We start from the raw sequence: 144,179 nt of genomic DNA, 5'->3' as shown, positions 1-144,179 counted from the left end.
CCTCCCAATGACTTCATAAATATCTGCTTCAATTACCTTTGATAAATGAAATAACCAAACAATCATTCATTTTCTGATATAGCTGTAAAACTAATCTGAAAAGTTTTCAAAATAAATCACTGTTTAAAAATGTACAGTGTGTACCTTCTAAAAATGAAACCTACATCTATCTCTGAGTTGTGAAGAATATGTATTAAGGTTATAACAACCCACAAGAATGCACTTTTATGTAGAAAACCATGATTAAATCGAGTCTTGCTGACTAATGATTTAAATCAATTTGATTTAAATCAAATCCACCCTGCTCAGGATGTATTAATCCTGTGGTTGCAGATCATAATCTGATCAGCAGGGCCTACAACAACAGCGACTATTGCCCTGGTTAGAAAAAAAGTCATTTGGGGATCAGAGCTGTCTAATATAAGGGTGCGCTTCTGGCTATCAATTGCCAAACTTCCAGATCGCAGGGTTATGAAGTTGGTAAGGGCGTTTGTTCTACAATGAGAAGAACAGGAGTACTTGTGGCACCTTAGAGACTAACAAATTAGAGACCTTAGAGACTCTAAGGTGCCACAAGTACTCCTGTTCTTCTTTTTGCGGATACAGACTAACACGGCTGTTACTCTGAAACTTGTTCTACAATGCTTAACCTTCAACATGGTCGGCGGAATGGATATTTTTGGCTCCAGTTTACAAGTTGTTTATTTCGTTTTCTTTTAAGGAGTCTTATCAATTCTAGGATCCAGAGAATGGGTCGCCTATGCGGCCCTCCGTGGAGGGCGGTTGTTGCAGCACCAGGTCAAGGACAATGCAGCTGCTGGTACCCCTCAACGATCACACATGGGACAATGGGTCCTTTATCCCCATTAGGGCTGCTAGGCAAAAGGCCATTTGGAGATGTCTGGGAACCAGGGTGTGGGGAGGAGGCAGCCAAGCTAATGCTTGTGGCTGATGTTCAGTGCAGGTACTCCATAAATTAAGGCACAAAAGAACCAAAAAATGGCTTGGAAAAGGAATTAAGGAGAGGTACTTGGTAACTGAGAAAGCCAGGGGCAGTTGGGGACTCCTATGACCGGTACAGCCGGGTGCCAACCCCCCCACTTCATTACAGTACACCTTAACCCCTCCTACAAGGGATGTGTGGTTGGTAAGGTCCTGGCAAGGAAATTGCTGGAGGGACCTGATCCCCACAAGAAAATTGCTGGAGGGACCTGGATGAAAAGGGGGAGGGGAGTTGGTGAAAGCCACCCCTCCTCCGCCTCCCCCCCCCCCCCCGCAGAATTGGCTAGAAGTGGTAAGGTCCCAGCAAGGGAATTGCTGGAGGGACCTGGATAAATAGGGGTGGAGCTGTGGAAGCCCCAACACCACCAAAATTGGCTGGAATTGGTAAGGTCCCGGCAGGGAATCTGCTGGAGGGACATAAATTTTGCACCAGCACTGCACACATTTTATCCTCCGGGTTAGTCCCAGACATCTGTCTAATAATAAAGTTGCGGCCTGATTAAACCCATATCTAATGTCTACTGTCATTCTTTCAGCATAGCCAGACAAAAGGTTATAAGAGGAATTTGCTCACTTTGATAAGTTCCTCTTATTATTTCCTGATCTTTTCCTCTTTTCACTTCCCCTCACCACCTCTTGCGCACTATCTCCAGGTCACTTTATGCAATAGTATTTGCCCAACCTGAGATCATTGCTTTTTGAGTGATAGCACTGCTCAGTTTAAAGAGTTTACAGTCAGTGTGTTCACAAAAATCCTGCCTTTCCCATGCACAGGAACGGACACGTTTTTCCTCTCATCCAAATGGGAGAATCCCATAGGACTATCACTCAACACAATCGTGCTAGTTGCAAAGTTAACAAAGCCCTGTGTAAGGGCAACGTGGCGCCACACTGCTCTAAGAGCACAGGAGAGAGTTTGCCTCAGGAGGGTCTTGGACAGAGATTGTCTCAGAAAGAATCTCAACTGGGGCTTCTCAGCGTACATAGGAGGTGTGCACTCTATAACACCCATTCGGAGGAGACAGATTGCTCTCCCCTCTGTGCCAGTCCCATTCCACAGACCTCTTCCTCCTCCCTGCCCTCTTTCAGGCAATTGGTTCACTGAGTGAAGAGGGAACAAGCAGGCCCTGTTCACAAGGACTGCTATTGTGATTAGCAGTTTCATGTTTCAAAAGTAAAAAGGCTTCTTGTGCATACATGTGTCCCCACCAGGGCTGAAATCAATCTAATCCAAAACAGAGTGGTCACAGGTGAACAGAGAAAGTGGGAAGCTGACATTCTTTATACCAATATTAAATATAGACATTACAAAAGGTTAGTACATTCAAAAACAAGGGTTACAATGATCAACTGTGGGAAGCACTCTGTGATGCAGTGAAATTAATCATATATTATATATAGATGCCTCATGCTGCCAATCAATCATTTTAAAAAACAGACTACAAAAACTAGGCTTACACAATAGGCCATAACCAACTTCAACCACACACAAAAAAAACCCCTACACACATACATCGCTATATTAATTCCATGGCCAACAGAGTCTATACAAAACAAGGACAGGGTAAACAAGTAAACTATAAAGTCATGGCTTCATGTGACTACAGAGATAACCATTTCCAAATAATTGATCTTATCAAATGTTTGATCTACAAATCAGGAGGATAGAATAATTACAGATTTAGTTAAAACGGCATTTATTGAAAAAGGTGCTGCAAAGAGCCAAAATCAATAATTAATAACCAAACATTACTGCAGATGTTACATTTTAAAAATGAAAAAAAGAGTTGTTACATCTCCTTTCCCTAAAGCAATATTAGGAGGGACGAGCTTGAAAGTAGTTATAAAACACTCTTACAAAACCGTAATAACTTTGCCAGTCACACTCATAAAAGTAGTCACTCATATCGTCAGGGCCTTTGTGTCAACCAGGGATAGGAGTCTCAGGGTCTGATCCAATGCTCAGTTAAGCCTCTGGGGGAAAAAAACATTTACTTTAACTGGTATTGGATCAAGCTCTCAGAGTTGAGGTCTCAAGTGGCAGCCATTGCCTATCATTTGATATTTAATTCTGAACATTTAACTTTATATGCCTTTGATCTCTACACCAAATACTTTTCTAACACCTTTTATTATTATTTTATTATTTTAAAGAAGCCACTCTGAGCTCAATATTATCTATATATAGTGCATTGAAACAGAGATGGGATCAAGACACAAAGTTCAGATCTACAGATTTTTCCTAACATTCAGGGATATTTGGATATGTAGTTTTCACTCAGCCCATTACAGAAATGGCCTCAAGTGACCTGATGAATATGCAAGTCCAGGGGGTTTGTTTAGTATGGATGGGCCCATGTGTACATTGAATTGGATACAGTAGCTACGGCCTTCATTATATAAAGTACTGTAATAACTTAACTAACTGCCAAACACTGTTGTAATGAAATATGAAGATAATGAATAAACTCTTTTTAAAAATTGTGGGCATGCTAAGGTGTTTCATAACTTTTCAAATAAGATATATGTGAGTTCCCATATTAGCTGTTATTGTACATTTCCCTGTATGTGATCTATACTTAATAGAAGACACCACTGTACTTGTCATTAAATACATGTGCTCCTGAATTGCTTCTTTTGGGGATATCCCTTCTCTTACATGTCTGTGGGATTCACTCCTGGAGGAAGTTATTGGGTCAAATACTGTGGCTGGATTTAAGAGATAGGATAATCGTATGCCCAACAATAATGCTGTAGCTAGATAAACTAGGATCATGCTAATGGTAGTCAAATCTCATGCTGGAGAGAATAAGCTTATCGTCTGAAGGTGTCAGGAAGGATTTTCCTCCTTCTTGTGTATTAACTGCTGGCGAGGGCATGTGTCTGGATTACTGTAAATTGACCGATAGTTGGATCCTGACTGGCAAGTCCTTCTGGATATACTTCCATGTTTCTGTGTACATTCCTTTCCTTCTCTCAACACACTAACGGCAATATTTTCAAAAGTTCTCTCTGGTTATGAGTACCCAACCTGAGACACCTTGAATTTCCTGATTCCGAATATACTGAGCATTCACAACTCCATGTGAAGCTAACGCTTTGTAAAACCAGGCCCAAGGTGTCTCATGTTGGGCACCTAAAATCTGAGGCAACCAAAATCAGTGGCCACTTTTGAAATTGTGGCTGCAAATATCTGAAAATATTGCACTATACCGTATGTTTGTCAATGGTTTCTTGGTTGTCTTTGTTTAATGGAGAAGGGAAATTTCAACCAAATTTGATTTTATTCCCGATTCCTCTTATCGATGGCAGGGCAGAGTAAAGGTGGAAAATGAAAGGGAAAAAAAGGGAACCTAGGAAGGCACAATTCTTCTTGCCCATGCAGCAGGGGAGGAAAGCTGTGCCTGCTGCACCCTCTCCCCCTCCTGGCTCTCCAAAGAATTCCTTCAGCTGAAGCATTGCAGGAGGTGAGACAGAGACAGAGACCAAACAGCACAGTGTCATCTCCTACTCAGCCTGTGGTTATATAAGCAGGTATCCATGTGGAAGATGATGACACGGTAAGGTCTGCAGCTATTCCTGAAGCAGGCACAGTGCCTCTTGGAGCTCCTTTCAGCACAAGGCAATAGGATGCTGCACCATCCCTGAAAAAGGCACAGAGACCATTTTTCTCTGGGACCAGTAGAATGTGAAGGAGGGATGGCCATTTACCCCTCTCATCTTTGCGCTCTATAGTCGTACCTGTGGTTGGACATTAGCTTTGTACCTGGGAGGTAATTGGCCCACTCTGCTGTGTCCTTTTCTGGGCACCACTCTTAGAAAGAAGTGAAAAAAATTGGAGAGAGTCATGGGAAGAGCAACAAAATGATAAGCAGTTGAGAAATCATGTCCTATAAAGAAAGGTTGAAAGAACTGGGCATGTTTAGAGAAGAGAAGACTGAGGGGGGACATAATAACAGTCTTCAAATATGTAAAAGGTTGTTACAGAGAGGACAGCAATCGATTGCTTTCCATTTCCACTGAAGTAGGATAAGAAGTAGTTGACTTAGTTTGCAGCAAAGGAGATTTAGGTTAGGTATTAAGGAAAACTTTCTAACTACAAGGATAGTTAAGCACTGGAATAAGCTTCCAAGGGAGGCTTTGGCATCACCATCACTGGAGGTTTTTTAAGAATAGGTTAGACATCCCCTGTCAGGGATGGTCTAGGTATACTTAATTCTGCCTCAATGCACAGGGATAGCCTAGATGATCTCTGGAGGTTCCTTGTTGGCCTACATTTCTATAATTCTAAAATCTGCTCCAGCTCCCACTGAAGTAAATAGAAACCATCCATTCAGGTCACTGTCCCTTATACTAAAAGAAGAGTGCAAAGACCACACTGTGCCCATTCTTTCATGGGTGTAACAGCTGGGAAGGCGCCTTGATTTTATACACCCTTCCTTTGCCCTCCACCCATGTTTGTGCACCCACACAGTACGAAGCAAAATCTTATCCTGAATGTGTGTTAACTTCTCTGTTAATCACGGCAGAGATTTCTTACATGAATCTTCATGAATGCTGTTGCTAGCGCATTAAAAAAATGCAGTGTGGCCATGGTGTCACAGGGAGCGGCTTGGGCTATCGGCCTGAGTACGTACTAGGATGGCTAGCCTCAGACGATGCCCTTGCCACCAAGGCCACACTGCTATTTTTAGCACACTAGCTCGATCACAGCTAGTGTGTCTCTCCACCCACACTGTGAAGCATCCTCCCAGCTGCTCTGTAGACATAGCCCGTGGGACTACTTACACAGCAGCTAAGATACTGGGGTGGGGGATTATTATTTCCCTGCCACTGTACATGGCTTTGATAAATACACAGAGTACATTTTTCTGCCTGTGCTTACGTCTCATTAGCAATAACAGGGTTTAGGTTTGTAGCTCCCTATTAAATGCACTGGAAAGATTACTTTTCTTTGATTACTGAAGCTAGTGTAGGATTCTATTTATGAGAGAAGTTAGACCAGAGTGAACATGTTGTGGGTTTAAGGAAAACCTAACAATTTTATCTTATTTCATCTTTGTTCATGCTAGCCACATCACAGTTAGCCTCTACAGGCATTAGAGACAGATGTAGGGAATAGAAGGATGAAATCTTCAGCCTAGGACACAGCTACTCTTATTATATTTGTTACTTTTTCACTGGGCATATCTCAGCCTCATTCTGAAGTTTTGCAGCGTGGGATACAATTTCCCCTCCCAATAATGCAAAAGACTCAGAAAGGAAAATCCACCAAATCAGCTTATGGCTGACACTACTGGCAAGCAGCCACAAATTCTGTCTAGTCAGTGAGAAACAGCCTTCTGGAAGGCAACCAGAACAGCATCCTATAGCACTGGTTTGAGATAAAATGAAAAAGGTCACATATATGTAGCAGATGGCTTTCAGTGACATGCTACTTTAGGTTGTATTTTTGCAGGTGAATATTTCTGGTTAAATATGTATATATTAGAAGATAAATATAGCCTACAATCCCAAAAATACACCTGACCTGCTAGACAGAGAACATTTTTATCACAAGCTACTATCTGCTATTAATACAAGGTTTTTTCCTTGTTCGGCTTTTGGCTTCGCACCAAAAAAGGAAAAGATATTTGACAAGCCAAACAATGTTGAAATTACTTGCCCTGAACCCAGTTGGTTATTAGTAAAGGTTAAATGAAACTGAAAGCTTTGAAAGTCTACAAGGATCTAAGAAAAATCTTCTAGTTAAAGAGTCTGAGAGGAAAAAATAACCTTGAAAACGTGGATAACAATTGACTGGTATGTAGCTAGTATAATTACATGGACTAAGGGCTTCCAAGAATTGAGGAATTGAATTGATGACCCAGAAAACAAACTCCCATTATTAGGTTTTTAGAAGGTATTTTTAGAGTGCAGAAAGAGAAGTGAAATCAAGATAATTTTCAGTTATTGATTAATATATTGTTACAGGTGTATAGGTTAGAACTCTTCTAAGACTGTGTAACAGAATGTTATTTGGTTAGGAAAGTAACTTGGCTGGCAGCATTTTTTAAGATATTTGTAAAACAGACAAATCTCGGAATAGAACAAATAAAACAATGCTAGCATGTACATTTTACTCTGCTGTTTTGGAGTTAAAAATTATGTATACAGATTAAAGCCTTGTTCGTCTTCAATTTAAGGATTTCATAACAGAATAATGAGAGAGAGCCATGGCTGAAATCTATGCTTGTTAAACACAACAAGGTGCAGGTGCTCTGTGGAAGCCAGATAGATCTTTTATTGACAGCTGCTATATTGTGTCTTTATAAGAGGGTAATAAACTATAGTCAAACTGTGGGGAAAATAGCTTTTGGGGACAAACACTAACCATCATCACCATCATCACCCTCCATCTACTGCAGTTGAAGTTCTTGACTTGGTGCCCCATCCTGAGCAGAGTACACCCTGTGTCTTGCAAAGGCAATCTCTCCATTTTCATTTCTGGAGGCAGCATCACCAGTGGTCCCTATCATATGTTATTTTCCATTCCACTCTATTCCATTCAGCATTTCTTCATGTGACATAACAAGGAACACCAAATGGCCATACAATGAATGTCTTCAAAATGTATTTCACTTTAATGTGTTTTCCCACCCACTAGTTTGTTCTGTTTCTTTCTTAGCACTCCTCTTTCTATCTCCGGTTGTCAAGTTTTAGTTACTGGTCTTTCTTGAGGGTAAGACCTATGTTTCTTTTTTTTTTTAGTAATATGGGAGCTCTCTCTTTATGAAAGCTTACTCTCCCATTCAGCCTTGATTTCTCTTTCCATCACACTCCTGCTTTAGAATAACAAATATCTAGCGGGTCCAGAAACTCTTCAGCAGCCTCTAATTTTGACCCATCTACTCTAATCTCTTCTTCAATGTTTGTTACACATGATAGGGGTTCAAGTCCCTTTGAAAGTGTCTCTTGAAAATGTAACCCAACCACATAATTGTGGCCTTCTGTACATCCCTTGTACTCCAGATTAAGTTCTCTGATATTTCTAGCTGCATCAAAGTCTTTAGGGATTTAAAGTGAAGATGCCATCCACAATTCAGATGAGACTGAAGTGTACAGACTTACATCCAACAAAGCCAACGTTTTCCTTCTGTTTCCTACACTCAGTCGAATGCAAAAGTACTGGTTAATCTCAATCTAGCTGGGACAAATTTAAAAATGTAATAGTTTGTTATTTCTCTGTAATGCTTTAAATTTTGCTGTTTGTACTGCGGTATTCTCGGCTTCATTTTTTCCCCACTACATACAGTAGTGTGAAATGATACTTGAAAGTCTTCATATCATCTTTCTTTGTACCATTGCCACCTCTCTCTCCTCCACCCAAACATAGTCCTTCTATTCTGAAGTATTTCAGGAGAGCTACCTCATAACACTATAACCAGAAACATATGTACATGGCTTTTTTACCAGACCTGAACTCTGGCAAGTGATGTTTTACCACCATTCACAGTCAGGATGCTAACAACAGATTCAGGAAGGTAACCATAAATGTGATGCAGGGTTATAAAAACAAACATGTTTATGTAGGGAACAAACACATGGATATGTTTAAATTATTCACTAAAATATCAAACACAAAATCACTGAGAGAGCAAACATGGTTCTTAAGCTTTGCAAGCTTAAAGGGAGAGTGGGGGAGTTAGTTTCTTAGGAACTAGCTGTAAACATTAAAATTAACCTTTCAGATTCAGTTAACTATTCAAGTCGCCTTTGGACAGTTTGTCACAGCCATAGCTTTCTTAGTAACAACACAAATATAAAGCCAGGTTTCAGCTCCAGGAATCCTGGAAAGGTATTATGTAGATATGCTGTATATTACTTTAGCACACTGTTCAAGCAAAGGGACATTCTAAACACTGTGCTAACTAACTGGAGTAGGAAGAATCATGGAAATGTAGGACTGCAAGGGACCTTGATAAGTCATCTAGTCCAGTCCCCTGCACTGAGTCAGGACTAAGTACACCTCTACCCCTATATAACGCTGTCCTCGGGAGCCAAAAAATCTTATCACATTATAGGTGAAACCACGTTATATCAAACTTGCTTTGATCCGCCAGCTGTTAGAGAACTAACAGGAAATCAACAAAATGTATCCACCAGGTAAAATTGGCAAGGGTTAAGAAACCATACTAAGCTTGAAGATGCTACTTCCTTGGTTCTAGCCCAAATTTACATAGCTGTTTTGCCAAAGCTGGGAACATTGAGATTAAAAGGATTTGAAACAGTTAAAAAGAGGCTCACAAGAGAGAAGGGGAGGCAGCTGTCAGGGGCTGTTCCTGGGGAACAGGCTGAAACAGAGGTGGGTTCAGTGGAGGGGTCTGAAGTAGTTGGGTCTTCCTAAGTTTTCAGGGGATAGTAAGCCCTAGGTGTGAGAGACATATATACAGACTGTTTTACTGCTGTAAAAATCATTTTTCTTATGCTTTGCTATGTTTCTGCTTTTAAGATTAAACAATACTTTGGTGTGAGGAAGCTGTCTGGTCCCTGTATTAACCACTGGCCATAGCTCCCACAGGGAAGACTTCTGGGGGCCAAACCTAGTCAGGCCTGCTGAGCAATCATGGCTAGTCAGAACCTAGTCTGAGTGGGAGAAATGTGGTATCCCACTCCAGGACAGGTGAAGGCAAGATGCCTAACACCTGAGAGGGGGCACTCAGAGAAACCAGAAGAGAAGACAGAGATCTAGCCCTGTGTAAAAATGATCAGACAAGAATGGCAAGGGCTGTGAGGGGTGTCTCATTGTCCAAACAAATTAATTTTCAGGCTACAACCAGCAAAGCACAAAATCTACCTAAGAGAATCTACCCCACCACAAAGTCCTCCCCAATAAAGCTCTGTCTCTATCTTATTGATTTAAAATGCTCCCATCACTGTGCTATCTAGGCATTGGTTTATACCATTATGAAATATTGTCTGAACTATCATTGTATAGAACATGCATATTAATTGGTGTACAACTGTTTTAATTAATGTAACATCTTTATTGTTTCACCAGATTTTGTACCTCACTATTTGGTACATAGGGTTTAGTTTTTTTAAGAGGATTATTCATTGATACATGCAGGGCTGGCCCACAACATTTTGGCATCTGAGGCGGGGAGCTCAAATGTCACCCGCATGCCCTCTCACTTGGGCCAAAACTTTGAAAGGTCTCAATTCTGCCTTCTTCCTGTTTTACTGCTCTGCTACCTATCCCAATAAAGGAGAACTAACAACTTAAAATGCCTTGTTCAAAAATTTTAAGTAACACTTAACTTTCAAATGCCTGAGATTTGTGTGTTCAGCAATTTTTCTCAAGAGCCAAAAATCTTGGATTTTGTGGTCAACAATAAGAGCATTTTCCTTGCTTTAATATTACTGCCAAATCAGATTTCCACAATATAGACTGGAGACAACATGGTGTCCTTTTCAGTTTTTAGTGTGTCTTCAGAAGCAAACATCTGAATTACAAGAATTGTAGTTGATTTTAAGAGCCTGTCTTATAATATTTCTACACATTTTTTATTAGTTTCTTACACTGCATAGCAGCAACATAGTATGTGAGTATCTAGGATCCATGAAGACTTCTGGGCTGTATAGCTTATGCTGCTAGTGAGCTTATTGCGAGGTAGCTGTAGAAGATAGACAACGGATGTTTACTCAGAACTAGGTCATGTTCTGCCTTTGTTTGACTGGATCACTGATGTTATTAGTGATGCCATATAGGATGTTGTCAAAGCCATATCACAAAACATGGTGGCCTCTCTTTCACATCACTGGATTGAACAATTAACAGCAAATTCTTCCTCAAAGTTCTTTCACCTGCCTATGGTGTCATATGGATGCCCGTCACCATACTATCTGAGCACCAGCCAAACATTTTAAAAAGACATAATACATCTCTCTCTCCCTTCCTAGACAGTAGGAGAAAATGGTTCATTAGAATCAGTTTTTTTTTTCCTGTGGGAGGAGGCAGGAGGGAGCTGGGTTAGTGTGTATGTGTGGTGTGTGTGCATGTGCGCATGAATGAGAGGGGGAGTAGAGGGAATACTGATGGAAAGCTAGGCTGAAGACATAAGTCAGTTCTAAATGTGAGGGAGGTCCATTTTCATTCTTATCTTTGATGGTAATGAGTCCTGTAGTGTTGGGCCATCTCTCATGAAAGTTTTGTCTCCTGCACTCCTGAACCTCTTTTTCGGTTGACAATCTGTTTTTTTCCCAAGAATTCAAAGTTATTGATGAAGAGATGATCTTTCAGGTAGCCGAAATCAATCCTATAGAGGGCTTTAAAGATCAAGACAGAGAACATCAGACTCAGTTCTGTATTCAGTGGCAAACCAGTGCAGAAAGCATTATGACCAAGCAATTATGTTTTGTATTAGCTGGAGCTTTTTCAGGGCTTGTAGCTTCACTGATAGATATGAGTTGCAGTAATCAAGTCTGGAAGTCACGAATACATGGATCATTGTAGTCAGATTTGAGCTTGATTGAATAGAACATTAGGTTAATTAAGCTAGATTTAATCACTGCTTTTCCTCACTGGAGAGGCGCAATGTAGTGAAGACCAGATTTTTAAAAGGTATTTAGGTATTTACATATGCAAATAGGTGCTTACTGGGATTTTCAAAAGCACCTAAGTGCCTAGCTGTGTTTTCAGATGCCTAAATACCTTTAGAAATCTGACCTCCAAGAACATAAAGGTGAATCTGGCCCATGATTTGGGATATTATTTCCATTCAGTTATCAGAAGTCTGGAGGACTTGATTATTTTTAGATGTGGTTAATAATATAAAAATGTTAACATTGTTGAGTTCTGATTTTTCATTCATGAACAGTCTCATAAGAAGTTATTAAGAGACGAATCCCAGGCATCCCTTTTTGTTCTTTAATACACATAAATGATATTATAACTGATGCTATCTATATAGCAATCTTGTTGAATATAAAACTCTGGAATATTACTGCAGAGCTGGTGGTGACTGCTAAGTGAGCAGACAGGAATTCATCCTGTTTCTTAATATTGGCTGTCTCAGTAGTGGAGCAATATATTGTAGAAAAGGGAAGAATATGTTGCATTATTTTCTTTCACTAGATTGTAACACCGTTGCACAAAAAGCAAACATCATGCTGGGATCTATTAACAGGGGTGTTGTAAGCAAGACACAAGATGTAATTCTTCCTCTCTACTCATCATTAATAAGGCCTCAGCTTTATCCATCCAATCCTGGGTGCCACACTTTGGAAAAGATGTAGAAAGTTGGAGAAAGTCCAGAGGAGAGCTACAAAATGATTGCAGATCTAGGAAATATGACTTGTGCTGAAAGATTGAAAAGAATGGGCTTGTTTAGTCTGGAGAAGAAGACTTGAGGGGGGACATCACAGTCGTCCAGTACATAAAATGTTGTTATAAAGAGGATGGTGATAAATTTGTTTTCCCTCTCCACTGAGGACAGGACAAGATGTAAGGGGCTTAAATTGAAGCAATGGAGATTTAGGTTACACATTAGGAAAAACTTCCTGTCAGAGTAGTTAAGCACTGGAACAAATTACCTAAGGGGGTTGTGGAATCTCCATCACAGGAGGTTTTAAGAACAGATTAGACAAACATCTATCAGGGATGGTCTGGATAATACACCTCTACCCCCATTATAACGCGACCCGATATAACACAAATTTGGATATAATGAGGTAAAGCAGTGCTCCGGGGGGGGGGAATAGCAATTAATTCTGGGATGAAAAGAAATAGGAAAGGACAAATGAAAGGGCAAAATCAGTAGGAAAAGAAATTGTATTTTTAAACCTGCTCAGAAGGATTTGCAAACAAAGGAAATGTTTAAAATAAAAAAAAGTGAATTAATAAACAAAACATCAGTACGTACATTCTCCGCTCTACAGTCCCCCTTTAACTGCACTGCACTAAAATGAATGCTTCATCCCACATAGTGCCCTCACACACAACTTCTCTGAGGAAAGCATACAAATGAACCCAAAGCATCATATAAAGTAATATACTGTGGATCCAGGGCAGCATATGGTCCTTTATACTGAACTATTTTTGTTGATCCATATTGCAAAACATCACACAGAACAACCAGTGCATGTTTTGTTATTTTTTAAGACTAATTCAACTAATTCATGCCACTTTTTCTTGATATCCTTTCCAGTAAGTTTCTGTAGCTCCTAAAGGTGATTCAGGACAATGCTACGTCAGGGTTTTAGCAAAATACTAGATTACCGTGGCATATCTTTATTGGATCACCTGCGTTGGAAGGGACCTCTAATGGGTCTCTTACTTCATATCCTTGCACCACCACAGGACTGATTTCAGTATATTCAGTCACCACTAATAGATGGTGTCTAGTCAAGCCTTAAATACATCCAGCAATGACAATTTCACAACCAGCTTTGACAGCTCCCCTTGTGCAGTTTTAACTAATATTTAACTTGGATCTCCCTGGCTGCAGCTTAAACCTTTTACTTCTTAACCTGCCCATTAAAAAATGAAAACAACTGGCTTCTTTTCTCCTCTTCCTTTTAGTCCTAAACAGTTGTCGAGTTTCCTCAGTCTCTTTTTTGCTGCATTGAACATGCCCAGCTCTCTTATCCTTTCCTCACACATCTTCGTTTCCAAACATTTTCTCTTGAGTATTTCTCACCTATATCTCTCTCACATTGTAACAAATCAATTTCCTGCTAAGCAACATATCAGCTGTCAACATTCCTATTTAGACTTGCAAATCATCATTCAGACTTGCTTCTTCTTACGTCATTAGTACAAATCTTTTAATTCTTCCTGGTCCTTCTATATGAGAGATACTGTAGGGGAATGCTATCAATTACATTTCCTTTAACCCAGTTCCAGTGCGTAATGAGTTAACTTGGCTGGAAGACTCATTCACTTAAGGAGGAAAAACAAATTAACACAGTAACTGCTGTATTTCAGAAACAATCCCTGGGATCCAACTTGGAAATTTTACGGAAGGAGGTTCCACAAAGAGAAGGCACCAGAAGGAAAATTTGGAAACAGCAAGTATCAGGGGTTGGGAGGAAAGGCAGCCATGCAAAGAGCATGGGTGGGAAGCAAATGTGATTAGGGACTAAGCCCTGTGAAGCAGGGACCATCTTTTTGTTCTGTGTTTCTACAGCACCTAGCACAGTGTCTATGACTAGAGCCGCAAGGTGCTACAGTAATACATATAATACAGATCAATAATAAAGATTCAATTGGGCAAGGTGCTCAGCACGCTGCCCCCTATTCAGCAAAGCACTTAAGCATGTGCTTAACTTCAAGACTTAGTTCCATTGCCTTCAAAAAAAGAAAACAGCAAAAGCAGGAAGATTGTTGGAGGCAGAGTGGGCACTAGTATGAGGAGACAACTCTAGTAGCTGATCTATGACTGCTGCTACCCCTTTATGGGAAAGGAAGAAGAAAAATTCGAAAGAAAGAGAAAGAAGAGATAGAAATGATGGGGAGAGGAGGAGAAGGAAGGAGGCATATACAGAGGAAGAATACACTGTCTTTGATAGCATTAGCAGAAGGAGGTCATTACCACTTACAAAAGCGTAACCTATCCAGGGTTATGTAATCTGAAATAGCATCATTATTGGGCCTTTAGCCAACTGGTTCCTGAGTCTCTGAAATCAGTCAGTGCTACTGTGCGTGTTATAGTAGTTAAATGGGCTCTCTTCAAACCTGGAGTCCACTGGCTCTCCTCTTCCCACTGCTGCCTGCCCTGCTGAATGACTGTACTGCATTCTTTCCAAAGCCAGGTGGAAGGTCTCTGGAACCAGAGGGAAGGAGGGAGTTTGCAGCAGCACAACACACCCACAACCCTCGTTCCATTCAGGGGTCTACAGTTGGCACAGCCCAGAATACTGGTGAGGCCAGACTAGGAGGGGCACAGCCACAGTGCCTAGAAATGCCTGATTCAGTGCATCCCCCTTGGGAGGGGTCCTGTGGAGTTGACTATAAGTCAAAGCTGTCTTCCTGTGATACAAACCCCAGGGAGGTCAGTGGTAGAAACACAGCCTACCCACTCCCTGGAGTGAATGCGCTCCCTGGTGAATCAAACACAATGTTGTACAGGACACTAAAATTCCAGAGCGCCACATAAGTGCTAAGTATTATTATAATCTATTTTATTATAATCAGCTAAAATAAAGAACACTCTTGAGTGGAATTTTTACTACCCAGACATTCTGAAGTTATCAGCTCTATTAGCTATATTTAAAATCAATCTCATTACAGTGTGCTTTTGTGTTAGCTTCAACTTTTAAAATTATAAAATGCACTTGTGATACTATAGAAAAAAATCAGTGAATATAATACCACTCAAAACAATTCCTTCTTCCCAACCTGGCAGAGAAAGGCTATTACAAATGACAAATTAGAGGAAGGAGGAGGAATGGGAAGGAGAAAAAAACTGCAATAGTAGTATGACATATTGACTCTTTGATATCATTTTACAGGCAAGAGCATGTCGGCATATAAGGGTACATCTACACTATGAAATTAGATCGATTTAATAGAAGTCGATTTTTTAGAAATCGATTTGATACAGTCGATTGTGTGTCCCCCCACTAAGCGCATTAAGTCGGTGGTGTGCGTCCATAGTACTGAGGCTAGCGTCGACTTTCGGAGCATTGCACTGTGGTAGCTATCCCACAGTTCCCGCAGTCTCCGCCGCCCATTGGAATTCTGGGTTGAGCTCCCAATGCCTGATGGGGCAAAAACATTGTCACAGGTGGTTCTGGGTACATGTCATCAGGCCCCCCTCCCTTCCTCCCTCCCTCCGTAGAAGCAACGGCAAAAAATCGTTTCTTGCCTTTTTTCCTGGGTTACCCGTGCAGACGACATACCATGGCAAGCATGGAGCCCGCTCAGCTCACTGTCACCGTATGTCTCCTGGGTGCTGCTGGCAGATGCGGTACTGCAGTGCTACACAGCAGCATCCCCTTGCCTTGTCTTGCGGACGGCAGACAGTGCAATACGACTGCTAACCATCGTTGTCGTCCCGTGGGTGCTCCTGGCCGACCTCAGTTAGGTTGGTCGGGGGCGCCTGGGCAGACATGTGTGCTCCTGGCCAACTTCGGTGAGGTTGGTCGGGGGCACCTGGACAAAAATGGGAATGACTCCAGGTCATTCTAAGTTTTGTCTCATGGAGATTCAGTCCTGCCTGGTGTATCATGCCAGCTGGAGGCTTCTGCCTCAGGCTGCTCTCCCAGTCAGCAGCACCACGCAGTCGCACCTACCCCAGCCTACCCCTTGCTCCCGTGGCTCACGAAGCTTGGACAGTAGTAAGGAGCAGTTCAACTATAGACTGAGCAAGTGCATAATGGTGGTAGAATGTGCCTTTGGACGTTGAAAAGCTCACTGGCGCAGTTTACTGACTCAATTAGACCTCAGCAAAACCAATATTCCCATCGTTATTACTGCTTGCTGTGTGCTCCACAATATCTGTGAGAGTAAGGGGGAGACGTTTATGGCGGGGTGGGAGGTTGAGGCAAATTGCCTGGCCGCTGATTACGCGCAGCCAGACACCAGGGCGGTTAGAAGAGCACAGCAGGGTGCACTGTGCATCAGAGAAGCTTTGAAAACCAGTTTCATGATTGGCCAGGCTATGCTGTGAAAGTTCTGTTTGTTTCTCCTTGATGAAAACCCACCCCCTTGGTTCACTCTACTTCCCTATAAGCCAACCACCCTCCCCTTCCCCCTTTGATCTCCGCTTCCAGAGGCAATAAAGTCATTGTTGTTTCAAATTCATGCGTTCTTTATTAATTCATCACACAAATGGGGGGATAACTGCCAAGGTAGCCCGGGAGGGGTGGGGGAGGAGGGAAGCACAGGGGTGGGGTAGTTGTAGGGGCACCCCCTAGAATGGCATGCAGCTCATCATAGAAGCGGCTTGTCTGGGGCTCTGACCCAGAGCGGCCATTTGCCTCTCTGGTTCTTTGGTAGGCTTGCCTGAGCTCCTTAAGTTTCACGCGGCACTGCTGCGGGTCCCTGTTATAACCTCTTTCCTTCATGCTCTTGGAGATTTTTTCAAATATTCCGGCATTTCGTCTTTTGGAACAGAGTTCGGATAGCACGGGTTCGGATAGCACAGTGATCAGATGCAGTACCTCCCGTTCGGTCCATGCTGGAGCTCTTTTGCGATTCTGGGATTCCATGATCACCTGTGCTGCTGAGCTCGCCACGCTGGCCAAACAGGAAATTAAATTCAAAAGTTTGCGGGGCTTTTCCTGTCTACCTCACCAGTGCATCTGAGTTGAGAATGCTGTCCAGAGCGGTCACAATGGAGCACTTTGGGATAGCTCCCAGAAGCCAATACCGTCGAATTGCGTCCACACTACCCTAAATGCGACCCAGCAAGGTGATTTCAGCGCTAATCCCCTCATCGGGGAGGAGTACAGAAATCGATTTTAAGAGCCCTTTAAGTCGACAAAAATGGCTTTGTCGTGTGGACGAGTGCAGGGTTAAATCGATCTAGCGCTGCTAAATTCGACCTAAACTCGTAGTGTAGACCAGGGCCAAGAGTGACAAGGTCAAGAAGAACTGACCCACTGTCATTTGTGTAATAGGACTGCATGGGAGTTACCTGACAACTGTCACAAGCATGACCACATAGCTTTAACTGTACAAGCATATCACTAGAGGAAAGAACAAAATTACACCCATGCCAGTCTTAAGAGTACAAAGACGTAAGGCACTAGAATCTCCACCTCCCAGCTTTATCTTTGGAGGGTTATATTTTGATTTTTACAGCAATTACAAGGGCTCTAAAAAATCTTGAATCTCTCAATAGCTATAATTCCTTTGTATAGGAATACATGCATTCTTGCATTCCTGGGGAAACTCGCACTTATTCTGGGCCTAACAGTTCGGCCCGTACTTGATTAACATTTGCTCCCATGAGTAATCACAATGACATCAACGGAACTAATGTCATGAGTATTATTCATCTTGGTACAGCATCCAGGAAAACAGGGTCCCAATCCTAATAACAGAATCATAGAAACATAGGGCTCGAAGGGATCTCCAGAACTCATCTAGTCCAGCCCCCCAGCACTTAGGCACAACCAAATAAACCTAGACCATCCCTGTCCAACCTGTACTTAAAAATGGCCAATGATGGGGATTCCACAACTTCCCTTGGAAGCCTATTCCAGAATTTAACAACTCTTATAGTTAGAAAGTTTTTTCTAATGTGTAGCCTAAATCTCCCTTGCTGCAGATTAAGCCCATTACTTCTTATCCTAACTTCAGTGGGCATGGAGAACAACAGATCACGTCCTCTTTGTAACAGTAAATTAACATATTTGAAGACTGTTGTCAGGTCCCTTCTCAGTCTTCTTAAGACTAAATCTGACAAGTTTTATAACCTTTCATCATAAGTCATGTTTTCTAAACCTATCATCATTTTTGCTGCTCTCCTGTGGACTCTCTCAAATTTGTCCACATCTCTCTTAAAATGTGGCTTCCAGAACTGGACACAGTACTCCAGCTGAGGCCTAACCAGTGCTGAGTAGAGTGAGACAATTACCTTCTGTGTCTTAAATATGACACCCAGAATGATATTCACCTTTTTCACAATTGCATCACATTGTTAGCACATATTCAGTTTGTGATCACTATCACCCCCAGAGCTTTTTCAGCAGTACTACTGCCTAGCCCCTTATTCCCTATTTTGTAGTTATACATTTGATTTTTCCTTCCTAAGTGTAGTACTTTGCACCTGGACAGATTCACCTTACTGCTTTCAGACCAGTTCTCCAATTTGTGAAGGTCCTTTTGCATTCTAATCCTTTCCTCCAAAGTGCTGGCAACCCCTCCCAACTTGGTATCATCCACAAATTTTATAAGCATACTCTCCACTCCATTATCCAAGTCATTAATAAAGATGTTGAATAGACTGAACCAAAGATGGATTCCCATTAGATATGTCCTCCCAGTTTGATAGAAAACCACCGATAACTAGTTTGTAATATAAATAGTAACATACATAAGTAAATATTAATAATATAAATTACAGTTGGAGTTACAGAATCTTGCTCTTTGTTAGTACAAGGTGAATCACACAAGATCTCTGCACAAGGGTATGCACAATAAGGAATGATGGCAGTAATTTGTGGGATTTAGCAACTGGCCTACATAAGGTTCAATGAAGAACCATGTCTCCTTCTCAAGCAGCTTGGTACATATGGTGGCTGCACATGATTCTTCATTCTTTAAGATGCTGTAGCCTGCTACCCTTCTTCGAGTGCTGGTCCAGAGGGGTATGAAGCCGTACCCTCACTTCTCTCCTTCCCTCAGAGCTGGGCTGAGGAACAGTACCTATGTTGTCCTGAGTGCAGGGACTGGAATCGTGCTCCTTTGCAGGCTACGGAAAGTGGAACAGATTCCTTACATGCTCCCCGCCCCAATGCAGTTTTTCCAGACCTTTTCCCAATCTGGCCAGGTGAGGTGCTAGCATTGACTGAACAGACTGAAAGTTTTACATTCTGCATCTGCTATAATTACTCTACCAAGCTGAAATAACTGATGATTTAAAACAAAGAAAGCTTATTTTGTCTTCTTTGAAGTTTCCTGGGGATGATCATTAGTACTTCGATCCACATACAATATCTACTTTAGTTATTTCAAAACTTAGATGTAAGGATCCCTACTAGTAAATATTTTTTCCCAAAACATCTATGGGCAGGTTGTCAAGTGAACCTGAGCAAACTCATTACACAGTGGCAAAGAACACAGATGGATTTCCATCACCTTTCTGTCCCGTCACCCATTCCCAGTCATTCCCAGCCCTTCCAAAGGCCCAGCATCATCAGCTTGCAGCACAGTTCAGCCATGCCAAGGAAAAGCACCATCCTACCCCAACATCAGGGCAGGAACAGAAGACATATAGCCAGTGCAGTGGGCAGAGTGATGGCTCTACACTAGTCCAGGATTCCCCTACTCAAGGCTGTTACTATTAGGTACTGAGCACCCTCAACTCCACTTTCAGTGGGAAACAAGTGCTCAGCACCTGGCAGGAGCAGGGCCTGGGATTCAGTGCAATTACGCCAGGCACACAGCTCTGCAATCCTCTACATTCCTGTCTGTCCTCACATGGCGGTATTTAAATTAAGACGACAGAGATAGGGTAGCTGTACTTTGTAAGGGTTAAAGGGAGTCTGCACAGGAGATTGTCCGCTCATCCATAATGCAGGGCCACAACCTATAAAAGGCTTATGCTCAAACTACTATCAATCTCACCAAAAGTAAAATATTTATTTAACTACTGCAGCAGAAGCCAAATCCTAACAATATCAGGCTTTTCATTTGAAAAGCAAGGAAGCTAGAAAATGATTTTTAAAAGCTATTCTGATGACTAAAAATTCATAAGCAACTCCATGTCTGGTTTCAGTCTACTACATTTTAATGTCAATTCGTTATGTTTTTGTTTGATGCCTTTCATGAATCTAAAGAGCAAAATTATTATAGCAATTTTTGTAACAAGTGTAGCAGATTTTTAAGACGTAAAAAATAAAAAATATAATCTAAAAATCATGCAGAGCCACAAATGAACAGGTATCTGAAGACTAAATGCTTCACAAATGGCTATGAGGCACCAATTTTTTAGGAGAATAAGATGCAACAACTTGACCATTAAGACACAAGATCTCCACAAGGCTTACACACAGCTAGTAATTAAGTATCACTTGCAGCAGCATCCTTGCTCATAACTTCTGCGGAACAAGAAGGAAATATAGCAGACATGATAAGAACGTAAGAACGGCCATACTGGGTCAAACCAAGGGTCATTCTAGCCCAGTATCCTGACTTCCAACAGTGGCTGGTGCCAGATGCTTCAGAGGGAATGAACAGAACAGGACAGTTATAAAGTGATCCATTCCATGTCATCCAGCCCCATCTTCTGACAGTCAGAGGCTTAGGGACACCAAGGGCACAGGCTTGCTTTCCTGATGATTCTTGGCTAATAGCCATTGATGGACCTATCCTCCATGAACTTATCTAATTCTTTTCTGAATCAGGTATAATTCTGGCCTTCACAACATCCTGTGGCAACAATTTCCACAGGTTGACTGTGTGTTGTGTGAAGGAGTACTTCCTTATGTTTGTTTGAAACCTGCTACTTATTCATTTCACTGGGTGACCCTTGGTTCTTGTGTTACGTGACAGGGCAAATAACATCACTTTCTTCATGCCATTCCTGATTTTATAGAGCTCTATCATATTCCCCCTTAGTCATCACTTTTCTAAGATGAACAGTCCCAGTCTTTTTAATTTCTCCTCATATGGGAGCTGTTCTATATCCCTCATCATTTTATTGCCCTTTGTGGTACTTTTTCCAATTCTAATATATCTTTTTTGAGATGGTGTGACCAGAACTGCACACAGTATTCAAGATGTGGGCATATCACAGACTTGTATAGTGGCATTACGATATTTCCTGTCATATTATCTATCGCTTTCCTAACAGTTCCTAATATTCTGTTAGTTTTTTTGACTGCCACTGCACATTGAGCAGATGTTTTCAGAGAACAATCCATGATGACTCCAAGATCTCTTTCCTGAGTGATGACAGCTAATTTAGACTCCATCATTTTGTATGTATATTTGAGATTTTTCCAATGAACATTACTTTGCACTTATCAACACTGAATTTAATCCGTTTTGTTGCCCAGTAACCCAATTTACTGACATCCCTTTGTAACTCTTCACAGTCAGCTTTGGACTTAACTATCTTGAGTAATTTTGTATCATCTGCAAACTTTCCCACTTCACAGTTTACCCCTTTTCCCATATCATTTATGAATATGTTGAACAGGTCCCAGAACAGATGCCTGAGGGACTTTGCTATGTCCCTCTCTCCAGTGTGAAAACTGACCATTTATTCCTACCCTTTGTTTATTTTAAACAGTTACTGATCCATGAGAGGACGTTCCTTCTTATCCCATTACTGCTTACGTTGCTTAAGAGCTTTGGTGTGGAAACTTGTCAAAGGCTTTCCTGAATGTCCAAGTACACTATATCCACTCAATCACCATTGTCCGCATGTTTGTTGACATCCTCAAAGACTTCTAATAGATTAGTGAGACATGATTTCCCTTTACAAAACCTGTGTTGATTCTTCCCCAAACATATTTATGTGTCTGAGATTTCTCTTGTTTACTATAGTTTCAACCAATTTGCCTGGTACTGAAGTTAGGCTTACAGGCCTGTAGTAGCCAGGGTCACCTCTGGAGCCTTTTTTAAAAAAATTGGTGTTACATTAGCTATCCTCCAGTCATCTGGTACAGAGGCTGATTTATGCAATCGGTTACATACCTCAGTTAGTAGTTCTGCAATTTCATATTTAAGTTCCTCCAGAACTCATGGGTGAATTCCATCTGGTCCAAGTGACTTATTATTGTTTAATTTATCAATCTGTTCCCAAACTTACTGTATTGACACCTTAATCTGAGACAGTTCCTAATATTTGTCACCTAAAAAAGAATGGCTCAGGGATGGGAATCTCCCTCACATCCTCTGCAGTGAAGACAAATGCAAAGAATTCAATTGCCTTGTCTTCCTTGACTGCTCCTTAGCACCTCAACTGTCCAGTGGCCCCACTGATTGTTTGGCAGGTTTCCTGCTTTTGATGTACTTAAAAGAAATTTTGCTATTAGTCTGTGTGTCTTTTGCTAGTTGCTCTTCAAATTCTTTTTTTAGTGGGCTTAATTATACTGTCCATGCAGTTTGCAGACATTTCACTCTTGTGACTGTTCCTGTAGTTCCCCTTCCTGAAGTTAAATGTTACTGTGGTGTGTTTCTTTGGTATTTTCTCCCGTACAATAATGTTAAATTTAATTATATTATGGTTGCTATTACTGAGCGGTTCAGTTGCATTCACCTCTTGGACCAGATGCTGTGCGCCACTTAGGACTAAATCAAGGACTGCCTCTCACCTTGTTGGTTCCAGGACTAGCTGCTCCAAGAAGCAGTCATTTAAGGTGTCAAGAAACTTTATCTCTGCATCCCGTCCTGAGGTGACATATACCTACTCAATATGGGGACTGTTGACATCCCCCATTATTACTGAGTTTTCTGTTTTTGTGGCCTCTCTAATCTTCCTGATCATTTCACAATCACCATCAGCATTCTGGTCAGGTGGTTGGTAGAATATTCCTACTGCTATATTCTTATTTTTCAAGCATGGAATTTCTATTCATACAGATTCTATGATACTGTTTGATTCAGTTCAGATTTTTACTCTATTTGACTTTGTGCTTTTTTTAACATACAGTGCCACACCCACACCAGCTTGACCTACCAGGTCATTCCTATATATTTTATATCCTGGTATTATTGTGTCTCACTGATTATCATAGTTTCACCCAATTTCTGTGATGTCTATTATATCAGCATCCTCATTTATACCAGGCACTCAAGTTCACTCATCTTAGTATTTAGACTTTTAGCGTTTGTACACAAGCACTTATAAAATTTGTCACTATTTAGCTGTCTGTCTTCATGTGACGTAATTTTTTTTTTAAAGAATATCAGCATTGGAAGGGACCTCAGGAGATCATCTAGTCCAACCCCCTGCTCAAAGCAGCACCAATCCCCAAACAGATTTTTTTTACCCCAGGTCCCTAAATGGCCCCCCTCAAGGATTGAACTCACAACCCTGGGTTTAGAAGGCCAATGCTCAAACCACTGAGCTATGCCTCTCCCGGGACTCTGTTCTGTTGGACTGCTTCTCTTCAGTTCCTACCTATACTTTATATATTTTTATCTTCTCCTCTTTACTAGGATATAGAGAATCCCCTTTAATAAATCCTCCCATAAGAGATATCTCCGTCCAAACTGTGTGCTCCTCTGCACCTGTCAGCTTTCCCCCAGCCCTTAGTTTAAAAACTGCTCTATGACTTTTTTAATTTTACATGCCAGCAATCTGGTTCCATTTTGGTTTAGGTGGAGCCCATCCTTTCTGCATAGGCTCCCCCTTTCCCAAAAGGTTCCCCAGTTCCTAATAAACCTAAATCTTTCCTCCCAACACCATTGTCTCACTCATACATTAAGACTGCACTTCTGACTGTCTAATTGGCCCTGAATGTGGAACAAGAAGCATTTCAGAGATTGCTACCATGGAGATCCTGGACTTTAGTCTCTTACCTAGAAGCCTAAATTTGGCCTCCGGGATGTCTCTCTTACCTTTCCCTGTGTCATTGGTCCTTACCTATATCATGACCATCAGCTCCTCCCCAGCACTACACATAAGCCTTTCTAGATGTCTCGAGCGAGCCACAATCTTCATACCCAGCAAGCAATTCACTATACAGTTCTCCCAATCATCACAAACCCACCTCTCTATATTTCTAATGATCAAGTCCCCCAATAATATTACCTGTTTCTTCCTAATACCTGGGGCTGCCTCCCAGGGCCGGTGCAAGGAAATTTCGCGCCGTAGGCAAAACTTCCATCTTGCACCCCTCCCCCACCCAGCTAACCCCGCCCCCCCCTGCGGCAGCTAACCCAGCCCCCCACCGGGGGAACCCACCACCTCCCCCGTCTGGGGAGCCCCCCCCCCGCAGCAGCTACCCCCTCTCCATGGCAGCTAACCCGCCCAGGGAGCATGCCTCCACGGCAGCTGACCCCACCCAGGGAGACTCTCCCCACGCCACACGTGGCAGCTAACCCCGCCTGTGGAGACTCCCCAAAGGGGATATCATGACATCATCTGGAATAATGCACCACATTGCAGAAGTCCTGCACTATATTGCACTAACTACTACGCAGCTCCACGATCCCTCCACTTGTTAAATCTTCAAACAACACCTTTATTGCTTTTTCCATGCCCTTTACTCTTGGGAAAAGCTGCCTGTAAACACCCACAACACTGCCTGATTGTCCAATTTTTTGACCAGGGGACTAAGGTTAGACGTGCCACCATGACAGAAATGGGAGGAAAAGGACAGGAGAACAAAGGAAGCTTCAAGATGTAGAAAGTCTAGACAATTCTGTGCACTGAACTCTTGAAGTCCATGGAAGTTTTGTGTGTTGAGGAACTGCAAAATTAGGGTTTGATCCTGAAACATTAAAGTTAATGGGAGTTTTTCCACTGAGTTGAATGGGAGCAGGATTGAGCCATTAGTCCCTAAATGTCACCCTACTGCTGGTAACAAAAGTGCTGCTAAGAAAGTGTTTACAGATGGCTAGTGAATACTTTAAAATGCAGGCATTTAAAAAAAATTATATTAGATGATACTTTTTTACTTCTAAGTTTATAAACTTTAAAAAGTTTTAATGAACATTATCATTTCAGTTAGCCATGCTTGTTTGTGATAAAGAGAACTTAAAGCAACTTATTAAGTTCTATCTGATGACAACTGACTGCAACAATAACCATAAGTCCCATGATTCGTAAGGATATCAACTCAGACAACAACAACACTTAGCTCTATACTGTAAGTTCTTCAGGGCAGAGACTATCTATTACTGTGTGTCTGTAACAATACCCAGCACAATGAGGCCCTAATCTTGTTTGGGGCCTCTAGACCTTATTGTAATAGCAATCATTTTTAAATTATTATATTGATTGAGGACTTTTCATCTGTAATGCTCAAAGCAGAGAAGGAAAGTAAGTGTCTTTATCACCATTTTACACATGGGGAAACTGAGGTACAGAGAGGTGAACTGACTTTGCCCAAGGTCACTGAGCAGGTCAGGGGCAAAGCCAGGAATAGAACCCTGATGTCCATACTGCCAATCTACTGCCCTATCCAGTGAACCATGCTGCATAATGCCATATGCTTTTAAACATAATTAATAATGTAATACTAGAGGAAACATAACCAGAAATCTGCAAACACATCATAAGCAAACATTTTTCTATAGATTAGTTTAGAACAGTAGGTTTTTGAAATGTATAAATCATTTTAAAATGCTTTTCTGGCTTTAAAGAGTATTATATTTGTTATCTACATGAACAGATGACAGATACAGCCATTCAGAATCAGTCACTTACCTTGAAGCCTTTGCATAACATCAGCAATATCCCTGGAAGATCTCCCCACTAGCCTGGAGGAGGCCATGGTCTCTTTGCAGCAAGAACGCTTTCAGTGACAGAATCTCCACACCAAGCCGCAGACCTCAACAGGATGAAGAGTTTGGACTACTTCCTTTTAGAAAGCATCACTTAGCTTGAGCACAGAATGCCTACGATGAGTCATAGCAGCCTTTCCCCCAATGAAAGCACAGTACTTGCTTGCAATGATTGTGCTACAGCACTGTCCTTCCTTCATGAGACCTCAGAAGTCTGAAAAAAGAAAGACGTGGGCTTTAGAGAAACCTGCACCAGTTCCTGTAAAACTAAGAACCATCATCTTATTAGCTATTCTAACGCATAAAGAGTGGCACGTGTGGCATATATTGTATCGCTCAAGCCAGAGACACAATTAATGCTGAAACTTGGTTGGCAATCACTACTTCAACTGAAAGTACACAAACAAATGATTAAAGTCAATTGAAAACATGCCAGACATTGATACTTTTTATGACAGGATTGAGTACGCTGCTTCAGAAGGTTATGGTACATCAAATATTAAAATAATATTGCATCTAAAGGAAGAAATATAAAGTCCCTGGTAAAACTGAAACAGTTTAAAACTATCATTATATTTCATTGCATTAAAAAATAACAGGTAATAACTTTTTGATCAGGATAAAATGATAATCCCTAGTTCTACTAAGTTACTGCCCATTATCTGAAATGTCTTACTTTGCCTGTTATAATATTTTAATCACAGTAGTAATGTACAGTAAAGTTGCTTTTTGGGTCACTTGGCATAAAATGTAAAGTGTAATTAACATTACAGGTCCTTAACTCAGCACTGTTACTCAAGTTTTATGCTAGAGTAACTCTACTGAAATCAATGGAGTTACATCAGTGTAAAACTGCCCTGTTACAGCAACACCTTGGGCCTCCAAAATGCTCCTGTAAAAAATATCTGAACAGCAAGAAAAAATTGGACTTCCAGGGGGGTTAGTTCCTCAGTGGAAGAGAAATGAGTAGATACAGACCTAGAACATTCTTTCCTACCTTGTTTTATTCATAGTGCATACACGGAGCCAGGGCCGGCTCCAGGGTTTTGGCCGCCCCAAGCAGCCAAACAAACAAACAAACAAAAAGCCGCGATCGCGATCACGATTTGCGGTGGCAATTTGGCGGAAGGTCCTTCGCTCTGAGCAGGAGTGAGGGACCATCCGCCGAATTGCTGCAGAACAGCTGGATGTGCCGCCCCTCTCCGAAGTGGCCGCCCCAAGCACCTGCTTGGTAAGCTGGTGCCTGGAGACGGCCCTGCACAGGGCCAGCGTCCTGCCCCCCCAAACACAGTTGAACTGCACTTGACACAGAGCCTGGGAGTGGGTGGGAAAAGTAGCTGGAGCCAAAATGCCCATTGCCCTAACAGAGAGCAGCCGTTGGACTGTTCTACATTAGGCAGTCTAGAATGGTCCGGCAGGGTCTGCACCACCATCTGAGAACTGTAAAAGCAAATCATACTCCAGCTCCATCCTGATCCTCATCATATCCCCTTCTGCCCTTGAAATACTCCCTACACCCTTATGTCCAGGGAATCCCTGTCTGCCATTTTAGGCAGTTCTTGGTCCTCTTTACAGTGCCAGAGCAGTACAAAGTCCACAGAACAGGGAGTCAGGATCCAGCCCATTGTTCCTATTCACAGTGCTGTGCTCAAAATCTCAGACCAAAGAGTGTATGATTCTGCAGGCCTAATTCTCCTCTTAATCCTAACAGTTTTACATCAGTGTGGCTCCACTAACTTCAGTGGCATTGTTTCTGATTGCACCAGTTTCAGTGAGAGGATAATCAGGCTCTGCAGCACTATCTGTATGTTATCTCTGTGCCAACACTAAGGAAGTGTGAAACATGGGTTCAGCTGGAACAGATTTGCTAACATTTTGAACAGTAATGAACCTGTAGACAAGGTGCAGGCATTTTTAACTGCATGCGGCTGGAGGAGCTCCTGTGCAGGGCTAGCTGACACAGTATTAAAAACACCTCCCTACTGTCTACTCTCCAGCTAAAAACTTAAGAAGTACCCTGACAGCTGCACCTGTACCACATGTATTATTCTCTCTTATAGCAAATAGTGAAATGCTGGTGTTGATAAGTGGATGGTTCTGGCCAGAGAGAAGCATGGCCAGAGCAATTCTGGGATGCATCAATTCAGGTCACACACTGTGGCAGAGCCCCCTCTGGTGCTCCTGACAAAAATTAAAGCTACCCTTCCCTAACAAAACCTACAAGGTAGTTTGGCAAAGGAAACAGTGCTTGCCCTCCCCCAAAAAGTTAAATCCCCTTTGAAGAACAGTGGATTGTGCTGGTGAAAATAGTTGCAATTTGTAGCTCTCTCCTCCAATTGCAGTGAACCTAGTCCACCAAGCTGAGTCGAGGATGCCCAGAACTATTCAGCCCTCTTAATGATTAACTTTGAGTATCTATATGCACAGTTTATCAGCTTATTCAGTGAGTGGTCCAAAGATAGATACACTGTATTTTTAATTTTCAGAGAACTAGTCTTGTTAGTTTTGTTGTCAAAAACAGAGTTCTTTTTTCCTATTGATGGAATAAAAATATTATTTTCTTAATATGCTTGTATGAACTGGGTCTGGATGATCATTATTAACCCACTCAAAACATGTGGACCTAGATCCTCAGCTGGTATAAATCAGTGAAGCGCCACTGAAGTTAATGTTGTTTTAGACCAGTTGAGGAAGATACTCACTCCTTAGTAAATTCCAATTCCAATGTAAAATAATCTAGAAAATGGTGCCGTGCATGTATATTTAGATTTCCCTTACACGTACTGTTTTCTCTGCATAAAATTTACAGGTTGAACCGGTTCACCTTTATAAATGGGATTGTAGCAATTAATAAATTATCTTGCTGAGATTAAAGAATGAGTGCTGTGTAGTGAGAATTCGTGGCCCTAAATCATAATTCATAATCCTTTGTAAGCAGTGGGAAGTGATTCTAATGTAAAGAGGGGGAACTAAGCTGCAACAGATGGGGAGAGAAAACGGTATTAGCAGACACGGAAACAACAGCATCACTACAGTCACCTCATCAACCAGAAAGAACCATAGGAACATATAGTAGGCATAACCAACACAGATTAAAGGAATATTCTTTCTAGTCTAGTATCCTGTCTCCAGTAGTGGCCATCACCGGATGCTTCAAAGGAAGATAAAAAATAAAATCCAATGTGCACATAGTCAGTTTTGCAGTGTAATAGGGAGTATATTTTTTCCTCACTCCTATAGGCAATCAGTTTATATCTCAAGCCATAAGATTTGTTTGTTGTTCTAACAATGTTTTACTCTTCAGAGTTGCAAATACTATTAAAAATCCTATTATACTAAACATAGTTACAGCACTTCAGAAAAACATTTCATTATAAAAAGCTAGCAGGTTTTCCCATTGTGTATCAGCCATATGTATTAAAAACCTGAAGGAATAATTTTCAAAACATTGCATAGGTTTGTAACTATTTGGAGTCCTTGTCTTTAATGGCAATTACATGGCTTAAAACAGCAATGCTTTAGTAAATTAGCTCTAAATACAAGCATTTCTATAAAACTTAAATTGAAGTACCCAGTACTCTGCAAGCTGTTCTAGGTTTTAGCATTCTACAGGTGACTAAAGCCTTGTTTTTGTTACATTATTATTGTTATGCCATATTATTAATTACTTTTTGACATAGATATATGGTAGAATCTTACAGTTACAAACACCTCAGGAATGGAGGTTGTTCGTAACTCTGAACAAAACGTTATGGTTGTTTTTTCAGAAGTTTACAACTGAACATTGACTTAAAAACAGCATTTTTCTTCTGCATAGTAAAGTTTCAAAGCTGTATTATTAGCTATCCTAATTTAAATGAAACAAGCTCAGAAACAGTTTCTTTACCTTGTCAAATCTTTTATTTTAATCTTTCCCTTTATTGTTTTAGTAGTTTATGTTTAACACAGAACTGTACTGTATTTGCTCTGGGGTATTTTTTGGCTCTGCTGCTGCCTGATTGTGTACTTCCAGTTCCAAATGAGGTGTGTGGTTGACTGATCAGTTTGTAACTCTGGTATTCATAACTCTGAGGTTCTACTGTACAGAGACTAAGGATATGACATAAAAATGAACAAGTATCCTTAATATTGTAATAAATGTTCATCTCATTTAAAAACATCATTGCCATCTGCCTGGGCACAATGGGACAAAATAATACCTGGTATAACTCAGTTTCCTTCACTGGGTCCATGTGTGGCCCAGTGTGATTTTAAAATAAAAATAAAAGATGGAAAGTCAATTTCTGCCCTCAGATAAAAGCACAAACCCCAGTAAAGTCAATGGCAGTTGTGCATGTCAACCCAAGAGCAGAAATTGGCTCTTGCATGGCATTGGTTTTAAACTCTGTAGAACATGTTATTTTTTCTGCAAATTCAAGAAAAGGGAAATCTTATCTCATGTAGAGAATACTAGTACCAAATCTCTTGTGTTATCTTTTTGATTAGAAGGCCTAAATTATTTCACAACACTTAGAAATTCGTTAGCTGTACTTAAAATCAGGCCACTAAATGAAAATAAACAAGTTTCCAGTTATTGTTAAACCTGGAACAACCACTAGGAGATCTGGTGGTATCTCATTCTTCTAGTCTCCGGAGTTTATAAAACATGTGATAGCCAATGAACATGCAATAGTCTTAAAAAAGACTATACTTAATTTCTGTATCCAATCTAACACTCTCGTTGATGACAGAAAAGGTGTTTCCTGGTTGAAAAATGGGAAACCGCAAAATACGTGTCTGTGTTTTGGTCAAAAAAACTATTTTTTTGTAGTGTTTGCTCTTTTACATGAGCACCATTTCACACTAATTCACACACTATTTAAGGGGAGCATTCAAGAAATCTCCGCCCCTTTCAAATTAGCAATCTTTGGCCCGCCTATAAATTGATCCTGCTGCCTTTTTAGGCCTCAATTAATTTTTTTAAAATGTAAGTAAATGGCTTAATTTGTTCATCTTTATCGTATTTATAGTATGTAGTTCACTGTGAATTACAATTATTGTTAGTAATAATAAATCAATTTGGTAGAGGAAATACAAAGTGACAGGGATGGAAGTTGGGAACAGCCCAATTTACTAACCCAACAGAATACAAATTCATATTTATGTTAGTATGAGGAAGTAGAAAGAGGAAGGTAAAAGCAGAAATATGCAAATGACAGGATGAACACTTAATAAAAAACTATAGTATATTTTTTTAGTTATTATTTTGATATTACTAATCATGTGCTGTGTATCACAATGTTCGTAGTGCTCAGCGAATGCTGAGGATCTGGCCACTGGTCATCAGAATTTTTAAACAACAGTCAATAGCTGACTTAAGCTAACATGATATATGCCTGATGCAAACAGATTTAAAATGTCCACACAGGGCTTTATTAAAATGATTTAAAAACTGGTTTTGGTTAAACTGGTGCTAGTTTTGTGTGTTGACAAGGACACAGTTGGGATTACAACTCAGGAGTTCCTGGCCTCCAGCCCCGTGCCAATATCTTAAATTATGTTCCCTCTGGAAGAAAGTTTAATAAAGCAGCCAGATATGCTCTTATATAGCCCAAAGTGCTCACCTACAGCTGTAGCAACTACATTGCACTAAGTCTGTTTCAAGGAGAAAATTTAAACATGAAAAGCATTAGGATAACAGTGTTTCAAGCAGAGATACTATTTGGTTTTTAGCCTTGTGAATAAAAGAAAGAAACTGCTATTGGACCACATTTAAATTGCAAATCTGTACTTGTTTGCTAATACATTGTGCAATACAACAAGTCTATGTGTGCTGGTGCTCTCCCAAAATCTGCTGGGTCTTAAACATACACTACATAAGATCATGGAAAAAACGTCAGTTTGGCTCTGGAAAGTGTTTAGATACTGCTGTTCCCAACTTCCATCCCTGTCACTTTGTACTTCCTTTTTTCTACATCATGGATTGCTTTCGGAAAAAGAAGGTAAAGGAAGATGTAGATGTTGACCTTTCAAAAAGAACACAAAATAGAGACATTCAAACAGGACACCAGGTTCTAAGCTACTGTAAATGCCTCTACTCCGAAACTGAAAGAATTAATATTGGAAAATTGTCAGTTTTTTTTTCCTGAAAAAAAGCAAGTGAAGTACCCTCCCTGGAGCTTCAGATGCTTCTTGTTCTGACAGTTATGATTCTGCATGCTTTTGAACTTTAAAACATAAAGTTGAGGGCTTATAAATTGACTATATGGGGGGATTGGGTGAGGGGTCATATTTAACGAAAGCTGGACATTTGACATTTTAGAATATGGCATAATCATCGTGCAAATTCCCTGTACCTTACTCTGCAGACTGTAAAATGGTCAATGAGGCTCCAGTCCTGCAAGCATATAGGGATATGCTTAACTTTAAGTGTGACTTTAACAGTCCCACTGATTTCAGTGCAACTATTCACTTGTTACAAGTTAAGCACCTGTATAAACATTTGTAGGAAGAGAGCTAAACATGTATTTGCTTTTTATATTTTCTGTGAAGCCAGGCAAAATATAACAACACTAAGATGCCTACCTTCTCGGATGGGTATGTACTCAGGCAGCTAGCCCCTCCCGCAGCTTGCGTCACGGCTACTCTTTTATTTTTAGCACACTAGCTCAATCAGAGGTAGCATGGGTATGTCTACTCAAGCTGGAAATTTTACCTCCAGCTGGAAGTATAGACTTACCTTTCCGCAACTTTAACTCTTAACTGTTCCATTCAGACAGAAAAACACTAAAATTCTTGATCAGTCCTGAGACTTCCAAGCAAAAAGGGGCACGTGGCCTATGGTGATAAACACTCCCTTTCCTGTCCAAAAGGAAGAAAATTCATAGTAGAGGTTTTCTTTGACACTAGGCGCCAATGCTAATGTAACTCAGCATAACTCCACTGAAGTCGATGGGCTGTACCAATTTATGCTAGCAGGGGAGCTGGTCCTAGTGAAGTATCCTTTAATGAGTCACGTATTCTTTAATCCAAGGATGAAGTATCCTTTAATGAGTCAAGCTCAAATTTTAATAAACTAAAACAAATGCCCCATCCTGATGTATATTCATGATTATGAAAACTCTTGAGTACAGTCTATTTAAATTGTAACAGTTTGAAGCACAACTACCATTTATTAAAACAATAAATTTATTAACTGGAAAATGTGCAGAGCTGGTGATGAAAAGGAAAGTATGGATTGCCTGCATTCAAGTGGCCAAATGGAAGGGAGCAAAGAGAAGAGGTACTGGGGAAGGCTATTAACCATTATACTATGCAATGTTGAATAAGAGAAATGGAGCTTTAGACAAAGTGATGCGGGAATGTGCACTGGTTGTGGATAGGATAAGTCACAGGATAATTTTCATTAAGTTAGCTCTTGAAAATGTCCCCCTAAATGTTGTATGTGCATAACCCCAAGTAGGATGGGAGGAACAAGAAAAAGAGAATTTCTGGGGGGAAATGGACACTGTTGTACAAAAAATGATAAAGAATGAAAGAGTGACTCCAAGGATAAATCTTAATGTCCACATGGGGAGCGACAGTAAATGCTTCAAAAAGGTAGCATGGCAGCCATGGGTCTGGACATAGAAACAAGGAAGGAAAAACTATCTTACAGTACACCCAGACATATGATTTGGTAGCCAATACATTCTTCACTAAAAAGGAAAAACATTGGATCAGAATAGTAGTAGAAGGTAGCAGACGGTTTATCAGAAGAACATCAAAAACTGTAAGGTCATCCCAGGGGAAAGCAGTGCAACTCAATATAGAATGCTAGTTCTTGACAATGGGTACATAGTGAATATGCGAAGAAAATGGTCCAAAGCAATACAGAAAACCAAGCGCTGGAAGCTTAATGAAGTTAACAAGGAGTTTAAAATGAACATGTTGGAGATCTATTTAGAAGAGTTAAGAGAAAATACAAATCAATGATGGACGCATACTGCAAGCAAAATTCCAGAATGTGCAAAGAGTCTGCTTGGTGAAACAAAAGCAAGACCCTTTTTCCCCCCAATCACATCTGATGGTGGAATGAGTAAGTTTGAGAGGTTGCGGAGAAAAAAGAACAAGCATTTTTAACTTTGGCAAGCAACGTCCAACAGCAGGATTTTCAGCAGTATAAAAAAGCCAAAAGAGGTGGCAGCCGCTAATGCTAAAACCATGATGGAAGGCTTATATGACTATCTTGAAACAAAGGAGGGTGAGAAGGAAATATATAGACTGGCAAAGACCTATTAAAGACATTGGTGAGATCAAAATAATTAAATTGAAAGTGCAAATATATTGATCAATGAGAACCAGATTAAGGAACAGGGGAGAAATTACTTTGAAATGTTTATGAATGAGGAGACTCCAAGAGAACCATGCTGCATGATAAAACTAAACCAGGGTCTGCTGGCACCAGTCCTAAAAGAAGCTGCAGAACCAACAAGCAACATGAAAAATAAGAAAGCTCTCAGCCCCAATGGCATAGCAGTAGGAGTATGGAAATGCCTGGGTCAAATCGGTGTGAATATATTGGCACAACTGTTTAATTCCATCATGAGGACTGAGAAGACAGCAATGCCTGAGAAAAATAGTGGTACTAATGTGCTCTAAGAGAAAAAGAGACATACAAGACTGTGTAACTACCTTGGCATTAAACGTATGAGCCACACGACGAAGATTTTGGAGAATGTTATTGATAAGAGACTATGAAGAAAAGCAAAAGGTCAGTGACAATCAGTTTGGATGTGTTCCAGGCAAGTCAACAATGGATGTTATTGCTGCATTAAGATTTCCCAATATTTTTCCACAAGCAAAAGAGGAAAACCTTGCTCATAGTATTCATTGATCTTCAAATAGCTAATGACCACGTTATGAGAGAAATAATCTGGCTGTGTACAAGAATGAAACAGATACTTGAAGAATATAGTAGAGTCATCCACAACACGTACATAGGCGCTGTTACCACAGTTAGAAGGCCATGTGGAGAAGCCCAGCAGTTTCTTGTAAGAGTTGGAGTACATCAAGGCTCAGCACCACGCCCTTTTTTGTTTCCGTTGGTGCTTGATTTACAGAAAACATGCAGAGAGAGTGGCATGCTTTCTGCAGAAGATGCAGTGCTCATGGGGGAGAGCGAAGAGGGAGTGGTAGAAGATTTAGAGAGATGGAAGTATCTATTTGAAAGAAATGGCATGGAAATCAGTGACACAAAACAGAGTATATGGTCTATAGATTTGATGATGCATTTCAGAAAGACAATGAGACTAAGTCTGGGAAAGCCAATCACTACCCAGAGGTACAGAAATTCAAGTACCTAGGTTTGATAGGATAATGGTGTACTCAACAATGAACTTACATGCAGAACAGGAAAGGCATGGACTAAATGGAGACAAATGAGTGGAGTGATCTGTGATAGGAGAATGCCTATCAAATTGAAAAGCAAGACCTATAAGAGAGCAATTAGGCCTGCACTTTTGTATGGCTCTGAATGTTGAGCACCAAGGAAGAGCCAGGAGTAGATCCTAAATACAATGGAAATGGAAATGTTAAGATGGATGCTTAAAGTTACCAGAATGGACCATATTCAGAACAAACAATCTAAGGGAAGTGTGAAAGTGGTACCAATTATGAAAAAGCTGAAGGAATCCAGGCTTAGGTGGTTTGGACATGTGAAAAGAAGATCAGAAGAATATAAGAAATAGAGTGAAGGATTGGAAGACCGAAAACTGGATGGATGAATGTTATACAAAAGGATCTCATTAGCTGCGGAGTTTCCAAGGAACTGCTTCAAGACAGCCTAGAATGGAGAAGAAGGACTCAAAGAGATGACCCCATATCGGTGGAAACAAATACTAGAAGAAGAGGAGATTTAATTTAAACACAAATCACACGACTTTGAGCACTTCAGTGATTAATGTCCATCCAGTTGTATTTCATAACGAATGATATAAAATGGAATTGCCACTGATTTAGTCAATGTCTGAAGACAACATATTAAAAATTAACATCACAAATTAAAAGAAATCCAGGAAAGCAGAGACAATCTTTCAAACTTCACATTTGGGCATGATCTGTTTGATTTGGGACAGTAGTTCCTCTTTTCTTTAAGACATTTTATTAAAGAATGTTTCAAATATCCACAAAATAATGAACAGGTGGTTGCTGTCAGAAATAGTGAACATCTCCAAAAATTACAATATTGTTCTCATAAAACATTGTGACATATAATTTACCACTTAAGGTTAGCACCACAAACAATAAAGTATTTCTATTATTCATAATTAAGCCAACCTAGCACCCAGACAGATGAAAGTAACATTTTTAATATAGTTTAGCAACATTTTGTTATAAAGACCTGAAGTGTTAATACGCATCTTAGCCTTTGTGAAAATGATTCTCAGAGATTACTCAAAATTGATTATCATCAATACTACAACAGAAAAATACGTCCTTTTTGGGTTTCTTTCAGAAAACAGCCTCAGCACTTGCAAGGTTTTGGTAGGCACCCAGAAACAACATATAATCTCCCCACAAATCACACAGGAACAGATTATGAGCCCCTTACTGACATTGCTGTTCAGTTACTCACAGGAGTAGTCTCACTGACATCAATTGGCTATCTCATGAGTATCTGCTCACACAATCCGGCCCATAACAGGAGACTCTGAGAATAGTTCAAACAAGCAGCTCTCCCACTATTAATACTGTAATCACTAGTATCACTAGAGGAGAAATCATCACGCCTCAATGTCAAAATCCTAGAAACAGCCTTGACTGCTAATATTTCAGATCTGGTATCCTTCAAAGTTTTTACACACTCTCTCTCACTCACACAGACACACAGACACACACACCCCAGTGCATTTTTATTTGAATTTTTGTTGCAATAGTCTTGTCCTTAATGCATCACCATTCTGTACAGCCCAAGCTGGGCAAATACATACAGTTATAACCTGACAAGTCATATGTTTCTAGGTGAAATATATATTGCTCTGTAGTGTATGTAGTGAATGTCAGGAATGGATGCTATTGTAACATTTGCGTGTGCAGTTCCCTAGCCTTTGGTGCATATTTCCCCCCTCTCCCTTGGGTAAGGACCTGATCTATAAAATCCATTGAAGTCCATGGAAAGTCACTGATTTCACTGGGGTTTGGTTCAGGCCCAAGAATAGTTTCTGTGGTGGGGTGCTCTGCCTCATAGGGTTTGATTACAACCCTATATTTTCCTATTCAAAATCAAATACATTATTATTAACAACATCAATCCCCAAAAGACCACTGTCCCTGGTTCCCCGCACCAGCTAGCCCTGAGGCAGAGAGAGAGCTGCTCCTAACGGAAATGACACTGTAGACACTGAGCCATCTTCACCCAGGACGCAGAGACCCAAACTGCGCCCATCCTCGGGAGGGCAAGTCAGCCGGGCGGCGCGGCACAGCGCGGGCTGCCGGCTTGCTCGGATCGCCGCTTGCTCCCCCGGCCAGCACCGTACCTCTCTCCCGCAGCGCTCCGCTCCTCTTCGGCCGCCCTCCCGGTGCCCCGGCCCCTGGGCTCTCCGCGGGATCCTGCCTCGTCTCCGAGTCCTGGGGCTGTGTTTGCAGGGCTGACAGGAAGCCCCTGGCTGCCTGGTTACCGAGTGCAACAATCCCACACACGCTCTGTCCGTACACACACGCGGCTGCACCTAGCAGCGGCCACCACCTCCTCCCTCCCTCCGCCCCTGCCCTTCTGCAGTCAAACCATGCGGACGGAGACTCCCTCCTTCCCCCTGCACCGCGGGCTTCTCGCCGCCGTTGCAATGGGGAAGCAGGTGTGTGTGAAGGGGGAGGGCTCTGTGGCCCTTTGGTAATCCCCTGGCACGTACAGGCGCCCTTCCTCTCAAGGCTCTGGTCCCTCCCCGCCGTTACACGCAGTGCATCGCTCGGGGGATGCACTGCGTGTAGCAGTGGGAGATGCTGCGCGTATGTAGGCGATGCAGGATTTCCCTGCTCAGAGACCCCCCCACACACACACACCACCAGCAGCAGTACACACGCGCGCGCGCTAGCCCGCCCTCTTGCAGTGTTTCCCAGGCAGCGGCTGTGCTGTCATTTGTCCCCGGCCTTCTCTCTGTCCCCTCCCTCCCCGGGGAGATTTCCTTTAGTGGGAGGAGGATGGGCTGGCCATCACAGCACGCGTTCCTCCAGTCTCCTTCTCTCGGCTCCCTGTGATTTGCTTTGCAGAGTCCAAGCACAGCGCTGGTCCGATGCACATTATTTCTAAGGGGGGAAATGTGTATACGAAGCCCCACATTTTTCAAGCACAGACTCTCATATCGTGAACGCAGTTGGAGGCACGTAATTGGGGACAAAATTGCAAGTGCAATCAACCTGGGCCCCAACGCCATCCTTCGACATGCCTGATTTACCAGTTCAATACTAGGATCTAAATTGCACTGCAATTTTGTACTAACCTATAATTGCACCTGTGATATTAGAGGCAAGCTTCAGACCCAGCTAAAAATGAGGCCAAAATATTCTGTAGTGATGATCCAAAACATCACAGCATATTCTTAAAATACCTTGTATTTGTTTGGAGCCTTCAGTGTGGACCTCACAGCACTTCACAAGTATTAATGAGCACCTTTAAGACTAACAGAAGTATTGGGAGCATAAGCTTTCTTAGGTAAGAACCTTAGTTAAGTCTTGCATCTGAAGAAGTGAGGTTCTTACCCACGAAAGCTTATGCTTCCAATACTTCTGTTAGTCTTAAAGGTCCCACAGGACCCTCTGTTGCTTTTTACAGATTCAGACTAACAGGGCTATCCCTCTGAAGTATTAATGAGGTAAGCATTCCTGTTTGAGGAAATTGAAGCACAGAGAGATGTGAGTGACTTACATAATATGACCTTACTGGAAATATTTGAGGGATCTAGGAATACAGTCTAGGTCTCTTGACTCCCATTCCTGAGTTTGAAACACAAGATTAACCTTTGTCCAATGGTATTACTGCAGGGTTTTGAACCATTACTGTAGAATAATGCTGTATTTGTTAATAAGGGATTGCAGATGTCCCTTCTATTTTAGGGTCTTTATTTATTTCCCCTTTCCATTTTTATTACATTTTGGTTAAAGCTTTTTCATGCAAAAGATAAGAGGATTTTTTCCTCATTAGGCATCTCTGCTCACCTCTCTTCTGTGGCGCTGAGGGTAACAAAGGAGTGGTATCTGGCTGCAAAGTGAGAAGGGGAGAGGAGCAGAGCCAGTGTAGCACATTCTTTACCTTTCCCAAGGCTCTGAGAGCCTCTCTGTGGCAACTAGAACTTGGCAACATTAGAGCACTCTGGGTTGTGGGTGCTTTGGCTAGCTGGAGGGAGTCACAGTTACGGAGTAGAAGTGCTACATTACATCCTCCCAACAGAATACCCATGATTTAAGTAAGGATGTTAATACTGCCCTTCCAACACGAACTTCTAATCTGTAGCATCTATCTTGCTCAGAGGGGTAAGTATGCAGCCCATGGGATGGTCCTATCACTTAAGTTGATGTAACTTACGTCACTCAAGGGCGTGGAAAAGACACACACACACCCCGAGCGATATAAGTTACAGCAACCTAAGCACTGTCCACACCGGTGCAATGTCGGCAGGAGACGCTCTCCTCCCAACTCTCCCATCGGCACAGCACATCTTCACCAGACGTGCTACAGCTGTAGTGTAGACTTGCCTATAGTATGACAGACAGTAAGACCAGAAAGCTGGAGCCAGGACATCCCGGGGTGGATCTGAGGTCTGCAGAATTACATGGCAAGGATTCTCTATGGCACTTTGGAGTGTATGCCTGCCCTGGGTCACTTCTAGTAGGTCCCAGAACCTCTTTACCCCTGGGCAAGCATAGCCACAGGTATTTTTCCTTACATTTTCCTCTTCTTCAGGTTTCTGTGTAGGAGGGGGGTCATGGAGCCCTTAACATTTGTTTTGTCTTTAAAAAAATAATTTCCATTGGCCTTGCTATTGTGTCTGTTACATCATGTCAGTTGCAGCACAGAAGGTAGTAAAAGGAAGTGGGTGGTGACATACTTGCTGAATTTCCCCTTAAGGCACACCACATCTTGTTCTTAGATAAATTCCTCTTCTTGCTTGCTGTCGCTTTCCAAAAATTTGGTTTTCTTTCATCTTCCTGAGCAAAGAATATGAGAATAAGAGTATCTTTTTCACTATAAGAGTGTTAGACATTACACTATAATCAAATCCCATTATTGAAATAAATGAGCACATAAAAGTATACAAAATGGTAAGAGGGTATACTATCTTCATTGTTGTATTATGCAACTTAACTGTACAGTTAAAACTATTGAGATATATTTTGCCTCTCAGTTACATTGGATAAGCCCAGAGAAACATCACTGACTTCAGTGCAGTTACTTGGGATTTACTGTGATGTCACAGAAAGCAAGAATTGGCTCTTTATTTAAATCTCCCCCTTTTTGTGTGTTACACAAAACTATAATGTGGGCATCATGCTTCCTCCTGACACAAAACATCATACCCACAGTTGAACAAACTGGAGACCACCCTGAAAAAGAAATGTGTTCAGTGATAACTGGGTTACATTTCAGAACTTCACTGTTTAAATGCATAGATCTAGATTTTTGCCACAGTCAAAGGAGTGACAATAACTTCATTCAGACTCATGGCTTATATCTTTCTTGAAAGCAGAGTATTCCTTTAAGCCAATTTTTAAGATTGTTTTCTCACAACCAAATAACGTTTATCAAATTGTTATGAACAAGACCTTCTGCAGTAATTGCTTCTTGTACCTTAATTTCTTTTAATATTATGAGATCTAGAGGAAATAACCAAACTTATTTGCAGCTTTTTTGTTAGAGAAGTATCTAGTGTGACATCTCAGTGAAGCTATACTACAATTCTCCTCCAATAGGTTGTATTGTTTTTGAAAGGTTAAACTCAGAAACTGAAATCCTGTTTGTCAGTAGAATGTTTGCAGATAATGCCTCTGACGGGAAGCGAGATTACTTCTGCAAAAATGCAGCAAGACTGAAAGGGGGATCCACCTGTCCTGCAATACACACTAAGCCAGTGTTGCTGGGGCTTGTGGGGAAGGGAAGCCCATGAACATAAAAGATCTTCAGATATTTTTATCTTCTTATGAGACTATAAAAGAAAATAGTGAACAGAGTTGATGCTCTCCAGATCAATGGCACCTGACATCCTGTCACTTCTACATCTTGGTTATTATTAATTGTTATTTATTATTTGTATTACCCTATCACTAGGAGCCCCAGCTAGGTTCTGTACAAACACCAAACAAAAAGATGCTTCCCACTCCAGAGAACTTACAATTTAAATATGTTTTGATAGTCTTATGTCTCTTTAAAATGACAGTTTTTCAGGATTAAGAAAAATGTGCTTATTGTGGCACAAGAGACAAACAGTATAGATTTCTGCTGAGACCCCTATACCATTTGTCACAGGGTGACTGGCACCTTTAAGGGGAGATGGGGCCAGTCACACCTGTGCCATAATTAATTAGCTGCTTCCCACCCTGAGGGGGTGGGGATAAGGGCATCAGGTAATACCTTAATAGACACCTTGGCCTTCTAAAATGACTAAGATAGCAGTTGGGGGAATGGGCAGGCTGCTAGGGAAGGCCCTGAGCCAGGGTCTGCAGGAGGCTGGGCACTCAAGGGGAACCAGTCAGGGGTGCAGTGCTCTGTACCAGGGCAGGGAAGGATGCAAGGGCCAGCAGGGGCTGAAAACAGTACTCCAAGGAACCAGCCTGGAGGCTGAATGTTGTATCCCAGAGCCAGAAAGACTCTCAAAGATGGCGCAGAGGATGGGCTGAAGAGAAGCCCCAAAGGACAGAACCATAACTAGGGGGTGGCCATCACACATGACACCATTTTGCAGCTTATCCTTCTGGATGACCTTTTGGCCCCAACTCAGGAAAGTGCTTAAGTCCATCCTTATCCATACTTAATCACATGCTAACTTTAGGTACATACTCAAACCCCATGGACTCCACTGAGACTTAAGCATCTGCCTAAAATTAAGCACATGCAGGAGCTGTCGGAGGCCTGTATCCCAAGAAAGGGAAAACGGTTAGTAGGCAGGAGATTTAGACCGAGCTGGATGAGCGAGCGTCTCAAAGGGGTGATTAAGAAAAAACAGAAAGCGTACAAAGAGTGCAAGAGGGGAGGGATCAGCAAGGAAACCTACCTTATTGAGGTCAGAGCATGTAGAGATGGAGTGAGAAAGGCCAAAAGCCGTGTAGAGTTGGACCTTGCAAGGGGAATTAAAACCAATAGTAAGAGGTTTTATAGCCATATAAATAGGAAGAAAACAAAGAAAGAAGAAGTGGGACCGCTGAAGACTGTAGATGGAGTGGAGATTAAGGATAATCTAGGGATGGCACAATATCTAAACGAATATTTTGCATCGGTCTTTAATGAGGCTAATGAAGGGCTTAGGAATAGAGGCAGCGTGACAGAGGGGAATAAAGGAGGGGGGATTGATATTACCGTATCCGAGGAAGAAGCCAAACTTGAACAGCTTAACGGGACTAAATCGGGAGGACCGGATGATCTTCATCCGAGAATATTGAAGAAACTGGCATGAGAAATTGCAAGCCCATTAGCGATAATTTTTAATGAATCTGTAAACTCGGGGGGTGGTACCGTTGGACTGGAGAATAGCTAATGTGGTTCCTATTTTCAAGAAAGGGAAAAATGTGACCTGGGTAACTACAGGCCTGTTAGTTTAACATCTGTAGTATTCGAGGTCTTGGAAAAACTTTTGAAGGAGAAAGTAGTTAAGGACCTTGAGGTCAATGGCAATTGGGACAAATTACAACACGGTTTTACAAAAGGCAGATCGTGCCAAACCAACCTGATCTCCTTCTTTGAGAAAGTAACAGACTTTTTAGATAAAGGAAATGCGGTGGATCTAATATACCTCGATTTCAGTAAAGCGTTTGATACGGTACCACACGAGGAATTATTGGTTAAATTGGAAAAGATGGGGATCGATATGAAAATCCAGAGGTGGATAAGGAACTGGTTAAAGGGAAGACTGCAGCGGGTCATACTGAAAGGTGAACTGTCAGGTTGGAGGGAGGTCACCAGTGGAGTTCCTCAAGGTTTGGTTTTGGGTCCGATTTTATTTAATCTATTTATTACTGACCTCGGAACCAAATGTAGGAGTGGGCTGATAAAGTTTGCGGATGACACAAAGTTGGGAGGTATTGCCAATTCGGAGAAGGATCGGGATGTCCTGCAGGGAGACTTGGATGACCTTGTAAATTGGAGTAATAGTAATAGGATGAAATTTAATAGTGAAAAGTGTAAGGTGATGCATTTAGGAATGACTAACAAGAATTTTAAGTTATAAGCTGGGGACACATCGGTTGGAAGTAACAGAGGAGGAGAAGGACCTCGGAGTCCTGGTTGACCGTAAGATGACTATGAGTCGGCAATGTGACATGGCCGTGAAAAAAGCTAATGCGGTCTTGGGATGCATTAGGCGAGGTATATCTAGTAGGGATAAGAAGGTGCTGCTTCCGTTATACAAGGCACTGGTGAGACCTCATTTGGAGTACTGTGTGCAGTTCTGGTCTCCCATGTTTAAAAAGGATGAACTCAAACTGGAACGGGTACAGAGAAGGGCCACTAGGATGATCCGAGGAATGGAAAACCTGTTGTATGAAAGGAGACTTGAGGAGCTCGGTTTGTTTACCCTAACCAAAAGAAGGCTGAGGGGGGATATGATTGCTCTCTTTAAATATATCAGAGGGATAAATACCAGGGAGGGAGAGGAATTATTTCAGCTCAGTACTAATGTGGACACGAGAACGAATGGATATAAACTGGCCGTGGGGAAGTTTAGGCTTAAATTATACGAAGGTTTCTAACCATCAGAGGGGTGAAATTTTGGAACAGCCTGCCGAGGGAAACAGTGGGAGCGAAAGACTTCTCTGGCTTTAAGATTAAGCTAGATAAGTTTATGGAGGTAATGGTTTGATGGGATAACGTGATTTTAGTCAATTAGTCAATAACGTGCCATCGCTGGTAAATAGTATCAATGGTCAATGAGGGTCTGGCTGGAGAATCTTGCCTGCATGCTCGGGGTTCTACTGATCGCCACATTTGGGGTCGGGAAGGAATTTTCCTCCAGGGTAGATTGGCAGAGGCTCTGGAGGTTTTTCGCCTTCCTCCGCAGCATTGGGCAGGGGTCGCTAGCTGGAGGATTCTCTGCGACTTGAAGTCTTTAAATCACGATCTGGGGACTTCAACAGATGAGTTAAGGGAAAGTGGGTGGGTCAGCTTTTGTGGCCTGCATCATGCGGGAGGTCAGACTAGATGATCATAATGGTCCCTTCTGACCTTAAAGTCTATGAGTCTATGAGTCTAAGTGGGGTCCTTCCTGAGTAGGGATGCTTTCCTAAATCAGGGGATTTGTTATGATCAGAAGAAAATATTATTCCTAGCCAAAAAATGAGAAGGGGGAAAAGGTCTAAATTAACTTGGATGGCATTGTCCAGTGATTACAGCAAAGGGAATCAGTATTAAAATAAAAAATGAGACACTCACCACCCAGACAACCTTGTGCCTCAGTTACCAGCTATAAATAGAACAGTGTAAGACACTTAAAATAGCTTTGCAGTCAATTAAAACATGATAATAATGTTAAGTTTACAAAGTGAAACACACAAAATTTAATAAATTCCTATTCATTTGCAAACTTAACACTATTAATTTGGGCTTGAACAGGGACTGGGAGTGGCTGGCACAACAAAAGCAATTTTCCCTCTCTTGGTATTAACACCTCCTCATGAATTATTGGGAGTGGATCACATCCACCCTGATTGAATTAGTCTTGTCATCACTGGTTCTCCACTTGTAAGGTAACTCCTTTCTCTTCATGTGCTAGTATATTTATGCTTGTATCTGTAATTTTCACTCCATGCATCTGAAGAAGTGGGGGTTTTTTTACCCACAAAAGCTTATGCCCAAATAAATCTGTTAGTCTTTAAGGTGCCACCGGACTCCTCACAGTTAATGGTGACTCAGCACCTTAATGCTTCCCGTATTATTATACAGCCTTAGATACTTAATCACTTATTATTTCAACAAGAATCCTGCCTCATTCAGTGCACAGGTTAGGAATCGGCTCTGTTCAATATCTTCATTAACGACTTAGATATTGGCATAGAAAGTATGCTTATTAAGTTTGCGGATGATACCAAAGTGGGAGGGATTGCAACTGCTTTGGAGGACAGGGTCATAATTCAAAATGATCTGGACAAATTGGAGAAATGGTCTGAGTTAAACAGGATGAAGTTTAACAAAGACAAATGCAAAGTGCTCCACTTAGAAAGAAAAATCAGTTTCACACATACAGAACGGGAAGAGACTGTCTAGGAAGGAGTACGGCAGAAAGGGATCTAGGGGTTATAGTGGACCACAAGCTAAATATGGGTCAACAGTGTGATGCTGTTGCAAAAAAAGCAAACATGATTCTGGGATGTATTAACAGATGTGTTGTGAGCAAGACACGAGAAGTCATTCTTCTGCTCTACTCTGCTCTGGTTAGGCCTCAGCTGGAGTATTGTGTCCAGTTCTGGGCACCGCATTTCAAGAAAGATGTGGAGAAATTGGAGAGGGTCCAGAGAAAAGCAACAAGAATGATTAAAGGTCTTGAGAACATGACCTATGAAGGAAGGCTGAAAGAATTGGGTTTGTTTAGTTTGGAAAAGATAAGATTGAGAGGGGACATGATAGCAGTTTTCAGGTATCTAAAAGGGTTTCATAAGGAGGAGGGAGAAAACTTGTTCACCTTAGCCTCTAAGGATAGAACAAGAAGCAATGGGCTTAAACTGCAGCAAGGGAGGTCTAGATTGGACATTAGGAAAAAGTTCCTAACTGTCAGGGTGGTTAAACACTGGAATAAATTGCCTAGGGAGGTTGTGGAATCTCCATCTCTGGAGATATTTAAGAGTAGGTTAGATAAATGTCTATCAGGGATGGTCTAGACAGTATTTGGTCCTGCCATGCGGGCAGAGGACTGGACTCGATGACCTCTTGAGGTCCCTTCCAGTCCGAGAATCTATGAATCTATGAATCTATAAACATGACAAATTCCAAGGAAAACTAGCCAGTACAATCAGTGATGCTGAGGACATGGTAGGTAGTATTTCACCTGCAAAGTTAACTGTGCCTCTGTATGGTGGAGGCCACAGCACTATTACGGTGCCAACTTTCAGCTGAGTTGTACCTGGAGATCCTTACCTCTGGAGATCCCATAGCACTTTTCAAAAGAGTCGGGGGTGTTAGGCCTAATGTCCTTGCCAAATTCAAAAATTTGGGTAATTAAATTCTTCCCATTACATTCCTTCTCCAGTTTCAATTTTATATGATATTCACCATTCCTCCCTGTCCTAAACTGTTGTGTGTTGTTCGTGTGCACTGCTAAATAATTGCAACATCCCACCTAAGAGGTGTCTGCATTCTTGTTGTAGGGGAAGTGGCTCCTGTACAGTATAGGTTGTTTGTAAAATGCTTTGGGGATATCCTGGATAAAGAATCTATTTTTATTAACATTATTTTCTTTTAAAAGTGGCATAGCTTGGGCCAACAAATCTCAGCAGTAAGTTGGGTAAAAGTAGGACACCAATAGAACACAAAGAATATGCCACATCTAAACTTAACTATCCTGAGTTATGTGAACTGAAACAAAAACAAACATTAGCTCTCCTTACCTTATATTTGGATGAACAACTGAAAGCAATAGGATGAAACTTTACAAAGAGAAACTGCAGCTATCTCAATTTAAAAAAATCTCAATTAGACCATGGAATTTTCTTGCAGATGAAGTTACTGAAGCTCTGTCACCAGAGATATTCCTAATTACGAGTGACAAAAAACACGTACAGATTGAGCACAATATGGCACTTGGCAGGGGATGACCTAAAAAGAGTTGCATTATATTTCTAATGCCATTTACTTTAATGTTTTCTAGAGGCTAAGTATGGATATTTTGAAAAGTTTATTGTTGTGACAACTTTTCTGTACTGTGTGCTTTAAAAGTTCTGTTAAATTCTAAATTCATTTCTGAAAATTCCATATCATAAACGGAGCTCATAGAAAAATAGGGAAATAGTGACAACTTTTTGTAAACAATTTCCCCCCATTTTTGTCAAACATTTTTTAGGAGTGGGGGGTGGGGAAAAGGAATGGGACATCAACCACCTCTAGTGAGCTTGATATTTTAAAACAGGATTACTAAGGTTAATAGGCAGCTAAAAGAACCAGCTCACCAGTTAAAAATAGCGTATGTTGTATAACAGTTGAGTTTTTAAAAAATAAATGCAAATGAAACATGTCAAAAGTAATTACTTGTTTAACTTAGTCTTCAAACTAGCAGTACAAAACAAATATAATCAAATAATGCCATCTGCTGGTCTGCAACAAAATAAGCTGGGCTAGAGCCATGTAAAATTTTCATTAAGAACCCTGAAGCTAGCAAAACGGAAGTAACTTTGCATTTCAAACTGCCCTGAAACTCACGTTATGCTACTCAAAAGGTTCACAAATCTTTTGGCAAAACTGGGCTGTTTTGATCTGAGGGAAATGGAGCCAATTCCAAGCAAAGATGGTCATATCATTTCAATGAACATCATCAGGAATGTTCAGCAGTCACAGCGTTTTTCCTTCTTCTTTTATATGAAACTAACTAAGAGGACAGACCCTGCTGACTTTATTCACTTTAGCAGTGAGTTTGTTGACATTTAATGAATTAGTCACATGAGCAGTAGAATAATTTTTCCCAAAATGATGAGAGGACAAGACAGAAACACTTCCCTGTAGCACCATAACGTCACCCTCTTTCACCGTAAACCAAACAGGTACCAACAAAAGCTATTGTTTCCCCGCCCCCTCTCCCCCCTTAGAAATAAACAAGACCTGCGGCATTTATTTTGTCTCCTCCTTCCTGTCTTATAATGGTGAAGTCTTTGACTGGCTCCTGTTGGGTGCTGCAGAAATCTTCAGACAACTTGCTGACCTTCCAACATCCTCCTAAATTCCCTAGTCTCTCCTCTTCCACTTCCAGATGTCTCTCCATATGAAATCTTCCCAGATGCTCCTATATCCACTAGGTCCTCCAATGTCTCTTCACTTTCCCTTGACCCAAATCTCTCTTCTCTTTCTCCCAAGACTTTCCTCTCACTAAATCTCAGTCTCTTCTCTCAAAACCCCAATATTGCCAACTCTTATGATTTTATTACAAGTCTCACAATATTTGGTGTTGTTCTTAAACCCTCAAGTGTTGGAATCCAGCAAAGCCAAGAGAATCATAGCTTCCATGTTAAAAAAAAATTAAGTGTTTGGCCCTCATTATTGCAGAGAAAAGCTTGAAAACATGGAGGGAGTGCATCCTAAAGACTCAATAACCAGAGGGTAAATAAAAGGAAACCAATATATTGTTAAAAACAAAAAGCGTATTATATGTTGTGCCTGACTCATGATTTTGGAACACAGAGTTGGTAACATTGTGTCTCCTCCCTCAGCCACAATCTACATTGTCTCTGTCAATATAGCCCCTAACACCCCTCATTCTCTCTTCTGAAAATTGCCTCTTGTCCCAGTCATTTTCCTCTCTCCAAAGTCCTTCCATCTCCTTTCCCCTTTCCCCAAACTCAGCCCATAGCTGCTCCCTTGTACCTGTGTTGTTCCCCATTTCTGAAAGTGGTGTCCCTATTATGCCCATCCTCCATAGCTGTTGCCCCATTGGTGCTGCACCCTCATGCCCTGTTTGGGCCTGAGGGCTTCAGGCTGGAGCCAGAGCCCAGGCGCCTGCCTCCCAAGGTAGACAGACATAGCAGCCCTTGCTGGCAGGGCACTGCAAGTGCAACTCCTGCTTGTTTATTGAGCCTAACCAGCTAACCAGCTGATTGACAGCAGCAAGGAGGGGAGAGGAGATACTCTGCTCAGAACTGCTGAACAAAGCAGCACCTTTTTGCTCCCTCCTTTCACAGTCAGTCAAAAAATGGAGAGGAAAGACATTGCTGACCTCTCACAAGCTATGTGCTGAGTGAGGGAGAGGGGTCTTTGCAGCCTTTTTATAATTAGCCCAGATCTCAGAGTAAGTCAAACAGAATGTGACTGGAATGTTGGTAGATTTGGCTGAGGCTTGCTTTGGGGTTTATTCGAGCTCCAATTCCAAAGTGCAATTCAGAGGGTGAAAAATGCCTCTAGCCCAGTGGTGCCCAAACTTTTTCCTGTCACACCCCCCTTACCAGTAACGGAATCTGTCCACGCCCCATCTTCAATTACTACACAGTTGGCTCAGCAGAGGAGTTTGGGCTGATAGTAGAGCTGGGAACAGAATGGGGGATGGGGGAGGAGCTGGGGCTAGAGGCAGAGGTGGGCTGGGGGCAGAGTAGGAGGCAGAGTGGAGCTATGGCTGGGGCCAGAGCTGGGAAGGGGGCAGAGCGGAGCTGAGTTGGGCCGTGCAACCCCACCCCACCCCCCCCAAAAAAAGTTCCTCCACAGCCTTCTGAGAGGGCACCCCTCACAGTTTGGGGACCACTGCTATAACCTCAACTTCCTCCTTTGCTGTCTCCTTCTTCCCTCTATTTCTAGAGATACATATAAAAAGTTACAGCGGGAATCTAAAATCTGAATTTTCTGATTTTTGTGCAATTAAATTCTCAAGCTTAAAGTTGTTTAAAACAATCAGGGCTGATGGCATATATCATTAGCAGGGGAGAACTCTCATTCACACCAGGACATTGGAAGAGGTGCTGAGCAATCAGGCTGGGAGGTTTTGGGAGGCTGCATAATGTCTAAAATGGCATTACACAGCTCCTATCTAGAAGGAAATACCTGCTCAGATTAAGGTTACCATCCCAGAGAAACCTGCAGAGTTTCTGCTAAAGGCGCCAGGGAGGGAGTTCATTGTGAATTGAATACAATGGGCCAGATCCTCAGCTACAGCACTGCTTGGTGCAACTAGGAAGAAGGGGGTGGGGTGGGACAGAAAGTTGTGCTTTGTGGCAGTCTGGTTCCCAGTGCAGGTTCATTCATTGATTACACAATCGAAGTGGCCTTTGCGATCATCTAGTCTGACCTACTCTGTAACACAGGCCATAGGACTTCCCTGAATTAAATCTTCTTTGAACAAGAGCATATCTTTTAGAAAACATCCAATCTTGTTTTAAAAGTTGCCAGTGATGGAGAGTCTACCACAACCCTTGGTACATTGTTCAAATCGTTATTTATCTTTACTGTTAAAAAGGTGGCCATTATTTTTAGTCAAAATTGTCTAGCTTCAACTTCCAGTCAGAGGATCTTTTTATCCCATTGTCTGCTACATTGAAGAGCCCTTCATTATCAAAGTTCTGCCCCCTCCCCAACTAAGTAAAGTGAGCTCTTTGGACCACATTCAAAGAAACTTAGGTGCTTAGAAAGTCATTGGGATTCACAAACCCTGAGTTAGGTGCCTTGGCTCCCTATACAAAAGGGAGCGATAGGCCCATGAGACTGGGATCCACAAAAGCCAGCCAGATAGATGGGGAGCTGCCTACGCTAAGCAATGAGAGAGCCCAGGGAGAGAGGTGTGACCTAAACCCTACATCTTCTGAGGGAGCTCAGCACCACTCTATGGCTGAGATTCTCAGCTGCAAGCCCTCTCTAAGGCTAGGTCTACACTACCCGCCTGAATCGGTGGGTAGAAATCAATCTCTCAGGGATCGAATTATCACGTCTTGTCACGACGCGACAATCGATCCCCGAATCAACGCTCTTACTCCACCAGCGGAGGTGGGAGTAAATGCCGTCGACGGGGAGCCACGGAGGTCGATTTTGCCGCCGTCCTCACAGCGGGGTAAGTCGGCTCCGATAGGTCGAATTCAGCTACGCTATTCGCGTAGCTGAATTTGCGTATCTTAAATCGACCCCCCCCCCCCGTAGTGAAGACCTGCCCTTAGTGTTAGGTTCTTATGCTGTTTTTGCAAGAAGCAGAGACAGAGGAGGACTCCCCTCTTTACCCTAAACTATGGGCTAAAAGGTCTCACCTGGAATGTAGGAGACCCCTGTCTGAAGTCCCCACCTCCATCCAAGAAAAAGGAATGTGACCAGGGATCTGCCATCGCTCAATAACCACTGAGTTATATAGGATAGTCGGATATGGTGCTCCCTGAATCTCTTCTGTTAAAGCTGTTCTATATGATGCTGTAGACTGGTGGCTAGAGCACTCCCCAGGGAGGTAGAAGACCCAGGATCTAGTTCCCCTGCACCACTGGTTTTTAAAATATTTATCAGCAGTAGAACAGCTTCAACAGGAGAGACTGAGGGAGTGCCATATCAGAATATCTTATAGCCCTCTTGTATCAGGGGGTAGCCGTGTTAGTCTGTATCTACAAAAACAACAAGGAGTCTGGTGGCACCTTAAAGACTAACAGATTTATTTGGGCATAAGCTTTCGTGGGTAAAAACCTCACTTCCTCGGATGCATAGAGTGAAAGTTACAGATGCAGGCATTATATACTGACACATGGAGAGCAGGGAGTTACTTCGCAAATGGAGAACCAGTGTTGAAAGGGCCAATTCAATCAGGATGGATGTAGTCCACTCCCAATAATGGATGAGGAGGTGTCAATTCCAGGGCTCATTCACCTGCACATCCACTAATGTTATATATGCCATCATGTGCCAGCAATGCCCCTGTGCCATGCACATTGGCCAGACCAGACAGTCCCTCCGCAAAAGAATAAATGGACACAAATCGGACATCAGGAATGGTAACATACATAAGCCAGTAAGTGAACACTTCAATCTCCCTGGTCATTCTATTACAGATTTAAAAGTCACTATCATTGAACAAAAAAACTTCAGAAACAGACTTCAAAGAGAAACAGCAGAACTAAAATTCATTTGCAAATTTAACACCATTACTCTGGGCTTGAATAGGGACTGGGAGTGGCTGGCTCATTACAGAAGCAGCTTTTCCTCTCCTGGAATTGACACCTCCTCATCCATTATTGGGAGTGGACTACATCCACCCTGATTGAATTGGCCCTGTCAACACTGATTCTCCACTTGCGAAGTAACTCCCTGCTCTCCATTTTGTGGTGGAGTTAAACTGAGTTTAGCAGGAAAATATCCTACGATATAATTTTTGGCAGAAGTTAGGCTGTGAATGATCGGGTTTTCTAATGGAAATGCTGAAAGGCCATGAATCAATAGGACACCAAAGTAATGCTAGCCTACACGAATTCTTCCTAGACTTCTATAATTTTATAGTACTACTTTACTGAACTGTTGTGCAGTGTTGTTGCCCACTATTGCACAGTTCCTGTGCTCCATCTGGGAAGTGGCTGAATTTCAGTGAAGTGTGTGGATAGAGCTTGATCCTGCAATTTCCGTCTCACTCATTTCCTTTTACTTTGGAGCACCTCAAGGCTCTCTCAGTGGCCCTATCCCCACGTTCAGTTGTGGTGCGGGATAGACAGTCTTCCACCTTTCTGACCTGAAGTGTTTATTTAATACAAAATATCGTGCTACAAGTCATACAACATGCTAATCATTTAAAATTCATCAAAAGTTGAAGTTGTGAAACACTCATCACTGGAGGTTTTTAAGAATGGGTTGGACAAACCCCTGTCAGGGATGGTCTAGGTTTACTTGATCCTGCCACAGTGCAGAAGGCTGGACTTGATGACTGTTTGAGATCCCTTCCAGCCCTGATAGGGCAAAAAGTCTCTAGGGAATGACTCTCTAGACGAGGGGTTGGCAACGTTCTGCATGCAGCTCGCCAGGGTAAGCAGCCTGGCGGGCCGGGCCAGTTTTATTTACCTGCTGACGCGGCAGGTTCAGCCGATCGCAGCCCCCACTGACCGCGGTTCGCCGTCCTGGGCCAATGGGGGTGGCGAGAAGCTGCGGCCAGCACATCGCTCGCCCGCGCCGCTTCTCGCCGCCCCCATTGGCCTGGGACGGCGAACCGCGGCCAGTGGGGACCGCGATCAGCCGAACCTGCCGCGTCAGCAGGTAAATAAAACTGGCCCGGCCCGCCAGGCTGCTTACCCTGGCGAGCTGCGTGCCGAACGTTGCCGACCCCTGCTCTAGACAACGCCTCCCAATGTGAAATGTCTGACAATTGTCTCTATCTAGATCAAACACAGGAATGACAGTATTGTTTAGCCATACTAAGTAAAATGCCCATAAATATCACCAAGCAGGGGCAGGATATGGAGCTGCACAGAATTTGGCAGCTGTGAAGATGTGGGCATGTGTCTAAAGATGCTAGGGTGAGAGGGGTTGGGGTACTGATCGGTTATGCTAGGAGGGACTTGGGTGCTTAGGTCAGTGGGTGCTGGAGGAGGTCGGAGGTAGCAGGGAGGACAGGGGCATGGCAGGGCATTCCTGGGGATAGCTGATGCTATTGGCAGTGGCCCTGGAGGGGTATGTAGGTAGGTCCTAGGGTGAGGTGCTAAGGTTTGGTGGGTGCTGGGATGTCTGGGTTTACTGGGGTAGATAGGACAGGGCTGTCTGGGAGGAGAGCTGGGGTGTTTCTTGGGGGCTGGCAGCTGGGGAATTGGTGGCTGTGGTCTCTCAGGAGGGCAAAGGCCTGGGATATGCTTGTGGTCTCTTTCAGCAGCAGGAGTCTGACTGCCTACCTCCCAACATTTAAAGTGGTAAAAGGGGGATGGGTCCTGTCCCTGGGGTGGGAAGCCCAGGGGAGTTGCAGCACTGCTTGGTTTGGCCTGACTCCTTGATGGTGGGGCAGCCAGCCAAATCTGAGTGAGTGACATTGAAACCTTGTACTGCAGGGACCAGGTCACAGTGCCCAGAGCAGGGAGTTGAGCCCAGCCAGCCCTATGGGACAGGAGCCACTTCAACTGGGACAGAGGGCTTCGGGGGTGGGGGATGGGACAAAGCAGGACAGTCTCATGAAACCCAGGAGTAGTGGGAGGTCTGTCACTCAGGGGGTGGAGGAGAGTGGTAGTCTGGGTCTGGCTGAGAGAGGGAGTTGAGGACTAGCATGGAGCTCCTTCATCTTCTGTCACCACCCGCTGAGCAAACACCTGCTGCTGTTCTTTCCCTGCTTAGATCCAGCAGTGGGAGCAGCCAGAGGGAAGAGAGACATGGGGCTACTCCTGGGAGAATTCTGCGCCACTGTGCAATGCAGAATTTTGCAGAAATTAATGTTGTGCGTGCAGAATTTCTCCCGCTCCCCCGCCACCACAGAAATGGACTCCAGTGCTGCTAGCCACCACTAGGGCTACTGGACTCAGCAAAGCCCAGCTTGCACATAGAAGACACTGCTGGGAGAGTGAGCTAGAGGGTTCCTGGCAGCTGCAGTTCCCAGCATGCCCTAAGGGAAGGAGAGGGCAACACGCAGGAAACTCTATGCAAACCTGGGACTGAGCATCAGGCTGTTTCTCCCTCTGGATCCCTGGGCTTCGGGGGTGGGGAGGGAGATGGGTGTCTGGGCAAGAGGTGGCCATGGTTGGGCTCTGGAGGGGCGGGGTTATGGGGGTCTGGCCCCCTGGCTGCACTCTGGGGAGGGGGCAGAGAAACAGGAACTGGGTTGTCATAGAGGTTTCTTTAACTCTCTAATCCTAGGGGGACTTTTGTGTTTGTATGTATTGTTGCAAACATAATTGCTGACAGGTATTTTGAAATAAATTACCAAAATAATTGAAACTGGTGTGATTATGTAGTGTTATTTTGACAAATAAAATTTGCAGAATTTGGGAGAATTTTAAAATATTGTGCACATAATTTTTAATTTTTTGGTGCAGAATGTCCCCAGGAGTAATGGGGCCTGGCTTCAGGCAGCTGGGCCCCGCAGCAGCCTCTAGAAGGCCTATAGGTGGAACTGCAGCTGAATGCATGACATACAGGCTAAGCTGTGGGCAGGAACGACAGGGCTGGCAACTGAGACTGTCACATAAGATGTGTAACACTGGAAAGCCCTGCCTTGTAAACCTAGAATGCTCCTTCAGGAGGATGGGGAGGTGTGAGGGGGAGTGTTTGATAAGGGACTTTAAAAAAATAAAATAAAATAAATCCATAATATGATTTCCCCATTATCACCAAGAAGGAAGTTACTTAGGTGGCACAGAAGAAAAACAAAAATTCCTAAACTGCTTTTGTTAGTTGTTTGTACGTTGCCTGGTACCGTGGGGCCATAAGTCTTAGGGCAACTGCAATAGAAATAATAGAAAATAAGCTATACCTGGGCATTATAATCCTGATGCAGCAAGGTACTAAGACACATGTCAAACTAAGCACATTGAAAGCAGGGGGGTTAACCGTGTGCCTAATTTTAAATATATGATTAAGTACCTTGCTGACTCAAACCTTCAGTGCATGGGGTCCAGACCTATATTCCTCACACCCTGTGCAAAACTTTGCAAGGATGCAAGTTCAGGCCCTTAAAATATACTTGGTTATCATATCATACCCTTCTGTATTATATCATTTTCCATCAGATCACTGATAATATAGAACAGTGATACATACAGCAACAGAAATAAATAGTTTATCATTTATATCCCAGAATGGCTTGATTTAAGATAAAAATAGATATTCTGCAATTAGTGAGTGGTCAAAAAAAAAAAAAAATACCCAAACCCTACGTAAATCAGTAAATGTGAGGCCCAAGAAAATTAAGCATTCAATGATCGCTGAAAGGCATTTCCTTCAATTGTTGTTCTTACCTCCACTCTTACCCTTTCCTCCGTGATTTCCTTTTGTTCTAAATTTCAGAAAGGCTTTATTTTTCCAGTAAACAATGTCTTCATAGTGTTAGTAAACCAATTTATCTCCTCTGATGTAAAAAGCCATCATGATCAAAAGTTTACCATTGTTTCCCTTAGCATTGTGTGCTTATAAATGGTCTGGCTCAGAAAACAAACTTTTACTATTGTAAGTCATTCAGGTAGTAAGATGAAAGAGGGATTTTCAGCCTAGATCGGCACTTAAAGAAAAGCAGTCCTGAAAAATTAAACAACTTTAACGCCTACATGAGACCCATTAATAAAAACCAAACCAGGGTATACTGCAGGTGTTGTGGCAGATCATCTCATGTGGGACAGTTTTGTGTCTCCACAAGCCAAATCCACCAGCTGGGGGGTTAATTGGACCCAGTATCTGACATTAGACTGGGAGCAAACCCATGTTAAATCAGCTCTGAAAAAAGTGTTTGGAGGTAACTTATTAGTATTGGAAACAGTAATACTAGAAGCAGCAACAGCATGGTTTTGCTCATGGAATCCTCCCATTAGATCTCTGGGACAGATTTCAGATACACAGCAGCAATAAATATTAACATCACTACAGAAGTATTTATCTTTCCATTAGTATATGGAATTTTATCCAAAGCCCATTGATGTCTACGGAAGTCTTTTTATTAACTTTAGTGCCTCTTGAATTGGGCCCTTACATAATATGTGTACTGCATCCACAGCTGGGAAGCATTTCTGAAAAATGCAATGTCAAATTTGGTCCCAAAGAGAGGTTTTTTTATGCATCGCCCCATACATTCAGATTCTCTCAGCACAGGTTAAAAAAAAAAAATGAAGACTATATATTCCAGGCCATGGTAGAATATGGGCAATAGATAGTAGGATCCACCTGTTCAACAACAAACCAGTTATGGAGCTATGTGTGATGATGATGATGTCCTTTGCGACCGAAGATGACACTGACAACAATTTTAAGTCTTGTGAGTATGGTTGTGGCTAAAACGGCTGATGTGAGTGGCAGTCCTTTCCACATGAAGAAGTGCATAGGTAGCTTGGTGCTGGGGAAGGGATTACAATCTGCATCTCCTGAGTCCGCCACTGTTTGACATATCCTCTGTGCCTCAAGATCCATAGGGCAGTTAATCTGGGTCACCGCATCGTGGACTACTGCTTGCCAGAGTGATCTGTCTGTTGCTGATGACTCCCAGATGTCAGCCTCGATGTTGCACTGTTTCAAGTTGTGCTTTAGTGTCTCTTTGAAGTGTTTCTTCTGGCCTTATATGTGGTTGCCCACTTTAAGTTCACTGTACAGCAACTGCTTTGGCATTCTGGTGTCGTCCATCCTCAACACATGACCAGCCCAGCCTAACTATGATGCATTAAGTATGGCTTCAATCTCTGAGGAGTGACTATGTTCCAGAACCTCATTCCTGGTAACTTTATCCTGTCATACGATGTGACTATAGCACACTGATGTCATATATGGAACTTATCTAGCAGCTTTGTGATGCCTGTAGCAAGTCCAGGTCTCACACCCATACAAGTTGAGTAGCACAACCACTTTATAGACTTAACTTGGTTTGATGCTTAATACCATGTTGCTGCCAGACTCTGCCTGATAGTATCAACAAAGTTCATATTGGCAGACTATAGACCAGGAGCTGATAAGTCGTAACAATACACTACCAAGAGAGCAGAAACCTGTAACAGCATTCAGCTGTGTGTTACTAAAGTTGACGTTTGGTTTTGTGTAGGTGTAGTGAGGCGGTGTGGCTCCTCGCCACCCCGGAGAGGGACGAGCCCTTCCGGACACCAGAGTGGGTGGAACTAGGGAGCTCTGAGCCCGCCCCTCAGAGGGTCAGGCAGCATCCTGGAAGTACAAAGGCTCAACCTCAGAACTCACTGGAGAGACAGCCGCTGGGGAGGCCAGATGCCTCCGGCCTGGCCCACGGCTGGGAAGCCCCTGTGGCCCTAGGTGCACTCAAGGGCTGGCCTGACCTGCCCCTCACCCGCTACCTGGAGGAGTTGCCGGGCCTGCCCCGAGCCAGCTACCCAGAGGAGTTGCCAGATCTGCCTCTCACTAACTACCCTGAGGAACCCATGGTGCTGGACCCTACAGAGACACCACCATGACCCAGGTACCACCAGAGGGGGAGTCTGGAAGTAGCACAGGGGCAGCCGACCCTAGTCTGTCTGCGACACTGCCAGAGCCTATGTCAGTGTGTTATTATTAGCCAAGATGGTCAGGGATGCAACCCCATCCTCAAAGTGTCCCTAAACCTTCAACCACCAGAAGCTGGGACTGGAGGACATGTGATAGATCATTTGAAATTGCCCTGTTCTGTTCATTTCTTCTGAAGAATGTGGCTCTGGCCACTATCAGCAAAAGGATACAGGGCTAGATGAACCATTGGTCTGACTCAATATGGTCATTCTTATGTTCACACATCAACTATTAGGCAAGTCCATGTGTAAACAACATTGCTCAGCAATATGTTTGTGGTTATGTAAGATGTCATATCCTTTAAAAACTGTTTGGCGACTTAGGACACATGTAATTCTGCTCTGATATATGTCATGTAGTTTAACAGGTAAAGTAGACTCCTTGTCTTTCAAAAAAATTCATCTCTCTAGGTTAAGCAGCAGAAGCATCATACAACATGAATAAATTTAGGCAGATCTATGAAAGTTATTTTTCACTGTCCTTTGAAATTTCAGTCCTCCTTGCGGGTGAGCAAAATTGGTATGATTTTCTTTCATTGTTTTTAAAAAGAACAGAGGGTGTGTAAGAACCCAATAGCTCAAAAATGGCTTTGCCAAGATATAGTAGCTGGATGCACAATTTATGTCCCTCCTATATGTTGGTTTTAAAATGCTCATAGACTTTAAGGCCAGAAGGGACCATCATGATCAACTAATCTGACCTCCACACATTGCAGGCCAAGAACATTGCCCAACCACTCCTGTAATAGACCCATAACCTCTGGCTGAGTTACTGAAGTCCGCAAATCATGATGGCTACAGGAATGTTATTTTCTATTGAATGATTTTTCCACAAGGGAACATAATTTTTCCTTCTGTGTCGTAGGCTATGGTGGTGGGGAGTTATGCAGTATGGTAATACAAACAAATAGTTAATAAAAGGTTCAGCGAATTCATATGTACACACAGCAACATCAGATGGAGAGAGCTAATGGCCTCTCCCCACCAGGTTTCTACATGTGGTTGTTAAAGCAGGCAACTGTAAGAGAAAGACATCAATCATACGGGCATGTAAGACGGCCAGATACAGATCAATGCAATATAAATGAAATACCAGAGAGAAGCTCAAGCTGAGTAATTAGTATCATACTGGAGTTGGCAGGTAGACCAGTGAACCTTCTTTCCCCCCTCTCTGTGTCTCATTCTTCAGCCCCACACTGAAGTCAGTGGGCCGCAGAGATTTGTTTTTCTAGAGAACAAGAACATCACTCTGCAGTTCTGGGCTGGCAGGAAGAGAGGGGACTCATCTTCTCTGCCTCCTCTCCTCATCCTCAGCTAAATTCCACATGGTTATCACATTCAGTGATATTCAAGATTCCAAGGTCTTGTGCTGAATGTTGGACCTAAAAAACCTTGAAAAAGTGCCTCTTTAAATTAGGCATATTCACATCCAGCAATGCTGCATTGTCCCATCACTAGTGTAGTGCTACAGAAATAGTCAAGAAGTTGCTTTCCTTCTAAGCTACACACACACAGAGAGAATTTTTCTGGTAAGTATGATGAAAAGCAGTTAAGTCTTTGCCTTTACTGGAAACCAAGAACCCTCTTCCCCTCTTGACATGCTGATGCCGTCTCTAAAAGCCATATTCTTTTAGCACTCCACTGAGCGGGAGGCAGGCTCAAAGAAGCAACATGCTAGAGACATCATTTTGAAGATAGGTTAAGTAGGCAATTTAATATTCTCAGTGAAGCTTACGCTCCACAGCAACTAAACTGCAAAATCCTGCATTGAGTCTATGGCTTTGTTCATGCACAAATGAATCATTATTGAGTGTAACTTTCAGCGATAATTTCTTTGTCATTTACCATATTATGACTATCCCTTTAAATAGATAGCCCACTATGAATTGGGAGCATTTTTCCATCGCTAGTTAAGGAAAAACAATTATTCCTCAGTTGTTCTTCATGCCTCTGGACAGCTGTAAATGAACCAAGGACAAATCTGAGATGGCTGAAAAGTGAAACAATTAAAGGAAATCCCAGTCTAAATCAGAGCCTTCAGATGGAAAGAGTAGAATAAATTACTGCACATACTCAAACTGTAGTGTGTCTCACTCTTTCCTTTCAGTGAGCTTTATAGGCTCTTGAATGGCAAACAAAGGATTTCAACTTCTCTCAAAAGAGTTCAACATAAATACATACAGTGCATTAAACCCTGAAAGGTGCTAATAAAATGGGGCCTAGTTTTCAAAAAACAATTAATATCTCAGGGCAGATGTACATTGCTAACTTATAAATGGAGATAATGTCAATTTCTGCTTCTAATTACTCTGGTGTGAATCAGAGTAACTCCTCTGACTTTGCTGACAATGTGTAAGCACAAAATTTAGTTCCCTTTTATTGAGGGGTGGATGATTTAATTCATTTCAGTGGAGTTATGTCCACATCTACCAGCAATGAATTTGACAACTTGTTGTCCACTTATCCACCATCTCGTGTCTGCCTGAAGTCAGTGGGCCAGATTTAACCCATCCTTACTCAAGGTTAGTAGTATTTTAGTAGTCTTGTTTACAATAATACCATTTGCAGAGTAAGGTAGTTCTCAATATGAGAGAGTATGGCAGAATTTGCCCATTGAAGGAATGCAGCAACATTTCTAAAAACCTATAATCAGGACATTTAAAACTTTCACCACTGTCATATTTTTAGTAGTGTTTAACATATAGAGATAAAATAGGAATTGCCATACTGGTCAAATTACTGGTCTAAATAGTCTGGTATTCTATATGACTGTGGCCAATACATGATGCTTCAGAGGAAGGTGAAAGAACTCCAGTGATGGAATAACCTGCCCATAGAGAAACTTTCTTCCTAGCCATCATCTGTTAGTGCTTAATTTACATCATGAAGCATGAAGGTTTATATTCTACAGTGGATGTTTGCATTATCCATATAGATGTCTAGTTCTTTCTGAATTTTGCTAAGCTCTATTTCTGAATGATACTTAGTAATAATAATTCCCATAGACTAATTACCCATTGTGTAAAAAAGGTTTACTTCTATGATTTTAAAATGTGCTACATTACAATCTCATTGAATATCCTTTTGCTCTTATATTATGAAAGGGTAAGGCAGAACAGTGACCATATGACTCTCTATACCATTCACTAGTATATCTTTATCATGTGCCCTCTTATTTGTCTCCTCTCTAAAATAAACAGTCCTAATCTTTTCAAAGAAATGGATTTCATACTTCTAATCTGTTTCATCACCCATCTCTGTTACCTTTCTATTTATTAATAATTGGAAACTGGATAATGACTATAGTAGATTCATTCATTTTGGCAACATGGTGTGAAAGGCATCACTATAATGTTATTTCAACTAGATCTGCAGAACATTTCCAAAACCAGCAAATTTTCTTATGTTCTTTATATTGACCTTGATTGCCCTTCTGTTTACTCATCTCTGTATGTTTAACATCTCTGAAAAACAGGCCTCTTTTGATTAGGAGCCTAGAAATGGATGTAGGCACCAGGTTTGAAAGTTCTGGCCACTGTATTTTATGATCTCTTTTCAACATACTCCAAAAGGGATGATTTAGATCTTAGACTTGTTTAGGAGAGAGAAGACTTCTTCCCTATTAATGATTTTCAAAATAATTCATACTTCTGAAAGTCATGCCTGTTTCACTTAGGTGTCTAATACTTGGCCCCAGGTTTGAAAATTTTAGTCATTGTGTTTTCACTAGCAAGTCATGTTTCTTTCTTTAATACATTTTAGCTTGGTGTAACATCAGAGTTTAGAATCAGTAATATTGGTCCAGAACCAAATCCTCAGATCTAAATATGCCTGAACTTTAGGGGTTTGGAATTCAAAGCCAGACATGGATGATGTAACTGATCCCATTGTCTATGAAAGTCTGAACTACACCCCACAAAAACTCTGGAAGAGAAAAGAGGTTTGAAATCTGCACCAGAATTTTATAGATCAGGCTTATCACTAATTTGCAGGTGCATTTAAGAAGTAAGAGCTTTTGCGCTAGGATCTGCAATGTTTTCACAAGAATACATGGTCATCTGTATTCTACTGCTCCTTCTACATTTTCACTGAAATATAGCATATAACAATGTACATACCATTAAGTCTTTTGGTTATATTTTTGGGGCATAAAGGGTATATTATTATTACTATTTATTAGGGCTGTCAAGTGACTGAAAAATTAATCACGATTAATCGTACTGTTAAACAATAATAGAATACCATTTATTTAAATATTTTTGGACGTTTTCTACATTTTCAAATATATTTATTTCAATTAAAACACAGAATACAAAGTGTACAGTGCTCACTTCATATTTATTTTTGATTACAAGTACTTCTACTGTAAAAAACCCCAAAAGAAATAGTATTTTTTACATTCACCAAATACAAGTATTATAGTTCAATCTCTTTATAATGAAAGTTGGACTTACAAATGTAGAATTATGTACAAAAAACTTTCATTCAAAAATAAAACTAAGTAAAATTTTAGAGCCTGCAAATCCACTCAGTCCTACTTCTTGTTCACCCAATTGCTCAGACAAACAAGTTTGTTTACATTTGCAGGAGATAATGCTGTCCGCTTCTTGTTTACAATGTCACCTGAAAGTAGGGTGATCAGATAGCAAGTGCAAAAAATCGGGACAGGGGGTCGGGAGGTAATAGGTGCCTATATAAGAAAAAGCCTCCAAAATCAGGACTGTCCCTATAAAATTGGGACATCTGGTCACCCTACCTGAAAGTGAGTACAGGTGTTCGGATGGCACTGTTGTAGCCAGCGTCGCAAGATATTTACGTGCCAGATGCGCTAAAAATTCATATGTCCCTTCATGTTCAATCAGATTTCCAGGGGACATGCGTCCATGCTGATGACGGGTTCTGCTCGATAACAATCCAAAGCAGCGTGGACCAATGCATGTTCATTTTCATTACCTGAGTCAGATGCCACCATCAGAAGGTTGATTTTCTTTTTTGGTGGTTCGGGTTCTGTAGTTTCTGCATCGGAATGTTGCTCTTTTAAGACTTTGAAAGCATGCTCTGCATCTCATCCCTCTCAGATTTTGGAAGGCACTTCACATTCTTAAACCTGGCATCGACTGGTGTAGCTATCTTTAGAAATCTCACATCGGTACCGTCTTTGCGTTTTGTGAAATCTGCAGTGAAACTGTTCTTAAAATGAACATGTGCTGGGTCATCATCCAAGGCTGCTATAACATGGCAGAATGTGGGTAAAACAGAGTAGGAGACATACTATTCTCCCCTCAGGAGTTCAGTCACAACTTTAATTAATGAATGCATTTTTTTTAACGAGTGTCATCAGCATGGAAGCATGTCCTCTGGAATGGTGGCTGAAGGCTGAAGGGGCATATGAATGTTTAGCATATCTGACACATAGCATATCTGGCCAGCTACAAAAGTGCCATACAAATGCCTGTTCTCACTTTCTGTTGATATTGTAAATAAGAAGAGGGCAGCAGTATCTCCTATAAATGTAAACAAACTTCTTTGTCTTAGCAATTGGCTGAACAAGAAGTAGGACTGAGTGGACTTGTAGGTGCTGAAGTTTTATTTTTGAATGAAGGTTTTTTGTACATAATTCTATATTTGTAAGTTAAACTTTCATTATAGAGATTGTACTTGAATTAGATGAATTGAAAAATACTATTTCTTTTGTTTATCATTTTTACAGTGCAAATATTTGTAATAAAAAATAATATACAGTTTGATTTCAATTACAACACAAAATATATATGAAAATGTAGAAAAACATCCAAAATATTTAATACATTTCAGTTGGTATTCTATTGTGTAACAGTGCAATTAAAGCTGATTAATTGCGATTAATTTTTTCAATCACGATCATTTTTTGATTGTGTGAGTTAACTGTGATTAATCACCAGCCCTACTATTTATTACTTCTTTTGCAGTGGTAGGTACAAACTCCAAGCAGGGATTAGGGCCTCACAGAACTAGGCAGCATTCAAAACACAAAAATAGATTGTTTTCTGGAACATGGGCTCTTTCCTCCCCGCATACATCCTTAGATTAACAGAGGAACTGTGAAATATAGTAATTAAAAAAAATATGAGTGGTCAGACTATCAGGCCTAAGCTTTTGTGCTAGTTGAGGAATAATGGAGGGTAACAAATAAAAACATACTCTCATGAGACTCTTAAAGAAAGGATATTTAATAAGACACCAATCCTGCCTTCCTGGTAGATCCAAAATTCCCCACTGAAGCCAATAGGTGTTTTGGAATGCTTAAAGCAGGCAGGATGAGGGGAATTGCTGTGGGGCAGAGGAAGGAACCCTCATCTCTCTCAGATGACTTTGGATGCAGTGGCAAGCTTCAGAAAAGGAGGAGATTTGGTATTGTTTTAAGTCAATTCACTCCTTAGCTGAGGAAATGACGAGAAGGAAATTGTCCCGTCTCAGGAACCATGTGGCACTCCAAGATAAGCCAAACAGTTGCTAATTTGAGTCTAAAAGCAGGAAATGTGATACTTTTTATTTCCTTCTATGCAAGCAAAACAATGTGACTGGCTGCGTGAACACATTTCTTCTCCTGCTGAATCGCAGACATATCAAAATCTAGTGCTTCATCGTGGACATACCAGTTTCGCATTTATTATTTTGGTTGTTATGGATAAAAACAGTACTTATTCGGATAGTTCATGGCCGCCAAACTTTTGGGGTAAGATTTTTTTTTTAACTAGAGTATTATTAGTAGGAATTAGAACACCAATTACTTTGTAAAATGTCATGTTATCTCTGGGGCAGATTTCTAGAATTATTACCACTGAAACAATTAATGGATTACTTATTTTTGTGGTGCAAATATTTTCCAAATGCTCCTTAATGAAGTGTCAGGATAGTTTCTTAATGAATACAAACAGTTGAGATCTAGCAAGTGGGTTTTTGGGCCAGCTCTCACCCATGGTTTGATCCAAAGTCCATTATCGAAGTCAATGAGAGTTTGTCAATTGATTTCAATGGTTTGTTAAGCACCTAATCTCAGTAATTTAATGAAACTGCTCACATAAGGAAAGCAAGCAGGATTTGGCCCATTTTCAGATGAAAGGGATGTAGCAAAGACTTCAGGAAGTGCGATCTTTGGAATAATCGGTTTGTCTTTCCAACCTGTGAAAGGTTTCAAATAAGCTGAGAGCCTCACAAAATCAACTCATCTTCACTGTCTCTCAGAATCTGACCTGTTCTTTGTCCATTAACTCTAATGTGCTATCGTTAAAAACTGGGAAGGGTTCCTTAACCAAAATATATTGGGTATGAGACAGGGGTATTAGTAATATCAAAATTGAGTAGGTAGATTCACAAAAAAAAAAAAAAAAAAAACCCCACACCAGCAGCAACCATGGAGATCTCTTCACTCCAAAAAGTCCTAAAACTTGCCCTGCTTTGCATTACATAAGTCACATATTGTATATTTGCCTATTTTATTCTTACCATCCCTTGTGATCTTTTCAAGAGATCTTGCAATATGTAAATCTACAAAATAATATACATTAAAAACAACAGAGGCCTCCTTTATTATGAGGATGCATTGGGAGTAAAGTGGGAGATAAGCTTATGGGACACTTTTGAGGGAGTTCCTTTGTGTCACGTTGTGTGAGTAACAGGCCTTTGAGTGCCAGTCTCTAATTCCAGTATTGATACGTGCATTTCATAGGATGTGCTCTCCTTGTTTTGGGTACTGTCCTCTGGTATCTGAAGCAAAGATGACTGCCAATTTTTAAGAGTGAAACTACATATTTTTGTAAAGTAGCTATTTCAGAACAGGAGTGAAAGAGTGCTTTCATATAGCCGATACTTTGAGAATCCTTGAGTAGGAGGCACTACCTACTGCAAACCCCAGATTTTATTCCATTCTGAGCCAAGTATCCAGAGGGCTATATTTTCTCTCTAATGGAAAAATCCATCAGAAGGACAAAGTTGCATGAGACATTGTGATTCCCAATCCAGAGTTTCTAACTCAACAGGTTCTGTGGTTTTCCAGCCAGAGGAGTCTGTGGACAAGGTCCTTCATCTGCACTGAGGGCTGGGCATCTGCTCTACCCCTTGGGACTAGGGCTGGCACTATGGCCCCCTTAGTAGCTGTATTGCCATTACTTTTCTGCTCACTTTTGGTGCCTCCCAGGGCTTGCCAAACCCCTAATTCTTCCATGTTCATGGCTGACGGTACAGAATAGCACCTGCACAAGTTGCTATAATGCTGAGAGAGTCAGCGTTAACTTCCATAAAAATTTTCTTGTGTTGGTGCCAAGGAATTGATATTGCACAGCACCACAAATCCCTCCACTTGGTGGCACCCACACAGTAGATCAACTTCTCAGTGAACCATCCAGTGTTCCCGTGGAAGGGCTTCCATGATTACAGAGAGAAGATAGAGATGCCTCTGGCTCAATGCTTCTCTCCCAAATAGTTTTGGGACATAGCAGTGGGATTGGCACTTCTTTCGTTCCCACCATATCATGTGGGAACGGGTGGAATAGGAAAGGAGATCAAATGGCACTGATTTTCAGGAGATGTCATCAGTTAAAATGAGGATATAGCATAGCTGCTTTCAACAAAGTCTGACTTTAAGAATACATTTTACACTCTTTTTTTAAAGAAGCATATAGTATTGTGAGCACAACAAATTACTTAGACCAAATCCTGCAGTTGTTTACACACAGTCTTAAATTTACTCTTGAGAGTCACCCAGTTGGTTTCAATGGGATAATAAATGTATAGACTTAAGTGTGTGTGTAATTGTTTGCTGATCAGGGACTTACTAGAGGTGGACAAAATTAAATACTGTAAAAACTGTTAGAACAATTCACCATCATTATTAATCTATTGTCCAGTAGCTGGTATCATACTCTGGAAATTATCTACAGGAATCCTGTTTTCTGGAACTCTTGAAGTTTCCACTGTTAACTTGAGACTATAGCTCTTTTAGAAGTGATTTTAAGAATTTTAAAACAATGAACAAAAGTAAAGTCTCCACTGTGAGACTTACTGTTTGTTTATATTTGAGCACACATTATTCTTTCCCAAACCAGTCCATGCCACAGTATATTATTAAAGGCCCACATGTAATGGGGTTCACTCGCCACTAGGGTGCCTCCTCCTGGCTATTCAGGGAATTAGCTCCATCTTGATCTGATGCCCCTTTCTGTCATTTGCTCTCACTGCAGCTCTTTTTGCTCTCTGGGACTCTCTCTTCATGACTTGGCCCTCCAGGCAGATCACTATCAGTGTTTCCCCTTTAAGGTATTAAAGACCCACTAGATCAGCTAGCTTCATGCCGCTCCAGACAGTTTTCCAATCCAAGGCTAGGTCCTAGGCCTCTTTCTCAGTGGCTGCAAGGGAAACTCAGGCCAACCCCGTACTCCGGGTTCCAGTCCAGGGACCCTATGTCTAGCAACTATGGTCTGCTTGCTCCCAGGACTCCTTTCTACCTCTCTGCTCTATTTCCCCCCCTCCAGTTTTCCAGCCTAAACACTCTTCTTCCAGGAAGCAAGTGTACTATTTAACTGTATAGCCCCAAACATCCTCCCTTCTCCCAGGAACTAACTACAGACTAGTTCCCCTACAGACCCCTTCTGGTCTCAGCTTGCTGGCTTTGTACAGGCCCAGCCTATATCTGCTCAGCTGAGCTTCATCTTCTGTTAGGGTTTGCCTGTCCAGCCTAATTCTTCCCCAGGTGCAGCCTCTTAGCTTAATTAGCCAGTTCCCTTCTCCCCTTCAGGTGAGGTGAGGAGTGAGCACCCCATCACACCAGCTAAGCAAATGTGTAGATATATATGACAGGAGCAGCATATATGCACAGCTTGGTTTGAGTCATGTTATGTGAATTGTGTTAGTGGTCTCAGCCCACTTCCTATTAGACAGCTGTCCACATCATAAAAAAACACCTTGAGAAATGACTCCCCAAACCCAACATACAGCACAAATACATGAATAAACTGTAAACAGAATAATTTTGTGGGAATAAAAATCATGAGGTTTTTCTATTAGGTATAGAAAAATTGATTTTAACCTCCTTTCCCAGTGTACACTTCCATGAGTTTTGTAATAGATGTCATGGCCTTGTGACTAAACTTCTGTTTAATAGGGAAACCATAGCAAACATGTGATACCTTCTCTTTCTGTCACCTAGAGGTACTTAGCAAGGTTGCTGTAGCCTCTGGCAGCTCTGCTCCTTGCCTAGCCAATTAAAGCGATCTCAAGAGGTGCTTCCTGGTTGCAAGGAGGAATTTTTTTTTCCACTTGGAAAGCAAGCATATGCCTGTCTCAGACAACTTGGCTGGACTAATCTGGCAAGGAAGAAACCTCCCTCTGTAGCCACTTATCTCTTTTTGGATCCCATCTGATTATGGAATCATAGAATCATAGGGTTAGAAGGGACCGAAAGGGTCATGTAGTCTACCCCCTGCCAAGATGTTTTGTTGCCAATATACTTTCTCTGGGGGGAAATGGGCATTAGATGTGAAGATGCAGTAGTACCAGTTTGTGTAAACGAGGATCAGACTGCCGTCTCATCAGAATGGTGGCTACGGGCTCATAGATCTCACTGAAATACTACTGATGGAGAGAAATGCTGGCATGAAATATTGTAGGATAATCTAATGTATCTGTGCATTTCTTGTGTACTCACTAAATATGGCATCTTGGGAACAGGATCTGGGGCATCTTCCTCCAGAATTCTTTTAGAAACTCACTCTGAAAGTGAATAGATGTGTGTCTCCCATTCCCCACTTTCTGAGTGAGTCTCCCACTCTTCCTACTGTGTCTATCACTTCTCTTTTCATTGTCACTTCCTTTTAGGCACACTTTCACTTCCCCCAAGCTCCTTCTACACTCTTTGCACTCCTTCATTTTACCCTTAGCAGTACAGCATAACAGTTCCAACAACTGCTGTGACAGTCTATATCCCTATGTCCACCCTTTTTACAAGACTATGATGGATTTTGTACAAAGTATGCCTTGTGAAGTATCATTTGAAAACTCATAATATGCGGATCATTTCTGTCCTAGTAAAATATGTGTGGCAACATATTATGTAAAGTTATAAGATTCTACTGTATGGCTTGACTAAGACAGGCTCCAAGTTTAGAAAAGCAGGCATAAACCAGTTCCTCAGAGACAAAAGGCAAATTGATGCCTCAGCCAGGTGTCAACAAAATCAAATGGACTATCACCTGGGTAAGCAGCCATTCTTTGGCAGGAAGAAGGGTGTGAGCAATAATTTTACATCTTGGCAATGGAACAGATGGAGGTTCCTGTGCAAACAGACTGGCTGTCGTCTGAACCCCAGCTGGAGATGATTCACAAAGAACAGAATTGTTATAAAAAAGGGGAGCAAACTCCCCTGATTACCTCTTTCCCCTCCTCTCTACTCATGGCACCAACAATATTTGAAAGACAAAAGAAGCCTTATAGAGCTTGGGGAAGGGTTCTGGCTGAAAGGATTCCAGACAGACTGCTGTAAAGAGCCGTTGCTTTTAATTCACTTTAGCTTGTTCACTTAGCTATTAATTGTATTTTACCTTTAATTTTCTTAAAACCAAATTCTGACTTTTATGCATCATTACTTGTAATTTCTTAAAATCTTTCTGTAGTTATCTAAGTCAGTTTCATTGTTTTATCTAAGTCAGTGTGTTTGGATTGAAGTGTTTGGGAAACTCCACTTGAGTTAACAAGGTTTGTGCATATCATTTTCTATTAATGAAATGATGGACTTTATATGAACTTGTATTGTCCAGGAGGGTGCTGGGCAGTAAAAGATGCACATTTCTGGGGGAAAGTCTGGGACTGGGAATTTGCTGGTGTTGCTCTGCAGTATAATTCAAGGGTGGCAGGCTGGCTGGCTGAAGCACTCTTGCAGTATAGCTGAAGCACTCTTGCAGTATAGCACTCTTGCAATTTACCTGGTGGAGGCTGTGTATGAGCAGGCCAGGAGTGGTTGCTCTCACAGCGAAGCATTGTAAGTGGCACCCCAGGTTGGATAATTGAGGGCACACAGCTGTCCAACAGTCCAGATTGTACCCCGGAGAACGTCACAGCTGCCTTACTATCTTGCTATAGTTACGGACATTGAGAGCCAGAACCTTGAGTCCATGTGTGGTGCACATGGGGTGGGAGGGCAATGGTGGCTTTAACACATCATTTTCTTACCTAGTCCAAGGGCTGTTCCGTGCTGGGCCAGATCCCTGGCACAACCTGAAGGGGCCATTGTTCTGGCAGCCAATGATCACTAGGGTGTATGATGGGCCAGACACAATTCCTGTGCCAGCAGATAGGAGGTGGGAGGACAAGGCACAAAAGCTCCACACCACCTGAAGTTCTGTTATGCCGGGGCACTCCCCAAGAGGCCAGCTAAGCCAGCTTTAGGGCAGCTTTGCATAGCTGGAGTGGAACAAAGCAGCTGGAACACACCCCACAATCAGGGCCTCAGCCTCCATGTGCTGCGTCACCCTTAGTAGCCTTGTTTCCTGAAACAATATTACTGGTTTTCTGTTTTAATCATTCCATGTTGTAACGGCTGTTTTTTAAATGATGTTTTAATCAGTGGGGATGAGCCAAACTTGTCTCTGGGCAGGATGGCTTAATACCTCAATTGTAACTTTCCCTGCAATCGTTTTCTTTCTGTCACTTTTCTAGGACCCTTATTATGATGTGGAAAACCCAAAAATTAAAAGATGCCAACCCTCTGAAACATATCACCCCACTTACCACAGAGGGGCAACTTAACTCTAAGCACCTTTTTCCCCCCCTGCAGTTGTGACCTCCTTCTGCAGAATCTTTGGGCTGGATTAAGACTGACCTCAGCCTAGATTTACAACTGGGATGTGGGGAAAGAGTATAAGGAGCCTCTTCTGGCCTTGCACCTCCTGAGCAGGCATGAGACAATTGCAGTCTTTACAAACCCTTGTAGGTGGTAGCAATCCCATGGGACCAGAGTGGGGAGAAGAAGGGCTGTAGCCTTGCGGCAGAACTATCCAGCCATGCTGTATCATCCCAAAATACAATCCCTTCCAGAGCTCTCCCTGGGGCAGTAGGGCTCTCCACCACTCCCATCATGAACTAGTAGCTAGGAGCCATGATGGAGCCTTTTGTATGCAACTGAAGATATTGTGATGGCACAAAATGCACATATGCAGTAATTCTGATGCCTGGGTAAGCAGGTTATCAATATATAGTACAGTATGTGCAATGTGGTGAATTGATGTTGCTCTCTTTGTCTTAAAATTATTTATTTTAATTGTTTTGCCATCTTTAATTGTCAACCTAACTGCGGATTTTTTAAAATTAATTACCATATATAAAATATAGATTAACTCAGTAAAGTGTTTATGTAAATATCAAGCCAAATTTAGCAACTCCTTTAGGAGTAAAGAGGGCAAAGCAAAGAGTAGTACTTTTAAGCAACATGCGGGGGAAGGGAAGGGAGGGTAGAGATTTAGTGAGCTGGTAATATCCCTAAATTCTTCCCAGAACAATGTGTCAGCATCTCTCATAAACTGCCAATTGGAGCATATAAACCCCCACACTGACCACACCCTCCCAACTGGCAGACCCTGCCCTTCTGGAGCTATGGATCACAAGCACGTGAGTTAGCCAGCCCCCCAGTTCTATCAAACAACAGATGGCTAAAAGTGTACCATGTCTAGCTGCTATGTAGCTGTGCTTGGAGAGGGTGAAGAGGAGACACTCCTTCCCCAGCAGTGAACTTGTGCAATAGAGGGCAGGATTTTACTCACTGATTGAATACTCTGAAATGTATTCAGATTCCTGGGTTAAGGAGCCCATTTTAGGGTGAAGTGTTAATTTTTTTCATACCCAATGAGAGATTAGAAGTGCTGCCTTCTCTTGGGAACAACCAGAACTTGGTTCTGTCTGGCTGCAGCAGGTAGAGACTTTCTATGGAAAGAATTACACTGTCAGACAGTGTTTCATTAATAGCCATGGGTAGCATTTGGGGCACTGATAGCTGCGGCAATTCAGAGTGCTGTAGAACAAAGATGAAGAATGATCCCGTGGTTAGAGCCTAGCCTGAGACTTGGGAGACTTCCTCTGGCACAGTCCTCCTGTGTGACCTTGGGCAAGTGACTTAGTCTCCCTGTGCCTCAGGTCTCTTTCTGTAAAATAGGGATAGTAGCAGTGCCCTACCACACAGGGGTGTTGTGTGGATAGATACATTACAGACTCTGAGATGATCAAATACTATGGTAATTGGGGATACCTACAACAGAACACAGAATCTGACAGACAAAGAGGCAGACTGATGTGTTTTTTGTGTAATCCCCTGGAAATTTACAAAAATTGTATAGTTGTTTAACAGTAAATCTATTTTAGGGACAGAAAGGAAACCTATATATCACCAAAACTGAAACACTTAAACAGCATTATGAAAGAAATGAAGTATCAGAGGGGTAGCCGTGTTAGTCTGAATCTGTAAAAAGCAACAGAGGGTCCTGTGGCACCTTTGAGACTAGAATCCTAGAGCATGATTAGATAACTCCTTTTTTTTTCTCCACCTTTCGAGCAATCTCAGATACAATGTGCCTCCAAGACCTTCCTCCAATTCCACAGTGAGATGTTACACCGTGACATGAATTTGATAGTGATAAAATTTCTCCTTTGACTTATCAAAAGATTTCATTTGTATGAGTAATTCTGTTTTTCTTATTACTGGAGCATAGTGACAATGTGTTTACATGGTGCATTTGTGGCAATTGGGATGACTCCGATTGCAAACTCGGTTTCGATTGTAAGCCCTTTGGGTTAGGAAGTGTGCATACAGTACCAGCACAATGGGGCCTCCTTTGGGCCTCTCGGCACTACTGCAATATAAATGAATATAGTAATTGTAATCAATATAAACCTTGTCTAATGGAGACTGAAAGCACTGGAAAGGCTATTTTTTCTGAGGAGGGATCTAGAATGTGTGTATTACCAATGGTCTCAGTGTCACATTTGCTAGATGGCTTCTGGGGCAAGATGCATCTCTCTGGATGAAATGCCAATTTCCTGCTTTCTTTATTGGAGCTGATATAATTCAATGCAAACCCATCAAGTATTTAGGCCCTGATCCTCAGGTACAGCTGAGGAGTGCACAATATAGCTATTCACCATTGCACTCCCCAAGTGCTGGGCTGGCTGGCTGCTGATCTGATCAGGCATAAGCTAACAGCCTGAGGGCTGCCTAATAATTCCGATAACAACCTCAAGGGGATGTTATGGCATCCCCTCATACACTGGCTACCTCTCTTACACTGGCTGAAGTGAGACGGGTTGGTGTTTTAGCTATTATACCAGCTCTACACCACTTGAGGGTCTTCCTTTTCCCATCTACATTGACTTTAGGGTGATTTGTACTGGTGGTATGGTGAGATCAGTCCATCAGGATTGCACCAAAACATAGAAAGCAATCCAAATCACACAGATGGCAATACAACATTCAAAGACTTCAATCCTCAGTGCACCAAGAGAACTTCCAAACACACCTCAGTGAAAAACTGGCCATATGCACACCTGGAAATGACAACACAAGTGTTGAAGACTCGGAAGCCCTAAAACAGACCATCCATGTGGTTTGCGAGGAATCCATTGGCCTTGCTACCTCCCACCAACAGGACTGGTTTGACAACAACAACATTGATATTATAGCCCCTTTGGACCAGAAGAGAGAAGCTTTCTGCGACTGGCAAAACCAACCACTATCCAGTCAGAAGCAGAGCTCTTTCCATCAGCTCAAAGCTGAAGTTCAAAGGAGGATCTGAAAAATCAAAAACAAATGGTGGGAGGACAAAGCAAAAGAAATCCAAACATTTGCTGACAGACATGATATGTGGAGCTTTTTTTGTGAGACAAAGACCATGTACGGACCTAGCTCATGTTGCCTCACACCTCTGAGATCTGAAGATGTAGTACCCTTCTTAAAGATAACAAATCCATCAAAGAGCACTGGAAGGAACACTACCAAAAGCTTCTAAATCAAGAATCGACTGTGACTGACAACACCATGGACTCCATCCCTCAGCACCGAATCTGGGAAACTCTTGCTAACCCACCAACACCAGAGGAGGTCTGCAAAGCAATTAAACAAATGAAGAAGAATAAAGCACCAGGTCCTGATGGCATACCAGCTGAAAGTGGGGGGAGAAGCACTGACTAACAAGCTTCACTTGCTGCTTCTCAAAATCTGGCGCACTGAAGAAATCCCTTCCGACTTACATAATGCTAACATGGTCACCATTTTCAAAAAGGGGGACAGGGCCAACTGTGGCAACAATTGAGGCATTGCCCTCTCTCCATTGCTGGGAAGATTGTTGCTAGAATCTGATTGAATCGCCTGCTCCCTCTTGCAGAGGAAGTACTTCCAGAGTCCCATCTTCAGACCATCACGAGGCACCACGGACATGATTTTTGCAGCCAGCTAGGGTGACCAGATGTCCCAATTTTATAGGGATAGTCCTGATTTTTGGGTCTTTTTCTTATATAGGCTTCTATTACCCCCCACCTCCTGTCCCGATTTTTCACACTTGCTGTCTGGTCACCCTACAGCCAGCAGATCCAGGAAAAATGTCAAGAACAACAACAGGAGCTGTATATGGCCTTTATCGATCTGACCAAAGCCTTCAACTCTGTCAACCATGAGGCTCTGTGGAAAATCATGTCAAAGTTTGTCTGTCCAAGCAAATTTATCATTATTGTAAGACTCCTCCATGACCAGATGACTGCCTCCATCCTGTGCAGTGGCTCTACCTCTGAGTCCTTTGTCATCCGAACTGGCGTAAAACAAGGTTGTGTACTGGCACCCATCCTTTTCTCCATTTTCTTAGCAGCTATGTAAACACTAACCCAAGACCGTCTACCACAGGGGATTGGCATCCAATATCGGACTGATGGAAACCTCTTCAACTTTTCTCATCTCTGTGCCAGAACTAAAGTAATATCAGCAACAATAACAGAACTCCAGTACGCACATGATTGAGCTGTAGTTGCGCACTCAAAGTAGGATCTTCAAACAGCCCTTAATTGCTTCTCTGAAGCTTACAAAAGCCTAGGGCTAACTCTGAACATCGGCAAAACAAAAATTCTCCACGAGCCAGTCCCCAGTCAATCACCAGACCCAGCAAGGAAGATCTACATTGACAAAGAAGAACTGGAAAATGTAGAATACTTTGCCTATCTTGGCAGCCATCTCTCACAGAGGGAAGACATAGATGTCGAGATTCAGTACAGAATTAGCTGTGCCAGCCTTGCCTTTGGCAGACTGTCTTGCCAGGTATTCAACAATCACAGCATCAGAACACATACTAAACTGTTAGTTTACAAAGCGGTGGTAATCCAAACTCTCCTCTATTAGTGTGAGACTTGGGTGACCTACAGAAAACACCTGAGAAACCTGGAACGCCAGCACCAGCACTTTCTTCAGAAGATCCTAAACATAAAGTGGGAGGATCATCGCGCTAATGTCAGTGTCCTCACAAAGGCCAACATCTTGGTTAGGCTTGACAAAGCCCTGGCTGGGATGATTTAGTTGGGGATTGGTCCTGCTTTGAGCAGGGGGTTGGACTAGATGACCTCCTGAGGTCCCTTCCAACCCCAATATTCTACGATTATATGATCTTCAGTGTTGAGGCCCTGATTATCCAGCACCAGCTGAGGTGGAGCGGGCACTGTGTGTGCATGCCTGATGTACGCTTACCACAACAACTGTTGTATGCCCAACTCAGCAAAGGAAAAAGGAAACAAGGAGGTCAAAAGAAACACTTTAAAGACACCCTCAAGATAAATATCAAGAGATGTGACATCGACACCACACACTGGGGGACAGTAGCTAGGGTGACCAGATGTCCCAATTTTATAAAGACAGTCCCGATTTTTTGGGTCCTTTTCTTATATAGGCTCCTATTACCCCCCACCTCCGTCCCGATTTTTCACATTTGCTGTCTGGTCACCCTAACAGTAGCCCAGGATAGGGATAACTGGAGAAGACTTGTCAGAGAGGGAACGTCCACTTTTGAGGAAAATCGCCTTGTTCTGGTCGCAGGAAAATGCCAGAAAAGAAAGGAAAGATAACAGTCATGCAGCAATCGTGGCCCAACCCTGTCTTTCAACCATAGGCGCCGACTCCGTGGATGCTCTGGGGCTCAAGCACCCACAGAAAAAATATAATGGGTGCTCAGCGCCCAACAGTCAGAACTTGAGTGTGGACTGTGATGATTTCTGAGCTGCTAACAACTTCTGCCCTTGGGGCAGGGAGTTTGTTTATAAACAGAGACAGGGTGATTAAGATAACAAAAGGCTTGTCATTAAATTAAATTAAGGATCTTTAGATGATCCTGAAAGCATTCCCAGGCACTCCAGTTAAAAGATAGGAAACAAAGGGTAGGAATAAATGGTCCATGTTCAGAATGGAGAGAAGTAAATAGAGGTTTTCTCCTGAGGGGCTTGTACGGGTCTGGGCCCAGTGCTTTTCAACATATTCATAACAGGGTAAACAGTGAGGTGTCAAAGTTTGCAGATGATACAAAACTACTCAAGATAGTTAAGTCCAAAACAGGCTGTAAAGAATTACAAAGGGATCTCACAAAACTGGGTGACTTGGCAACAAAATGGCAGAAATTCAATGTTAAATGCAAAATAATACACATGGCAAAATATAATCCCAACTATACATACAAAGCGATGGTGCCTAAATTAGCTGTTACCCATCAATAAAGAGATCCTGGAGTCATTTGCAGTACTCTGGAAGCACTATGTTTCCAGAGTATTGCAAATTCATAAGAATCCTTCTCACTGTGCCTGTATCATCCTGAATTGTGGAATGCTCATTGTCCTGCTTCAGAAGACTTAAAAATTATCTCCAGTCATCAGTGGGATAGACACAACTGAATAATGTAGCGGTCCTTAACGTGCATCAAAATAATACCAGGGAACCTAGATGTAAATAAGATTGCTGACAGTGTCATCCAGAAAGCTACAGTGAGACATAATGTTTTTAACTGGGATGTTAGTAGCTTGTAGGTGATTGCAATGATCTTAATACACTGTAATTCATGATAATGTAATTTTGTAGTTCATAACAATTGAATCATTATTAAAGTAGTAAAGATACCAATGATAAACACATTCAATAACTAGAATATGAAAGAAGTGTATAAATATGCTGAAAATAGTCTCCCCGAAAACTGGCAGAATGCCTCCCCACCCACCCAAACACATACCTCTTCCAAAGCAACCACTGGCAAAAACAAAGGTAAGCACCTATGCTTCTAACACCACCCACAATGTCTGCCAGCAAGCCTCTTCAGTCACCAAAGGACCCATGAAAAATAAAACCTGTGAAGGAGATAATCCTCGACCTCGAGGGATCGCCGCCACCGCCGACAGGTGGTATGACATAGAGTGGCTACAGGACAGGCTGGGCCAGGGGCCTTAGCTTTAAATCAGAGGGGATTAGGGCAATGACCATATTATAATGGAGTACAAGTGACACAAGGTATAGAACTGTTATAATTGCCCCACATTAAACTATTTGAGACACTGCTTTCATTTCAAACATTTGTTCTTGTTTAGGCTGACACTACCAGATGTAAATAAAAGGCAGTTGGAGAACGGAAATAGTACTCAGTCAGAGCTTGATCTGTGAAGGGATTTAGGTGCCTAACTGCCAGATTACTGCCCACATCCAAAATTTAGACCCTCATAAACCCTGCTCAGCTGCTGCCTAACCCTGTAGGTTTGTAAATTCCCTAGTAACCTACGTTTCTGCCTATAAAGTCCCATAGATGCCTACATTTCTGCCAGTGGGATGCACAAAGCCAACTAAGTTCTGTCACTACTGAGCGCTTAAGCCCTGGTGAGATCCTCAAACTAGGCATTCCCTTGCCAATCTCACCTATGGGGCTAATCCAGTAGGCATGCTCAGAGGCTGCCTAAAAGCAGGCTTATCAGATTGGGCTTTACACAAAATACACAAAAGCTGACAGTGAGCATGCTTCTTCCTCTTTATAACCCAGGATGTGGGAGATGTGAGTTCAAGTCCCCACTTTGTGTGATTCAGTGCAGGGACTTGAACTTACGTTTCCCAGTTGAGTGCCCTACCTATTAGGATATTGGGCATTCAGGGGTGAGCCTTTTGTTGAAGCTGTTTCACTTTGTAGGAAATATTTAACTGTTCTTTGGAGCAGGGACTGGAATGAGTCTATAGCCCTAACCACTGGGCTATAGTCAGGGATGAAAGTAACTTAAAAAACTTACCAGTACACCGGACTCCTGAGCAGGGGGGTGGGGCCTTAACCGGAAGGGGCATGGACTCAACCAGAAGGGGTGGGGCCTTTAGAGCCCCGGGCCCTTTAAATTGAGATTTAAACAGCCCCAGGCTCCCGCTGCAGTAGTGGCAGCTGGGAGCCCTGGGCCCTTTAAATCACTGCTGGAGCTACCAGCTGCAGAGGCGGCTTGGAGCCCCGGCACTTGGGGGCCATTTAAAGGGCCCGGGGCTCCACCTGCCGCTAACATAGAGGAGCCTCTGGCCCTTTAAATTGCTGCCTGAGCCCTGCTGCCAGAACCCCAGGGGTCCCGGCCACCTCCACTACCCATGGGCTCTGTCGGCAATTTAAAGAGACCAGGGCTCCAGTCGCTGCTCCAAATCAGGTAGAGTGGGGACTTGAACCTAGGTCAGACACATCAGAGGCGAGGGCCCTGACCAGCAAGGTATAGGTGGGACAACAGCAGCTCACCTCCTCCAACTTTTTTGCAAGAAAGGACTGACTTAGCTTAGGTACTTAGCTCCAGGCATGGGTTCATAGCTGTGAATTCCAAGTAAAGATAGGTGCCTCCCTCTGGCCTCGACTTCCTGTCCCCTTGGCATTTCCAACTGTCCAGATTAGATGCCTCCCAATTTATCACAGTAGCTTTTGTGAATCCCTTGCTTAGCCACCTAACTGTTCCTATGCATTATATATAGGGAGCCAGGATGCCTAACTCAGGGCTGAGGGTTCCTCTGGTGGCAAGGGGCCTACAGTTAGGCATTGCAGTGCTGAACCTTAGTCTCCTTTGGTCATCTATTCCTATGATAGTCGTGATGATGGCAGCTATATGTAGTGCCATTCCTTTGGCAAACCAACAGCCGTGATTCTCATCGCTCTGTAATTCCTGAGAATTCCTAATTCTCCCCCGCCACAAATCTATTAGAAATATTCATGTACCTGAAGAAGAAAAGACAGGATTTATTTGTATGATGTATTTAAAAAGAGAGCCATTGTTCATCTTCCCAGCCACTTTTTCAGCATGTCAAGTCTCTGTACTCACCAGTAATATTTGAGAATGAGGGATTTGTAAGCAGTTTGTCAGTCAGATTTCTTATGTCTTTGGCAGCATTGCTGCAGGATGTCTCTCTGGCTGCTGCTTTTGTTGTCTTTCTATGTTACTAAGGAGCACCTGAAGCAACTTGGTATTCACCCATTCACTGTGCCTGCCAATTTTGCAACCCACCCAACAACTGCAGGAAGCTGAAACTTCCTCCCAATTTGATCATGAGTATGAGTAGAGGTCATAATTTGAAAGGAGGTACCATTTCCTTGGGAGGGACAGTGGTGTGTCAGCTATGTTATTGTGTTTTGTTTTCTAGATAGCCCCTTTATTACTGTATGTCAAATATTGACTATTATCCTTTATATAAACTTCAGTAAATATAAAACTAAAACACTCATGCACCCTCTTCCGATGAGTCTTATTTAGACCAGTTTTAGACTGGTGTAACTGCACTGATGTCACTATCAGGGGACTGCTGAGGATGGAGATTTGGCAGAGAAGACACCAAATGTATCCTTGGTATAATTCAGATGAAGTCATTGATGAATTTTGGGATCCACACAGGCAAGCAGATAAAACAAATCACAAGCTACATAGGTGCAGACCCACCGGAGAGAGAAACTGTGTGCATTGTACTGGGAATTTAGTTCTGCTAAACCTGAAGTAAACATTACAGTGGCTGTAGCCTGTAATGGTAAGGGGGCATGATCTTATGCTTGTGTGCTGTCCCTGCAGGCTATGTATGTTGCCTTCTGCTAACTACTACCTTCCTGATCCTTTTGCTCATACAATCCCTGCTTTCTCAGGGCTCAACCATTCCACTGGAGGAACACAGACCAAGCGTAGTGGTAAGGGGGAGAAAGGCCAAGAAAATGTTGCTTAATAGTATTACTTGGTTAAGTTAATCAAATATATTTTACACTATATTTGCCAAAAAAATGTGTGCAACAGTTACTATGCTGCTTAGCTGAGGGCTGCTGTTTATTCCCACAGCTGATAGCTCCCCAAAGGGTCATGGATTTTTCTCATTTGAGAAAATATTCCAAACCCTGGAAGTAGTTTTAGGAGGAGGTCAAGGGTATTTCTTCTGCCAAGGACTCAGTCAGTGTTTGAATGTGTCTGCACCAGTAGCAACCCAAGGAAACAAGCTTTCTTTGTGCTCTCTCTTCTCTGGAGGATAAGCTACATGCAGGTGAATTCTAGATTTAGGGATCACACATGTCAAAATCTAGCAGGACCCAGTATCCGATCTGACCAGCATGTCATGGGGCCAAGCTCTGTTCTTCAGCTAGTCTTGTTACTGAGCCCTCATTTTAAAGCCTTTTGAAGAATAATACTTTGTTGTTACCAAGTGGCTTCCATCCGATTACCTCGGGGTACTTTAACATTAAAGTGCATGAAACAAAGTATTCTTCCTACGTTCATAAATGTAGCTTCAGTCTTCCTGTGAGCTATGTATTATTATTACAAGTGTTATTGTCCTTATTTTCCAGATGAGTAAGCTGCAGCTTGGAGAGGCAGGGTGACTTGCCCACAATCACAAAAGAAATATGTGTAAGAGCACTAAATAGAACTAAGATACCCAGGTCACAGTCTTGTGCTTTACAAGACTATCCTTACACACATAACCCAATCTTATGGCCCGTAACTGGGGGTGGAGGGAGGAAGTGAAAGAAGTTCAGCATCATACGGAACAAGGTTTAGTACTGACTCATATTTTCCTCACTCTTTATAGCAGAATTTTAACTTACTGCATGAGTCTAATTTAAACTGTTGACTATAGAGATTCTGGTAGCCATATTATAGCTAAGGTTGCAACCAGTGCTCCATTATAAGGTCCACAATCAGCCCTTTATTGACTCTTCAAAAACAAAACAACCACCTTTACCATTTCTAAATGCAAAAAGCTAACTCTTACGGTGCAGCAGACTTTCTTCTGAAAATCTGAGAAGATGCCTTGCCAATTACTACTGGATGAGAACTTAGCATTGTATTCTAAGTTCTCATCCACCTATCCAGGGGAGGGATAGCTCAGTGGTTTGAGCATTCGCCTGCTAAACCCTGGGTTGTGAGTTTAATCCTTAAGGGTGCCATGTAGGGATCTGGCAAAATCAAAATTGGTCCTGCTAGTAAAGGCAGGGGGCTGCACTTGATGACCTTTCAAGGTCCCTTCCAGTTCTAGGAGATGGGATATCTCCATTAATTTATTTTTTTATTTATTTTATTTTATTCTCAAAATGGCATTCACAAAAAAAGAAGCAGCAATTTTTAATTTCCCTGCTACACTAAATTTAACATTAGTGGATATTATGGTGATGAGAATGTTATAAGAATCTATATAGATTAGACTCGGGTTCCCTCCATGTTACCAGCCTGAAATCAGTATTCAACAAAATGCACTAACTGCTAAAAAAATGAGACAATCTCCAAGTGAAAACAAGAAATACAGAGAGGGGAAAGAATTGGGGGAAATGGGACAATCTGAACAAGTAATGGAGAATATAAGTTGATTCATTAAGGAAACACATGGGATATTTTTGAACTGATGATGCAGAAGTTAAATCCATCAGCAGAATTCTCTCCACTGACCTTGGCAGCATTTCAGATTTCTACTTAATGAGGGACTGTTTTTGAGAAATTTTTCTAATGCTTTAGGTTTCAGCAGGATGTCCTTCAGCATCAGGCAGCCAACAAAAATATTATAGAATTGCATGTGTTAATATTGAGGACCTTTTAAAAGTATCACATACTCTCAAGTCCTTACATCAAGCTGAAGATCTGTATCTTTGATCCAATACTGTACATTTTCTTTATTGTACTGTGCTGCTAACTACCATGTATCCCATTAAAGAAATCCCTCTTCATTTGTGGAGTCTCCATTTTAACCACAATGTTAAATATCAAAATTGTAAACGATTTTATTGTCAGGATTTATAGGATATTCTTATTAGCTAAGTAATTACTACAATAAAAGGTTATGCAATATTGCACTGTGGAATTATGTTCACTGTATCAGTACATTCAATTGGTTTAAGTTCTTTAAAAGTGCATGCTACTCCAACTGTTTGTACGAGATAGACAGTAATGCTGTGCTAGAGGCTCGTGCGCTGCACGTGTGAGCAGATGAAAAACGTATGTTGCTATTTCAGTAGCGTTTAGGAAAATAGGCTGAAGCCCTGAAGTAACAGTTTCTACAACTGCCTTCACACAGGATTTTTTAGAAGAGCCAGTTACTGCTTTGCTTAGTTCTTTACATGACTGTGCTGATGTCAGGAAATTAAACACGTTCATGTCTTGATCTTAGATGTTTCCTTTTGGTCATTAGAATTACTCTGTCTTTATTACCCCTTTCAATGCTGGTCACTAGGGAAATCAAGTGAGCTTGACTTGGTTTTTATGATTTTCATATGACATCTTAAACTTTTCTTTTCAGCTTTTTATCAACGACAAAGGCTGGTAATGTAGACATAAAGCAAGTTTACTGCTCCAACCCTAAGATAGATAGAGTTTAGTGCAAACATTCACAAATCCCTTGTAAACAGTACTTCACAAAGTTTGTTTGAACATTCCCCTTCAGGTGAGTGTTCCAAACTCTGAGCAGGATACTAACCCAAGAGTCTACACCAGAGAGGTCAGAATCCTCCTGAGTTTCTGGTAGTTACCAAATAGAGCATTGGTCATGGTGCTCTCCATCTCCTGAATGTTTGCTGCGTGTACTTCTAGCACAACAACATCTAAACTTTTATCTTTTGCTCTATTTTCATCAGTGTAGATTGCCAGCAGAGGGCAATCTTGTTACTAGGTAGATGGCTTGATTATGAAATGTAAACCTCTGTACTTTCTGTTCATGAGCATTGTTCTCCTGATGGCAAACATAATAACAACACCTCAGGGATTCATGATTTTCCTATTATTGACTCAGTTTGGCTAATGATTTATTTCCAGAAGCTTCTAGAAACTCTTCAGGTAGAAGAGTGTTAGATAGCTGCCTACTTAACCCACCACCATCAGGCCTGCTGTTTTCCCAATGTCCCAATTACCTGAATCAGTCTGTGCTGCAGACAATCACTTCTGTTCTTTTCACCATCACCACACTGTGACCTTTCCCAACATTTGCCATGACAAAGATCATAGCTGGTTCATTCTGCCAACCCACTGATTCACCCAGCCTACTGAATCAGGAATTTGTTACAAACAATCAGAGGGTTGTTTGGACATGGCAATTAGTGATAAAGATCAGGGAATAGAATAATTCTAAACACTTGTCAGTTGTAGGGATGTTGTTTTGGCAAACTACACACAACAATAATGCTGTATGCCACATGGGTTGGCTTATTGATCTGAGCCTCAAGTACCTTGCTGGGCTTTTTAGAAGCAATGTCCAAACCCTAGCAGGTTCAACTCCTTATCTCATAAGTGCTAGGAAAATGTATTTAGTTTGTTTGCTTGTGATCTTGCATGAATCAGATTGCAGAATGAACTATGGCTGACAACTTGAGAAGAGATTGCTTTATAATAGCAGAATAATCACAACACTCAGTTTCTCTATTCCAATTATTTAAGAGTTTGCTGATTGGATGCAGGTGCAATTCATCTTTTGTCCACTAGTCAGTGTTCTACATTACATTTCAATCACCTGCTCAAATATGGCTTTCCATATCACAGATTATTTCATTTAGCATTAAGGCAAAATTGTGATGAAGAAGACCATTTGGCTGGCTTGCAGTCTGGAAGTCTGCATGCCTGAGATGGAAAATACCTGATCGAGCATTGTTTCCAGCTTCAAAACACTGTATTTTGTGGATTGGGCAGTAGGGAAAAAATGAGTCTCCAAATAGCATGCATGCTTTGGGTTGAATCAAGTTTTGTCTCATCAGCATGTGCTGATCTACTGTCCCAGCACAAGGGAAGAAATGCTATCAAGAACATGAGAGGGAGAGCAGTTAAAAAGGGAAGGGACAAAAATAATCCTTCTTCATTGTACAACAGACACTTTCTGATGTATCCTCCTTCAACCCAACCAAAGTTAAGCAGCTTGAATATGACATGTTCTGTGCATGAATCTGCTAGAATCCCCAGACAGTAGAATTTGCTTGTCTGATACATAGCACTTCATTTATTTGTTTTATGTTCTATTCAGCTGCTGTGAGATTTCAGTGGGAGAGGGAATCACTCCCAATTATTGTGGAGAAATAGAGGCTTGCCCTAGCATGAATAAATCCTTCTCTACAGGAGGCTGTGCACTTGAATTCAGAGCAAGGACTCTCCTGCCTGACGCTAAGTTAATATTCCCAAACAAAAACCTTTGTTAAATTTCAGATAAGGTTACTAAATTATTCTCCTTTTTAACAAAACAGTAATAAAAGGATGTGGTGGCCCAAAATCTTAGGGCTGGTCTACACTGGGGGGGAGAGGGGGATCGATCCAAGAGAATAGCATAGCTGAAGTCGAAGTATCTTGGATCGAATTACCTGGGGTCCGCACGGCGTGGGATCGACAGCGGCGGCTCCCCCGTTGACTGCGCTACTGCCACTCGCTCTGGTGGAGTACCGGAGTCGATGGTGAGCGCTTTCGGGGATTGATATATCGCGTCTTAACGAGACGCGATATATCGATCCCGGATAAATCAATTGCTACCCGCCGATATGGCAGGTAGTGAAGACGTACCCTTAGAGTAGATTGCAGTATCTGGGACTGATCCAAACGCCATTGAAATCAGTAGGGATCTTTCAACTGACTTCAATGGTCTTTAATTAGGTGCTTTAGTCATAGTCCACAGTAAGGAGTTGTCTCATCCCAGGGCGAGTTCTGGATGTTTCACGTGCCAGGTAATAATGTGCGTGGACTCCAAGTTTGAAAAAGCTAATCTATCTCTTTATTCACAGGTGCTGGAACATAGGGTGTGTGTGGGTGGGGGTTGGGGGAGAGGGGGCTGGCTGGCTTGAAGAGGCTTTCATTATATACAGGGTTAAGTCGGTTATTTTTGTCAAGGTCCAGATTTCTTGATCAAGGTATAGTTAAGGTCCAGACTCCAGAGAAAATAATAAAATTATAATAATGCTAATAAATACATAAAAATATTATGGGGTCCATTCAAAAACATCTGGCGGACCAGATTTGGCCCACAATCTGCCTATTGACTACCCTGGATTTACAGTTTGGTTCAATGGCTCTCAGCACGCTCACTATACAAAGTGTTCTAGCACCCCATCTTTATTAAAGCTACTGTTTACAAAGGTGCTGCAACTTCAGCTAGTATTTGCAGCATGTGCACACTGACTGATTAATTTGTTCCTTTCCAAACGCTTTCCTCCTGCAGCCCATTCTCCAACTTCCAAGTTCCCTGCAGGTTGCTACACTGAGAAGCATCTTGCACACCTGCTACTACATCTTTTTGTAGGGCACTACTTATTCCCCCATTTAGAGGGTCAGTTCAACTTGCTAGTGGAGTGGGGTTAGTCGTGGGTGGAGCTCTACTGTGCCACCCTTGGCAGAGCAGTGTTCTACCTGGGAGTATAGGGAAGGAGCAAATCCCATAGTCCTCTGAGCCCAGGGAATGGAATTCTGCCTTGGACCTTGAATGAGACATAAAGCAGAGGGTGGGGGTTGAGAGGCGGCTCCCTAGGGATAATCTCTAGCCCTTAATTGGAGAAAAGTTTGGAAATTCACTGTCAAGGCTACCCATGTATGTCAATCACCAATAACTTAGAGTTACTTTTAAAATTTACTATTTGAAACTAAAGCCTTTCAAATGAAACCTTTGTTCACCCTCTTGGTGTGGTACATGTTATGTTCATGGCATGCACATAGAAAGGTTAGATAAAAACATATTTTTTGAAAGGTTGCACTGTAAAGCTATTTTATTTCTTAAAATCTAGAGCCTTATCAACACAAGAACCAAAAACACAGCGAGACAAAACAAGCTGTTCCCTAAACAGAGAAGCACAACTCACCCCATCTTAATGTAAGCTGTCTGTCTGTTGCAATCTGACTGCTACTAGGCCCAGATTGCTCACGGAGCTCCCTACCATGCATGGAGAACCAGGAAAACCCACTGAGCATTTAAAAAGTGACAAAGAGTCCTGTGGCGCCTTATAGACTAACAGACGTATTGGAGCATAAGCTTTCGTGGGTGAATACCCACTTCATCAGACACATGTGGTGGAAATTTCCAGAGGCAGGTATAAATATGCAGGCAAGAATCAGTCTAGAGATAACAAGGTTAGTTCAATCAGGGAGAATGAGGCCCTCTTCAAGCAGTTGAGGTGTGAACACCAAGGGAGGAGAAACTGCTTTTGTAGTTGGCTAGCCATTCACAGTCTTTGTTTAATCCTGAGCTGATGGTGTCAAATTTGCAAATGAACTGAAGTTCAGCAGACTTCTCTTTGAAGTCTGGTCCTGAAGTTTTTTTGCTGCAGGATGGCTACCTTTAAATCTGCTATTGTGTGTCCAGGGAGGTTGAAGTGTTCTCCTACAGGTTTTTGTATATTGCCATTCCTAATATCTAATAAAAAAACCTGATCACATGGGGAAGAAAATTATCTTAGCTAGAATCCTTTTCCAGAGCCTCTCAATGCTGATTATTAGAGTGCAGGCAAGTGTAAGAGGGCTAGGAATTTATGCTTTGTGCAATGACAGCTTAACATATGTATGTCCCCAAAACTGGGGGTCAGGAGGAGGAAAACGTCCATTAGCTTTTTGTGTTTCAGTGGCCACCTCTGACCAAAGTCATCCCAGTGCTTTTCCGGTAGAGCTGTACATCTGGTCTGCATCTGATTGTAATAGGTATTAACAGCCTCCTGCAAGGTCATGAGTACCTTCCACTTCCAGTCTTCTCTCGCTCTTATTGATATCAAACAGGAATTACTGATTGGAGTCACACTGTTAAACGCTAGTGTAAGTGAGATCAGCATCCAACCCTGTATTTCTGTTGCAGCGTAATTACAAGTTGCATGTGCCCTCTATAATGTCACTAAATGAATATCTTTAATCCTTATTGTTTGGGCACGTTTTAAGAAGCCTGCCATATCAAATTCATTTTCTAGACTGAATAGTCTGTATGGTAAATAAAGCAACCTTGCTGTTTATTTTCTGTGTTTTAGGTCAGATGATAATAGCCTTCTCAGTGTCCATGGTGATTGGATTGGTGATTGGAGGGATAATCTGGGCTTTGTTTACTTGCCTGTCCCGTCGCAGAGCCAGTGCACACATTTCACAGTGGAGCTCGTCAATCTCTAGCCGCCGTTCCAGACCTTCTTCTCAGGGCCATGCTGCCAACAGGACTGGATTCTACCGTAACAACAGCTGCGAACGCCGTAGCAATCTCAGCCTGGCCAGCCTCACCTTCCAGCGGCAAGCCTCCCTGGAGCAAGCCAACTCCTTCCCAAGAAAGTCAAGCTTCCGAGCCTCCACTTTCCACCCCTTTTTGCAATGCCCTCCGCTCCCTGTGGAAACTAACAGTCAGCTGGTTACTCTGGCTCCCACCAGCACCACCACTACCCTTGTGGGGAACACCACCAACAGCTTAACTCGTCCTGAATTCCACTGGTCCAACAACAGCCTCCGCATCTGTCATTCAACACAAACACCTCCTCCTGCCTATGAGACCATCATTAAAGCTTTTCCAGACTCTTGAATTGGAGTGTTCCTTTATTTCTTTAAATGGAGGACTCTCTGTCATCTGACACAGATTTTCTGTATGCTCTGAAGGCCTCTGGGAAGCTCCCTGGTGCCGCGGCATGCCGCAGGCAAACAGAAGGGACATGCGCAGATGACACTGATTTGCTAGGGCAAGGTGTGGTATCCTGCAGCCACAAGGACCTTGCACCCCCCAACTTAACTGGTCTGCAGTGTAATTCTGTATTTATATTATACCTTTAATTTGTAATCATTGTAAGGCTTTTAGTTTAGAAGAAAGAAACTTCTGCAGTCTACAAAACTGGCAACTTAAATGAAGAAACAAGCCACATTAGGAACCATTTGTTGATAATCGCTTATTAATTTCCTGCAAAGTTCACTCATTCATTGTGTTTGTTAGACATCCTGGTTTTGTACATTTGCCTGTGAGTCTTACATTTTCATTAGATACTTTCCTTCATCTCTTACATCCTGGGCTGCTTCTATGCCTCCTGAACCACAGGGTTCCGTATAGCTCAGGAATCCCTTGGCAGAAGTAGAGTTTAAAGTGATTTTAGTATCACAGTCTTGTAGCAGGTACTAGGGCCCCTGTTTTGACATTTGTAGGGGGCCAAATGACCACTGGCCAGTCCTGTTTACAACAAATTCCACAAATATGGCAAAAAAGATGGAGTATCCCAAAATATGTGCAATGGGAGAAATTTCTAACCAACTGAAAAAAGAATAACTCTATAAAAGGACTTCATCCTGCAACCTAACAGGGATCACATTTTATTACCCTATAAGGTTACAAGGATACTGGTCTTGGTCCCCAAGATAAACAACATGAATGGCAACTGTTTTTTATTTGTGCTTCCTGTTTCTCTATGGGAATACTCATTTCCTTTCTCTAAATTGTTTCTCTATTTGTATCAGTGGTTCATCCTTCCTGGTGTGTAATACAGTGAAATCCTGCATTTTGCTAAAAGAAAATTTCTTAGACGTCTAGGGTGATATCCTGGCATGACCAAATTCAATGTTACAACTCCCATTGACTCCAGAATTTCAACCCTTCAGTCTATAATTATGAAACTGCTTTAGAGTATGAAGATGCTTAGGACAGATTAATGCCCATTTTTGACTATCAGACCTGTAGAGCTATTATAACATACTGGCCCACTGGCTCAGAGATGACTGATTGCACTCACATGTGAGAAGTCCAGGCTTGGAAGCAACGGAGATAGCACAGACACATGGAGCCTGATCCAACTCCGATTGACTGCAATGGGAGCTGGATCATTTCTAAGGTGGAGCATTTGAACACAGAGAAGGGCATTTCAGTTTAGAAAGTACCACCTGCTGTGCAGGGCCGGATTAACGCTCTTGTGGGCTATTAGATTTTGTGGGGCCCCTGTATAGAAGTCTTTTTCCTGGGAAGGAGTTTGGTGAAGGAGGGGGCTTGGTCAGCGGATTGGGGTGCCGGAGGAGGTGTGGGGTCTGAGAGGGAGTTTGGGTACAGGAGGGGGGATTCTGATCTGGGGCGGGGGGATGGGGTGGAGGAGGGGGTGCGAAGTACAGGTTCCAGCCGGAAGGCGCTTGCCACAGGCAGCTCCTGGCCGGCGGTGCAGCAGGGCTCAGGCTGCCTGCCTTAGCCCCACACCACTCCCGGAAGGGGCTGGCTGCTAGCATGTCTCTGCGCACCCGTTAGGGGGAAGGGGCAGCGGGTCTCCATACACTGCCTGTGCCCACAAGCACCGCCCAGTAGCTCCCATTGTCTGGGAACCAGCCAATGGGAGCTGTGAGGACAGTGCTGGGGGCAGGGGCAGTGCATGGAGCTGCCTCCCCCCCCCACCCCAGGGGCCACAGAGACATGCCAGCAGCCAGCCGCTTCCGGGAGTGGCGTGGGGTATGACAGGCAGCAGCCTGCCTGAGCGCCCCTTTTAGTGGCCCGGAGATTGCTTCCTGTGATTTATTTTTGCGGGTCCCCCTCGAGCCAGGGCCTTGGGCTGCACCCCCTAGAGGCCCTGCCTTAATCTGGCCCTGCTGCTGTGCAACACTATCATTCCTGGCTTATTAAGAACTCTTTGGCTCTTACGGAGGGTTAGGGGAAGAGGTATTAGTTACAGTGGGCCTGATCCATAGAAGGCCTGATCCTGTGCATCTACTGAGGACCTGCAATCACAGTTAATGGGGGTAGTTAATGGGAGCAGCTCTCAGGAACAGACAAAGAGGATAACACCTTAAACTTCCTCCATGGTCAGCGGCAGCTGAGGGAATGCATTGCATTGCATTGCAGTGCTCAGCACCTCTCATAAATGGGCCCAGAGTAACCATAACTGCTCTTATCGCTGCAGTCTTTAACCCTGCTATTTTCTCTTTGCAACCATTACTACTAATGCTAAACAACCTGTCCAGCTCTCTAACTTTAAAGGCAAACTCATTTGAATGTATCAGACCGATTGGCTTTTGTTCTTTTTATGAGCAATTTTTTTCATTTTAAGAAGTTAAACTTGATTGCTAGAGATGCACTTTGTCCATACAGATTGCATACAGCATTTTATTGCAGAAAGTATGGTTTATAGTAAACTAAGAACACTACTATGTCTGAAAATGCTATCTGACTCCAGTGATGCCAGGATATGGCCCTAAAATAGTGAATACAGACGTGTTGTTTACCCTTTCCCATAATACAGCAATCAGAACTCACCCAATGAAATTAATAGGCAACAGGTTTAATGAAACAAGAGGAAGTCCTTTTTCACACAATGTTCAGTTAACTTGTGGAACTCATTGCTATGGATGTTGTGAAGCCAAAAGTATTACTGGGTTCAGAAAAATTACCTTAATTCATGGTCAACTGGTCCATCAATTGCTATTTGCCAAGATGGTCATGGATGCAACACCATGCTTAGGGCCACCCTAAATGTTTGACTGCCAGAAACTAGGAGGAGAAGACAGGGGTGGATTGCTCTAAAGTCCCCTGTTCTGTCCATACTCCCTGAAGCTCTGATACTACTGGATACTGTTGGAGTCAAAATACTGGGCCAGATGGACCGTTGATCTGATCCAGTATGGCTGCTCTTATGTTCCTATGTAAAATGATACTCTTTTATGAGAGGAGGCGTCTATTATTGTATTAGATCTCTTATTGTTTTTATTTAGATTTTCAGTAGGCTTCACTGTACTCTAAAGGCTTACACAGTGTCTAAGCTCTCTCTTGCAGACAACGTCATCTGTTGCAACATGCCCATGAAAAATTGCATCTAATCCTGCCCCCCTTGCCCATTGACTTTAGAGGTCTACTTGAATGAGAACAACAAGGAGGATTTGGTCCATAGTGTGTAACCAAGGTGTTGGAAACGATCATTCCTTCACAGACAAATTATTTTAAAATAACTGAATATGTACTTATGGGTTATAAATGCAGGATTTGCAATAGAGCTTTACATGATATATTATTCCTTGTATTACACTATATTTAGTAAGTAATATAGGAAGAAAAGCTATAATGTACTGTATTTTTTTCTCTCTTGAAAACTGCATTGGACACAAAAACTGTTTTACATTCCCTGGATTAGGGAAGTTAAAAATATGAAATATTTTGTGCATAACCAATTTGGAGGTGAGTTGCTTAACTAACAGCTTAAACAATAATGGATATGAATATTTTGTAAGCATTGTGGAGACTTTGAAATGTGAAATAAAGGTAGAAATTATAATCTGTACTGCATGATTTTCCTTAAGCTACATTTTACATGTGAAAGAACTAATTTATATGTAAAACCCTTGCTGTAGAAAGCAGACAAAGAGCTGGAAAATTATATAAATAATGTCTAGTCCAGCATTTATTCTATGATAATAAGTTCTAATGGCTAGAAGCTGATACTAGAAAAATTCTAATAGGAAACAAGGCTCAAATGTTTAACAGTGAGAGTATTTAACAACTGGAACCACAGGATGTGGTAGATTCTCTGTCACCTTAAGTCTTTAAATCAGGATTGGATATCTTTCTAAGAAATATGCTCAAAGGGGTTCAAACTGGCAGGGTTTTGAGCAGTATGTCCTTGATCCAGGAAAGTGGGTAAGCATACAGTTAAGCACAAGTAGTCTCTATCAAGTCAATGTTTAATGAGGTGTTTTATGATTTAAAAAAATGCATTATATTTGTTTAGCAGGTGATTATTAGTGCTTTTCACCTTCTGTCATGCTGCAGGAAGGCTTTTTGAGGGGGTCATTCTTTTCAGAGATATTGTACTGACCTTATACAACAGCATTTTCCACAGGGAGATCTCAATGCACCCTCAAATAATGAATTAATAAGCCTCATAACAATTCTGGACAGTAGGTACTCATTACTTACACCAAGTGAAGCACAGAGAGATTAAGAGACTTGCCCACAGTCACACAAGAAGTCATTGGCAGAGCTATGACCAGAACTCAGCTATCTTGACACCCAGTCCTGCACTTTTTGAGCTCTAAACAATGTTTCCTCTTCTCTTCTTAAAATGAAACATTGTCCATACCTTAAATCACACACATAAGCTATTGCCCATGTTTCATGCAGAGAACAGATTAATGCCATTCCAAGGTATTAACACAAGTGGTTTCCACTATATTCCTTGACTTTTCTTTACTGAAGAATTTCTGATTGCTTATTCAGACATCTACTGGATTATAATACTACTTCTCTGAACATGGCATGTCTTTGCCAAATCAAATTTTTAAAGTTCACTTACAATTTATCATGAAGTTTTTTAGTCATCTTGACATCTCATCTTAAGTGTAAACTGAAAACTACATTTACTGGAAATGTCCACTCAGAAACGAAATGACAGATGCCAGATCCCTGACCTATAGGTACTTTATAAAATTAGACCATGTCTGTGATGCACTGCAGCTTCTGGGGAAAAGAAAGAAAACACTAATAGGAAATGTACCTCTACCATGCCCAAAACAGATTAAAGAAAAGAGTGTTGATGTACTTTACAGACAGCAGGACCATAAATCAACTTTGTCCAACCTTTTCAAATGTAGGTGCCTAATATTAGGCACCCAAATCTTTTTTTTTTTTTTTTTGGCACCTTGACAAAAGTGACCTGATTTGCAGAGGGGCTGACTTCTGTGCCTATTTACCTTTTTAAAAAATGGTGATAAGGACAAAATCCTAATTACATGTGGGCTACAATTCGGTGTAATAACAACATAGACTTGTATTTCTGTAGCACTTTTCATCCAGCAGGATGATTAAACCTCAGGACTGGAAGGGGCTGCCAGCAGCTTTTCTTGAACCTCAGAGAGCAACAGGAGGGGGAAAGTTTTCCACAGCACACTGAGAATCATTCCCCCATCCCATCCTCATTCCATCATCCCCTCAGTATTCTCTCCCACATCTACTGTCTCCCTAGTCTCTCTAAAATCTAGGAATTATTACTTCAGCCGTTGACTATTTATAATACCACCAGCAGTGATAGTCAAGGATGGTGGCCCCATTGTGCTAGGTGTTATACACACACAGAAGGAAAAGATCTAGGGTAACCAGATAGCAAGTGTGAAAAATCGGGACGGGAGGTGTGGGGGGGTAATAGGCATCTATGTAAGAAAAAGCCCCAAATATCGGGACTGTCCCTATAAAATTGGGACATCTGGTCACCCTAATTAAAGACCATCCCTGCCCCAAAAAGCATATAGTCTAAGTAAACAGCTTGAATGAGAGCTCACAATGTTCTATGGGCCACTAACCAGTCCAGTGCAAGCAGAAATTAAGGAATAGTAACAAATCGCTTACAAAGGTTCAGCAGGTTCACTGAGCACACTCCTCCTTGTACCTCATCTGGAAAGGTTTGATGCTGGTTACATTGCCACTTGCTGCTATATGATTGTGGCAGACGCATGACAAGCATGAAACAGACTCTGCTGAGGCACTGCTGTAAGCCAGTTTTATGTCTTCTGTTTGTACAGACATGATGAAATGGCAACAGGCACTGAAAACAGGATTTTCTTTGTTCAGCAGCAAAAACAGTCCGATTTTGCCCTTATGGACACTAAACAATAGAAATACTGGTGCTAAGTAGCCATTTGGTTTAATGACAGGTTTCAGAGTAGCAGCCGTGTTAGTCTGTATCCGCAAAAAGAACAGGAGTACTTGTGGCACCTTAGAGACTAACAAATTTATTAGAGCATAAGCTTTCGTGGACTACAGCCCACTTCTTCGGATGCATATAGAGTGGAATAAATATTGAGGAGATATCAGGGAGATATATATCTCCTCAATATTTATTCCACTCTATATGCATCCGAAGAAGTGGGCTGTAGTCCACGAAAGCTTATGCTCTAATAAATTTGTTAGTCTCTAAGGTGCCACAAGTACTCCTGTTCTTTTTTCATTTGGTTTAAGTAAGGCTTGGCTGGGGGGGGGAGGCGGAGGGGGTGGGTAGGATGGCTCAGACTATTGGCAGTTAGACAAACCTTTCACATCTAGACCACTAGGTCAAATCCACTGGGGGGGGGGAGAGATAGCTCAGTGGTTTGAGCATTGGCCTCCTAAATCCAGGGATTGTAAATTCAATCCTTGAGGGGGCCACTTAGGGATCTGGGGCAAAATCAGTACTTGGTCCTGCTAGTGAAGGCAGGGGGCTGGACTCAATGACCTTTCAAGGTCCCTTCCAGTTCTAGGAGATAGGATATCTCCATTTATTTATCCAGACTCAGGTCTGTAGTTACCCAAAGTTATTGCCAGATGGCACCACTTTGGTGATTTATGTGGAAAAAAGGGAATGATACCCAATCTGTTCCTGGTGAATAGGTGTGAAAATCACAGTTGGCAATAATGTACAGCCTTTTGGATAAGATCAGTGAAGCCATCAATGATTAGAGGCACCTTAAGACTACGTTACTCCCTTAACTCTGCATATGGTCCTTCTAGAACTGGGCTAAGGCACACTGGTGTGTCAGAGTGAGGAAGTTTTCTCTCCCCATGCTACGTGTGTTCTGTGGACTTCTATTGTCAGTGTTCTCAAAAGCACAGAATTCACTGGAAACTAAATATTATCATCCATAACATATGCTATTTTCATTGTGGGCAAAAGGAAAGAATTTCAAGTATACCGTTTAATAGAGACTATTTTTAGAGTGATTTAAAAACTGATATTTCTCATGACACCAGGCAGTTCAGTAAGGAACTTCTATCCCTCCTTCTGTGGATTCTGTCAAAATGTTGGTAAAAATCCAGAGGTCTTCCTCAGACCTAATTCTTTTGTTGCTTTGGCAAGCAATAGAAAAGGTGACACCAAAGAATCAGTTTGCATTATTTGATAAACCCTTATGAATTAGTTTGCCAATATTGAAGCACTGTATTTTTTTTTCTGTAAGATTTTAGGCGCATGTCATAAAATGGTATGGATAGTCATTTTGTAAAGCTTTGAATTGCCTTGCAAAATCCTGGTAAATCCATATTATAATAATGCATCATTCAGATATTTATGAGCATCCTGAATAAAACAAGATGTCTCCTGCAGAAATCCCTGTGCACTGACCAAACATAGTTTTGCATATTTTACATATATATTGGGTAAACTTTTCAAAAAGTGCCCAAGTGGCTTAGGATCCTAAGTCCCATTAACTTTCTCTGGGAATTTGGCTTCTGTCACTTTTGAAGATAGAACTTAGGCTCCTTAGTAATGTAGACACTCTTGTAAATTTTACAAATGCCTTTTTAAAAGAAGCTTAAAATGTTAAAGGTTGAAAAGTTAAGCACTCAAAAATTAAGAAATGGCAGGATGTCAGGGCAAGCATTCATTTTACAGCCTTTAATAACATGATCACAAACTATTTTGAAACAGGACTCCTCAAGCTCTCTACAGAAACAGTAGTATGCCTACACACAGTGAATTGTGGGTTCAGGGCCTTTGATTGGACCACTCTACTGGTTTAACTGGAATTAAAAAGGTCTCATGTTGCAATATCTTCACAGAACATGAATAAAAAAAACCAATTAGTAAAAATATTGATAATTTGTATTAAATTCATAATATTTTAGTAATGCTTCTTGTTATGCATTAAATTCACATATTCCTTGATTCTACTAACATCACACAACCATCTTCCTTTATGATTCTCTTTTTGTAATTTTAACTTATTTGCACCAAATCCTAAAGACCATTAAGGCCTCCTAGTCCCATGGGTATGCCTGCACAGCCCTCAGCAGCAAGCCTCTAAGCTTGGGTTGACAGAGTCAAGCTAGCAGGGCTTGCTCTACTGGACTAAAAATAGCTGTGTAGATATTGTAACTTGGTCTCTGTGATAAATGAAGAGAGGGAGGGAGGGGTAGCTCCCTTTTATGGACACCCAGCCAGCCAGTTAGCTACAAAATCCCTGTTAGTAGCTGTTCTTTACTTGCTTTACCTGTAAAGGGTTAAAAAAGCCCAGAGGTAAAAGGAAGGGAGTGGGCACCTGCTTGTAAGAGCCAATGGGAGGGCTTGAACTTTTTAAAATTGGGAAAAAACTTTCCCTTTGTCTGGTTGCTGTTGTTTTCTCCAGAGAGGAGACACAGAGCAGCAATGCTTTAAGAAGCTTACGCCAGATATGAAAAATCATCAAATCATACCTAGAAACTACTTATTTGAAACCCCAGATATGTAGCTCAGGAAATGTCTAGGAAGATATGATTAGGTTTATCTCTTTTATTTCTGTAAGGCTTGTGGATTCCTCTGTGCTAACCCCAGGTGCTTTTGTTTGCTTGTAACCTTTAAGCTGGACCACAAGAAAGTTATTTTAATGCTTAATCCTTATAAGTGGTTCTTTTTAAAATCTAGCAATAGTCTGAGTTTTTAGATGTATTTTCTTTCTTTTTGTTTTTAATAAAATTTACCTTTTTTAAGAACAGGAATGGGTTTTTGTGTCCTAAAAGGTTTGTACATATGTAGTTTAATTAGCTGGTGGCAACAGCTGATTTCCTTTGATTTCCTCAGCTCTTCCCTGGTGCAGGGGTGAAAGGGCTTGAGGGTACCCCACAGGGAGGAATTCCTAAGTGTGCCTTCCTGGGTTCAAAGGGGATTTTTGCATTTGGGTGGTGGCAGCATCTACCCATCCAAGGTCAGAGAGAAGCTGTAACCTTGGGATTTTAATACAAGCCTGGAGTGGCCCAGTATTAATTTTTAGAATCCTTGAGGGACCCCACCTTCTACACAAAGTGCCAGAGTGGGGAATCAGCCTTGACAGGCTCGGAAGCCCACCCCACTCCCTGCCGCTCACTGTGTAGATGTACCCACTGAAGGTAGCTGCATGTGAACCTGACTGATTTGAAAATGGTCAAGCTAGTACAATAGGGGTACTGAAAATTTACTCTACCATTCTACAATCCGAATCCACAGAGATCCAGAAGGAGGTAAGAGGATCTTCACTTGGCATCTGAAGATCCTGATCTCCATGGAATCACAGTCAGGGAGGGAGGCAGGGAGTAAGGGTAGGCAGTCATCAAGCTTCAAATAAGCTGTGTGCTATCCTTCCAGAGTTTGTTCACTGCTCTGCATCCTTGCAGCTTGGGAGCATCATTATTAGTTCAGGCAGTCAGTGAATTTGAACTGGCAGAGCCACTTGCAGTTTAAGAAGTAGGCTCAAGAAGGCATAAGTCTGTGAGTGATATGAGGAGTATGGTACATCTCTTGTTAACTGCAAATGAACTCAGTTCTGGTCTGTGACTAGTGCATAAAATGCGCTCATTTTATTTTCTTCCATAAAGGGTTAAACAGCATTTCCACTCACACGGCCTACTAAATATTTTCTCTCTCTCAATCTGTGTTTTTCGGTCTACAGGTATTTGTGTGAAGTCTTAAAGTACAGTGACAGGGATGTCAATCACCAGGGCAATAACAAATCCATGTCTGAAAACAATTCACAAGGGCCACATATTGCTTGATAAATTTACTGGTGAAGTGAGGATGTCACACAACTCATAGTCCTTGATGTCATCGAGTGCATTTAGATGAATTTACTGGGATCACAAGAGATATAAATAGGTGCTCTTGCTTCCTCCAGAGCTCCTGGATAACATTGAACTGCCAGTTGATTTAAATGCTACTGTCCGCATTTACAAAAGATTTACAAAAGAAACGGAGTGTAGATATTACATATCTATACGTATATTCATTTATTTTATTTTATTTCTTGACAGTGAACTCAGACTAAATCTGGAGGAAACTTTTCAGGCTAGCTGTTTAGCCATGGTTAATTTACATCTGGATGGCAAATCCATTCTTCTTTCAGGGTCAGCTATAGCATAGATACCAAAAGAAAAGAAAAGTAATATGGTTCTTTAAATATTACTGCACTGGGGATAGATTTGCAAATAGTGCATGTTAACTGCATGGTTGATGACTAAGGTGTGGAAAATTGTGTATCTAGCAGAGCATTTAGGCACATGCTTAACTGTAATCCTGTGAATAGTCACATTGATGGTTGACTGGATTAGGATTTGCTCTATTATTGACTTCTGTGGGACTACTCATGGGCTAAAGTCCTTTGCTGACTCAGAGCCTAATTTCTTAAACCATGTAATTCCAGTGACTAAGTTTAGGAGCATAATTTGTGCCCTAACTACTGAATGTTGCTTGTTAAAATGCTTCTTGCTGTGATGGGTTGGATCACAGAAACCCCCTTGGGCTGCCAACTGATGTGCCAAGACTACTTCTGCCCCTGCTTTCCCTGCCAGCTTGGGACTCCAGCACCCTGTCTTGTTGAGCCAGACATGCCAGTCTGGTCCAACACAGACCCAGGGTCTGAACCATGTGCCCCAAAACTGCAGACTTAACTGAAAGCAACTTAAGAAGTGTTCCTGTCTTTAACACTCAAGATGCCCAACTCCCAATGGGGTCCAAACCCCAAATAAGTCAGTTTTACCCTGTATAAAGCTTATACAGGGTAAACTCATAAATTGTTCGCCCTCTATAACACTGATAAAGAGATATGCACAGCTGCCCCACACCCCCAAGGTATTAATACATACTCTGGATTAATTAATAAGTAAAAAGTGATTTTATTAAATACAGAAAGTAGGATTTAAGTGGTTCCAAGTAGTAACAGACAGAACAAAGTGAATTACCAAGTAAAATAAAATAAACCACACAAATCTAAGCCTAACACATAATAAAACTGAATGCAGATAAAATATCACCCTCAGAGATGTTTCAATAAGTTTCTTTCACAGACTGGACGCCTTCCTAGTCTGGGCACAATCCTTTCCCCTGGTACAGCCCTTGTTCCAGCTCAGGTGGTAGCTAGGAGATTTCTCATGATGGCTCCCCCATTGTTCTGTTCCACCCACTTATATATCTTTTGCATAAGGTGGGAATCCTTTGTCCCTCTGGGTTCCCACCCCTCCTTCTCAGTGGAAAAGCACCAGGTTAAAGACGGATTCCAGTTCAGGTGACATGATCACATGTCACTGTAAGACTTCATTATCCAGCACACACGTATACAGGAAGACTTACAAGTAAAACAGAGCCATCTACAGACAATTGTCCTGGTTAATGGGAGCCATCAAGATTCCAAACCACCATTAATGGCCCACACTTTGCATAATTACAATAGGCCCTCAGAGTTATATTTTATATTTCTAGTTTCAGATACAAGAGTGGTATATTTATACAAATAGGATGACCACACTCAGTAAATTATAAGCTTTGTAAAGATACCTTACAAGAGACCTTTTGCATGAAGCATATTCCAGTTACATTATATTCATACTCATCAGCATACTTTCATAAAATCATATAGAATGCAATGTCACACTTGAGTGTTAAATTAAATGGCTACACTACCAGGCCTCTCTACTCATCTTTTGTTCTTGTTTAGGTATGAAAGAAGCATGGTACCTCCACCATGGATTGCCTGTTGATGGACATAAAGGGGCTCCTTACACCCACTGTGTAGGCATGTAAGAGGGCTCACGAATGAGCTCTTAGTGACTAATCAGTAATCGATGTCCTGCTTGACCTTGAAGAGGACCTTTTCTTCACCGCAGTATTTGTAAGGCATTTAGTGTGATATAAGATCAAAGAGGAGAACTCCTGAATCAGAACCTCGTCAGAGGCAATGTAGGTTCAGTTGTTTATTTAAACCTGGTTTCCTCTGAATGCCACATCATCTCAAACCTCTGGATGGCACCTATATGTATCAGTGACATGGGGACTGACAGCAATAATGGCTCTATGGAACTTTTTTAGGGTCATTGCCTCTCACTGCTAGAGGCCTCTACCAGGGGAAGGCACGGCATCAGGGAGGGGAACAAGGTCATTCCTGGGTGTCCATTTGGGAGAGACGCTTCTCAGCTGGACGTCCTGAAGTTACTGAGGGAAGTTGGAGAGCAAAGCTGCACAATGCCAGTTCCAGCACAAACAGGCCACTTTCACCACCTGATCTTCTACAGAGACTGTACAGCACAGCGCTGAACTGACTCTAGCAACGTGAGGCCTCAGCAGTGACTAACAGCACCAGAAAACCTGGACACCAGAGGGGTGTTGTCACGGGTCGCTGGCCCCTTTAAAGGGAGTCCAAGTCCAGGCTATGATTGATGAGCTAATTTAAAGGGAACATGCCCATCTAGATAGTTAATTAAACAGTGGGGATTCATGGCGGGTGGGTAGGGTCGACCCTCCCCCTCCTTCCCCTCCTCCTCTCCCTGATTTGCAGCTTGGCTTGAACTGAGCATGCTCAGTAATACTGCTGAAGAGGGCTGCCCTCGCTCGCCCCCCCTTCCACTATCGGCAGGCATGGGTCAGCTCTGTAATTAAATAATGAGCACCTCGACCAATTAAAAGGCCATCAGGGCTCAGTTACAGGGAGGTGGGCACAGACAGAGAAGCTCTCCTAAGGGAGTGGAGCGCTCAGAGGAACACAGGCCCTAAGCAGAAGGGCTGTGCAACCTCTGATACCAAGGGGAGAGACTTTATTTCAAGTGTATTTGTATTTAATAAAGTAGAACCCCCGACAGCAGAATTTTGTCTTATGCCCTTTTGGATTGTGCTGAGTGGGTCTTGAGAAAAGAGAAACAGATGCAGAGAGTGTCTGCAGTGCCACATTAGGTTAGGAGGGGGCACTACAAAGCAGCCATGCCCTGCAACAGACATGTTCCTATGAATTGTGCAAATGGCGGAAAAGCCAGTTATAACTGAGCATGAGAAACCCCCACTAAACTCATCTCCTTCATTTTGTTGCATTATAACAACCTGAGGAATCCAACAGCATAACCAGCAAACACAGTGTAGGTTACTCTGTTATTCACCATCACTAGTGTGCAGAAGTATCTGTGATTATAGCTTGTGGGAGGGACAAATGGAGTGCATTTATTGTAGTTTATTTCTATTTCACTTGCTATAATCCTATCTAACCACTGACCCAAGTTCCTTGTCCTCCTCACCCTTATCTAATGAATAGGCAACCTTGTGTCTAAATCTCAATCTGGTTGCCTACAGTGTTTTGCTACTTCTGCAGAAGCTCTGCATTAAGTAATATTTGTTTGTTTCCTGGAGATTGCCAGGTGAAGGTACCAGGTGTTAATTTAGATTGAATCCAGAGGTAATTTATACTCTTGCCACAATTTTAGCACATATTCTATAATCCCTTAGGTGTAAGAATGGCTACATTTACACTTGTGTAATTTCTGGGTCTGAGTCCTCTGTGCCTAGTGTTCTTATTGAAGGATAGACAGCCAGAATTTCGATGCAGTGTAGAGCTGCTACATTGAATTCCTCATCAACCGGTTTCAAGTTTGACAGCTAATAATCTTTTCCCTGCCTTTTGAACTTTCCTCTCCTTTTCAACAAGAAACTGTAATGCATGATCTCTGAGTTTGCACATGCTCCTACGTGTAGAGCTTCCCAAATGTCATAATACTTTGATTTGCCAAATAACTTATCTATTGACATGGTGACATACAAAAGTTGCTGATAATAATAGTTTCTCACTCTGGTGCCAACTTACCTTTCTCCTACAGGAAGCCACCAGGGTCTGCCTTATAATTTACAAGATTCCAAATTGCAAGCAGTTGTAGATCAGGTCATGAGTTTTCTCCTTTTCAGGTCCCACTTCTGGCAAGATTGGACAATTAGAATCATCTGCCTGTGGCCCTGCTGCTGGATTGGGGTGTTCAGGTCTGCTACTGAGTTGCATAGGGTCCTTCTAATCATGGATCCCTTGCAGTTGCTTCTATTTCTTGTGCTTAGCTATGGCCCTGGGATCGATCCAGTGCCTTAAAAATATCTTAGCTACATTCTGGAAGAAGGGAATAGCATGAGTACAGCTATTGATGTAGCTGGATCATTCATCTGGATCCCTAAGATCAGATCTGGATCAATGAAATTTGAAATCAAGCTTCAGTGCAATTACAACCTGGACCTTCCTAAGTTTGAAGGTATCCAAAATCTAAGGCTTGCTGTTCAGCTCATGTCTAAAGAGTAGTTAACAAAATTTTAGAATGTTCCTCCCTCAGAAGAGGAAACACTGCATTTAATGTGTATCCCTTCTGTACTGAATGTTTCATTAGTGTCTGTTAAAGACCCTTTAATTCTTTTGCACTTCCTCACTTAAGAAACCAGGGCGTACAATGATGTACATGTGATAGTTGTCATAATTATTGCTGTGTCAATTAATCTCTCTTTTTGTCTGTTGCAACTGAGTCTATCTTTTACTTCTCTCATCCTCCTTCCAAAATTGTTAGGAATCCAATTAGGCGTAAGTTTATTTATGTGGAGTTAATAACGTGGAATACATTGATTGCAGTGCCATGTTCACTGGAACATTTTTTAATGCTTTATGTGGGGAAAAAAAGGATAATGAGCCATTGATTTATCAGCCAAGAAGCAAATTAAACTAGATGTAGGGTTTTATTGTTTGTTTGTTCCAGTGACTTGTGGAGTTGAACTAACACTGTATTAGAACTGTATCTCTCTTGTTCATGATCACTGTAGAAATGGTTTCACAATTAATTTTAAAAATAAGATCAAAACTGAAATTTATTAAAGAAGAAACTAACAGATTGATGATTTCTTCTCTGTAGTTTATTTAAGTGAATTAATTATGTTGATTGTTTTTTTCTCAGCCAGAGTAGTGTACAATAGGGGTAGTTTAAGGTACATAGAAAGCTTCATCAGCATATCATACTATGTCCTTTGCACTCTTTATACATGCATGCAATTTTAGAAAACATCTTTAGGCTGATTTAAAATGAAAACAATAGGAGTAATTTGCTTGAGACTGAAGCATCTTTTAGTTAATTTCCACAATCACTTTGAAATTGTTGGCTTGTGGAGTTTAGTCAACAGGAAATGTGGGATGGAGGGGTAGCTGGGCCAAAGGGTGTTATGACCTGGCACATGGGGAGTCTGTTTTTGTACGGCAGAGCACAGGGGAGTCCACCAGGAGTTGAGTTCTCAGTGGCACCAGCTCATGCATTGTGTGGGTAAGAGAGAAGGTTGATTGTCAGGGGGAAAGACGAGCCAGTGCTGGAATGGGGTCTCTACCCATGGGAATCCAGAATCCCTTCCCCCAAGAAACATCTGAATTGGTACCACTGCTAGATTCCAACCAGCGCCATAGCAGAGGTACTCCTTAGGGTGTATAGAAAGACCTTGGCCACATGTACAGTGGAGGGGGGCTGGCGGTTCTGTATGCCCTGAAGATAGTACAAGATAAACACCCAGTTTTCTCACAGAAATACAGTTTGTGCACCCACATCCAAAATTCTGTGCATGCAAAAGCGAATGAGCCAATGGGGCAATTTCTCGGCTATGCCTTTCCTGCAATGGGTACAGGAAGAAGGGAGAAGGGTAAAAGTGTCCTCAAGCCACTTTTGTGCATTCCAAAATCTGTACCTGGACAGAAGCCATCATGGCCCTTAGCGCTCCTTGAATTTGCTCTGGATTGTAGCAGCCATCCATGGGCCTTGAGGTCAATGTTGAATAACTGGAGCCCAGTGTGCTCCAGCCATGTCATCTCTGACCCCTTCCGTCTACTATCCCCATACAACCCCTGGGTTTGCAGCTGGGAGGGGCCCAGTGTAGAGCTGCTACATTGATTTTACTCTGAGCAGGGAAACCTACATAACAGTTCTGTCCCCTTTATGTCCCTTTTATACAACCAGAGTCCTGCAAAAGGGCCACAGCCTAGGGAAGAATCTGTCCTGAGGGACTACAGAGAAAGCATGGGAAAATGGAGACATGAAAATTTGAAAGCCACTTCTGAATATCTGGTTCAAAACATATGCTTGTTTATATGGTTTCTTCAAAGTCCCAAAGCATCTTCCCACAAGAGCTTGAATATATGATAGTCATACAGCTTAACTTGCTTTGAATACTTTAAAAGTGCAGGAAGAAAACAAGACTGTGTTTTGTTTTCACAGAAAAATAAACAGGTAACTGAGATTACATGCTGTAGCATGTTAAAGGCACATGCTATTGATCTAACCAGAAGAATGAAAGCACCAGGGCAACTGCAGGAGGAAGCAACACATACTTCTACTGATGAAATTATCACTTCTTTGCTGGGGGCTGAAGATTATAACCCTCAAGTTGGGAGAAATATGACCTTTATCAGTGTGGCCATCATACTTAGCTCTGTGTTAGCACTGCCTCCCTTTCCAGTTATCGAGACAAATGGAATCAAGTTAGGCTAAAGTAGTTAGCAGAAGAGATAGTTCTGAAAGAAAAGTAGAAGCATTAAAGCCAGTATGTTTGCGATATGTTTTCAAAAGGTTATCTGGTTGCCCATCTCCACGTGGGGTTCAAGCAGTGTGTGAGTGCGTGTACGTATGATATTCAAAGGGGGAGTGGTGGTGAACAATGTGTTCATCAAAACATGGGCATGAGCAAATAGTTGTGGTAGTGACTGTGGTCTCAGGAACAAGCACGTCCCACCTAATCACACTGTTGTACAGGGTATGTTTAGGTCAAAGTAAAGGAGGTGTTCAAACAGGTGCAAGCCAGGAGAAACAGCTAGAGAAGAAATTCTCCAAAAGTGACACAGAGTTTTGGAGCAGTAGTGGGAGGGAGGGAGAGAGAGGACGTTGGGGTGAGGAGTGGCGGGGTGGCCAGTGGGAACAAGGTGCTGAGGTACAAGCAGTGATGGTTTGCTTTGAGAGGGATGATAGCAAGAAATTAGGGGGAGAGCACTGGGGACACCACTGGAAGCAGCCACTCATCTGCATTTACACGCCTTTTACCTGGAATATTATACACTGACAGATTAGGTATGCACCAGCAATTGCGACACATTAATGGTGCAGTAGCATAAGTTAACAGCATATCAGCCTTTCTTAATGTGGGAGCATGACTGGGAACTCTTGGGCATATAACCTGAGTCCTGCACAGATTTTGAAAACTGTCCTAGTGTGAATACACACAAAGCCACTGTGCAAAGGTCTCAGCGGTGGGAGCAGAGGCTTTTATAGCATTGTCACTTCAAGATCCCTTATTCTCCTCCCTAACCCATCTTACGTACACACACACACACACACTTGTACTACCACATGTGTGGAAAGAGGGATGGGGGCACCTGCAGGGTCCTATTCCCTCCTCACTATCTCAACACCCATGTCTGGAATGCATGTTAATTATGTCGATGGATGGTTTGGGGGAGGTTAGCATGTGCCTGCTTGTATTTTTACTGGTATTTTATAAGTCATTGGTATCTTTTCTGGTGCTTCTCTTGTAGAGATACAGTATGCTGAAAATGCTGCTCTAGCTGCTGCTGGAAAGTGACACCCATGAACCAGCTCAAATGGACAAGTTCCTAGAAGCTCCTGGAACAAAAAGCAAGGGCACAGTATGAAGAGTGGAGATTCTAAACAGGTCCATTGGAACACAACCTATAACATGCAAGAGATGACAGCACAGCACAGTACTTCCTGAGGCAGGGCTTGTGATGTGCTAGCCCAGGGGTAGGCAACCTATGGCACACGTGCCGAAGGCGGCACGTGAGCTGATTTTCACTGGCACTCACACTGCCCGGGTCCTGGCCACCGGTCCAGGAGGGCTCTGCATTTTAATTTAATTTTAAATGAAGCTTCTTAAACATTTTAAAAACCTTATTTACTTTACACACAACAATAGTTTAGTAATATATTATAGACTTATAGAAAGAGACCTTCTAAATATGTTAAAATGTATTATTGGCACGCGAAACCTTAAATTAGAGTGAATAAATGAAGACTCGGCACACCACTTCTGAAAGGTTGCCGACCCCTGTGCTAGACATTTTACTTTTCTTTCAGAGCATGCAAGCCACTGAAACCATTGTCTTTTTATACAGTTGTTTAAAAAAACCAAGACTATGATAAAGTCATTTGTCATTTCTGCCAATTTAATTTCACTTACTTGATATGAAGAGGTGATAAACCTGGTAAGCACTGATGGTGACTTCAATGAAACCATACTGATTTTCAGCAGCTGAAGAGTCTTGACCTAAGAATTTTTTTTAATACATCAGTTTCAGCACATTTCAGACATAATAAATAGCCTTATACACAAAAGTTATGTTAGCCAGAAATTCATAGCCAGCCAACAAATATCCAGCTCTCCTCCAGAAAGTGTGTGGCCATTTTAGTTCACAGTATATGGTTGAGTATGCTATGTGTACGTAAACACCTATGTATATGAACACATACCCCACTTTTCCTGCAAATTTTTCCAAATTCTGCAGTCTTTCCTGCAATATCTCAAATGACAGTGTTTCTGCCATTATTCAGTGTTCTACAATTCCATTTTTGAGAAACTTTTTCTGATATTCAAACTAAACTTTCCTTAATTTAATTTCATCTCACTACTAGTTACACCACACTCTAGAACCCAAAATAAATCTTTGAATTCTTTGGTGATTACACCCTTCAAATACTTTTCGACAGCTATATTCTTATTCTTTTGCTTGCCTAAAAGAAGGTAAGATGTAGTTAGGTAAGAGGAATAAAAATAAACCAAAGGACCCCAGTTAATGTGGGCTCTTTGTTGAGTGAACGTAGAAGTGGAGTACTATGCAGAGATATTCCTGTTGAAAACTCTGACATTTCATGGGATGTCAGCTGCAAAATATTATCTTGGGTGGCAGGGGATGGATCATTTGATGATTCCTGTTCTGTTCATTCCCTCTGAAGCACCTGGCATTGGCCACTATCAGAAGACAGGATACTGGGCTAGATGGACCATTGGTCTGACACAGTATGTCCATTCTTATGTTCTTCTTATCTTCCTGAAAATTATCTGTGCCCAGTTCTTAGTGGAAACTCCACAAGTGTTATCTCATATTGTTTCCTGGTGGGAAAGGGTTTTCTTTTCCCATCAGTGGAAAATGTCCCAAGCCTCTGGATCCACCTAGATCTCAGGGGATCAGCAAGCGGCAACCAGCATTCGTGTAGGGACTGCTTGTCTCTCCTATGTCTCCTTAGGCAGTCATGTTTTCTTGTATGCATGGCTTGTGCCCACCCAAGTGTTGGCAATATGGAAATACAACACAATAATATTATTATTATTCCAAGAGGAGATTCCAAAACACAGAAGAAGAAGTAGTCATTTGTGGTGGCTTCCCCAGCAGATTTTGAAGGAGAGGAGTCTGGTAGGGAACTCGACTTGCCACCCCAGCCTCCTCCTTGCTCATCCTGAAGATATCTACACTACAGAGAGACCTCTGTGGCAGGGGGAGAGAGGGCCAAGAGAAAAAGAGGAAGCATGCTATGGAAGTGACATAATCCCCTTCTGCACCACTTAGCCTGGTTTCACAGGAGGAAATAGAGGGTGGCATGGGGTCATCTTTGGAGAGGAAAGATAATCCAATCTGGAAAGAGGGTGTTGGCATGTCTTTACTTGCCTAAGCAGTGCCTCACCATCTACACTGCTACTTATACCTATTCTAGTGGTGTGCACAGAGTATGTATTCTGCATGTTGCCATAAGGAGTCTGCAGTGTAAGGGTACATCTACACTACAATCGAACACCCACGGCTGGCCCATGTCAACTGACTCGGGCTTGTGGGGCTGTTTAATTGCAGTATAGATGTTGAGACTTGGGCTAGAGCCAGGGTTCTGGGACGCCCTGAGTGGGGATGGTCCCAGAGCTCAGGTTCCAATATGAGGCCAAATGTCTACACTGCAGTTAAACAGTACCTTAGCCCAGGCCCCATGAGCCAGAGTCGCTGTGCGTGTTTAATTACAGATTAGACATACCTTAAGAAAGGTAGGTTCAGTTCCCAGATCTGCCATTGACTTCATCTATAACATTGGGCAAGTCACTTAGCTGAGTGTATCGTGAAATATCAGGACTAATTGCGTCCTGACCAAAGATTTTATCGGGACCTCTGGTCACCCTAGTCTATGGGAGCTATATAAGATAGACAGCTCTTTCAGGAACGGTTTCACATCTAGACAGGGCCTGCTGTGTAACCTCATCCACACAGCGCAGAATTGAGCTCCATAAAACATTTGTCCAGTCTAATTCTCTACTAGCCACATACATGCCTTGTGAGATTAGCAACAAGGTCGTAGCAAAACAGGGAGTTCTGCATGCTTCTTATATCAGGAGGTACCTGATTTTTCCCAACATAGACCAAGAATATCCATGTTTGACATTCATTCCTGTACTCGGTTTATTAAGCTAAACGCAGGGGAACTCCTTTTATATCAAGCCATCACAAGCCAAGAATGTCAGCGCTTTAGCGTGTAGGTGGCGCTCTCGCCACATGTACATCTTGAGGTTTCACGTTTTCTTGAAACACACAACTGCATGCTTTTTGCCAGCTGATTGTTGTAAAACTTTTCCAGGGAATTGGCTGGACAAAGAACCTGCTTATGAATAACCTTTGCAAGTGCAGCTTCAGTTCTACGTGTGCGTTTACAAAATAAACGAATAGTCTAACGTTGCCAAAGTCACAAGCTACCACACAGATAACTCCTCTTTCAAAGTTAGGAGTATCCTCCCTTAAACTTCTACCCTGTGTTCTTCCACAGACCCCTTCCTTTACCCGAACTTACAAAAATGCCATTTACCAATCGTTCGAAGCACTTTATTTAAGCCTGTTTATCATCACCAGCCTACAGTGCGACACCTTGTAAACTCCAAGTAGAGAATTTAAGAGGAAAAACTTCACGAGGAGTTAGGTGAAGAGCTATTAATGCTCATCATGCCATTCCAGAACAGAACTGCTTCTTCGACCTCCAGTTATGTAGTAACAAGGGAAAATTTCCTGGAATTAGGCCATTGCAGGAACTCTGGTTTGAGTCACAACTGACATCCGAGAAACAAATTTCCAGGCATTTTTGAGTTTAATTCACTTAATTGTTATGTAACCGAATTAGAGAATGCGATTAAGGCTCGCAGAATATTCACTGTCGAGCCTGTCTAACCTTACGAATACATGAAACACAGAAGCACGGAAAAAACTTGTTATAAGTCAGAGGAAATGGTGAAATCGTCTGCACTGGTTTTGTACATCGGGTATCTTCGGTTAGGAGGACTAGGTGTACACCACATAGGCAAAAAAGCTAAAGCAGAACTGGATAATGACCCTTTACTGGAATGATTACTTGACGGGGCTCTTTTGGTGTATGAGTTTTAGATACAAAAAGTAAATTCGGCAAACAAAAGAGGAACGTGCGAAAACTTCCTAGGCTGTAGAAATCAGACTAGCGCTAGGCAGGATACCGTGTCTAACTATCACGTGCCTTCCAATCTGCTTCCCCGCAAAACAACTTCTCAGGCAAAAATTGGGGGCTGTATTAAAACTAAAGGACTCGCCACATGCCGTGGTACTGATTCCACCTCTGGTGCTCGGGGCATTATTCAAATTCGGAACAAAAGTGGGCTCTCCTTGCAAGCGCAGGTCCCCCTGCCATTCAACTGCCCAATGTCAGGGCTTCACCTATTCTCTATTCTGGAAGCCCAGTGTCTTCCAGTCTTTGGTTTAGTTTCCAAGCACCTACTACTGCTTTATTTCCCCCGAATAATCTGAGTGAGCAAATACTTTTTAAACGAGAAAACAAAGAATAGTAACTTAATTCATAAAAATCATATCTGTCGGCAAATAGAGAGTTAAAAAACGACACCCCTTCTAATCCAACTATACTGCCCCAAATCTCTGCTTTAAAGGTTACACGGGAAAGCTCCCTCGCGGTATAAAGCTTTCTAACTGTGTCAAGTATGGTGATATTTCATCGCTGTTCCCCGAGGACGGCAGATAACACTCTTACTGAGCAGCTATCTGCAGAGAGCGGGAGCTCTCGGAAAGCGGAGCTTGGCAGAATCCTTATACTTCATAAGTAAACCGTGACTAGAGAATTGTAACATACACCCAAAAAAACAAATATTTTTCTCTCTCTCTATATATATATATCTATATCAAAGAGTGGAAGCAGCCCCCCCCCCCCAATGCTGTGTACTGTGATAGCGAAAAAGAGCTTTAACAAACTCCTCCTTCGACACAACCTCAGCGGGACACTTAACAGTTTACAAGACACCAAAACTTTCCTGGGAGTGGATGTGAGGCTGCTAAGGTTGTTGCGACTGTTCTAGACAGAAGCTCTGCTCAGAACTCATGCTTGGCCATACGTTCAGCTGCTGCCCACATGTTTTCTCTCTCTCCCCCATCCCTCGTTGTCTTTAATGTACAGAAGGAGAACAAGGCTGCTAACAGTTCCCGGTTAATCATACACAGGCTAAACATACAACGGGGCTCCCTGTTGTAGCACAAAGTGGCAGGACCTGCCCAACTATCATCTGTTGTTTTAAGCTGAATTATGTTGTCAGCCAAGTCTTACTCACTGGATAAGCCATTCATTAATATAAATCAATAAAAATAGGGTACGCAGGCTGCTCATGAATTAAATATGAACTTCTTCCCCGGCTCAGAGCATCCTGAACAAAGCGATCACGGACTTCCATTCATCCCCTTGGGAATAGTGACGTCTCCCAAGTAACGTGATTGCTTTTTCTGAAGCAGAAACGTGGTCCTATGTATAAACCCTATAAAACGAGGCGGTTTGGAGGGCTGGGCAGAGTGCTACTGAAGGGGAGAGACGGCATCAGCCTAAGGAGGAGGGCTGGGGAACACCACCGAAACAGCAGCCGCGGCCACACGGACCCAGCCCCTACACATTCCCCTTCAGTACCCGGGACAGAGTGCGGATCGAGCAGCCGAGGAATTCAGCACCTAGGAGAACTCCCAGCGCCGGGCGGACTTCCCGGGAGAAAGGACCCTCTCCCTGCCTCGTGAGTACCGCCAGCTAGCCCTGGTCTCAATAAGCCCACTGGAATTTCCTAGCGAGTAGAGAGAAGAAAGGACCCCCCCGATTATAAGAGCAATGCAAACAGTCTTAACGCTAAAAAGTTGCTGACCAACCAGCAAGTGGGAATGTATAGAACAGTCCTGCCTTCTCTGACGCTACCTTCTCCTTCTTAATCCTTGATCAATTCCTATGGATTTTAGCTCAGATTAACCAAGTTAGGGTGTCTTTGCTTTGCTAGGTGAGGGAGCGCCTTCCCTTTTACTTCTCCTTACTGCTGCATGTTAGCTGCCCCTCCTTGAGTGCCGATTTCTCCCTTATGGATAGTTATCACGCATTGGTTACTTGTGCTTCCTCTTAGCGCTTTTATTATTTTACATCCTCAATTTAAATTCACGGAATTAACCAAATCAAGCCGATCTTTCTTTTCTCGCTTTACCTGCACTTTTCTTTCCTGCCTGGGGTGTGTGGAGTGTGTGTGGGGGGGAACTAGAAGAGGTGTTGGTACTCTACAAAAAGTTTCCACTTAAAGTCTCTGTTTCGAGCTCAAAGGGATGCAGGCTGGTTTTGAGTGAACATGAACATTCATGTTTAGAATGTTCAACTCAAATTCCTCACTGCTGCTCCTGCCTTTTGGTTGCTTGAAACAAGGTGCTGTTCCGCTTTCTACGGCAGTATTGTACAGTGCAGCATGAGAACCATCATTCTTTATTTAATCAGATTTAAGTTATTAAACTACTGAAGAGAAGTAAGTGTACGTGGCTTCCCCAGCGGAGCACAACGTAGGGGATGCACAATGTTAATTCACATTATTTCTTCATTCTTCAAATTCAAACGGGTTTATTTTTAACTAATGTCTGAGTTTCAAGGAGGTTTACGTTTTGGACAGAACTTCTCCCTTTCACCCTCTCCCTGCCTTCGGCCTTCATCAGATACTAGGAATTACAAAGCAGAAGCAATAGTTTCCTTCCAGGTGATTTAGAAAAAATAGTTTATTGTCAACCAGATCTGTATTACCCAGCGAGTGCCCCCCGACTTCTAAAGCAAAAGCAAAAGATACAGCTCGCAGCAAATTTTAAACAGCAGTACCCGGGCATGCCATATTTGAGGGATGAGGTGTAGCCCGCAGCAGGGATCCTTACTTTTCCACGTGGGATCCAAAACCTTCCGCCCCCTTTCCTTCAGACAGCGACAAAAGCATCAATGGCCCTCTGTCTATGCAGTCGTAAACCCGTGCCGATAGGAGGTAATTATTGTCTCCTATTCATTAACTCAGGTCCAGCATGATGGAACATAGAAGCAGCTCCCAGCTTCTTCTGTCCTTCACACTCTTCAGTGTTCTCTGCTCGCCAGCACTGGCATTACCTCCTTTGGGGACATATTCAGCTATGAGGTAAGTGCTGTTCCGACTCATGAGACCTCGAGCTAAAGCACCCGGCTGCTCGCTAATGACACAACACGATCTGCGAAAGGCGATATTGCAGCAAACGGTCTACTTAAGTTAGCATCAGCAGCGTCCTAGTGTACTTGTTATCTTGGAAACTCCAATCCAAGGCTTGAATACATGCCTCTTTAGCAAACTTAGCTGAAAGGCTCATCTATTACATTCTCACATCAACATTACAGGAAGGGACTAATAATGATTGGTTACGCTGGTAATCTTTGCAATAGCGTCAGTTAAGATTTCCCCTTTTGGCAGTAGCATGGATGGTATGGGCTGGTCTACCTCCCCTCTCTGTAAATAACGTAAACCGTTAAAAGGGTTTTAAGAAGTGGCGATCCCTTCTCCATCTGTTCCCCAAGAACACCAGGAAGTGACGTGATCCTTTCATTCAGCCAGTGCCAACACCACTGGTGGATAGCAATTAAATGACTTCTTATTTTAAAGGTTCTAAGTACCATTTCCACTCTAATAGCCCTTTAGTAATTATTACTATTTACATGAAGAATATGACAAATAGTAAAGTAAACATGCTGAATTGTGTTTCTGGGGTTGCATTGGCCTATCACAAATAGTAAGTATCAGCTCTTCTTATGGCAAAACCTACATTTCACCTCAATCCTAGCATTATAGCTGGACTGGTATCCTGTAATTCTTTTCAAATATATAGCATGCTTAAGAGTAGAAACAGATTAAATGTGCCTCAAATTATGGCCGCAGACTGTATTACAGTAGATTGTGAGAAAGTGACTTGCCTACATCTATGCATAGCTTTGGCATAAAGAACACATTGAAGTTTGATATTTTGAATTTTGTTGGGTTGTTGTTTAGATAAGGTAGAGTCAAATGTTACAATGTCTTTTTCAGTATTAAATTGAAACAAATGTACATGCTGAAAAGAACAAATGAATGTAACTATAGTTATGTAATTTTAAAATTTTCCACTTGGGTTGGTTTATTTCACACAACAGTAATTGTACTTGGTTCATAAAATATCTGTAGCTGAAGGAATACTCATAAGAGCTAAATCCTGCATGTCTTACTCCAATAGGTATAATTTGTCCACAGGGAGTGTATGCCTACAATGTTAGCATGAAATCTCTTCCCGACCTCAGTGTGTGATTTGCTACATCATCACATGCTGCATCTACCACTCTGACAGGAAGCTATCATTTTCCATAGAATACAAGAGTGACCAGAAGGAATGTCTGCTGCCATACCATTGCAACATCGTCATGCTATCCTTAATAATACATGAGATCATGCATCAAACTGTGGGAGTGGGCAACATAAACTTTTTGTTAGTTTATTTGTTGATCGGTCAATGTTTGGGATATTAACACTACTTTAACAGAATTATGGTTATGATGAAAAACACATTAATTATTAGCAGTGAGATATTCTGATGAATTACTAGCAAATCAGTCTTAAAAGACAATAAAAATCAGTATATAGCTATATGTTTATATCTTATATGGTAAAATTCATCCCTCTTCAGAGAACCTGAACAAAGGCCTAAGAACCATTTAGTTCCATTTACGCACCATTTTAAGGTCTTGACTGGAACTTAAATGGCACATAGATCTTCTGGCCCTTTACACAGAAGTGAATTTAATCTGTAGTTTATATCCTATACATATTCCTGTATATTGCAATGGTTGCCATTAAAAATTTTACAATTGCCATTTGCAAGTAATTATAATGACCATGGATTGCATGGTATTCCCTTAAGTCAATTATTTGTAATGATAAAATTATAAAAATGTGAATGCTGACCCAATATGTAGATTCATATAAATATATGGTTAAAGATGGAGAAAATCTATTACACCAGGTACTCTATCATCTTGCCAATGAAGGATTATTACTTGCAGAGTATTTTCTTGTGCTTTATCCAGTTTGCTTTAAAATGTCTTGGGCATTAGATACATGTATATTGTTTGACACATATGAGGCTGCATGTAAATTGCATTGAAAGAGACAGTATTAAATATCCTCATTTTGCAATACTTTACGAGATTTTCTTCTTCAGTAGGTTGGGAAACAGAATGCCATTTGATGGAGCAAGTGAACCTGATCAAGCCCAAGGTTCATTGAAACCTGAAACTGACATTTTACAAAATGCACTACCAGAAAATGACAAATTCTATCTTGACATGTCCAGAGCTATGGATAGGTGAGAATTTTTATTGCCATAAATATAAATTTTGATGCATTGCTCAAATGATACCAAGGTAAAAAGTGCTTTTCCTGCATTTATTTAAATGAACTTTTCAAACTGCTTAAGACATTTGAAAGAAAAAATTGAGTATTAAAAGGGAGCATAGAATGCATGTTTGTTTGCAAAGTTTTCTGGAGTTCATTGTCATTATAGCACTGAAAGGGCTGGAAAGTAGTACTAAATCATTTGGAAATTAAAAAAAATGTTTTATTTAATAAATCAAAGCAATGATAATGATTTTCAAAAGAAGTGCTTATGAAATTGAAAATAAAAACTGTATTTACTTGTAATATAGGGAGCCCAGATTTTATTATGGAGTTATTTTTTCATCTATATTAGGAATGCAAGACATGCTGATGGACTTTTCACCAGTGGCTACAGCAAACTTTTGGGTCAACTTTCTGCAAGGAGATATCTGGAATCACTTATTGGAAAACGGGTTAGGTGAGGTTACACTTAAATAGAGCTTTTATTCTGCTTGCTTCACTTACCATTTCGTGCACAAGTTTCCCAATCTGTAAATTGGGGCAATGATATTTACCATCTTCTAAAATTTTTTTTGAGATCTTCAGATATAAGAGCTAAGTAATTAAATATAATTCATTAACATTAATACAGTATTATTTATTTGTATTATATGTATTGTATTTTTTGTTCAAAAGTGACTTTTTGAATTATATTGTAATGCCTGAGAGGAGTCACATCACACATTAAACACACTTCTGAAAAAATCAGACTGTATGCTGTTCAGACTAATGATAAATGCTGTCAGTAATATGACAACTATTGGGCTAATTTTTTAATATTTTTCCCTTTGCAGGCCATGCAAATCCTACACTTTGACATTCAAACTTACACTTAGGTGCATAAATGCCTATTTTACATGCCCAGTAGGTGATTAGAAATTGGGCACTGAATTTGCACTTATTTCTACCCAGGCTACTTTGTCCCTAAATACAAAGGACTGGATTCTCAGCTGGTGTAAAACTGTGTAGTTCCTTCAGTAGAGTTATGGCAGATTACACCATGTGAAGATCTGCCTCTAAACTATGAGGCAGGAAACTTCTGACTTCAACTTTGGCTTTCCCAAAGTGCTATTTTTCCTCTGAAATTTACTTAAAGCCAGTGGTTAAAAAGAAAAGAGAAAAAAAGAAAAAAGAAAAAAAAAAGAAGTGGGTAAACTAACCTAAACTCCTTATTCCTCAAATGAGAAGTGGGTAAACTCCATATACCTATGTTTACTCTTGACTACACTACTGCCCAAAGCAAACATTTTAAAGCTATATATAAACATACTGTAATACTTGGAGCCTGCTCCTGTTGAAGTCATAAGCAAAATTACCACTGACTTTAATGGGAACAAGACTAGGCCCTTTAAGAGATTCCTTATATTTCGGACAGCCTATATAATTTGATAATTTACTAAAATATATTTCTAGTGTAAATCAGGATGATTTCAGTTTGTTTAAAAGGGTTTCTTAAGTTACAAGAATTGGCACATAAGGGTTTGTGATTTTAATTATTAGAAAACAGAATGGGCCAAATCCTAAAAAGTCTGTGCTCAACACTTGCTCATACAAAACTTCCAGAGACATCAATGTGAATTCTAATTACACTGAGATGGGAGGAAGTCAACAGATTTGCCTAAGTGAAGACTGAATAAAAATTTCAGGATATTACCCATATGATCAGAGTGACTTTTGAAGTAGTAAAAGAAAATTGGAATGGAAATGAATGTTTTACTCAGCTAATCAGCAATTGAAAGACTTACTGCATATAGTTCAAAGTCTTTATCTTTTCTAGTTGAATGTATTTGTGATAATTTCCACTGTTTTTTGTGTTTACATAGCAACAACCTCATGGACGAACAGATGCCCGTCAAACGTCACTCTGATGCCGTCTTCACTGACAACTACAGCCGATTTCGAAAGCAAATGGCTGTGAAGAAATATTTAAACTCAGTTTTAACTGGAAAAAGAAGGTATTAATAAAATAAAATACAATGAACATTAATGATCTTGGAATGTAATCTTAATATATAGACAAGTATTAGTAACATTTTCTCCTAGTGATTTATTTACGGCACACTTCACAGTCAAATTAGAATGAAAGAACAAGAATAACAGAGAATTTGGGAGTCTTAAAATAAAGGAAAATGCTATTGAAATATTCTTAAAGTGCTTTTATTTAGAACAAACATCCTAGTAAAGGAAGAACTAAAGAGCTAGGGCTTATGCACAGGACTTGCTATCAGGTAACAATTTTACAATGAAAATGCACAATGTTTGAAATTTGCTGTTATCGAAGGAAGTGCTAGACATGCTACTTCACTGAATTAAAAAATTGTTTAATAAAGTTTAATGAAACAGAAAGTTACTATTAGTTCTGTCTTATTTTTCTGAGTGCAACAAAATCCATGTTTCTCATCTGCAACAGCCAAGAAGAGCTAAACCCTGCCAGCCTTCGAGATGAAGCAGAATTGCTTGAACCCTCCTTTTCCGAAACCTATGATGATGTTACAGTAGATGAGCTGCTGAACCGCCTCCCATTGGTAGGTCCAAATTTACTTTTACCCTTCCAGTTCAGCAGTAGTCACCCCACCCTTAAGATAGTAATCCTACACAAAAGATGGCCTCTCTGTAAAGTGCATCCCTCTGGCATGAGCCACGTTCCATTATATATTTTATATGTCTACAGGGAATGTGTCTCAGTGTAATGACCTCTTTAATAAGATTAATTAAATGATCCCCATGATTACTTTCACTCTAACTTCCTAATTAAATGAACAGTCTGACACTGTTGGTAATGCACCTAGCTCACTTGGGTGTTTCAAACCACATGCACTGAGGAAAAAAAGCATAATTGACTTATTTTTAATTAGGAAGAATATTCTAGCTTCTGAGAATAAATTCACTGGTTTTCTTTAATTAAAAATAAAGTTCCATCCCCACTTTCTGCCTTACATCATTCTTTCTAATTGAAATCCAAGCTCCCCCTAAAACTGTAGAATGAGAATCATGTGCACCACCACCCTCAACCTATGTGACAGCTGATTCCTATCTGAAACTGTGTATCAAGTGGGGAAGATCCTTTTTTCCTTTGTTCTGATATGCTTAATATCTGAGTTACTACTTAATATCTGTGTTACTACTTCCTATTTAGCTGTGTCAGAATCTTTGGAGACAAAGCACCTCATTCACAACTGTGTTACTCTACTTCATAGATTTCAATGTATTACACGGACCTTACATTGGAGTGATAACAGTGGTGAATCAGGCCTGATATTCTTGAAAATATATTAAGCTCTGTTAGAGGATTTTTCGTATCAGTGGTGCTGTTGATGCAGTTGGGCAAAAAATGGACTACAAATAAACAAAAAGTAATTATTTAACCCATCCTAGCATTTGATGGACGCTCTAGCCTTATACGAGTAAGAAAATGTTTTTCTTCAGTTTTTCATTTCCTTCAGATAATAGAAGAAAATGCATTTTTCCAAACATAAGCAAAAATCCAAAAGATCACACTTCAGGGTATAAAATAACTTCTAAATGATGGGTTTAGGAAGAAATGTTCCTTGTGGGAAGGTTATTCATCATTTCCTCCTGCAAGGTTTCTTACACCTTCTTCTATAGTTTCTGGTGCTGGCCACAGTCAGAGACAGGATATTGGACTAGACCATTGATCTGATCCTGGCAATTCTTAAATTTGTTCCTTCCTTCCTCCCTCCCAGATTAGGGGACTGTAACCATGCTACAGATTTCCTTGAAGAGGGAGAATCTGGTCAGTGTTGTCCATTATTCTATCAGTATCCATTGGTGCCATGTCAGCTTGGTAATCTGCACTTATTCACTCCAAGGATACAACTGCTTTCAGTATCATCCCTCTTGCCTAGTATGATGCTATTCAACAACATTCTTGTTAGTTGGGCTTGATTCTACAAACACTTCCTACCAGGCAGAGTGCTTATTGCCATGCATAGGAGTTCCATAGATATCAAAGTTGCTACTCCCAGTAGGGACACTTGCACCCAGTAGTTGGTGTTTGAAGGATTTGGGTAGATTGTATACACTTTAGATAAAGTTATCTGATATTGCAGTCACTTGTAACATTGATTTTGAAACACACATTCTTCTTGTTTTTCAGAGTCTCTGAAGGAGAGCTGGTAAAATCTATGACAAGAACAAACTATTTTTTGAGTTCCACATAGTATTTCAAAGAAATGACTTCAGTATTCAAACCAAAACAAATATGTTGTGAAGTGACAGTTGTGATATATTTGTTTCTGATATAATAAAAGTTGATGTTTACACTGTAAATATTACTTTAGCGATCTCTACCTAAAGCTGTACATATGTATGCTAGTCTAACTCATGAAAACCCTGTGATTTCATATGATGTAAATCCTTTACTTCAATAAATGCATTTGAAAAAGAGGAATGCACACCAGAAGACAGCACCAAATTACTGATTAACTGGCTTATTTTAACTATGGTAACACTTCAGGTAAAACTGCATGATGCAATGGATACATTTGCAGACAACTTAATAAATAAATACAAAAGACCATAGAAAGGAACTGTATTCAGTATGTTCAAACTGTGTCGGGGGTAGGATCTGTACAAAAATATATGCTTTTCTAACAATTCACCAACTTAAATAAATAAAAAGGCATTTAAAATTATTGGATCTTTCATAGAACCTTATTTTTGTCCTCCTCCATTTTGAATGTTTTCATTAAGTTAAAGCCAGTAATATTGCCTTTATTTTTAATGGTGAACACTTTTGAATCCGAAGTTGCCAAAGCACACAGAAGGAGAAGGGAAAAAAAGCTACCCCTTAATGTTTGATGTGCTAAAGTCATAGCAGTAAGTTTATTCTACATTTGGTTGTGTATAACTTTGCTGATGAGCGCATTCCTTATATATAAAGTAGATCTGAAGACAGTTTACTATTTTTTCAAAATGAATGTAACTTACGAAATACACAGGCAATAAAAAACATTTTATTATCACTGCAACTATTATTGGTTTGCTTCAATGCTAATTGCCTGAACAGACAAGACCCCTATTAATAACAGAGACAAAATAAACACATTCTTCTTCTGGGATATACTATATATCTCTCTGATTGTATTAAAAGACACAATGGGCCTGATTCCTGATAGTGTTATTCCAGTTTAATGTCAGTGTAACTCTGATGTAAAACTGGAAGAATGTTGCTGTGAATCAGGCCCACTGTGTATTTTAATATAAGCTACATAATCATTTGCTCAAGAAGGACCTTTTCAGAGGTTGCTTATAGGGCTTGGTAATTCTAGTACAGTATGAAAAAGATCTACTGTATGTACTAGCTATGTAGCATAGACACCTCAGTACAAACTTGTATGGAATACCAGGCGTAAAGCTAAGAAAACCCATTCATAATTTAAAATATTTTCAAGTTTGGAAAAGGTGAAGAAAGCATGTAGAGGCTGCTTAGCAGTATGCATCTTTCCATTTGGAATTTTACTTACATTTATGTATTACAGACTTAATCTTGCTTCCATTGATGTTAGCAGCAAAACTTTATTGACTTCTATGAGTATGGGACTGGTCCTTTAATTACTGTTGAGTTAAGTGTGCACACATAAAAGCTTTTCTTTTATTCATGCTGGGAAATGTCAATGTGTTTCAAAAGAAAATGTTGCTCGCGCATGCTAAGCGTAAGGGCTTGTCAACACTTGAAACGCAACATAGGTGCTGCTGTAGTGGTTCAGTGTAGACACTACCTACAGTGAGGGGAGGGGTTATCCCATTGGCATAGTTAATCTACCTTCCTGAGAGGAGGTAACTAGGTCCACGGAAGAATTCTTCTGTCAACCTAGTGCTGTCTACACTATAGGTTAGGCTGGCTTCCCTATATTGCTCAGGGGATGTGGATTTTTCACATTCCTGAGCAACATACTGGGTGAACATAACTTTTGAGTGTAGCTTGACCTGAGACTTACATGGAAAAAGGTTCAGACAATATGCAGGTTGCCAGTTTTTTTCTGAACACATACATTTATGTACCCAAATGGAAATCAGCTTCCATAAATCAAGTAACTGATTCTCTAGTTACCTGTCTTGGATTTTTAATTTTTTTTTGGCATAAGCCAGTGCATGTATGTGCAAAAATTACACACATAATTTCAGTTTTGCAATTGGACACACAGTGAATATTGTGTTCCATTGGCAATTCCTACCTAAACTGATTATGAGAATATGAGTGAACAAACAGCTGTTGAACATTGCTGACACATAATAACTTTTTACTTTGTGATGTTTTATCCAATGTAGTTGAATTCACTCAGCATTTCAATGACAAAACCTTTTTTTAAAAGATTATAGATTGGAAAAATACTCCTTCAGAAATAAAAATTGATATACATATCACACCATATTTTTTGTTTTAAAATAGGAAAAGTTCATTCAATCATTTTAAAGTACACAAAATAGGAAAATAATGTATAGGACAGACGTTTCCAAGTGTTTTTAACTCTTAAAAAATTAAGCGGATTTTGAGTAATTAAAATTGTATAGTTCTAACAGGCCAAATTATCTTTACATATCTGCAGTTTGGATCTCATAATCTGGAATGATTTATTTGATTTAAAGTCACAAAAACTAAACAACAACTTTCTTTCAGTACATCAGAAGCAGGAAACCTGCCAAACAATCAGTGGGGCCACTGAACAATTGAAGTGTTAAAGGAGCACTCAAGGAAGACAAAGCCTTTGTGGAGAATATACATTAATTTTTTGTATCAGTCTTCACTGCAGAAGATGTGAGGGAGATTCCCACACCTGAGCCATTCTTTTTAGGGGACAAATCTGAGGAACAATCCCAGATTGAGGTGTCAATAGAGGAGGTTTTGGAACAAACTGATAAATTAAACAGTAATAAGTCACAAGGACTAGATGGTATTCACTCCAGAGTTCTGGAGGAACTGAAATATGAAATTGCAGAACTACTAACTGAGGTATGTAACTGCTTAAGTCAGTCTCTGTGCCAGATGACTGGAGGATAGCTAATATAATGTCTATTTTTTAAAAGGCTTCTGAGGTGATTCTGGTAATAACAAATCAGAAAACCTGTTTGTTGCTAGGAAAATTGGCTGAAACTATAGTAAAGAACAGAATTATCAAATATACAGATAAACATAATATATTGGAAGAGTCAACACGGCTTTTGTAAAGGGAAATCATGCCTCTCCAATCTATTAGAGTCCTTTGAGCGTCTCAGTAAGCATGTGGACAAGGGTGACTCAATCGAAGTAGTGTACTTGGACGTTCAGAAAGCCTTTGACAAGGTCCCACACCAAAGAGCAGTCATTGGATAAGAGGGAAGGTCCTCTCATGGATCAGTAACTGGTTAAAAGACCGAAAACAAAGGGTAGGAATAAATGATCAGTTTTCACAGTGGAGAGGTAAATAGAGTGGTTTCTCAAGGATCTGTACTGAGACCAGTGTGGTTCAACATATTAATAAATGATCTGGAAAAGATGGCAAACAGTGAGGTGGCAAACTTTGTAAATGATACAAAACTACTCAAGAGATTTAAGTCAAAATCTGACTGTGAGGAGTTAAAAGGGATCTCACAAAACTGCGTGATTAGGCAACATAATGGCAGATGAAATTCAATGTGGTAAGTACAAAATAATGCACATTGGAAAGAATAATCCTAACTATACATACAAAATGATGGGGTCTAAATTAGCTGTTACCACTCAAGAAAGAGATCTTGGAGTCACTGTGAATAGTTCTCTGAAAACAGTGACACTCAAAAAAGTTGACAATGTTAGGAATTGGGAGACTTCCTCTGAAACTTCAAGCTGCCTGAGTTTGAGTGGCTGCAAATGTTTGCTATAACTGGATAGTTTGAGATACTATTCTTATATTTTTAAACAGAAATACTAGGACAGATTCACATAATAGATTAATATCAGTTGAGGATCTGACTCACTTTATTTAGAGGGTGACCAGATTTTCAAGGTGAAAAAACTTTATGGGAGGAGGCTATTACTTAGCAGGGTCAGTGAGATGTGCATAGGAGGGTTCTGGTTACTTGAGCAGGGGCTAGAGAAGGTAAGAGAAAAGGCTGCCCAGTCCTCCCTCTGATATTTCCTATGCTTTCCTTTATCTTTCCCCCACCCTTTCCCTCATCCCCCCCTTGATTTCTTCACTTTCCCCTTGCTTCAAACGGTCTCCCCTTTTCCTCCTCCCTCCCTAGCTCGGTCACCATTGTATCCATAGCAAAAAGCTATTTGTTTATTCTGTTTGGCATGTCTCTGTCTTTCAAAGCCTGACCTTTCTGTGACCTTTCTCTGTGTCTTGCTCAAGTTGGGAGAGAATAGAGGCAGCCACGTGCTAGGCTGGGAGGCCTGTCCTCGGTGCACAATCATTCTCTCTATCACATCTACTTTCAGTCCTCTAAGTTCCCCCTTCTTCCCTTCTGTTGTCCTCTTCACTCAATACTCTGCCTGAGCATTGTGTTTACTTGTGGTGCAGGGACGAAGAGCAGCAGCACGGATGCCTTATCCCAGCTAGTGTCCCAAGCCACCATGAATACAGTGATAGCCCAGGGGCATGGTCTATAATCTCATCAATTGCAAGCAGATGCTTAAGTGCAGATTTCGCACTTGTATCTGCTTCCAACCCTACTGCTGGTACAAAGTGGCCTTGTGCCACCTCCCCTGCTCACTGCTGGTGTAGGGGGCACGGACCTGGCCACCTTTACACACCCTTCCCCATTGTGCTGTGCAGGTTGTCTCCTTCAGTGTATATGTGCTCACTCAGCCCTCACGTTAATTTCCCCAGTTAGTTGTCTGGCCGTACTTTCATGTGGCCAGTCTGATGTGGTTTAAAAGACAAACAAGCCAGCACATAATACTATTTCCTGTGAAGATGGCAGGATCAGACCCTGAGAAGAGGGACATCCTTGTTTTCATTGTTACCCTAGTCATGTATAAAAACAGATTGTGCTGCTCATGCCCATGAATGCAGGGTGAGGTGCCAGCAGAGTGAACAAGGATTGGTCATATTTTTTGGGGTAGGGAAAGGCTGGGACAGAAGTAGGTAACTTTTGGGTGCAACAGAGAACGTCTTGTAGGCAACGCACAAAATGCTTATGCCAGCCCTGGATAGGGAATTAATTTTCCAGAGCACTGGCACAAACAGAGTACAGGAGGTGGAGATGTCATTTGCAAAAGCTCCCTCTCCTGCTCCCACACAGCTTTCCAACTCCCCTCCACACAATTCGAGATTTAGTTTGGTTTGTGACTACTGCAGCATGCTGACCTTTCCCTTGGATAAATCCACCTTCTGTGGATTCTGCATGTGTGGTCTTCTGGGGCCTGTATGGCTCAGCTGGCCACAGATATTTTCAGCTCTGCTCAACTCTGCTTTGGAACGTACAAAAACAAATTGCTTGCCAGTTTGACAAGCTGGCTCAGGACTGAAGCCGGATTACGAGAGCGTTGATCTCCTAAACCACATTTAGCAAAAAATACTTGGAGTAATTATATATGACTTTCACTTTTGAGATGCAGAATATGAACCCTATTACTGAATAGAAAAGTTTTATTTCACTTTATTTCTCTCTTTCATATACAGACACACTGGCCGTACTAGTACTAAAAGTGCATCAGTACATAAACTTATGAGGAAGGAAAAAATTTCTACCCCTTTATGAGAGGAACACCAAAAGCCAGTATTTGATGAACAATAATTTTAGGAGATCAAAAAATATCTGAATTTAGAAAATGATCCTCTCTGTTAAGCTCAGAGAATGAATACACTGTGATATAGCAAACAAAACATTTCTGTTTTCTAAATATGATCTTTAGAAAGATTCACTCTGTGAGCAAAGTATATTTGCAGGAGTGGTATCCTGGAGGGAAAAGAACAGGCTAAATTTCAGCAACAATCCCCTCCCCTCAAATATGTGAGTTATTAACTTCTAAATGCAAGACGTAGGGACCTAGGGTAAAATTTTCCAAAGCAAGTGAGTGATTTAAGAGACTAAGTCCTATTTTCAAATGACCTAGGACTTAGGAGCCTAAGTCCCATACACCTTCAATGAGAACTAGGCTCTTAAATGGCTCAGTCACTTTTGAAAATGGGACTTTGGAAAATTTTACCCCTAGTATAAACATTTACTTTTATCCACATTGCATCCTTTCTACTTGGAAAAAAACAGAAGGAAAACCTGATTGCTGAGTATTCGAGTCATACTCTTCCCCTGCTGGTTTATTTTAATCAATGATAACCTTCCAGACTGGAAACATACAGAAATCAGTAATTCTGACAAGTACCGTATTATGAAGCTGGGCTGCTGACAGTGACAAAGAGAACAGAACATTAAAATGTGGCATGTCAGATTCTATGGTATTGTTGCCCCCCCGTGCTGAGTCAGGGACTTGCCCATCAGCTTCCTGATGGAGGAGAAATCAGTGATGTGGAGAGTGATGTGGATACATTATCAATAGCACTTGTTTATTCTACACTATATACCCTTTGATGCTAGGTGTCACACAGAACATGCAGACTATCCCTTCTTTTCAGAGCCACAGTCAAAAAACAATGCCCAGTTCCAAAGGAACAGTTCTGCCTCAGGAGCAGGGCTGGCTCTAACATTTTTGCTGCCCCAGGCAAAAAAAAAAAAAGAGCGCCGCCCTGCCGTAACACCCCCCCCCAAGTGCCACGCCACTGAAACCCCTGCCCCCCCTGAGCACCGGGCCGGGCCGCCCAAATCCCCGCCCTCTGAGCGCCGCCCCAAGCACGTGCTTGGTCAGCTGGTGTCTGGAGCCGGCCCTGCTCAAGAGTTGACTTTCATTAGGGAGACTAAGGCAGGGTGCAACCCTTTGTGCTTGCACCAGCTCCTGTAAAAACCAACTCCATCACCAAACAATACAGCGTTTCTTCGAAGACTGAACTTTGCTCACGCACTAAGACCCTGTAAAGCTAAGTCTACACTCCGAGCTGGGGGTGTGATTCCCAGCTCACATAGACATACTTCCACTAGCTCTTATCTGAGCTAACCCTCTATAAGTGTACTGCAGCTGCCATAGCTCAGGCAGTGGCTGAATGGGCTAGCTGGCCCAAGTACAAACCTGCCTGAACTCCATGGGTATATGGTTGGGGCAGCCTGCCCACGCAACCCTTGCATATACTACCATGGCTACGCTACTATTTGTAAAGAGTAGCTCAGACGAGAGCTAGCGCAAGGATGTGTATTGCACCCCGGCTTGTATTGTAGACACAGCCTAAATATATCAGTGCCACCTGGTGATTCCAGCCATAACACTATACTGCACACTATGTCGTGGAGACATCAGAATGTGCTGCTCTTCTACAGCATGTGGTAGCTGAGAAGGTGTGAGCCCCATTCCTGAGGACAGTAACATATAGTTGGAGAGTGAGAAAGAGAAATTGAGATATGTAGAGAGAGTGCAAGTGAGCAAGAAAGAATCTCCTTGTAACAGTACTCAGTGATAAGTGATATATCCAGACATGACTACGATGGGTTTTATTCTGTTGTATAATTGTGGTCTACATTTTCAAAAGTGTCTAGTGCCAACTTGAGATGCCTTGAAGGGTACTGATTTTCAGAGGCAGGATGATCAGCATTCGGACAACTTTAAAGTGTTTCCAGTTGGACATCAAAATTGAGGCACAAAAATCACAAGTCACTTGAAAAAGTTATGTATTTTGATGAGGGTCTGCACTCATCCACATCAACCAAGGGTGCACGCACAGAGAAACTCTGACCTTGTGGAACAGCTGAGACTCTGCATACTGGTGGTCTGTTCTTGATCCTTGGATTTTACCCTTCCCCTTTATCCTGAGGCCAAGGCAGCTGAGAGCTCCATTTCTAATGCTGCTCTTCAGTCAGTTGCGAAGGAATATTGGAGAGTGAGGTAATGTCATCTGAACCCATTCCTCTGTTGTGAACATCACCTCTGCAACTTTCCTATCTTCTGCCACTCTGAGGAAGGGAAACCTGAGGGTCAATCCACTGCACATTAGTGAACGGACCACCAGGCTTATAGAGGCAATTCGGTGCAAGTGTAGGTTGCTCACTGTAAGAGTGCAGTGAGGTAACAACGTAAAAGGAAGAGCAAAGGCAGCTACTACAGCACTCACTTGCTGATGTATTTTGTGTATATTAAAATATCATGCAAAAGTGTAGTGCCAATGACTAGTAGGGCGTGGGGGTCTCCTTTTATCCACAGCTAAAGGGATTACCAGAGGGATTACCTACTGGATCATTAGTCTGTTGCTGTGCAGGAATAAAGAAATCCAGCTGAGAGAACTGCTTGGGTCATTTGATGCTTGCTGTTTGATTAATGATTCATTCTCTGTTCCATGGAGGTGAGAACACAAATGCTTAATGTGCCCTTCTCCCACAGAAAAAAGCCCCAGCTCTGTAAAGACTGGATTTAATTGGCTGTAGCAGGTTCTATAGCACTCAGGCCCTATTTGAATATATTTTCCTGCAGAAGTGGGTAATTCAAAATTTCATTTCCCTGGCTTCAATTCAGCTGAATAGCTTTTGCATGTTTTTGGTATTCTGAAAGGTGTCAGCACAACACATGAAATAATTAAGTTGCTTTGTGATGGCAGAACATCCAGAACATCACTTAATAAAGTCAGAACAGCATTTCAATAAAAGTCTTTCTTTTCTATTCTTTTAAAACTTGGTTTACATGACCTTATTAATAAGAAGTGCCTGGCCAGCAGGTATTTTACTGTCTGTACTAAAGATACCTAATCCAAATGAATGTTCTATTTTCCATGTCTAATTATGTTACCGCTTAACTGTTTCCTAAAAGAAATCCATCTATCTGAAATCTTGCTTTGGAGAGGTTCTGTGTTGCGTGGTAAACTTGAGTGTAAAAACAACAAGCCATCATAAGTGCTATTTTTCTGACTAAATTAAAAAAAAACCCTTTCTGATTAAAAACTGAATAAATTCTGGGTCCAGATTCTTTACTTCCCCTATTATTTACTGGCTGCAACAGTGGAGGGCCAAAAAGGAGCCAGTTATGGTTCCTTGAGCCTTTGTCCAGTTCTACATTGGTCCTTGGAAAATTTAAAACAGTCTCAGGGCTGCTTTAATCTACACTGGCTGGTTATAGCTCACAAGAGCTGTCCATCAGCTGAAGGTGATCAATGTAACCTGTAAAAAGAAGAACAGGAGTACTTGTGGCACCTTAGAGACTAACAAATTTATTAGAGCATAAGCTTTCGTGGACTACAGCCCACTTCTTCGGATGCATATAGAATGGAACATATAATGAGGAGATACATATACACACATACAGAGAGCATAAACAGGTGGGAGTTGTCTTACCAACTCTGAGAGGCCAATTAATTAAGAGAAAAAAAACTTTTGAAGTGATAATCAAGCTAGCCCAGTACAGACAGTGTGATAAGAAGTGTGAGAGTACTTACAAGGGGAGATAGAGTCAACTCTCCAAAGAGAGACTGCAGAGCTAGAATTGATATGCAAACTAGACACAATCAACTCCGGTTTGAATAAGGACTGGGAATGGCTGAGCCATTACAAACGTTGACTCTATCTCCCCTTGTAAGTACTCTCACACTTCTTATCACACTGTCTGTACTCGGCTAGCTTGATTATCACTTCAAAAGTTTTTTTTCTCTTAATTAATTGGCCTCTCAGAGTTGGTAAGACAACTCCCACCTGTTTATGCTCTCTGTATGTGTGTATATATATCTCCTCATTATATGTTCCATTCTATATGCATCCGAAGAAGTGGGCTGTAGTCCACGAAAGCTTATGCTCTAATAAATTTGTTAGTCTCTAAGGTGCCACAAGTACTCCTGTTCTTCTTTTTGCGGATACAGACTAACACGGCTGTTACTCTGAAAAATGTAACCTGTGTACTGCTCACGTACCCTCCCATGCCAAATTCAACTCCAGTAGTTGTTGCAGAGAGCTGGCATACGAGCTAACTCTGCACCAGTTGAGGACTCCCTTGCACTGTAGGAATCCCCAGCTGGGGAGATCCATTAGCTTTCTGGCTTCTTAGCGGCTGGTCAGCATCAAGGAGACATTCAAACCCATTATATCAAATAGCATCTCAGTCTGGATATTTCAAGCTAAGATACATTAGAAAAGCTTAGTCATATGGATGCTTTGTATGAATATTAGTAATGGTGAATATAAAAGGGGGTTCCACTCACTGCAGGTGTGCCTGTGTGAGGCTGGGTCTGGGAATTAGCTCTCACTGGATCTGGTGCCCCTGTCCAGAGCTTATTCACCTCCCACATGTTCTCCCTACCACCTCTCTGTTCCTATAGAGCAGTGATTTTCAAACTTTTGTACTGGTGACCCCTTTCACATAGCAAGCCTCTGAGTGCAACTCCCCTTACAAATTAAAAATACATTTTTATATATTTAACACCATTATAAATTCTGGAGGTGAAGCGGGGTTTGGGGCAGAGGCTGACAGTTTGCAACCCCCCCATGTAATAACCTCACAACCCCCTGAGGGGTCCCAACTCCCAGTTTGAGAACCTCTGCTATAGAGAGACTACAGAATCTCTCTCTACAGCCTTCTGCTTTTAACATCCTGGTTTCCTACTACTATTTCTGCTTCTCCCCCAGCAGGGCTTCATCTGCCATTAAGCCTTTTGAAGCCCAGGGTCCTCTCCAGGTGCAACATATTAGGTTAATTGGCCTCTTCTGGCCCACATTAACCATCTCAGGACTTGCATGGGGGTGGACATCCCATCACAGTGAATCTGCTGCTAAAAAAAAAAGACAATTCCAAATCTTTGCTGATTTCTAAAAGTCAAACTTGACCCTCACCTTATTGCAGAATTCTGAAACATTCCATTCTGTTTTTCCACCTCCACTTTCCTCCTGTCATCAGAAACTGGAGTGCCAAAATAATTTTTTTTTTTTTTAAAAACAGCATTTCAGGCCAGCACCAGAAGTGCCTGAAATCTTGTTTCGAAAGCCTGCTCTCCTGAAATTTCCGTCCCAAATTTTATGAACAGCTTCTGAACTTTTGGGTGCTAATTTGAAACAAAAGTAAACTCAGAACATTTCAGTGTCCCCCCGCCTAACACAAAGAATAATAAGTGTAAACATCAAATCAATCCATATTACTTCAATTGCTTTTTGTAGAGATGCATAGCTCCCGAATCGCCAGTCCACAGGCGCGGCAAACTGCTCCCATGGCTACGAGGCAGGAGTGACCTTCAATCCAGCGTTTGTGTTTGGGAAACTTATTTGGCTGATTTGATTGTACCCTCGCAGCTGGTGTTCACGCGCTCAAGAGATGGGTTCGTTATCTTATGTGCATGTATACTGCCTGGCTTTTCTATGCGCAGGAATGTAACCACTAAGAAGAGTTGTAAACAAAGTAAGGAGAGAAATAAAACCCCCAGGAAAAGTTTTCCTGGGAGGCTTTTTGCAAGAGGCTTGTAAAGCTCTCTAGCTACCACAGACCTGGCGTTCTGTTTCCTTTCCTGCGTCGTCACCACAGCTGGTGACCCCGACGTGATACCCCTCTACTCACCGGCTGGATACGCCGAGCGCGCCCGCGGCTGTTTGCCGCCCCTTATTCGTGAGTATGGGGGGGAAACTTTCCAGTGCCCAGAAGGAGCACGCAAGAGAGTTACAAGAGATTATACGACAGCGATCATGTGTCGCTGTCCCGGTCGCTCATATTGAGGACCTCCTAAGGGAAATAGATCGCCAGTGCCCCTGGTATCCAGACTGCGGGTCATTGCAGCTTTTTGATTGGATACAGATTGGGATCACCTTGTATAGTAAACCCCGTGCCCCAGTTCAGTGCCTGCTGCTCTGGCAGCGTTGTAAGGAGGCACTGGAGGGGATCGGCCCCAACAGCCCCAAGCCGGTCCCCCTTTTGCCCCCAGGTGATGGGCCACCCCCCTCCTGCCCACAGCTGACCCTCCCTGCGCCGCCGCCCGTGGCGGCGCCCCCCTGCCTACCGGTCGGGCAGGGGGGCGCTGTCGCCGCGGCGGTGCGGCAAGCGCGTGAGGCCGGTCTCTTGACCGATGAGGAATCCAAGTGTGGGTTCGAGGCGTTTCCCGTCTCTTGGCGGGATAATGGAAATGGGGGGCAGATAGTGGACTGGGAGGCTCTCCCCTACTCAGTTCTGCGCGAGCTCCGCAAGGCAGTTCGTGAGACCGGGGTGCGGTCCACTTTCACCCTGGGGATCTTGGAAGGTGTGTCAAACGGTTACTTCTTGCTCCCCCAAGATTGGAAAGACATGTGTCGCATGGTGCTGTCTCCCGCGCAATACGTTGTGTGGGATAGCGAGTACCAGCGAGAGGCGCTTGCAGCAGCAGCGCAAGGTGGGGGGGCTTATCTTGCTGAGCAGTTATATGGCACAGGGCAGTTTTCGAGCATCCCCGAGCAGGCGGCGGGCACGCCCCGGGTAGCTTTTCCCATCATTGGCCAGTGTGTCCGTCGCGCGTTCCGCAGGGTCCCCGCTGCAGGCGAGTCCTCTAAGTCCTTTGCGGTTACTCGGCAGGGTGCCACCGAACCATTCCACCAGTTTATTGACCGCCTCCAAGAGGCAGTCCAGAGGCAGATTGATAACCCGCAAGCCCAGACTGAACTAATGATAAAATTGGCTTACGAAAATGCCAATGCAGACTGCCGCCGTGCCATGCAGGCAGTGGTCGGGCGCCCCGGGTATACCCTGGCAGAATTGCTGCAGGCGTGTGCTGACGTAGGCACTCAGACCCATCAGATGGCCCTGCTGGCAGCTGCCCTGCACAAGGGGCAGAAGCCTCAGGGGAACTGCTTTAACTGCCAGAAGCCCGGACATTTTTGGCGGGAGTGTCGGGCCCCTGCGGGGGGCATGTGTAAAAACAAACCCAAGCCCCGGACAGACCAGAGGCCCCGCACGCTGTGTCCGAAATGCAAAAAGGGCTACCATTGGGCTGCGCAGTGTCGCTTGGCCGGGGGTGACAGCCGGGTCTTGGCTGCTAACCGAGACAACCCCCCGGGAAACTAGTAGGCGGGCCTGCGACCAGCCCGAGACCCAAGGCCGCGCCCCTCTCCGTGCACGACGCCCCCGCCGCCACAAGGGGCAGTGCGGGGATTGACCTTGTTAATCAGGAAAATATGGATATCACTCTCCCCGGGGAGGTCCTCCTCATGCCGTCCCAGATTCAGGGCCCGCTGCCGGAGGGCATGGTGGGCCTTGTCCTACCCCGCTCGTCCGCCAGCAAGCAGGGCCTGTTTGTGGTGCCTGGGGTGGTGGATTCGGACTATGGTGGAATTATCCATGTTCAACTGTGGAGTCATCTCCCGAAACGGCTGTTTCAGGGAGATGCCTGGGCGCAACTCATACTTGTGCCCTACTCCCTTCCGGCAGGGGGAAGAAACGTTCCCCGAACCGGAGGCTTCGGGTCCACCGACCAGCGCACTATTCACCCACAAGTGGCAGCAGTTGTTAAAGACATTGGAGCACCCCAACCCAAACGCATTTACTGCCTCAACGATCAGCCGTTCGAGGGTGTTATCGACTCTGGGGCAGACATTACCGTCATTGCCGCTGCGCAGTGGCCCGCCCATTGGCCCACAGAGCAGGCTCCGGCAGTTTGGGGTGTGGGCGGGGCACAGGACTCACAACGAAGTGCCCGATGGTTGGAGGTTAGGGCGCCCCAAGGCATCCGCCGCGCCCGTATCCGGCCTATCATTCTCCCCGTCCACCTCAACCTGTGGGGCCGTGATTTATTGACACAGTTCACTGCCACCATCCATATCAATGATTAGGCATACGGCCCTCCCCCTCCGTTGGCTCACTGACGAACCCGTATGGGTTGCGCAGTGGCCGCTTCCTTTAGAAAAGCTGGAGGCCCTCCAGCACTTGGTTAATGACCAGCTGAAGGCAGGACGTTTGGAGGAGTCCACTAGCCCCTTTAATACCCCCGTGTTTGTGATTAAAAAGAAATCTGGCAAGTGGCGCCTCCTGCAGGACCTTCGCGCCATTAACAAAATTATACAGCCTATGGGTCCCCTGCAGTGTGGTACCCCTAATCCCAACCTTATTCCCTGTGATTACCGGTTATTTGTAATAGATTTAAAGGATTGTTTTTTTACCATCCCCTTGCACCCTGAGGACCGGGTGCACTTTGCCTTCACTGTTCCGGTTTTGAATCACTCCCAGCCCACTCCACGCTATCAGTGGAATGTGCTCCCTCAAGGCATGTTGAATAGCCCCACCTTGTGTCAGCATTTTGTTGCGCAGGCCCTACGGCCCTTCCGCGCAGCACACCCAGATGCCTTAATTTACCACTACATGGATGACATCCTGGTGGCTCACCCCGTCCTCCCTGATGACTGGCTGGACGAACTGCGCCACCAGCTTGCGGCGTGTGGCCTGGTTGTGGCACCGGACAAGATCCAGCGTCAGCCACCCTTTTTGTATCTTGGTCACCGCATGCTCCAGTCATATGCCCGTCCAGTTTGTCCCGAGTTGGTATTGCCCAACCCTCTTACGTTTGTACAGCTTCAACAGTTATTGGGGTCCCTTAATTGGATTCGTCCTTTTTGCCCTCTGACTACCTCCATGCTGTCCCCTCTTTTTTCTGGCCTTCGGCAGGGCCGTCTCCCCGGAGATATCATTCCCGTTTCCCAGGAACAGCGCCAAGCGGTCACCCTCATTAACCAGACCCTGGCCCAGGTGTGGGTCGACCGCCGAGAAAGGGAACAGCCCCTTTTTGCCATTTTGCTTCCCACACTCTCACAACCGACAGCTGTCCTCGCCCAGGAGGGGGCGGCAGCGCGTCTTCGTTTAATTGAATGGATTTATTTGACCCACTCCCCTCCGCATACTATTCAGACACTCCCTCAACAGGCCGCAGAGCTGATTTTTAAAGTGCGAGAACGGTCCCGTACCCTCTTGGGTTGGGACCCCGTTGCCATTATTGTCCCCATCCCGGCTAAAGACTGGGAACGCACTGTCTCTTGCAGTGCCACCCTCCAATTGTCTCTTGCTGACTATGTTGGGGAAGTTAAATATCACATTCCCCCTGACCCCCGTCTTTCATTCCTACAACAACGTTGCCTTCACCTCCGGCCGTCCTTGTCAACCGTCCCCATTAAGGATGCACTTACCCTTTTTACGGACGGCGGCCCAACACGAGGTGCGGTCAGCTGGCAGGTGCAAGGCACTTGGCAAGTCCGCTTTACCCTGCCTCAGCGCTCCCCACAGCGCGCAGAGTTGGCTGCTGTCATCCTGGCCTGCCGATGCTTCCAGGATGACCCTTTTAATTTGATTACTGACAGTCTTTATGTTACTAATGTTCTTAAGTCTCTTCCAGGTTCCTATGTGTCGCCCTCCTGTGATGACAATTTGTTGGCCCTTTTTCTTACCCTGCAACAGCTCCTTTCCTCCCGCTCTAGCCCACTGTTTGTGGCACACATTCGCAGTCACACCACACTACCGGGCCTATTAACAGAAGGCAACACGGTGGCCGACCAGGCGGTCAAATCGGTGGCCTCAATTTTTTCCTCCCCAATCGAAAGCCACGCCTTTTTTCATCAATCCGCCAAGGCCCTTGCCAAGCAGTTCACTCTCCCATTGTATCAGGCGCAGGCCATTGTTCGCCAGTGTGACCTTTGCGCTTCTCTCTCCAATAGCCCGGAGGTAGGGGTTAACCCTCGTGGAACCTCGGCCAACCAGCTCTGGCAAATGGATGTTACACATTTCCCTCCCTTTGCCCCCTGGCAGTATCTTCACGTGTGTGTAGATACCTTTTCCCATTATGTGTGGGTCACCCCCCAGAAGGGTGAGGCCTCTCGTCATGTTATTAATCACATGATTCGCGCTATGGCAATCATGGGTCACCCATCCCATCTTAAGACCGACAACGGCCCCGCCTACTGTAGCTCGGCCTTTGCCTCCTTCTGTACCACGTGGGACATTGTCCACACGTTTGGTATCCCGTATAACCCCACAGGCCAGGCCATTGTGGAACGAGCCAATCGTGCGCTCAAACAAGCCCTGGTCCGCCAAAAACAGAAAGGGGGGATTCCCGTAGGCCTTCCTCCCCGCCAGGAATGGCTGGCTGCAGTGCTTTTTACCCTGAATCATTTGAATTTGACTGACAACTACTCTGCAGCAGAATGTCATTTTCGCAGCTACCAGGCCTTGCCCCGCCCCTTTGTTAAATATCGCAAGGCCCCAGACCCTCAGTGGCATGGCCCAGTGCCCCTTATAACGTGGGGACGAGGGCATGCTGCCGTTTCTCTTCCTACAGGTCCGTTGTGGGTCCCGGCGCGTAACGTCCGCCCGTGGCACGGCGATGGCCTGGCACCAGGGACTATCGAACCCCATTCCACAGTTCAACCTACATCTGCAGGATCCCGAGCGTCCTCGCCAGCGCCCCCCGCGGGGGCCCCCGCAGCGCATAACCTGGGGACAGGTTAAAGCCCTTTCATTGCAGGCCGAGCAGCTGCGAGTGCAGCAGCAGCTAGAACCTACCGCAGAAAATTACCTTGTGACATTGTTAGCTTGTCTTAATGCTAATTCACTCCTTATTTTGTGTGTATTGGGGAGTTTCCTGTTGGCCCCTAGCTGCCAAGGCGAACCCCAGATGGAGCAGCGGCTGCAGTTTAACACCTGGGTCCACCTGGCAGAAGTATTAAATCAATCTGATTTCTGCCTGGCCGTTGCCCCGGAAATGCAAGGTCTGTTAAGTACCTGCCTTGTTCCTGTCTGTAAACCACCCAGCAACATCTGGGGTGTGAGACAGTGAAAGAAATGTGCTGTTTTAAGCTTGCTGATAATAGTTTTGTATGCAATAGCAAATTGATATGCTGAAATGCTATGCTTAAGTCATCCGCCAAGACGTTTTTCTTCCTTGGTAGGATTATATTTAGTTATAGCCACCCTTAGAGTGGATGAAGACCCTTTTATAGTATGGGGTCCTAGTTTTGATGTTTGACGTTTTACTTTGCTGCTTTGTTTAATGTATACCCAATCTAGTGGCATTGTGTATGCTACCCTGCGAGAGTGTTTTGTTTAAACACCGCATTTATAAAATAAAACAGGGGGAGATGTAGAGATGCATAGCTCCCGAATCGCCAGTCCACAGGCGCGGCAAACTGCTCCCATGGCTACGAGGCAGGAGTGACCTTCAATCCAGCGTTTGTGTTTGGGAAACTTATTTGGCTGATTTGATTGTACCCTCGCAGCTGGTGTTCACGCGCTCAAGAGATGGGTTCGTTATCTTATGTGCATGTATACTGCCTGGCTTTTCTATGCGCAGGAATGTAACCACTAAGAAGAGTTGTAAACAAAGTAAGGAGAGAAATAAAACCCCCAGGAAAAGTTTTCCTGGGAGGCTTTTTGCAAGAGGCTTGTAAAGCTCTCTAGCTACCACAGACCTGGCATTCTGTTTCCTTTCCTGCGTCGTCACCACAGCTTTTTGAGTTATTTCTTCAATTACTGCTTTTCAAACTTTGTATTGATTATAGAACTTCATCCAGGCAATAGTCCCTGGTCAATTATCATACAACATATTAAGTTATTATGGGTAGACTGTCCGCCTGTCATTTTTCTTTTGCATTCTGTAGCTTTGATGCAAATATATCCTGTAATGAAGAACTGAAATTGCTAATATTCCACACAAGAAACAAAAGTAAATATTAAAGTAAAAGCAAAGTGGCAATTTCTCCACAAGTAGTGTCTCTCCAATTTATATTCATTAGTAGCGGAGCATTTTATACTGAACCCTTCGAGTGCATGTACAGAACGTTCATTTAGACTCCCTAAACCCGGTGGCACTGACACACAGGCAGATTAATGCTTTTAATCTTGTTTTCCTTTTGCTGATATTGACAGCCAGTAACTGAGACTCCACCAGACTTGGATTGTAAACAAAGTGCTTGGAAGAACTTGATTCAGTTAGGAGGTAATTCATTTAATTAATAAGCTTCCCCTTTTCAGTCTAGACAATATCAGGAGAATGTGTTGCAATCAAAGTGTTCTTCAGTTAATTCATTACCTTTCTACTGTGATAACGGATCAAGTAGTAGTATGAAATACTAGTACTAACTACTTCTACAAGTAAAGATCATATTCACATTCTGGCAGAAGGAAAGTGTTTTTGCACTTACACCAGTTTCTTTTTGCTAATTATGTGCTGTGTTCACATGGATTTTTGAAATCCCTCTATCTGTGGTGGAGGCCAAGGGTCTGCTGAATATTTCCTCATCCCCACAATGGTCTCTTAAGGCCATACCTTTTGAGCATTAAGGAAGTGAAGAGGTTTGGGACAACCCCCCCCCCATCTTCTCCCATGGTTAGAAACTCAGCAGGTTGAAAATCCGCATAGCGGATGCTTTGGGCCTCAGTCAGTGACTCATGTCACCACTGTCTCTACTCCGCTTTACTCTTCTTTCCTTTTATCCAGTTTAAGAGAATATCTGGCCTCTTTCACACACCGATCTGGCTGCACTCTTTTCCTTAGTATGCCACATACAACCCGGGTGTAAGCAGGCACAAACTAAATGAAGGCAATGGAGTTACACCAAAGCTGAGTTTGCCCCATCATAAAATCTTTAGGAGCATTTTTTAGGTTTGCCTTTAAAGAAAGTCATGAAGATGAAGAAGGGTGAGTTGAGAGTATCTAGAGAATAACAGTGAAACCTCTGGAAGTGCTTATTAGGTTTATCTCAGACAAAGGAATATAGAAGGGAACTCCAGGGGTCATATAATTCAGCATCTTGTCAGGAGAGTGTCATTATTCATTATTATTATGAACATAGCAGATTATCAGGTCTAATCTTATGCATCTCTGGTGATGAAGATTTCATTGACTTCCTTGGCACTTTATAGCATTGCCTAAATGCCTTTTTAGAGATATAAAGGTTTTACTTATGCATATGGCTCTGGTGACTGCATGACTCAGGCTAGGAACCAGAGACGAAGTCACACATGAGGTTGTTCATGTAGACCTGCAGTCTGAGGTGCAAAAGGGAAGAACAGAGACCCAGCCCACCACTACCATGTCAAGATTGAAGTGAGATTAAACTAGGGACAAAAAATGCAAGCAAGAAAGATTTGTTCTTAGTAAATCAAGGCTTTACATTAACTGAAGGGAAATTTTCCCAGCCAATTTTAAACAGACTATTTAATTCAAGATACAGTAAGAGCTATAAATCAGCAAATGGTGAACCTTTCAATAGCAGATGGCTGTTATTCTGCAGTTCCTAATCAAGCTTCATAGTTTTGTTTTTGGCTCTTTTCTTGTGTAGATGTTCACCTGCTTCTATCAGCTTTTCTTCTAAGCATTGTCATCATCGTCATATTAATTTTTTTTTGAAGTTATTACTAAGTTCAGCAACATTGATAATTTCCTATCTTCAGTCATGAAGCTCCTGCAGAGGAAGTGGAATCTTCTTTATGTAAGCAAGAATTGAGACAAGACTGGAGAAGATCACAAGAGAATTGGAGCTAGAATGTGATACCCCAGCCTCATATTGAATAACACTTTACTCCAGAAATAATTCCTTTGATTTCAATGGGACTGCGTGTGAAGTAAATTACTAGTCAGCCTCAGCAAGGTTAGCAGAATCTGGCCATTTGGTAATAACAGCCTTTTGTGGGAGCAGAGAAGCAGCACTGCGTACAAATCTTAGAACTGCTGTACCTTTTACAGACCTCTCTCTCATCCAAGAGGGATGTAGAAAAATGATCACCTGCCCCTCAGCTAATAGGAATCAGCTGTGCTTGTTTGAAAGGCCATGAACATTTTGGATATTGTATTCATGGTACAGATGAATAGATTAAAAATTCTCACCTGGATTTTGCCTCATGATGAAATTTCATACCCAGTAATGATGTTGCAGAACTCTGGCAATGACTGAAAATGCTTGCAGGCATATTTCTTGCCTAAAATTTTATATGTTATTAATAGAGTGACTGACGTTTCATGTAGGAGCAGAGCTCACTCAAACCAATGACTACTTGGTTCTAGCAGGCCAAAACAAACCACTGAAGACTGTCAGAAGGGTAGGTTTGATTGCAAACAAAGAAAAACAGTAGAAAATTGTCTAGACACTAAAAACAGATTTGGCCACTGAATACATTTTTGCAATGTTTTATCAAACAGAAGAATCCTCTTAAGCAAATAGCTATTAGATGAGCAACATTCTGATACAACAAGGTTGTCTGTTAGTAGATTTATGCTGCACGTTCCTGCTGAGAGGCCCCCTGAGAAGTACATCAACCAGGAGGAAGAATCAAGTAGAATCTACTGATGCTCTGTGAATCTAGCCCTGCGTGATAACTCTGTTTTACTACTAGTTTAGCTAAAAAAAAAAAAATTAAAAACAATGATGAACATATTTTATTAAAATCAGCCTCATATGTAAACTCCATGAGTTTCATTTGTTCTCAGGGAAGGCCGGGGTCTTTAGTAGATTTTAAGGCTGGAAGGGATCACTGGGCGTAATATAGGCCATAGAATTTCACCCAGTAATTCCTGCATCGATCGCAATGATTTACAGTTGACTTGAAGTTTATCTTCTAGAAAGACACCCAGTCCTGAGTTCAAGATTACAAGGGATAGAAAATTCACCACATCCCTGGTTAAACTGTTCCAATGGCTAACTACCCTCACTTTAAAGTATGCACCTTTGTTCCCGCTTGAATTTGTCTAGCTTCAGTTTCCAGTCACTGGATCTTGAAATCTGTAGCACTTGTCCAATAGCACATTCCTTGAAAAATTCTCATTAGGATTCTTTGCCCAGGTCACTGTTGCATAAAAGTAAATAACACCTCTTTAAAATGTAGAAGCTCCTCTAAAGCAGGGGGGTAACAATCAAGTGGGGGAGAGTGAAGGAGAGAGTGTCTGAGAGGTAAAAGTCAGTTTGCAGCTTCTGGCGACAGAGTAGTCCACCAAAGAAGTGTCTGGACTGGGGGTCAGACCCCAACAGGGGCCTCATCCTTTCCCCTTCCCTGCTGAGGGAGAATAACAGATCATCGAGAAGAGAGCTGGGGAACACTTTTTGACCAACTAAACCACTGAGGGAGATAGGGACTGTAGGGTTACCATATCTCATAAATAAAAAAAGAGGACCCTCCACGGGCCATGGCCCCGCCCATTTCCCCACCCCTAGCCCCGCCCCAACTCCGCCCCTTCCCCCACCCTAACTCCGCCCCCTCCTCCCTCCCACTCCCAGCCAGGGGCAAAGGGCTGCCCCAGTGCTACCAGCATCACGGTTTCCCGGGCAGCCCCCAGACCCTGCGCCCCCAGCCGGCGCTTCCCCAGCGCAGCTGGTGCCCGGGAGGGGAAGCGCCCAGCCGGGGGCGCAGGGTCTGGAGGCTGCCCAGCAAACCGTGAAGCCGGTAGCGCTCGGGCTTTGGGCAGCCCCGTGCCTCCGGACCCTGTGCCCCCAGCCGGGCACTTCCCCTCCGGGGCTCCGGCGGCTCTGCGTAACTTACACTGTATAAGTTACACAGAGCCGAAGAGGAGCAGAGCCCCCGCAGCTGGAGGCTCTGCTCCTCTTAGGCTCTGTTTAAGAGCCGGGCTGCCCCAGCGCTACCGGCTTTGGGCAGCCCCCGTGCCTCCGGACCCTGCGCCGCCGGAGCCCGGGAGGGGAAGTGCCCAGCTGGGGGCACAGGGTCCGGAGGCAAGGGGGCTGCCCGAAGCCAGTAGCTCTCGGGCAGCCCGGTTCTTAAACAGAGCCTCCAGCGGCTGGGGCTCTGTGTAACTGACCCTGTGTCAGTTACACAGAGCCCCGGGGGCTGGAGGCTTTTCTCCTCTTTGGCTCTGTGTAACTGACACTGTGTCAGTTACACAGAGCCCCAGGGGCTGGAGGCTCCAGCCGCCCCCGCTCTGTTTAAGAGCTGGGCTGCCCAAGCGCTACCGGCTTCGGGCAGCCCCGTGCCTCCAGACCCTGCGCCCCCAGCCGGGCACTTCCCCTCCCGGGCTCCGGCGGCGCAGGGTCCGGAGGCACGGGGCTGCCCGAAGCCGGTAGCGCTCAGGCAGCCCGGCTCTTAAATAGAGACGCGGGGACTGGAGCCTCCAGCCGCCGGGGCTGTGTGTAACTGACACAGTGGCCTGGTCTACACTACGACTTTAATTCGGATTTATCAGCTTTAATTCGAATTAACCCTGTAACCGTCCACACAACGACGCCATTTAATTCGATGTAAAGGGCCCTTTAAATCGATTTCTGTACTCCACCCCAACGAGCGGAGTAGCGCCAAAATCGATTTTAGCAATTCGAATTAGGGTTAGTGTGGCCGCAATTCGATGGTATTGGCCTCCGGGAGCTATCCCACAGTGCATCATTGTGACCGCTCTGGACAGCAATCTGAACTCGGATGCACTGGCCAGGTAGACAGGAAAAGCCCCGCGAACATTTGAACTTCATTTCCTGTTTGCCCAGCATGGAGAGCACAGGTGACCACAGATACCTCATCAGCACAGGTAACCATGCAGGCTGATAATCGAAAAAGAGCACCAGCATGGACCGTGAGGGAGGTACTGGATCTGATCGCTGTATGGGGAGAGGATTCAGTGCTTGCAGAACTTCGTTCTAAAAGACGAAATGCAAAAACTTTTGAAAAAATTTCCAAGGGCATGATGGAGAGAGGCCACAATAGGGACTCTGAGCAGTGCCGCGTGAAGGTCAAGGAGCTCAGACAAGCCTATCAAAAAACAAAGGAGGCAAACGGTCGCTCCGGGTCAGAGCCGCGGACATGCCGCTACTACGCCGAGCTGCATGCAATTCTAGGGGGGGCTGCCACCACTACCCCACCTTTGTTCGTGGATTCTGGGTCGGGGATAGTCTCGACGCCTGAGGATTCTGCCGATGGGGTAGAGGAGGAGGAGGAGGAGGATGAGCTTGCAGAGAGCACACAGCACTCCATTCTCCCCAACAGCCAGGATCTTTTTCTCACCCTGACTGAAGTACCCTCCCAAGCCTCCCAAGCCAGTACCCAAGACTCTGACCCCATGGAAGGGACCTCAGGTGAGTTTACCTTTTAAAATATAAAACTTGTTTTAAAAGCAAACGGTTTTTAATGATTACTTTGCCTGACTTTGCATTCGCGGTCAGTTCAGCTACTGGAAAAGTCTGTAGCTACTGGAAAAGTCTGTTAACGTGTCTGGGGATGGAGCGGAAATCCTCCAGGGACATCTCCATGAAGCTCTCCTGGAGGTACTCCGAAAGCCTTGCCAGAAGGTTTCTGGGCAGTGCATCCTTATTCCCTCCTCCATGGTAGGACACTTGACCACGCCATGCTTGCAGCAAGTAATCTGGTATCATTGCCTGACAAAGCCTAGCAGCGTATGGTCCCGGTGTTTGCTGGCATTCAAGCAACATCCGTTCTTTATCTTGTTGTGTAATCCTCAGGAGAGTGATATCACTCCTGGTAACCTGGTTGAAATACGGGAACTTAATTAAGGGGACAGAGGTGGCCGTTCCTACTGGGCTGTTTGCCTGTGGCGGAAAATAAATCCTTCCCTGCAGTTAGCCAAGCGCAGATGGGAAATTGGCCCTGAAGTTTTCCGCGTTTGGCTAGCAGGGTTCTTCCCTGTTACCAGCCACGCGGTGGGGGGAGGGTACCGTGATCATCCCAGAGAATTCATGGCGAGGGGGGGGGTCGGCGGCGGGGGGGGGGGGTAGTTTGGTGCCTGCAGGGATCTTCCCTGATACCAGCCATGCGGTGGGGGGAGGGGTACCGTGATCATCCCAGAGAATTCATGGCGGGGGGGGGGGTTAGTTTGTTTTCTGGTGCTGCTGAATGTTAACAGAAAAACCGCAGCACTCTACTTGCCTGAAGGGGCCCAGACAAGCCCCCCCACACTGCCCCCCCCCCAACTGGCTGAGATTGGCCAGGCTTCTGCAGCACTCTACAGGCTATGCTTGGTATGTGGGAAAGGAGGGTGCAGAAGCTGTAAAACAATGGCTTACCATGGCCGCATGCAAGCCGAATTCTGTTGCCCAGACCTGTGATCTCTAGCAGCAAAGCCACAAGCACTCAGCATTAAGAGGCAAAATGCGACCTTGCACAGAAATCACATGTGCTATGTAATGTGAACAGTGTTGGTCACCGTGAAAGAGTATAAGCATTGTTCTGCAAAATGTAGCTTTTAAAACAATTCTCTCTTTTTTCCCCTCCCTACAGCAGCTGCAAATTCCTCAAGCCTCCCTCCTCCATCCCGAAGGTTATCACAGATAAGGCGTCGTAAGAAGAAGACGCGGGAGGACATGTTTTCTGAAATTATGCAATCCAGCAGGAGTGACAGAGCTCATCTGAATGAGTGGAAGGAAACAGTTTCAAAGTATAGGAAAGAAGTCAGTGAACGTGAGGAGAGGAGGGACCAACGTGAGGAGAGGAGGGACCAACGTGAGGAGAGGAGAGACGATCGAGATGAGAGATGGCGGCAGGAAGACCAGAGGATGAAGGATGCAACGCTGGGGCTGCTCCGGCGTCTGGTGGAGGTTCAGGAACGGCTGCTGGAAAACAGACTGCCGCTTCAGCCCCTGTTCCACCCTCCCCCCTCCCCATGTTCCGTATCCTCCTCACCCAGACGTGTAAGAACGCGGGGGGGGAGGCTCCGTACACCTTCCCATTCCACCCCAGTAGACAGCCCAAGCAAAAGGCTGTCATTTTTTTAACCTTTTCTTTGTGGCTTTTTCCTTCCCAGCAATCCTCCTCCCAAATACCACCCGGGTTCCCTCCCTCTTTTTCTAATCTATTAATAAAGAATAAATGATTTTTAAATGATAGTGACTTTATTTGGTTTGAAAGAAAGCTGGGGGAAGGGGCAGGGTGGGTTCCTTACAGAAAATCAGTCAGTAAAGGGGGAGGGTTTTCATGAAGGAGAAACAAACAGATATTTCACACGGTAGCCTGGCCAGCCATGAAACTGGTTTTCAAAGCTTCTCTGATGCACAGCGCTTCATGGTGTGATCTTCTAATCGCCCTGGTGTCTGGCTGCGCGTAATCAGCAGCCAGGCGATTTGCCTCAGCCTCCCACCCCGCCATAAAGGTCTCCCCCTTACTTTCACAGAGATTGTGGAGCACACAGCAAGCAGAAATAACAATGGGGAGATTTCTTTGGCTGAGGTCAGAGCGAGTCAATAATGAACGCCAGCGACCTTTTAAACGGCCAAATGCACATTCTACCACCATTCTGCACTTGCTTAGC

General features: G+C 42.6%; 2 protein-coding genes across 3 annotated transcripts; both read left to right on the top strand.

Moving 5' to 3' along the window:
- The first annotated feature begins 64,630 nt into the window (after positions 1–64,630).
- On the top strand, positions 64,631–89,558 carry MYCT1 (MYC target 1). The gene is made up of 2 exons (XM_054024150.1): positions 64,631–64,805; positions 87,544–89,558. The coding sequence occupies exons 1-2, from the start codon at positions 64,631–64,633 to the stop codon at positions 88,074–88,076; spliced, it is 708 nt and encodes a 235-aa protein (XP_053880125.1). The 3' UTR covers positions 88,077–89,558.
- Positions 89,559–110,949: 21,391 nt separating this feature from the next.
- Positions 110,950–119,959, top strand: VIP (vasoactive intestinal peptide). Of its 2 annotated transcripts, none has more exons than XM_054023462.1 (7): positions 110,950–111,294; positions 112,585–112,701; positions 114,785–114,925; positions 115,310–115,414; positions 116,820–116,951; positions 117,407–117,521; positions 119,114–119,959. In XM_054023462.1, the coding sequence occupies exons 1-7, from the start codon at positions 111,038–111,040 to the stop codon at positions 119,120–119,122; spliced, it is 876 nt and encodes a 291-aa protein (XP_053879437.1). In that variant the 5' UTR covers positions 110,950–111,037; the 3' UTR covers positions 119,123–119,959. The 2 variants fall into 2 exon arrangements, with proteins under 2 accessions (XP_053879437.1, XP_053879435.1); XM_054023460.1 differs by having other exon boundaries at positions 114,782–114,925.
- The last annotated feature ends 24,220 nt before the right edge of the window (positions 119,960–144,179 follow it).

This window comes from Malaclemys terrapin, chromosome 3, assembly GCF_027887155.1.
Source record: "Malaclemys terrapin pileata isolate rMalTer1 chromosome 3, rMalTer1.hap1, whole genome shotgun sequence".
Classification (NCBI taxonomy): domain Eukaryota; kingdom Metazoa; phylum Chordata; order Testudines; family Emydidae; genus Malaclemys; species Malaclemys terrapin.
The sequence above is the reverse complement of the archived record's forward strand: the minus strand, read 5'-3'. Positions and strand labels throughout refer to the sequence as shown.

Bases quoted from the DNA above. Each gene is read 5' to 3' on its own strand.
- VIP (XM_054023460.1), top strand. From the start codon at position 111,038: ATGTATAAACCCTATAAAACGAGGCGGTTTGGAGGGCTGGGCAGAGTG. The intron at 111,295-112,584 runs GTGAGTACCGCC...TCATTAACTCAG, and splicing joins AAGGACCCTCTCCCTGCCTC to GTCCAGCATGATGGAACATA. The intron at 115,415-116,819 runs GTGAGGTTACAC...GTGTTTACATAG, and splicing joins CTTATTGGAAAACGGGTTAG to CAACAACCTCATGGACGAAC.
- MYCT1 (XM_054024150.1), top strand. From the start codon at position 64,631: ATGCAAGCAAAACAATGTGACTGGCTGCGTGAACACATTTCTTCTCCT. The intron at 64,806-87,543 runs GTAAGATTTTTT...TCTGTGTTTTAG, and splicing joins ATGGCCGCCAAACTTTTGGG to GTCAGATGATAATAGCCTTC.